The sequence below is a fragment of the Dermacentor variabilis genome, chromosome 1, assembly GCF_050947875.1.
Source record: "Dermacentor variabilis isolate Ectoservices chromosome 1, ASM5094787v1, whole genome shotgun sequence".
In the NCBI taxonomy this organism is placed as follows: Eukaryota; Metazoa; Arthropoda; class Arachnida; order Ixodida; family Ixodidae; genus Dermacentor; species Dermacentor variabilis.
The window spans coordinates 269871958-269999613 of NC_134568.1; the positions used below are offsets into that span (position 1 = coordinate 269871958).

Below are 127656 nucleotides of genomic sequence, written 5' to 3' on the forward strand. Positions count from 1 at the left end.
TAGCCACTGAGCAACCACGGCGGGTGATCTTTTTATTATTATTATTATTATTATTATTATTATTATTATTATTATTATTATTATTATTATTATTATTATTATTATTATTATTATTATTATTATTATTATTATTATTATTATTATCGCTGACTGTAAACCTTCATAACTACCATGCATCAGTAGAAGTTGAAGAAATAGGCAGACTAACCACCTTTTGAATAGACGCGCGCTTTCGAAAAGATGCTCTTGTTGCAGGTGTTTCATCGAAATAATTCTTGAAAAAGCAGTACAGCAGATATATAAACCGATTTTTCCCCCCTTCAATACACTATTTGTGGCAGTGACCGCTATGGAAGCTTCGCGGTTTAACTAAAGTTTGCTCGTTAAGGACGCTGGCGTAATGTTGTGAATGCAAAATCAAAGGTAGAGATTGTTGAAAGCCTATAGCTTTCCATATAGTAGGAATCCCCTGAAACTCACCTCAATTACAATATATTTGTCCACAAAATGTTCGTGCTATATACGTATGTGTTCCACCGCAGTGCGCAGGGAATGCTTTGTGAGAAACGGATACGGCGGAACACCTGTGCGCTAAAATCGTTATTTTATGTCATTCGGTGGATTTTGCCCAATTAGAGAATGTAGTGTAGCTTAACGCACAATTCTCGAAGCCCACTGTCGCGAAAAATGGGGTGCTGAAAGAACTTTTTTTTCTGAACTGTTTTTTAGGATAACTTAATGATCTTCGTTAGGTATATTCAGTTTACGTACAGGTACCTATGTTTCCTTTTTGGGGAAATTTAAGCCAGACGATGAGTAAGGGGAGCAAAATTCTAAAAATTTGGCTAAAAAGCAAAAAAAAAAGTTTTAGCTGCAATGCAACATAGCGGAAAAGCTACTGAGAAAAAGAAAAGCCAAATGGGACGTATACAACATCAGTAATTATCTAAAACATAACGGCTAACGATTTCCATTCATATTTTAGGGTAGAGGGAAAACAAAGTAATCGATGCGATCGCGGAGTATAAGGTTAGTGTTATTTCATTATTTTTCTTCGTATCAATATTGTCTCGTATAACTCGAAACAATAATTTAAGCTGTTGAAAGATTACAAGTCATTATAATGATTCTGAAAAAAATTTTTTTTTGAAACTTTGAGCTTGTGGTCGCAGAAAGTTGCAAGTTTTCACGATAGATGGAAAAGCAAATGGTGTCTGCGACAGACATGTTTTATCACTCGTGAATATCCTTTTTTTTTACACAGTGGCAACACGCACTACCTATGGTGATAAGAATCAATAGAAGTTCTGGCAGCAACAATATCAAGACGACTGTCGAGTTAATGCAATCAGTATTCAAGCAATGTAGCGCCACACCGTGTTGCCACCACCGAAATTCGTGATCTATGAAGCGTGTACTGCAGGCGAGCTCCTCTCTCGCGCTGCCTACAAATACAGCGGAATCTCTGTCTGCCTCTGGGGCGTGGTGCCGGCGCGGCTACGGGTGCGTCGCTCATGCGAATGCTCTTCTTTGTGCAGGTCAGCCAGAATGCAGCGTGCGTTGCTCATTTTATTCTCATTCTGCCGGTACCTCCCCCAGTGCTTTTTTCGAATGTAAGAGCTCGTGCTTGTCGCTATCGACCTGCGTTTTGTAGGCGCTATCGGTTCAAGTTGCTACGCAGTTTCGCGTTTTATTTATTTTTTTTTTGTTACTCGTACGGGGTGACGTCGAGATGAACCCAGGCCCCGACGATACTGTCCTTAAACAGCTTTTAGACGGACAAAAGGACGAAAAAATTGGGTGCTATTGAAAAACACCAAGCCGAAAGTAAGTCTGCCATATCGGACCTGAACGAACGTATGACGAAATTAGGAACGGCGCTTACTGAACTTGAGGAATTGTACAGCGTGGTCAAATGATGCAAACAGATTTGCGAAGTGCAGCAAGTTCGGCTACAGGTGCTTGTAGATAAGGTTCATGACCTTGAAAACCGTAGTAGGAGGTGCAATTTAATTTTTTTATGGGGTAAAAGATGATGAGGAGCGCGAAACGTACGAAAAGGCTCAGGAACATATCTTAGAAATTTGCCAGTCGAAGCTTCAATGGGAAAGCGTTACAATAGAGAGAGCACATCGTCTTGGAAGGCGTAGTCCTGATAAAAAGCGGCCAATAACGGTCAAGTTCCTTTCGTTTAGGCAAAAGCAGGCATGCAGTGTTGTCAAGCGCAAAGAAATTGAAAGGCTCAGATATTAGTATTTCAGAGGACTTTTCGGAGAACGTGCGCAAGAAGCGTAAACGACTGTGGGATTACGCTAAGGCGAATCGAGAGAAGATTGACCAAGTAAACCTTAAGTTCACTACTCTTTATATAAATAAGGTGAAGTACATCTATGATGAATCCCTGGACCAAGTTGCGCAAGCAGACCGATAAGAACTGAAAGCGGTTGGATCGGTGCTTTCTTTTCTTATTGTGAATTGCAGAAGTATACGAAATAAAAGTGATGCATTTTCTAGCCTCGTTGATATGTCTAGACCAACTGTCGTTCTTGGATCTGAATGCTGGCTCGATGCTGACGTTGAGGATAGTAAAGTATTTCCCAGGGGCTTTGTTTGCTACCCTAAGGACCGAAATCGTCTCAGGGGAGGCGTTTTTATTTTAGTGGATGCGACATTGTGCTCCCGGGAAATTGATATAGAATGCAGTCAAAGCGAAATGTGGGTAGAGATGAGATTGAAGAACGGTAGGTCACTATCGGCATGTTCGTTCTATCGCCCACCAGGAAGCAAAGTTAATATTCTTGATGAGCTTACCGCTGCAATGGAAACAGTCAGCACCGATTATCTATTTATAGGCGGAGATTTCAATCTCCGAGAAATCGATTGGTCTCTAGCAGATCCCAGTTCCAGCGCTTTCAGTCAGTCAAGTAAAGAAATGTTGAAGATATGTCCCCTCTTCGAGCTAACTCAGCTATAGTTCTAGAGTCCAGAATAACAAGAAATGTTTTGGATTTATTTTGCACTAACACGCCAGAGTCGGCGCGTTCTACAATAGTGCTGCCGGGCATAAGCGAGCACCAAGCTGTATTGTGTGATATGAATTTGCTGTATGTGAAAGCTGCTAATGGTGGCACACGGCGTATCGACAGCTATCAAAAAGCACGTGTCAATGATATGGCCCTAGCTCTAGATTCCTACTTCGATGTGTTTGATACAAAGGCTGAATCATGAACATTGAAGAGCTATGGAAAGTATTTAAGAACAAGTTGCTGAAGATGCGTGAAAGATATATGCCATTATGGGGTTATGACTGCGCGGCGCAGCAAAAAGCCGTGGTGTTCGTGAGACGTGAAATGCAAGGCCAGGCAGAGAGCGCACTTTTACGCTGCTTATAAGATCAACCCTTCGTTGAAGCTGAAAGATAAACTCAAGAAAAAAAAAACTGAAGAGATGAAAACAACTTTGAAGACAGCCTAAGTTCTTTAACACGTTCCACCTCCGTATACAAAAAGAACGAAAGAACTGTGGCAATTCTTTAAAATGAACAGTAAAGATGTATTATCAATACCGGTCCTTGATAGCGACAGCGCTACCGTCCATAACGACATCGAAAAAGCGGAGTGCCTTATCTCGTTTTTCAGTTCTGTGTACGCTGCTCGTGTTGACACTCAAAACTCGGTGGCGCGATTCACCCCAGTGTTGGGTGAGCCCATAAGAGATATCATGATCGACCAACGAGGGATTGAGGCCGCTCTCAAAACATTGAATGCGTCTAAAGCAGCTGGGCCTGATGCTTTATCACCTGCATTGCTTTATTTATGCCCACGGGATGTATTTAAATATTTGTACGTAATCTTCACCAAATGTTTACAAGAGATCTCTTTACCGGATGATTGGAAACTTGCCAATTTCGTCCCTGTGCATAATGGGGGACAGCGAAATAGTGTTTTGAACTACCGGCCTATCTCACTTACTAGCGTTGCATGTAAGTTACTTGAGCATGTGCTTTACAGTAATGTTATAAGCCATATGAACGTGCACTCCTTGCTCAGCCCCCAGCAGCACGGATTTCGTAGTGGATTTTCCTGTACAACACAGCTGCTTGAGTTGACGCATGACTTAGCAGAAGCTTTGGGATAAGGGTTTTTCTGTTGACTGTTAGTTTCTAGATGTTAAGAAGGCGTTTGATGTTGTCCCTCACTCTTCCCTTATAGAAAAATTAGAAATGTATAATATGAACAGTACGATTGTTAACTGGATAAAGGAATTCCTAAATTTAAGAAGATAGAAAGTTGTGCTTAACGGCAAGACATCTCATGAAGTTGATGTGTCCTCTGACGTGCCCCAAAAATCAGTCATGGGACCACTTTTGTTCCTCATCTATATAAATTATATCTGCTCCAGTATTTCACCGCAAATCAGGCTATTTGCGGATGATTGTGTCTTGTATAGGGTTTCTTCGTACTACCAATGGCTACAATGTTTTACAGAATGATCTGTACAAAGTAAATGAATGGTGCAACAGGTGGCACATGCTCATTAACTTGAAAGAATATGCGTTTTTCGAGGAAAAGAACAACTCATGACTTCTGTTACTCTCTAAATTCAACCAAGCTATTATCTGTTCAGGAGCACAAACATCTCGGAGTTTATTTCACACCTGTTCTTTCTTGGAACCGTCCCATTGATCATATCACAACTAAAGATGCCGTGCTCTAGGTTTCCTGCGTAAAAATGCAAAAAAAAAGCTGCCATTTGAGACAAAGGTATCATTGTACAAATCAAATGTCCGATCCTTTCTGGATTATGCTTGCGCTGGGGGGGGGGGGGGATCCGTGGTCAGCACGTGACGTGAACACTTTAGAAAGAATTCAAAGCATAGCCGTTTGTTTTGTTTGTTCAAATTATACCAGGAATTTCAGTGTTTCAAGAGCAAAAGAAAGCCTCGGTTTGGAACCACTACAGCAACGCAAGGAATACCTCAGAATGAAACTTTCACAACATATTCCACTCTCGAACAGGTACAGACCCCGGGAAATATTTTTCCAAGCATTATTACGTTTCACAATGGCTGGACCATGAAAATAAGATTAAAGGAATAGCCTGAAAAACTTAAGCGTTTAAAATATCATTTTTCCCAGAACCATAAGCCAGTGGAACAGATAGATAATTTATTACCATGAAGGCAGAGAGGTCGGCCTGAGCTAACGCGCTCTAGCCTGCTACCCAGTGGCACAAATTAGCTACCACAATTTTATGATCACTAATTCCAGACAAATCATGGACATTTGACACAACATTCGGTATATTGCATTGCATAGCAACAAGTCGAGAGCATGACCTGTACCGTCCCCGCGTGAAGCATCGCGAACATGCTGTTCAAGTGTGAAGTGGTCCAAAATGTCAAAAATGCAGAGTACATGCTCCCTCTGGCTGAATCTCTAGGGTTGTTGAATGACCAGTAATCTCAGGCAAATTAAAATCACCCTCAAAAATAACTCAAGTTCACTCGTAAGAGTTTCAAGGTAACTATACAAATGCAGAAAGGGATGAGAGGTCGCACCAGGCGGGCGATAGAATGAGCCGATTGCAAGCCTCTTTCCATTCTCCAAACGCAGTCTACAAAAAACCGCTTCCCACCCTGTGTCAGGAAATTCAAGTGGCACATATGTTATATTTGAATGAATAAGTATAAGCACACCACCACCGTGAGCATAACGATCGCGTCGAAAGCACTGATATCCTTCAGGAATCACCTCGCCGTTCGAAATACTTGGGTCAAGCCATGATTCCGTACCCAACACCATACTTGGCTCAAGCGATGAAAGAAGAAAATGGAACTTATCAATTTTATTTTTTTATGCTCCGGAAGTTTGTCAGCAAGACGCTAATCGGCCGTTTGACATCAGGTTTATCGCGAAGTCATATCTGAATGACGTTTTTAGTCGTGATGTCCCACTGCAGCCTCCTCCCCCCCCCCCCCCCCCCCCAAATGCAGTATGTCATACTTCAGTTTAGCCTTTGTGCCCTGTTGGGCATATTGCTTAGCGTATGCCAACAACATTTTGCGCTTTTCTCCGACGGTGCGTGTGAAATCTTCGGATATGATTTTGTTTGTCTTTAGAGGTATTTCACAACGTTGATTGACGTGGTGAGAGCAGGCCTCGAAGTCGCGCAAGCTTGGTTCCTAGCCTGCGGCAGAAAAATGATCCGCAGCCACTATTTGATGGGTAGCAGAGTTTGTGACCTCGGCCCTGGCAGCAAATGCACCACGAATCCCCAAGATGAAAAAGTGAAGCACGCTCAAAAATTTGGCTAAAGATGAGCTGGGGGTAGTCTCATAATAAAGCTTTAAAGCACCGAAACTGTAATAATCACAGTTGTCTGCTCTTACTTTTCAAACTGCAATTATTATTTTCATACATTCTTTGTCCATGCATTCATGGCAAATTATTTAACGAAGCTTGGCCCAAACAGTTACTCATGAAAATAGTAATAAATGGACGTCGGATCAATGGACATAAGATGAAACAGTATGTTACTTCATAGAGCATGCCTGCCGAATGGCGTCTTTTATGACAAGCTGCAGGCTGTGGGCGGCGCAGCCAAATCGAAATTGCTTCTACTGATGAAACTCGCTTAAAAGCTCCTTGCTCAAGCGTTCCGGGCAGTCGTCGAAATTGTCATCATCATCTTCCTCTTCAGTCTCCCACCCGGTAAATGCAAATGCATTTATCATTGATGAAGCGTTATCCGTCACCACGCAAAGGACCTGAAAAATGAAATAAAAACAGTTAACGGAGGCGAAATTGTACGAAAATACATATTTCACCTTACAAGCGATGTTCCACTGAAGCAATGTTGCTGCTTCATACTCGGAGCAGATCCGAGCAGCTGTGTGGCTCCCCGTCAGGCGAGTGAAACTGAGGAGGTACGTGTGAGCCGTAAAGTCGCCGTCCACGAATTTTGCTTCGACAGCCAGGAAGCCCTCCGTAGACCGCGACGTCCACACGTCTAGTGCGATAGACGTATTCCGCTCCTGCCAAAGACTATGATATTTTGGTCTTCAGCGCTGATACTTTCCCGGGCAGGAACTTCTCTCTGAGGTCATCCCGCGATGGCAACTTGTAGCCCAGGAGGACCCGAATCTGAGGCGGCTTATAATATTGTCAAACTTACCGTTACGAATTGTTTGAACCCCTCCCTCTCGACAACAGGAAAGGGCTCCATGTCAGTGCAAATCATGTTGATTATGGCGTCGTCAAGAGCAGCCTTTCGATTAACAGGCACAGAGCTGCACCGGGCGGTGAAGGCCGACGTCATCTTCGGCTGGCTTGCCAGCCCTTTCTATTGTTGCGTGTGCTTACGTTAATGCTTTCTTTTTAGGTGCCGAATCAAACTATATGAAACTCCGAATACAGCATGTACAGTTTCGGAGCAAAGCTTGCAGCGTGCAGCTTCCTTGTTTTCTTCCCCCGCCGTGGTTGCTCAGTGGTTATGGTGTTAGGCTGCTGAGCACGAGGTCGCGGGATCGAATCCCGGCCACGGCGGCCGCATTTCGATGGGGGCGAAATGCGAAAACACCCGTGTGCTTAGATTTAGGTGCACGTTAAAGAACCCCAGGTGGTCAAAATTTCCGGAGTCCTCCACTACGGCGTGCCCCATAATCAGAAAGTGGTTTTGGCACGTAAAACCCCCAATATTATTATTATTGTTTTCTTCGCGGGTAATTAAAAAAAAAATGTTTCCAATGTGCCATGTTGGCGGACTTACTGCGTGCGTGAGTCACGGGGCGCTGGAGCCAATGTGGCAGTGGGTTATGGAAGCGCTTTTTTGTTTGGAATGGAGGGTGGGGGTGGTAGCACAGAAAGCCGAGGGGGATGCTTCGAAGCATTGTCTAGCATTCACATTATGAGCGAGCTACTAAACGAGCCGTTGGGCTTCTCTAGCCGCCAACAGGAGCCATTGGACCTCCACCCACCCCTCCCCCCGCCATAGAACAGAGCTCCCTAGAACAGAGCGAACATGGGTGTTCTTCGGCGCGAATCGTCGCGTCGGGGCTAGGGGAGGCGCCGCCATGGCCACAGTTACGTGGACTCTCCTGCTTCAGCTGGCTTCCCGAACTAATGCTTTTAAAAGTTTCTTCTGTCTCTCTGTATGGAGGGAGAGGGCGCACAGTTCACCGTGTACGACTGTGTGCTGCGCTGACCTGCAGACCTTCGTCGACAGAGTTTCGGGAAAAGGCGTCCGCGTGTCTAGACAGGGGAGTACAGTATTGTAAAAGCGTTGAGGGGGGAGGGGGGGAGGAGTACGATGTGAGACGGCGCGCAAGCTGGTATGCGAAAGTTTGCAGTGAACGCAAGCATCGCGCCGGCGTCAATGCGCATCGCAACTTAGGGAAGCGCTTTTTCGAATATGCGTCCGAGTCGCCGACGGCAACAGAATCAAAAACAAAGAAGCAAAGGGTGGGGAGACAGCAGGCGGCCGGGGCGAAGGCACCGCCGAGAAGCATTAAAAAAATCGCAAGGGGTAAGTAGGGGGAGTATGCGCTGCCGCAGTTCCGCACGACGGATACCAACGGCATAGAACCGCGGTTACGCGAAGAATCGAGACGAATTTCGGAGTAACTCAGTTTCTATAAGGACAGAATTGTAGTAGGCACGTTGCTTATAGATGTAGCGTGCATGTAATAGCCAAGCCATTTTATAAATACTGCTTTATTGTTACATTCGAGGCTCCAACTTATTAATGTTTGAACGTGGGCTGGTTGGTTCTCCGGCATATTTTGACAAAAAAAGTGCATAGAAAGAAAATCGCTCTATTTTCGTAAAAATACGTAATTCCATTCCAATTCCATTCCGGACAAAAGTAGCTCAATTCCATTCCATTCCTCCAAGCGTTGTCGCCATTCCATTCCGGGGACGCTAAAATGTGGAATGATTCCGCAGTCATTCCAATTCCGAAGTGGCAACACCGCAACATTGGCCTCAATAAGGGTTGCATTTTACGTGGCAATAGAGCACATAATAACGGTCATTGTGCAAGGGGGACAGATTAATATTTTTCAAGAAATATTTGCCTTTGATTGTCGGCGCGATTAAATATTTTGATCGACTGATGGATGGTCGGTTCTTTCCACGAAGCACATTGTGTTATGAGCACCGCATGCTTAACTTGTTATTTATTTATTTATTTCGAGTATTATTATAGCACGTATCAAGGATTACGGGCATACGCGAGAAAGTTTTAATAAGGTTACCTAAAAAACATGCAAATAATATTTTTCTAGACAGCTGTGGCCTGTGCGGTAGATAAAAACGACACTATCAGGTGGAAGACGCATATGGATTAATGAAACCGGCCGAGCTTCGGTCGCTTCTTCCCTTCTTCGAGTACAACGCATAAGTATACGACTTAGCGGCTCTGTCAGTGACGAGTCTTGTGATGTGCTGTGCCAGAGAAAACATAACCGGATCAATCAGAATAATAACGAATGAAGCACAGTTCTTTGCATCGCACCCACAGCAGAATCGAAAGAAAGTTCCATGCCTGAAGCCCTACCACTACCAGTCGTCGCAGCCCAACAAGAAACCAAGTAACTTTTATCCCAAACAGTCACGTTCACAACGTTTAATCTCACGTCTCTGTTTCTTTACTTCGGCTTTGACTCTGCATATATATACATGTGTCAGCGTAGTCGCTGCCTAGCTGATCGGCACTCGCTACGGTAAGGTTACACAATCGATTCGCAAGACCTGGTCAGACGGCCACCGCGGCTGCCCTTGGAAAGACCGTGCGCCCTCTTCGTACCGCTCATTCTTCTGCCGCTGCAATACTCCGACGTTCTCTCTGCTTTGAACGGCCGCGGATGAACCAGGTTGAGCCGCTGATCTTCAGTTTTCCTCGTCACCCACCCACGACAGGGACCTTAGCCACGATGTACAGGTACAGCGACCTAGCGCTTCGCGCCTATAAGTTCCCCGACTCCTTCACCGTTCTCCCTGCGCGCCATCTAAACTTCCATCTGCTACCCCCTTTTGCTCCTTTTACAACCCTCCCACCTCGATTCACTACAGTTTTCTTTTTTATTTGCCTCATGCTACACTCTCCAGGGGCGCACCCAGCAGGACAGGAGACGCGAAGTCGGAGCTCGACAAAGATAACACGGCGCGAAATGTTCAATACAAATAAAGAAAGCGAAACATCAAGAGCAAGCAAGCGAGCAAAAACTGAACTATGCATAGCCGCCGCGTGCCACTCCCACAATCCCTCCCTCCCTCCCTCTCTCTCTCTTTTCTTTTATTTTTTTTTGGAGAAGGAGAAAAAGCTCTTCTGACGTCGAGGCGCACGCGATTAACAGCTAGCAGACGACGCCGCTTCATCTTTTTTGTTCTTTCTTCGGTCGTCTTGTAGATCACAGCTTTTTCAAGGGTCAAAATGTCCAAATATTTAGCGTAACGAACCAGTTTAGCTGCAACAATAGAGATCGGTGGCAGGCTGCAGCTTGCAGCAGCCTTCAACGAATAAAATTTTGGTGCGGTAAGTAGCGTATTTTGTTAAGAGTATTATTTAGAGTATATATTGTGTAAAAACATTGAAGCTGTAACTGAAAAGCAGTAGAAAGAAGAGAAAGCTGCAACTAGTGTTCAACACCCCCACGTGCATACCATAAAATCAGCGACGGCGCTTCCCTTGGCGCCCTCAGAGAAATGCAAACAGATCTCGAAGGCTATGCTATTGCCATACGACGGGCACAAGGCGGGTTTTACGCCGAGCAAAACGTCATGACTTTCATTGCTTTCAGCGCCTGCAGTACGGCAAAGTATAGCCTTCGAGATTCGCTATTATTATTTGAGAAAGTTGTTGTTGGTGGTTAACTGTCATGTGGACATCACCTGTTAGAAAAAAATATGTGTAATGTTTACTAAAAGCACTTGCAACATTAGAATGACCTCAGCGTTTGCCTGCATAGGCTTCACAGAGCTCACATGGGCTTGTCCTGTGCACTATAAAGTAGTCCATGTAGCAATGTAAACATTTTTAAGAAAGCAGTGTTTGGTACTTCATAGAGTGAACGAAAACAGTGCAAGTCGAAATGGCTTAGTAACAATTTTTAAAATGTTTTAAAGTGATGCTACCACAGCATGTTATTTCTCCCGTAAAAAGTACGCCGAGCCGGCAAGCGGCAAACTTCTCAATGTTGTCTGGCAACGTAGGCCTGGTCGATCCATCTTTCTTTTAGTGTTATTTTTTCGCTGCGTGGTTCGCTTGGCGACCGCTGGGGGCCTGTCGGGAAGCCGCGTCTTGCGCTCAGCTGTGTTCTCCCTGCCGGACTTCACGTACGCAGGGGGTGGTAGAAACGCTTTTTCCTCGAGTGGGCGGCAGGGGTTCTATCCGGAAAGGAGACGCTCGCTGTATTCCAGGGAGCGTCGTCTCGCCGGTGGAAAAAAATGAACTCCAACGTGGCGTACAACGCAGCGGCGGGTACTGCGCAAGCCGGAGTGCGGGTGAGTAGACGCACGTATACTTACGCGTCGAGCCACGAGCCTGCCCGCTTGTAAACACCAGCGCTGCTCGAAAAACGGGCAATCTCACTCCGATACCGCGAGTTTTAAAAACATATCAGGGACGCAAGTCGTAGATCGACAGCAGCGAAATATGTTGCATCTTTAACGACTCGTATAGTTCTGGGTATGACACAGTTTTGTGTCCTAGCTTATAATGTTTGGCAAGTCGTTTTGCAAAAATGTATATTGTTATGCGGCCGTAACAATAATGTGAACTTGCCTTCTGAGTGTCCCTTGTGTTTTGTATTTACGATTGGTCAGCCATGTTATTATCGCACGTGCGGGGCCATTTCGCCGGCGTTTTAGGTTGCTATACTTTCTTAAATCGTTGCGATAGTAACCTTGGTTACACGCGACGCTTATAGCTGTTCTCAGGCTACGCTCTGAAGTGCCAATTTTCCCCCCCCCCCTTCTGTTTCAGTTGTGGAAGCGTTATTAACAATCGTTATTTTGCTACTATCGCCTTCAATTGACTGACTATGGCATGCCAGTGCCTGGTTCATTGTAAAATGCTATCACAGCATGTCTTTATGGTAGTACTAGTTTTTCGAAGACTTAATGAAAATTCCTCTTCATTGATTTTTGTAGAGGGCAGCGAAGCCCTGGTTTATTCATAAAGCGACAATAATTAATTGTTACAACTGCGTAAAAAAAGTATTCGTTAATATTTCATGGCTTACGGAAAGTTGGAATTATACGTAGGTTTTGTTTCTTTGTTGGTAAAAGTGAAAGTTCCATGTGCGCAAATGCTGTCTGACCAATAATACGGCGAATTTTCACTTATACCTTGCGATGCATTAGGTCGTACCATTGTGTTCCATAAGAATTCAGTTCCCAGGATACCGCGGGCAGCATAAATTTATGGCTTGTACGTGCGATTTTCGTGGTCGGCAACGTTTTGAATAAAAGCTTAGTAGTTGCAGTGGTTGAACGCTGCAGTGGTGGTGGTGTTGCGTTTCTTACTGTTGAGCACGAGGTCGCGGGTTTCTTTCGTTCCTGGATGCGGCGGTTGCTCCGGTGTTGTGGAACGCAGGAATGAAACAGTTGTTTAGATTTCTCCCAGTGAGGATTACCACCCAACCCCTATGTAATAAAATTTGCTAGATTAATCCGGTGCCCGCCATCACGGTGCCTCTCGCTACCCTGGTGTAGCTTTCGGACGTAAAACCCTATTAACCATCCCAACGTTTGAACCACTGGTTAAAAAAAGAAAAGTTAAGGGGGGGTGGGTGACGTGGGGACTTATTGGACCGTTGAAACGTTTGTACTTCCACAGCTGAAGACCGCGTGAAAACATTCGGCGCGGCGTCACCACAGTCGCTAACGGCTAAGCCCGTACGTTGCGCCCAGGATCACTGTGCCCTCTTGTGCCGAACCACATCCGATCGCGCCTTCGTGAGATGCTTACCCGCATTCCTGGTTTGCGCCTGGGCCATTGGACCTATTGAGCATTTCTATCGGCATGGCGAATATATCTTTCGCCCACGCACAGCAAGCCAACGGTTTCGAGCAGCACAACGTCAATTACTTCTTTGACAAGTGTCTCCAGCAATCTACTCCTTTCCCACGAGAAAGCAACCCGACCGAGGTGACGTCACCACCCGCTCCGCTTTTGTTACGCCCAAGGATGGACCGGCGAGCCGGGGGCACCGAACGTATTTAATGCGGTGTAGGCCCATTGTTGAAAGGGGCGACCCCCGGTCTGCATGATTGGCCCTGTGAGCTCACTCGCTGCTGTTTGTAAATATTCTTTATAAAGTACCTTTTCCCCGTAAGACTGAACCTCGCCGTCCGGCCGTTCGACCACGGTGCGTCGGCGCGCTAGCGCTTCAACCTTACTCCTGTGGCTTCGCAACAGTTGTAACAGCTGTAGGATTCAGACCTGAAGTTGCAACATCCCTACGTGTGGCCGCACTGATGCGCGGCACTCTGCAAAGGTTTTGCATTTATCATCGAAGTCACTCGACACCGCCTCGGGAAGCAATCCTATATGGTGAAACCAAATGTAAGAGTATATAAAGAAAAGGCAAATACCGAAAGTTATAAAACGGAATGCGTAATTTTGTTGTTTAAACGGAGGCATGCATTAGTCAGTGACAGCTTCCAATTTCGTGGATAAGTAAGTCCTCAATGTACTACAAAGTTTTGTGATGGTCTGTAAATGTAATGTAATGGGGCAAAACAGCGCGCTGTACGTTCGCCTACATCATTCAAGTTATTTCCTTATTTTTATTTTGTTTTACAACTTGTCCTGCCATCCTGACTTTGACGATCAACAGGTTTCATTCGTGGACTTGGCCTTCCTTTTCGATCTCTTTAAAGCGGAACAAATCGTTTCAAGTGTTAGCTGTTACGCGCGAGTGAAGGCACCAGTTTTGTTGGCGTATAAAAAACGGGGGATTAGTGTACGTCGCTCGTTGCGCTGTTGCTGTTTTAATTGTTACGCTAAAGAACTATTTTGGGTCTTCGGAAGAAACACCTGCACTCATTTTTGAAAGGACCGGCGTTCGGTTTGTTGCACTGTAGTCGAGTTGCTTCGGCGATTGACTTCAGGAAATAAGTAATTGTCGGAAGACATCTCTTCTAGTAATATTTTATTATTACTAGTAGTAGTAGAAGTAGTGGTACTGGTAGCAGTAGTACTAGTAGTAGTAGCAAGCAAGCATTGGGGGGGGGGGGGGGGGGTCTGTCCTCAGCTTGAAAAACGCGGCATTGGACAGAACTTGCAGTTTCCTTGAAATGTTGCCACCTTGCTCGGCAGCCTCGTGAATATAGCTTAATTTTTTTTATTGAGCCTTTCTTTTGTTTGCGTTTTCAAATATACCTCTTGTTATAACCTGCAGTTGTGGCGTATTGTACCGTAAAACCACCACTCTTTCGCCCAGCTAATGGTGCGGACATTTGGAACTTTAATAAATGACTTGTGGAACAAAGTTGAACACGTCTGATGATTATCATGTGCCTGTTGGGGCACCCGTGTCCTGTAACGTCCCGCTTTGTATTTCCTACGAATCTTTGTGGCGCATTCTTTGTGCGAGGGAGGGGTGCTGTCCGAAATTGGCAACATCTGTCTATATCATGTTGCGTTGCGTCACCGCGGTTCCTCTTATTGGGTCCTTACTGTAACCGAATAGGACGATCTTTGCGGTTGTTCGTACATTCGAATTGGTTCTGACTAGTTTTAGTCTGTATTCAGCGCATGTAGACATGCTCTTGCGTTGGACAGATCCGACTCGTGCGGCCATTCGAAAAGTTTTCGATTTGTAGAGGGGTGGGCTGGACGCGGCGAATGAATGAAATGAAAGAATAAAACTTTATTTGAAACCGAGTGAGAGCCTCGAGGGGTCACTTGTGCTTCGGTGTCGCAGAACGTGCGGAGCAGGCGTGCGCATAGGGTCGTGGGTTGCCGCGCCCGTGCCTAACGCAAAATTCATTTCGTTTTAGATTTCAGCGCCGCACAATCGACAAGGCCACAAAAATGCGCGCGCGCGCGCGCACACACACGCACACACGCACACGCACACGCACACACGCACACACACACGCACAGCGCGCGCGACACTTGCAACCATTTATGTAGTTCAGTGCAACCACACATAAACAAGAAAAAATAAAGAGGGGGGGGGGTAAGCGTGAAGCGCCTGTGTTCGCGTGTTTCCTTTCTGGCCTTGTCGATTCTGCGCGCTGAAGTCTACAAGAACATGAATACGTACCAACTTGCCCAGCTTTCCATACTACTTAACGCAAGATATATTGAAGTGGCCTGCTTCTCAAGACGAGTTCGGATTGCATGGCAGACAAGGACAAAGCAAATATACTACCATTAAAAAGAAAGCGAGATTTTAAAAAGTTGAGGGACAAAAAATAAAAAACGCCGAGAAATTATGCGCAGTTTAGCACTTGCCAGGAAAGCATCTGACTGCGCGATAGTACGTGTCACTAAGGTACACTTATGCACGTATCGCAAGATTTCTGGATGAAAACGCGCACATTACTTCTTATGACATTGTGTCTTCATCGTTACTTAGAACAGTTTAACTATCCTGCACAGGCGACCACTTACCGTGGCTCTCGGTTTGGCGGTTGCGTGATTAATGTCCTGACTGTTTCTTAAACCGCGTTTCTTGCGGTGTGGTTTTTCCTTTCTCCTCGTCTGTCACGCTACTTTGATAAGTAGAGCTCTTCTAATGGGCAGAAATTTGAACCGAACACAAATATTTAAGAAAAGAGACCTTGGGATATTGAATCGAATGCCGAATACTTCCTCGATTCTAAGCAAAGTGTAATATAAGTGTGTGTAGTCTGCATTTAAAAACAAAAAACAAAACAAAAGAAAGAAACTTATTTACATAATTTGATATATTTACTGCAGTTCAGAACTTGAAGCCGGATAAACTGAGAAGTTTTATAGGTTAGAAATGCCTGAAAGGCGATCGTATCTGCCGCACCGTCACAATGGCAGTAACGAAGCAGAGGAACAGAGCATCACCATGCAGATGGGGTGATATGCTATAGGGTGATATGTGTTGAAGGAGCAATGAATAATGTTACATCACCGCATATAGTTCTAAAGGAATGCAAACATGAAGTGTTTTGCCTAAACCGATAAAACAAGTTCGGAAGCTGCCTAAAGGCGAGTCATTCTTATTGATTGACTGGAAATTACTGAGGAGTAATTATATCTAGACAGCGCGTTCGCTGGGCAACTGACGCCTCTGCGCAGCAACCTCGTCTACCCTGAACCAGAATCATTTGTAATAGTCGCCACTTATTGCATCTGTATTTCTAATTGTAGTCTCCTAGAAATGTTATCCATTGTATTCAGACAGGAACGACTATTCGGCATCTTCGAATAGTGAATTCTCGAATCGAATAGCAAGAGTCCGTTTGATTCGTATTCGAAATTTCGACTATTCGCAAACCCTTATTGATAAGGAATCGATTATCAGCTAGTCTAGATGTCGAGAAGAAAGATGCCCTTAAAAAATTGCTGTCTTTAAATATAATGTCAATAGGCCTCTTGACATTCTGTTAAAAGGCGGCATTTCTTAAGGGTGCAAGGCGGGTACACTGTATAGCAGTAAGTTATCAGGGTGTTCGGATATAGTAGAATGCTTTATTTTGGGCTTCATGTCATGACCATGACTTTGACGCAGTGTCAGCTAGAAGCGTGTGCTGTGCTATTCCCGCACCATTTAACCTACCAACCACCAAATGTCACGATTTGTAAATAAAATGTGTTAGTTGCTGACCTATAGCTGTGCGCCGTGTGGTTATGATCAGTTCTAGCGGTATTCCTCCAATTAGGTACGGCCATTATTAATATTAGGATATTGGCTCTCGCCCAGAATTAGAGTTTACGGCGGGCTATGTTTACAGAATTAGAGTTTACATTGCATGCTATGTATTTGTGCACATAACGATTTCGTGTGCACTTAAAATCTATAGGCGCACTAAATTGTTTTACGTGAAATCTTAAAACAAGGGTGTTGAATATGCGCACAAGCCCTTGAACCCGAAATTATCTCTAGATAGCATATAATATAGATCAGGGGTTCCCCAATTTCCAGGGTAAATGCGTTTAACACCACTGCAAAGCTTTTATTCCGTCCACGAAATTAAGATTCGTAGGGTGAAGCGCATAAATTATAGAACTGCTAATTCTGCCGTTTGATCGGGAGCTGCGGAACCAGGGAGACTGGGGGCGGGAGCTCCCACAGCCTTGGGGGCTGTCTAGTATAGTAAATTAAGCCTTGCTTAAGCCATAAAAATTCGGCAGCATGTTACACGCTTGTAGCACGTGAAAGCGAAAGCCTGCTGCACACTTGGTAATGCGCCGTCTCGCATCGTCGCGTTGCTGCTCTCGCAGTTCGGCTTCTTCGGCTCGTTTTCGACGCTTAACTGCGGCTTTGCGCGCTCGTATATCGGCGTCAAACTCGCGCCAACGACGTTTCTCTTCAACTTTACGTTGCATGCTCTCAAGGGATTGAAACGTATGCTGTTCTGTGTGTTGTAGGGGTGATTTCAGTGATAGTATGCATGCACTGTTCGCTTCACTTTGCTGAGCGCTTGTAGCTTCAGTCTTACGGGGTTATAAGCCATTTCTCTCTTTTTCTTTTTTTTTTTTGCCACTTGATTAGACGCCACGTTCCTGTATGTTGTATGCGTGATTCCAATGAATCAATGCACTGCACGCTTCACTTTGTTGAGTGCTTGTAGCCTCTGCATTACGAGGAGGATGAGCCATTGCATTTCATATTAGTTTTTGTACCGTGGGACTGGACGACGCGTTTTTTTTCAAGGCCATCGGGGGTATGAGTCACCTAAGGCTTTCGCCTTAAAATAATAGTAAAAGCTTGAGTAGGTAACATGAGCCCGGATTTGCTACCCTCACACTCAAAGTACATTTCTGGAGCGCCTGTGTTTGGGGTTGGTGTGCCATTGGTTCAGATTATGTAGCGTGTTACGGACACGGACACTATAGAAAGAAACAAATGATACTCACACAGCGGTAGCTAATATACCAACCTCTGTGTATAATTTCTTTCTGGTGTCCGAGTTCGTAACGCGCTACATTATCTTCACCAATAGAACTGCTGTGAAACATCACCTAAATTATACAAAGCGGCGGGAGCCTCGGCTAGCCATTGCTGAACCTTAGCGGCGTTTGAAACCGCTGTCCCGCTTTAACACGTCAGCGTGTTGCAGCAGCAAACGGACTACCCTTTTTCTGGAGGCAATGTAAGCTGTCATTTTCATTACCCGTCACGGTGGTATGGCGTTCTATTCCATGAGCTCGAGGTCGCGGGTTCGATTCCCGACCGCGGCGGCTGCATCCCGACGGGCGCATAAAGCAAGAAACACTCGCGTACCGCACTTTGTCTGACTTAGGTGCAAGTGCACTTTCAAGAATCCCGCGCGTGTTCAAAATTAATCCGGTTTCCCCAAGTGCGGCGTCTCTCTAGCCCCACTGTGCAGCTTTGGGACGTTAAACCCCACCAATCAATCATATTCGTTGTCGTCACGCAGCCCACCTGTAGTTCGACAAGTTTCTTCATAGACGCAGCCGACACTCCATGAAGCGCATATATATATAGTGTTGAGTAAGTTCCGGGCAACTGTATAGTGATTTGAAGAAATCCACGTTGAAAAACGTAACAAATTTATTTTCACCGCTTTGTGCAGAGGGACATAAGACATCACGTATTCACTTGCTCGGGTCCACACCCGTCCCTACCGGGGCAGGCTTGGACCCGATCAAGTGGATACTGCTGAGCTGTTGCTTCTGAGCTCGGAATTGCCAGCTAGATACCGGCAGCAGCGGTCGCATTTCAATGAGGGTGAAAGGCAAAAAACGCTCTTCTACTTAGGTTTAAGCGCACTTTTTGAGAATTAAAAAAAAGGAGAAAAACAGTGACCAGAAAGAATCCGGAGTCCCCTATTACGGCGTGCGTCATAATCAGATGGTGGCTTTTGCACGTAAAAGCATTGATCGGGTCTAAACATGATATACCTATAGGGTTGGGGAAGTTCCACACTTTGGCGCGGCTTTCTCATGGACGCGTAAAGCGATATGTCTGAGTCGCGGACTGAAAGAAAAACAAAGCGAATGGCGTGCCCGCTAATGGACTTGCTTATATGGCGCTTGCAGATTAAAATTAAAATAAGAAAAAATTGACGCGCTCACGCTCATATAATATGCGTGTCATGTATTGCACGCTTAGTAGCAACGTGTGGGGAACATGTTAGAAGCCGCCATAATCGCCGTGGAGTTCAGCTGGGATGAGTTTTGTGTAAACCGTGCTAGGAAGCATTGTTTGCGAAAGTTCGTTTGGCGATCGGCGCTGCATATACCGCTGACAGCATGCTCGAGACATGTTTTTACGCCACCCACCCCCACGCAGACCGGAGTTAGGTCCAGTTGAAATGGAATATGCTGGTGTATTGCGACGCTTTGTCTTACCCTCAGCGCACCATCGTATAGCAGCAGCCTACAGTTGGCTTCTTTCTTCTTTTTCATATCGGCACGCTCTCCCTTTGTTCTCTCTCTCTCTCTCTCTCTCTGTTGCCCTACCGTCGCCGCCTGTGCGCGCCGCTGAGCTCCACCGTCAGAGGCAACGGCTTTTCACCCGCCAACTTTTGTGCCTGTCGCACCTTTGAAATTTCAAGTTCGGCTTTTGAGTGGCGGTGAACTTCGCTACTAGGCAAAGACGCGCGCTTTCCGGCGTATACCGCACAACCGCCAAGTGTAGGCTACATTGCACCGTGCCCACAAAATAGAGAATGGGAGCATCTTGGCAGGTCGCATACGGTTATGGACGAGGCACCTGTTCGGTCGTATTGTTCCGCGCGCTGTCCCCTTGTTCTTTATCTGCCTTTTTTTTTTCTTCTCTCTCTCTCTCTTTGCGCAGTCTTCCGAGCAGCAGCTACTCGATAAATGTTTTCCCATGCTTGCTGCAAACTGAACGTTATACATTAGGCTATACGGGGTGCACTTTTTTGTTATTGTTGTTTATAGAATTTTAAAAAAAAATCGCCTGTGCTATTTTCACGTCATTAGCTAGAGTACTCTCGGAGACGGACATTTGCCCGACAGGTCAAAAGAAACGTTTGATCCATTAACAAATTTTCGCTAATTAACTTTATACTAATTACGACACATAATGCAATTTACGAATTGGAGCCGGTGACTTCGGAAGTCATATCCACTTGTAACAAATTCTGAGGACACCAGTTGCGAAATATGCGTTCCCACAATTTGCGACATTGCATTTTGGTGTCTTATTTTTGAGCTTCAATGCATAAACATGCGTTTGGTTAAGTAGAACAGTGGATTTTTACTGTAAGTGTGATAGCGCTTATCTCAAAACTGGTGCCAGTTTAAAAATTCGTTCGAAGGAATCTGTCTTGTGAAATGACTGGCTTCAATTAGTGTTTTGTGATGTGGACGCTAAAGTAATTAGTGATTGGTGAAGTCTTGTTCATTCGTAAATTATGGCATGTTGATTTTATGTGGAAGTAATGTCTGCCTCTTCAAGTAATGTAGTTCAGCATCTTTGTACAAATGCCACAGGTAATTAAAAAAAAATCTGTTAACGTGAAAATGAAACAACCGCTATAATCGTATGACTGGGCACTGGTCGAACCCTCGTAGTCAGGTTTTGCGCCTGTGGGCCTGTTCTCCCTTGGGATCTTGTTTGAATATTGCGGGAATACCGGCAGCTGGGCTTAGAGCAGTGTGACTTGATCATTACTATATAAGCACGCTTATATATGGACCCTCGTTAAAGGTATCATTGGCGCAACGAAGAATTTCATAAGCGGTGTACCACTAAAGGTGGCTGCGCTGCTGATGCAAGGAGTAACGTTTGACAGTGTAAGGCTCCCATAAAAAATTAAGTCGAGCCATGCGACCTCGCTCTTAACTAGTATGTATGTTTCGTCATAAAACACCACATTCTGTCCGTGATTTTTTTTCTGTATTTTTGACTGCAGCTTTGATACCGTTCGTGTAATTACTTTCTTCGAGTCGTTGATATTCCATTCCCACGCTTTGGTTGCCATTCTCAGAGGAAATTTTTGGCTGTCACGTGCTCCTAATGTGTTTGGTTGCGAAAGGACGAGAAACTAGCCGTGTGCACGAAAAGTGTTCACATTTTCCTATCATTACTCTAAAAACAGTTGCACCCTTGGGGGTGTACATTTGCCACACAACGATAATCATCAGTCTTGCCCGCATTTCCTTTCTTTAACGCTGCGAGCCAAGCATCTCCAAGTCGCTAATGGCATGCGCGTTATCCGCATGACAGAGCATTCCCGACAGGAAAGTAACGAGTGCAGCGTTTTCAAGAAAGGAAATGCGGGCAAGACATGACGATTATTGTTGTGTGTCAGATATACACCCCAATGGGTGTAAACTTTTCTTAGAGTGTAGCAGCTTAAAAGGGCATTGGAGTCGACAGGAGGTGGCCTATTTACCAAATAATCCAAGGCGATCACTTATATCTATAGGTGTACGTAAACTACGTCACTGTAGTTACCAATGCTTTTGGCTTCATAACCGTTTCTGCGCCCACTGACGTTGTACGCTAGCAGCTACGGAAGCGTGTTATAGTGGTTCTGACTGCATCCGAGTCACCGCTGTCTGTGATGCCTTTCCACAGTGCACACAACGCGTTTTCTGTGTTCTTTCCGGAGAGAGCGAGAGAAAGCCTATTCCAGGTCAGATTAAGACCCATAGAGCCTTCCGGAGTTTGTGTATGATTTCAACGAAAGCTTAGCTGCTTTACACCTGCGTCAGACCGGTGCCTCTTTGCAACACGATTTACGGGAGCTCGTGTGCGACGCGCTATCAGGCCCAGTGTGACCGACAGCTGACGCGTCTGCGAAGCAGGGCAAGCGCACACCTGTCCGTGGACCACGCGGAAAGCGAAGCGACGGCGGCGGCCTCCGAGACTTGTCGCTAAGCGCCAGCAGTGCCCGTGCTGGCGTACTCAACCACGGCTGTCTCGGCCTGAAGGCGCAGGCGCGGAGGACGAAAATGGCTGCTCTCTCCTCCCGCCGTCCCCCGCCTGCTTCGCTGCTGTGGGCGGCCAAAAGAAGAAAACAGCCGCCCCCCTTCCGCCGGAGAGAAAAATCGATGCCTTTCCTTCTCTTTAATGTAACCCGCCCGCCGCCTGTGCGGTTCGGCGGCGCTAATCCGGCCGTGCCTTGTTCTTTTTTGGCTCCGGCGCACCCCACTGCTGGTGGCGCTCGGGCTGAATTAATTGTTATCCCCGAAAGGAGTACGCAAAAGAGGAGGGGATGCGTCAGTGCTCGTCCGGCCGCGGGAAGCGGCAGCGCTTTTCAAACTCCCGTCAAGCTGTTTGCTTTTTCGACGTTGCTGGCCGCACTCCCGCCTTTCCAGCGTCCAGAGCTCGGCCGGCGCGCTTCTATCCAAATAACACCCTTTACTTTCTATCTCTCATGTGGCCGTACCCCGCCGCCGGCCTGTTCTTCGATCTGCTTTTTTACGTCTTTGTGTTGTTCCCGCTCGTGTGCGTGTCCTGTGCGAGGAGGTGGGGCGGCGTAGCAAAGAACACGGCGGCTTCGCCGACGCCGGCGCAGGGAGGGGGGTGGGGTGTTGGCGGTAGGGCGAGTCCATCAAGGCTGTGCGGGGTGGTGGGTGCCGGTGGGTGGGGTCCGGCTGCTGCTGCTCTCCCCGGGGGCGGCTGGGCTCGGCGGCGGCGGCGGCGCCTGCCATGTGGGCGACCGGGGAGGGGGTGGGGGGAGCGGGTGGTGTCCTTTGGAGCGTACCATCCTAGTTTGTCGCTGTGCCGATCCGAGGGGGGTTCGGACGGCGAGTCTTCCTTGGCGTGTTATTTCGCTCGCGGCCTGGGCGGTGGTGTTCCTCGCCGCCTTGGCTGAGCGCCGTGATGCAAGAATGAGAGGGGGGCGGGCGACGTGGAGGGGGTGGGGAAGAAGCTGCCTCTGAGAGTACTTTTTCTTGTTTGGTTCTTTTGGTAAGAGGGGGCGAGGGGGAGTAGGGGGGGGGAGGCTTGCGCGTGAGCGTTCCAGCTTGCTCTTGTGGCAGCCTTTTTTTTTTCTCCTTGTCGCTTTGTTTGAAGCGGGTGAGGAAAGAATATGGAGGGGGCCTCGAAGAAACCAGAGGGCAGCGAAGGCTTTTTTGTGCTTTGCTAGACAGACACAGGTTGATGCAGTGGGCGCTGTAGAACGATACTGATGTTGATCAGTCGTTGCGTGTATGGCACACTTGAACTGCGCTTTGACGTATACTAGGAAGCAGTGTGGAAACTTTTTTTGTGTGTGAGTTCTAGGTCGTGGTCCAAAAGACTTCATCTTTGGCGAGAACTAAGTAATGATGACTTTCTCAGAATTTTTTTTTATGCTTTGATCGTTCCTAGACGCTATAGCTTTAAATTACCTCCTGCGGTGGCAGGTGAACAGTTGGAATGCGAAAAGTGAAAACATCCAATTTTCCAAAACCGCATCCGAGATCAAGATTATGCTTTCCCTAGAAAAACAGTTTGGATAGGCTTAGATGGCTCACTAATAAGCTATTCGGTTATGTATTTAGAACAATGGAGACCCTTGGGATAAAATGGGGGCGAGGCAATTAACGTGAGGAATTTCACCACAGCATACCACTGGCGACGACACATTCACGCACAGATCATAAACCTGATTCATTAATTACATTTGTTTAGATTATTTTTTTTTAGAACTGTCCCACGGCATACTGTAAATGGAATTATGTGATGCGCACGGTGTTCACTGTTAGCATAAGGCAGGAACGCGCGTGGATGGCTAGCAGGCAGTGGGAAATAGCACTACACGTGTTGTTCAGAGCGCCGTGGTTCAGGGTATATAGGTTGTCCCACATAACTTGAGCCGAAGCTTTAAAAATGAAAGGCACTCCGTACGCAAGTTGAACCGAATGCAAATGTTCGCACTCGCCTAGAGTTGCTCGGGCTATTTTTGTTTTTCCCCTTAACTAACAGATTAGTTACGTTTAATTAAACAACTTTTTAAATGTTGGCTGCAGACCCCAAGTGTGATACGCAAAGTTGCAGTGCACCTTAAGAAACTTCTCAATAAATTGTTTCCAACACGATATATCTCACATGGTCCTCCTCTTCCGCGTTCCAAAGAAAGCCCGCGAAATATGAAGAAAATACCACGTGACGGGGCGATTGCGCACTGTTATTGTGCTGCTCTCAAGCGTGCGATGGATGTACACGGTAGGCTGCAGCGAGACTGGCCCGCGACAGGGCGTTATGTCTGGTGTAGGTATCTGGGCATGCGGCTTTTATCGCATGACGGCGCAAATGCGTGCTACTAGCCGGGCGGTGCCGAAGCGATAAAGCGTCTAAGGAGACGAAAGAGAACAGGAACATAGCTTTATTTTTTTTATGCTTGAAATGGGCAAGAGCTGGCAGCCTGCCGACGGAGTGTAATGGGGTTGGGTGGGGAGGCGGCGTTAGGGCCGGAATGATTTTCCAGTGACCTTCAATCCAAAAAGCGCCTTTTGATAATAATGCGTGTTCGAAGAGGTCACCATCTGCTGCAATGAACATTTGGCATCTCATAGGCACATTTTCCGAGGCGTTCTTGATCATAGTATCAGGGATAGAGTTGCAGACTTGTCTTATTTTTTCTTTTAGGTTCTCTGATGTTGTGGTTGGTGTCCGGTGTACTTGACCCTTGATAGAGCCCCAGAGAAAGAAATCGAGGGGAGTTAAATCTGGCGACCGTGCCGGCCAAGCAATGGGCCCATGCCGTCAAATCCACTGCTGCGGGAATACTTCATGCAGCCCTTTGCAAGCTTTGCTGCTGCCGTGCGCGGGTGCACCATCATGCTGATACCAAATATCCTTGGTCCTAGCTAATGGAACTTCGCAAAGAAAATCCCCAAGCGCCCCATCAAGGATGTACGTCGTTGAAGTATCTTTCGCCTGTAAGCGCGTTGTCAAAAAACACGGGGCCAGTGATAGTGCCACCGTAAATTCCACACCACACATTAACCGACCACTGATATTAGTGATGTCTTCAAAACCCAGTGAGGGTTTTCGTCGCTCGCTGCAATAATGAGCGTTGTGGATGTTCACTTGGGCATTACGTGAGAAGGTAGTTTCATCGGTCCACAGTATTTTGTTGACAAAGCCTGAGTCTTCTTCCGTCTTGATTATAATCCAGTTTGCAAAGTCCTTTCGATTCTGGAAATCCCGGGGCTCCAACATCTGGTGCAGCTTCACGTGGTAAAAATGAAGTTGCGTCTTCTTAAGTATTCTACACACTGAAGACTTTGACACTCTAGCTTCAGCACCCACACTACGCACACTTGCATGTGGGTCTGAGGAAAACTTTGACAGAATATCTGTCTCCACGTCCTCGCCCAGGATTGAAGATTTATGTCATTTCTTCGTAAAAGTCTCAGTCTGTCTCAGCGTTTCATATGCACGCACATTCGTCATTGAGCTCGGACGCGTAGCTGGATGCCAGCGTTGAAATAGCTCAACTGTGCGTCTTCTATGTCCACGCACCTAAGAGGCAAAACAATATCTACTCTTACCTCATTGGAGTAAGCCATATCTGCTGCCCAACGTTGGCCAAAGCCAAATAGCGTCGCTGTGGAGAACACACAGGGATGCGGGTGCCTGAGGAGCACTGGATATATTGCAGTTCGCTGGGATTGGTTCAAGCGAGGTACTATCAGCCTCAAATGAAGCGTGAACAGCGGAGCGCGTGGCCCAAGCGTAAGTGAAGGTGTAGTGCGCGCCGTCCTAAAATCGCAGTAAGTGTGATAAGGACAGCCGACGGGGCCAGTGCGATGAGTCGTCGTCTGAACATGCGTAATCTTCCTTCAATATAGCCAAGGTTTCTTTTTTTTTTTTTCCCATTAGGTAGTTTTGTCCCCGTGTGATTTATGCGCTGTTATTCAAACCCCAAGTTTTAAGGTTGCATCATCGTTCAATTCGAGAACTACTGCAAGGTCATTTGTGTACAAGAGCAAAGTTGTAGCAGCCGTCATCGCCTTCCATCGTTCCCACGCGCTTCGCCATTTCCTTCTTTCAAGCAGAATCAAAATGCTGCTTTCGTCTTTTCTTTTTCGTGACCTTAGACGCTTTATCGCTTCGGCAAAGCACGGCCAGCAGCATGCATTTGCACCGTCATGCGATAAGAGCCGCATGTCAAGATACCTACACCAGGCATAACCCCCGGTCGCGGGCCAGTCTTGCTGCAGTCGACCTTGTTCATCCATCGCACGCTTGAGAGCTGCGCAATAACAAAAAAACTTCAGCGTTCAAGAAGTTACAGCTTCAGTGATATTGTGAGCAAACAATAGGAATAACTCGGACGCAATATTTTTTATAACTTGTTTGGGCAATAACTAGCGTATGTAATACGTATCATGTACAAAGGGTTGGGAGCCAGAGACCGCATTTTCTTAAGTTTCGACTGGTTGCGCGGATGATCTCCTTTTGTTCTCGCAACTTGCCCGAATGTTTCTTGTTTGAGTGCCCGGATAACGGCTCTGGCTTTTGGCTCAAGGTCATTTGAAGGTCGCCGACGACGGGAGCTAAAGGCGTTGCATGCTTAAAACGTTTTCTGCTCGTGTACTTCTACTTCGTTGTCTGCACTGCTTCCTTTTGTCGTCACAAGCTGTACATAAAAGAAACTAACGTTGATTGTAGATATAGAATCTCAATGACCTTTTTCCCCACGCTATGAAGCAAGTGGAAAGAGAGAAAGCAGGAATAGAAGGGGGGCAAGAAAACTGCGTAGAATAGCCAAAGGTACTCATGGTCGGCCACACCGCACGGCTCGGTGCACGAAAACTTTTAATCCCGGCCACGTCGACCGCATTTCGATGGGGGTGAAATGCGAAAACACCTGTGGGTACTTAGATTTAGGTGTACGTTAAAGAACACCAGGTGGTCGAAATTTCCGGAGTCCTCCACTACGGCGTGCCTCATAATCAGAAAGTGGTTTTGGTACGTAAAACCTCATAATAAAAAAAAAAAGAAGAAACAATCCAAGGTGGTCAAAAGTGGGCAGATTTGCACTACGGCTTCCCTCGATTATGATCGATTGTGATGAGAAAGCTTTGCACTGATTCACTTCCCTTCTGCAAGGCCGGCGTCTCGAACTGGAGTGCCCGTTTTGTTTTTCTCCTTGCTTGCGCAGTTATAATCCTGCCTGAAATACTGTTCTCGCACCTGTCTTGGCCGAACACGTATGCATCTTACCCTTCCCCACCTTCCCTATATATGTAACTTGCCCCGCTATTCTCCCTATATACAAACACTTCTGGAATATTTGACGGCATATGCTGACCATGGTTTTGCCGAAAGGGCAATGGAAATAACAATAACGTTCAAAGGACCCGTCGAAAGATGTCACCTGTCCGCCTCATTAGCGAGTTCGTGTATGCGAACATGCGTACGCATATTGGCGCCACTTAGAGCTGACCTCACCTCCAGGATCGTGTGCGCGGCGTTTCACGTGTGTTCGCATCCAATTGTTGGGTTGATTGCCATGGATTGAGCATGCGCCTTATAAAACTTGCCAACCATTGGATGACAGATCCGATCATAACACACCACACCATGCCAGTATATAGCCACGTGGAGCCGTACGGCAGAAGTTCACACAGTTCTATCGAATGAGCCACGGGAATAAGCAGACGGACGTCAGGGTTCTGATCGCTGGTTTTCCGGCGTGCAATAATCATACAGGGTGTTTCAGCGAATACATTCCAATATCTTTAAAAGTTGCCTGTGGTAGATAACACAATTCTAGTTTATGAGCTGGTCTACTCGAAGAAACGGACATTACTTGCACAAAAAATTGAAATGCCTAATCGGCTAATTAAGGAAAATTCACTAATTAACTTTTTACCTAATTACCTTGTGGCATATTGCAGTTTACACATTCTAGCGGGTGCGCCTGCACGGCATATCAACTTGAAAATTGTGTGGTTGACACCATTTACGAGATAAGCGCCGTCAAACTTGCGGTAAAAATGCACTGTCGTTCCACTTACTTTCTCAATAAAACTTAGTTTTATGCATTGAAGCACAAAATTAACTGGAACGTCAACGTATTTCTCCGCAAAGTTCGGGAACAAATATCTTGAAACTGGGGTCATCCTGAGAATTCGTTCCAAGTGGATCCGCCTTGCGAACTCCCCGGCTAGAATTTGTAAACTGCAATATCGGCAATAAGGTGAATAGTTAGAAACTTAATTGGTGAATTTTAGTTAATTAGTCGATTATGCATTCCAATTTTTTGTCCAAGTAATGTCCGCCTCTTCGAGTTGACCAGCTTATGGACTAGAATTGTGCTATCTGCCACAGGCAATTTTTAACTATTTTTGAAAGTGTTCGCTGAAACACCTGGTATTGGGGGCAAGCTCCAACATTGGGAAAACTAGCGCCGCCGTCGGCGTGACGTGATATGGGGGATCACGTGGACACAGCAGCCGCGTCGGCTGCTTCGGATGGGCCGAAGAAAGTTGAAAACGAGTTTAAAGTCCCACCTGCGCTGCGGTTCTGATTAAGTGCGGAGTTTTCCTGCTTGACAACACTAGAAAGCACTATAATACGTAGTGGCTGCATTTGAAGGCGTCCAACATGGTAGGCAACTGCTTGGTGCCGCAGTGCCGAACATACCCAACGGAGCCCGGTGTCAGCCTTCACACGTACCCGCGAGACAAGGAGCTGCGTGAAGCATGGGTCGCGAAACTTAGAACCGGCAAGCAGTCATCGGCTGCAACTTGGGTTACATACAGCAAGCACTTCCGCGAGGAAGATTTCCGCTGCGCCGTCGGGACTGCGATGTTCAGTGAGTAGAAGAGACGCTCGCCCGCGCGCACTGCCCGGCTGACGTGCTTTGATCTGTGAAATTGTGATAGATACTGGCAAGTTCACTGGTATAGAAAGAGAACGTTAAAAAGCACATAAAAAAAAAGGCATGGCATATGCTCATGTTTGTGTTAGCACCAAACAATGAATGGACTGGGCTAGGAAAAAGAAGTAGCGGAAATTGTTCACTGAGAAGACCGATAAACATGAAGTGCTAGGCAGTTTGAGAAATAATGATATTGAAACGTCCAAAAATTTAGAAAAAAAAATTTAGATTGTGTCGTCGCGACGGCACGTATCACACTAGTAGCCGCGTCGAAGTCCCTAGGTATAACGAAATTATTTTTTGAACAGCTCTGATTGCGTCCACGCAACAATGGTTGCTTGGTTACTGTGAAATGCCTATATGCTGCGGCCTAAAGCTCACGGCACGGTGCGAAAACGCGCTCGCAGGGAAAGCCAATTATTGTGCGCCGACATGCATGTAGACCCGCAGTCGGTCACTGCGAACCCGTGCGATCGCTGCATTGAGGCTTCATTAGAGTTTTAGAATAGGGACCCCGAAGAAATAGCGTCAAAGTCACTGCGCATGCGCGAAACGCGAACTGCGTGTGGGATTTGCGTCGGGCACGATATTTCACTGATTTAGCGGGAGTCCAAAAGCTGCCCCGAAAGCTTTGCGTCCACAAACATGGCGGCACCCATCGAAGCGACGGCCCAAACCTAGCACCAAACTGGCTCGATTCGTGGTAACGCGTGAAGTTCGTAAGCTAGGAGAAGTGACTGCGGTTGTCGCTTCCTCTCAACTAACGTGTGTAATGAAGATTGATTTGTTAGACGCCGCCGATTCCAAATTTGATTGTCGGTTTCATGGCTCGTAGGCCTAACACGGCTTAACGTGGCTGGTGCACCCTTAAGCAAAATTACACCCTTTGGGTCGTATCTTGCCACACAACATTAATCGTCATCTGTCTTGTTCGCATTTCCTTTCCTTAACGCTGCGAGCCAGGTACTTCCAAGTCATGAACGGCATCCGTGTTACCAGCGTGACAGAGCATTCTTGACAAGACAGTAACGAGCGCAGCGTTTTCAAGAAAGGAAACGCAAGCAAGACGGATGACAATTATCGTTGTTTGGCAGGATACGACCCAAAGGGTGTACACTTGTTTGAGTGTGGAGGCACCTTAAGTTGTTCACTCAAAACTAAATGCAACAAATTGCTTCCTGGTAATAAAATAACCTCTGAATTGTAATTAAACGCAAAAACATGAAGGTCTCTTTTTTTTTCTTTTTATCATAAAATGGTAATTTTATTTAAATATTTATGCTACCTTTTCTTTGACGCCATAGTGGCGGTGCAAGCACAAGATGCGGTCCGCAAATGCAAAGCCCACTCCTGCGTGCCCCACCCAACGCTAACATCTGCAAAGCTCTTTGGGGCCCCAAACTCTTGGGACCCCTATTCTAAAACTCTGTTCTGTTATGCACCACTTGGTTATACAGACAGCCCACTATAAGAAAATATTTCACACAGTTTGCTCTCAGCAATTGCCCAGCTTTCATGCAAGAAACCGGTTCGGGGGAATACATCGTGTCTACCGCGCACGGTGAGTGTTCACTGTACGTATTTGGTAAAGAGATAGCATCTGGAATCCATTCTGTGCTTTCTGTTTGCCCAAGATTATTATTCTGACAGTAAAGAACGTCTGTCGGTTTGAGAGTACTTAGGAAAATGTTCAGGAGGGCTCCCGCATGGTTTTTATTGAGCGCTGACAGCAAAACCTATGAGGAGTGCACTGCATTATCCCTCATACTAAGTGTAAACAAGGTGCTTCCGACAAATGGCAACTCCGTAAGTCTTCGCCGCCAGTAGTAAGCAGAAAGTGAAAGGACAGCTGATAGTTTCACTTCTTCTGTTCCATTTCGTGTACGTCTTTGTATTGGTATAACAGCTTGGCGAGTTCGTTAAGATTATTTTAATTACAGCGCAAGAAAGGACATAAAAGACAAGCAAAGCAGATTATAGGACACAGATGCAGTGCAATCCACCGGCCTCATTCATCACTTTCCTGATGGGGGGGGGGGGGGGAGGAGAAAGTCCCCTCCTCTGTGGGACGATTTTGCTCAAGCTGCGAGATGGGGTGCAGCGCAACGTCGCAGTATGTGGGCAAACAGGAGCTCGAAAGTGGCTGCATTTCGATGCGTTTCCCAGGCGTTAGCAGCAAATCTGCATGCACCATGACATACTAAGCAGTGACATACTAAGCAGTGACACAACTGGGTAAGACGTTGATTTGAGTTAGCATAATTAACACTGGATCTGCCACCCGCCTTTACATGAGTCATGTTTTGTGTGTAGCATCAGTTTTGGCATTCGGAACAACAGACTTCAATAAACCGTAACTACAAGGTGGAATTTGGTGCTTGTTAAAAAAAATTATGCGGTTTAACGATGCGGAACTGCACTGTGGGTTATAAAGGACGTCGTAGTGCAGTGCACCGGATTACTTTTGACCACCTTGGGGTTCCTTAGCGTGCACACTAGGAGGACGTGCTTCTGCGGTATGAAGCACCTCTCTGCACGACTTCCTCGAGCAGTCAGGCCTCACCACCCTGGTTCGCGGCCTAACAGTGTGGGTGTACGGGACCGGGTGACTAACTTTCTCGAGGAAGTCGCTTCTCAAGCGAACTATACATCACTTTTACCTAGTCGCTCTGTTGTACATATGTAAATAGTCATATTTTTTACTATATTGTCTCTTCTTCCCCTTTTCTCCATCCACAGTCTCGATCGTTGGTGTCACTGTGGCGCTTTGCGTGCGAAGCTAAACTGCAGTCTTTGTTTGCCTATTTTATCCTTATTCTCCCTCTCTCTCTCTAGACAAGAAGGGCATCCATTGAATTAAAGTTTTACTTACTCACTCACTTGCACTCCAGACCATGCACCTACTGCGATTGAGAATCGAACCCGTGACCTCGTGCTCAGCAGCACAACACCATAGCCACTTGGGCACTGCGTCAGGTGGAGTGTGTGTATGCAAGGTCTGCATTATATGCTCTTTAAAGGTTAGAGACCTATAATTTTAAGAAGATAATGATGGCCGACGCTTCAATGTCTTTTTTTTGAAGCACTGAAGTGGTTTCGGAAAGTAAAATTTGCATGGCAAAGTTTGGCACCCGCTTTCTTACAGGTCGTTGCACTTTCTAGCCGTTCTAGTCAGGAAGTATGCTCACAGCTCAGTTATCCACCTTTTTTACCTATAGTGACTTATATTATCACAATTAGTCTTGGTGGCTCGCGCCTTTGCTTTAGGCGTGCGTTACATATAGAAAAACGCATAACACAATGCGTAAATTTATATAGGGGGAGGGGAGGCGGGTTATATTCCTGCCAATTTGGTTCAGAAGCAAGCCGTTGTACTACGCCATTATGATATTTGAACGACTGGATCACCGCACTGAAGGTGAAACCGGCCGGAATATCATGTGGCTGTGTTCCAGATTAGGACCACTTCGTCTTTACCGCTTCCTCTGAATTGCTCTCCTGGAGGAAGTGGCTTCTGTGCCATCGCGCTCCCTCTGGACTGGGTGACAAGCCTGAGGAAGTCCAGGTGGACGCGCTTGTTTACTTGATTGTCTCGTAAGCGGAAGTATTAAATACCTTCAGACTCAATGAGGAACAGAAGAAAAGACATGCTTTAGACAACCACTTCATTACACGGTGGAGTGTCATCTTTGAACAAGCCAAGTTCAACAACTGCGAGCAACAAGACAGCGAGATCACAGAACTACAGCACTTTATGCACTGGCAGAGGATTCTACCTGCTTCTGCGGCACCCTTCGCAAGAAAATCATCCACGATTGACTTACCGTTGTACTTGGGGAGCAAAGCATGTCTGGAGCACTGCAGTTCAACTCGAGCCTTGAGCTCAGGACGCTTTCAACACGCCACTTCCTTGCACTGAAAGCGCAATCCCTCGAAACCCTATGAAAAGAGAACTGGCAGGCCTCAGAACGGCTCTAAATAATTTACTACAAGTAGAACGGAAACTTGGCCGAGTTGGTACATATTTTTCTTCTATATTTCAGCACTCACTGTCTACAAGGCCATGGCTGTCTGTGTGTTTACTTCCTTTGTGACCTTGTCGATCGTGCGTGCTGAAATCTACAAGAAATTGAATTTAATTGCTGTTATATATGTCGCTTAATTCCTTGGTGCAGTTTCAGTTTTGGTGCAGAGGAGATGAATGCGAATGACTTTTGACCCCTTTTGGCTGTAGCTTTAGCAGTCAATCGTTTTGCCTTGCTGCTCGGCCTCGCTGGCGCGGTTGCTCTGGAGTGCTTGCTGCCGATTTCGATTCATACTTTTTGCTGTTTTACTGTTTTTCATATGAGCATTTCTCATGTTCAATACAATTGATTGACATATCACAGATTTATCTTTTTGAGCGCGCATATGTAGTAACCATGTCACTCTGGCATCAAGGAAGGGCGAAACGTACATAGCGAACCACACCAATTTGCGCTTATTTGGTGTGTGAAATAACTGGGAAGCGCCAGTGTGTAATGTGTAAGTGACCGGACCCCTTCAACAAGACAGGAAGGGTGTTCTACAGGCTGTTGCTGCCAATTTCTATAGCTGGTGTTGGTGTTTCCTGGTCTTCGTTGAGCTAGCAACGAGAGAAACAATCTGATGCAATAAGTATACCATTTAGAGAGAACGGTTTTCTCGAAAAAGCGTCTATATGCAATCATGGACATTTGAACTGAGCAGTTGTTTGCGTGGTGTGCATAGCAAATTCATGTTTAAGAAATGTAGAGCATACCGCTCCTTGTTTGCCTTACAAATGATGCAATCAATTCTTCGAAAGCAGGCGATGCGTCAGCTTGCTTAATAATACGTACAACTTTCGCTTATCTGTACGATTTCATACCACTAAGCACCGCCGCCTTGATTTGGCACTGTTAAAGGGACTAACAACTGGCCAGAATGTGTTGTGAGATGTTGATGGAAAAGAAATGACCATGATTGATAATGGTAGAATCGAGCAGGCTGTTCGCGATTCAAGTGGGAATTAGTTTTTAATTGGCAAAGAATCTCAAAAACCGGTAAGTGGCACGAACTGGCGGTAAAGCAGATGTATTATATGAGTTCAATGTACGTAAGTTGGCTGTTATTAAGTAACGCATACTTATTGCTCAAAATTGCAGGTCGTGTTTTATTAGGCCTTTACACTTTATTCTATGCGTATTATGAACTAAATGAGTCCACGCTAATGAGCAGCGCTTGCGCGTTTCTCATTGTATGGCTGCGCACATGATTGCTTTGTATGCGCGCGAGATTCTGAGCCCGCATGCCAGCAAAAAGAATTTATTCCAGCTCGCTCAGATCCTCGAGAGACGACATGCTTCAGAAATCAAAAGTGCATGCGTGGCTCAGGTAAGAGGCTCACATGTATCACGTGTAAAAGCGTCCTTTCACTTTAGAGAACTTGGATTGGCTAAAGAACACCCTTGACTTGTTAATGACCAAAGCAGTTGGACAGGAAACTACAAAAGCAAGTAGCTAAAGTAATTTAACACTTCAAAAAACACGAATTGCAGACAGACGACCTACGACCGCGCTTGTCGTCTGCCTCGCTATCGCGCTCCCCTTGTCACTGTTTCCAGCATGCTTCCAGTAGACTGCATCCTCACTGCAGGTCGAAAAATTCTGATAAAAAATATTTCATGGCGTTTTCCACATTATCACTGCATGATTCCACACTCTGACCAGTAAGCTTTGAGTTGCACTAAAAAAAAGGGGTGCAATAAAATTGGTTGTCAGTCACAGGCACTTCCAGCACTAAATGTGCCTACCCTTCATGTCCCATGCATTCTGGCATTTGGAAACGGCGGCAGGCCGGCTTCTTATTATAACAAGCTAACACATATAGCGTAGTAATAAATTTTTCTTGAGTTTCCCTGAGAACCCATGTATTTAAGATATTGTTGTAATGATGCAAACATTTTAGGATAAATTGATATCATGCACTTTTATGTAGTTTGTGATGAAGATTTTCCAATAATTTCCCGCTACTTAGGTCAAACTCTGACGGCACGCTATGCTGCTGGTGACTCCCGTGAGCAGTCTCCCATCTGACAATGCTCCTGAACGATTCAGCTCGCTTGTTGCCTCGTGAGACACTACCATGACTGTAGCGTTGGTGCTGATTCACGTACTCTCCTGCACCTTGTGATGCTGCGCACTTGCCGAAATGAAACGAGAATAGACAGGTGCAGACTATATATATATATATATATATATATATATATATATATATATATATATATATATATTCACATCCTGTAACCTTATAATGACCCGCCGTGGTTGCTCAGTGGCTATGGTGTTGGGCTGCTGAGCACGAGGTCGCGGGATCGAATCCCGGCCACGGCGGCCGCATTTTGATGGGGGCGAAATGCGAAAACACCCGTGTGCTTAGATTTAGGTGCACGTTAAAGAACCCCAGGTGGTCAAAATTACCGGAGTCCTCCACTACGGCGTGCCTCATAATCAGAAAGTGGTTTTGGCACGTAAAACCCCAAATATTATTATTATTATTAGTAACCTTATAATGATTCATTTTATAGCGCCGCTCTTAGGAGCTCATTCCTACAGTGAACGTTGTCATCAGTGTCCCTCGTAACAGAGCGAACAAGCACAGTGAAGGATGAAAAAGTTAATGTGGAGCTCGGCGGGGGATGAAACACAAACGAAGAGAGCGCAAGGAGGAGGGCGCAGTGGAACAGTGAGGTCGAAAGCGAAGGAGGACGGTAGGCCAAAAGCGCGAGAAGAAAAGCGTAGTGTCGCGCAAGACTGGCTCAGTGGCAACGATGGCTACGAGATGGCGCCAGAGTAGTGCGCATAGTCTGTTCACCGATGACGGCACTGATACCATATGTGGAAACAAAGCACTGCATGAGCGGAGGTCTGTCTACGGTGGCTGCTGTGAATCGCGCCCATGTGTCACCTACGCGCTGCTCCTCGCAATTTCCCGATTAGCAAGGCAGTCGCGCCACATGACAGGTCGTCTGTGCAGCCAATATGTCGCTAAATGAACACCTATAGAGCTGCATTTAAATTTTTCGTGGGGAAGTATCGTAGTCATAGGTGAACTTTTTTCCCATTCGTTTCACCCTTTGTCATTCATTCACACAAAACCGTGCCACGGTGATCACCAAAAGAAGCCACTCGGCATGATGATTGATAGGAACGGTAAATGAAATATATCATCACAAAATATGACCTCTGCTTTATGTTCCCGGCAATCACAAGGCTTATGAGAGTATTGTGAATGTGTCGACAGAGCACTGCAGCCACTGCAGCCTCTTATTTCATGCAACACTCGTTGCTGAACGTAAGCGTGAAAAAATGTTCGTGATGTTGTTGCTAAGTGCCCGCTCGCGTATAGCAATGAGGATTGTACAAAATCAAGGTATAGATAATGTAACAATTCTATTTCAGTTCTTTTCGTTTTTGTGCTTCTTCAGCGGTCGGCCGGTCGTGTGCGGTGGCTGACTAAAAAAACAAGATATAAAAGAATTGAGAAGAAAAGAATTCTTATGTGCTAGTGACTTTTAGGCCATCATCATCATCATATTCACATCATACGCACCCAGTGGCTTGTAGCAGTAATCCATCGGCACTCTCGCGAAACGCTGGTGCAACCTGTTGCATCACTACAACTGCGAAATCTGATTAGTGTTGACAGCTGCATGCACAGGTGCTAATTCCGCTTCCCATCTCACAATGGCACCTCGCTGACGAATGCGGGACAGAAAGAAATGCGCAGAAATATCAACAATGATTGTCATTGTAAGTGAAAAGCTTAACACTTCAAGAAAGCTATTCACTTTATTAAAGGAATGGTACACATGACGACATGTATTTGCTGAAGTGAGAACATTTCTGTAGCATTTCTTGTTTCATTGCATAATTCACTGGTGAACAGAGCTGTTAAAATGCATATTTCTAGCGGCAGTGAAGGTGGGCAGCACGTGCGTCTCAAAGAGCTTTGACAGTTGGCACTCGGCAACAAATATGCCCTTTGTTTTGGTGCCTTTCTTCCAACCTCCGACCACCAACTTCAGACTGCCAGCCACCGATCATGAACACGGGTGAAAAGACCAAAGAAGGCTATTTGATTTTAAAACATTCGCTGTCCATCAGCGGTGCACTATGGGCTCTTGCATTAGCTTCCGCTTACCTAGTGGTAACTCAGCTCTCACCCTTTGTATGGCAGGCAGTATTGGCCGGGAGGGCGGACAACCATTATAATGAAGTAATGAATATAATGAAGTAAGGTTGGCAGAGCCACACCACATTGCTGGTTCCAGAACCACCACTTGGCCCCTGGTCTCAGCTGTGGTTCCACATTCCATGGAATTACTGGGGCACATCCTGCAGCAGCAACCAAAGCACCACCAGCATGCAGCTGCAACAGTAATTGGGCCCCTCAATACCTGTGGCTGACCAGCAGCCTCTTCTGCAGCAGGAGGGTCCACTGTGTCTCAGCATGGAGGTGGTGGTGACAAGCCTTCTAGGAAGTGTCATAGAATAGAGCCTGTTATGCTGGCACAGCTGCAGGAAGTGGTGTGCTTTTTCACCAGGACACACTACCCAATCATATTCACCCACAAGGAGCCCACTATGAGGATCAGACTGACCAAGTTGCATAATAGGGTTCCAGAAATGCCGAGACAGGTATAAGCACAATATGTCCACACATGACCTGCTGCCCCAGGGCGCTGCTCTCTTTTGATGGCCTACTACTCTTCGGCTCTGTGGGCACACCTTCAGCTTGGACTTAGGATCCAAATCTGAGCTGGCTATCGTGTGTGCTGCAAACTCCTGCAGTCAATGCATAATGACTGGGCTTGCATTCTCAAATTCGATGTGTAAGACTCTTCTTTTCTATCTCCATGTCGCCATTCATATTCTCATCATCATCATAAAGAACTTGGGGTCTCTAGCGTTTGCTTGTGGCACTGGATTCACATGCCTTCCAACACTGAGTGCCAAAAGGGCCCCCTGTGCAGTGCTGCTCAATTTGGTGTTGTGCACGATCATGGGTTTCTCTCCCTGTGGAAATGATTCCTGATAAGCATGAGGTGCTGTGCTCTATGCTGGACGCTCTCAAAATCTTCCATGATGTCTAATCCATTCATTTGAGTGAATCAAAGAGGATATGGCTGTTCTCTGAGCCAATTGGGGGGCACAAAATAGTGAATTCAACAGTGGTGAAACATCTAAGCTCAAGCTAATAGTTTCCCACTGTCTTTGGGTGAAGTAGCGGAAGCAAATTATCGTAGGTGGCCAATTGAACTGCAATCTATGATTGGATGAACAGCACAGAAGGCAGGTCTCATCTTTGTCTGCCTGTGTGTGTTGTCTTCATCCTTGTAGAAGTACTAGAAGGTAGGCGAGCTGGTGCAGACTGCCTATTCAGATGGGCACCCCTGTACAACGGGGAGAAACAGAAGAGCAATAAGACAGTGCATGACCTGTTTCTTGTTCTTGCTTTTGTCCCAATTGTGTCAGTATTCATGTGAGTCATCTCTACCTTTGCTTTTCATTTGCACTATTCACTCATGGCTATCATCAGCTTAAGTTCACTGCGGAATAAATTTCTCTCCGAGATTCCTAATATTAAATATGTGGAATTTCTTTGCCTATCTATGCCCACTTTGCTGGATTTGAGCTTCTATGCAATGCTAATGTCCTATATATGGTGCCAAAATTCTTTCTGATGTAAAGTCGCTTTTCTGATATGGGAATGTTAACTGGGTTGGTAAACAATACCACTTGATGACGCTCCAGCTGCTATGGTGACCATGATGATGATGCCAAAGCTTAATTTTTGTGAAAAAATTGAGGGCATAAATGAAAATGTGCGTGCTTGACAGTAACTAAATGAGAATGTTTTCTTTTATGTAAAAAAAATTATATTATTTTAGTGGATGCCTTACCCTGCTCTTTGTTGTTCCTAGCATGTTGGAAGCCTTGCCAACATGTCACTTTTAAGTCCTCACATGTGAAGCTCGAGTGCGAGAATGGCACCTTTTCACAGCGATAGCTCCAGTAGGCTCTTGAGCCATTTTAATTTGTCTCAATACCATTGAAAATTTCATTTTCATTGTCCCATTATTAAGCTTTTACCTTTCTTTTTTTTTTTTATGGAAGCACTGGGGGGGGGGAAAGGGTCTGGTGCTCTTTGGCCATACCTGCCGTTATTCTTAAAAAATTCGTATGTCATCAGTTTGATTTGTCAGTAACAAAGATTCTGGAGTAATTATGTTGGTGTGTGTTGGTCCTTCAATCAGCACATGACTTTATTTACAGCCGATGATGACTAATCACTACGCGTTGGTAAAGGCAGAGACTCACCCGCATGAACTACCGATGAGCAGTGCGTGGGTACTCTCAGGCAGTGCACTATGCGGGGTGATTGGGTTGATCTGAAAGCGCTAACTGGAAGAGGCTGAGATATTGTTGAGATGGTTAGACACGAAGGGAAACAAAGTGAATGGAGGAAGATTACAAGTGGCAGGTGTGCAATGTTGCCTAAGCTTTTGCCTTCAGTGGTTTGAAGCTGGGTGAAGCTCTGAAATTTATTATTATTATTATATTAATTACAAGTTAGAAGGCTGTTTTGTCATAGGGGGAAACTTGTAAATACATCTGGTAACTTCCAAACTTTTGTTTTATTGGTATTATCTCCTGACATCTATAATTTTCTGACTTGCGATACGAAGTCCCGACTGCCACTTTGTTACTACTACAAAGTAGCATGAGTGGTGATTTCAGTGATGGTGAAAAGTGAAACTTTTGTGCATTCATTGTAAGAGCTTGGAAACACGCAGCAGATATGTCCCCGCTTTTACACTAGACTTTCCACCCACTATGAAGGTGGATGGAAAGTGGTCATCTGTGGCTCAATCTAGAGCCTTGCACCACAGTCGCAGGGCCGTGGACATCGCTGTAGTGAACTAGGGCAGAAAGTCTCATTGCCGACACAGCACTGAAGTGAGTGGCAGTAGGTGGCAACCAGAGCCTGTGACAACATTGAACGCACTCCAACCATCAGCGGCACGATAGAAACTTCAAAGTATATATCAAAACTCTGAGTAACTCGAGCCAGCCAGTGATTACGGTGTTTGCTATTGGGTCCTTGAAGCAGTTCATTTTCCTGTAAAATCGTAAATATTAGTTCTCTCTCCGCCTAAGGCCAATATTTCACTTGTGCGGCTAGCATATTTTTTCACCCTGCCTAGAACTGACATTGCTTTCACTTCCATTAGAGATGGATACCTTATACTCCTTTAACGAAGCTTTCCTTTTTTTTTTTAAATGTAAGCAAAATTTCGAAGGTGAATTTCTTAGCTAGCGTACTTTCCAAGGTGAAGCAGCTGTAAAGTGGCCTCTTGTCCAGTGCCAAATTTCACCTTTGCACACCTTTGTTAATAATTGCTGTATGAAGAAATTTTCTTTGTTTTAATGCATGTCTGATGTTTCATTGTCTGTTAAGGTAGGAATAGGAACTTTTAGTCGGGAACATGCAAATATATAAATAGCCCACTGGATCGAAAGGGCTAGTTGGTAGGTTAATGTAGTCGAAAAGAAACATGAAGTGAACACAGGGCAAATGAATTAGCATTGTTTGTTTTCAACTCTGTTTGCCTTCGTGAGTCTTTTTGGCAATGTTGACCACCACTATGTGCTGAACAAGAATTATTTCCATGAACGAGCGGATTGTATTCCCATCCTGAGTTCATGGTGCCGTTCTTGAGAAAAAAGAAAAATACAGCATGTTTGCCTAAAAAGCGTCTTCTGCTGTGCTTCTTGCCAGCTCCTTGCTGTGATTTCCTATCTGCTTTCGTATCTGCACCTTTTGTGATACTCATTAATCATTGGTGTGTGCATGTGGCTCTTTCAGGACTACCAAGTGGGACCTGGACGAGAATGACCCAGCATGGACAAAGGCACTCTGAATGCAGCTTTCAGCTGCTTAGAGGGCATTTACACAAACCAGAATGTGGGCAAGCATGTGAGCGCCTTGTTGCAAGCTAGTCGAGGCTCAGCCTCCCATTTTTTGCCTCCCTATCCACTGTTCCCACCTCTTGCACCACCATTGCCGGCAACCGATGACTGTGCCAAAAAAGCCCACCCCCCTCAGCAACAGCAGCAGCTGCAGCAACCGCAGCAGCCACAGCAACAACAGCATCAGCAACATTCCAGGGTAAGCATTTGCTGGTATATGAAAACCTGGGGTGCACAGGCTTGATCTTAAATTGCATAGGCCTGATCGTAATAATAAATAATTTGACAACAAGCCATGCCTTACTGGGTAAATATGTAGTCATGCAATTAATGATTTGCCTTACAAGTGCCTGCTGTATCACTGCAAACTTACTGTTAGTAAAAGTTTTGTGAAGCTACCCACACTACCACTTTGTTCATATTTCATTTTGTTTTTGGGATCAGATCAATGAAATGCCGTCAGTGAACTGGCCTCATGATAAAATTACTAGGATAATACAGAAAGCAGTGTTGTTTGTGATTCACATAAGTGAACACTAACGATTCTTGATAAGCCATCGCAAGAAAGCCTTGTGCATTTATTTATCCACAAGTTTGTGAAAAGCATTCATCTGAGGGGTCTTAACAATTTAAGAGGAAGCTTTAGCTTAGGTTCATCTCCAATTTCTCTACTCAAATACATGTAAAATGCAAAAGTGCTGTTTTTAGACAACTGCTGGACCGATTTCAATAAAATCTATTGCACTTGAGAGACAGCGTTAGGTTCTAGCAACTGTAGCAAGCAAAATTTTGATTTAAGACTTCATAGGTTTTACAGATATTGCTGAAAATCGGTAAGCTAAAAAAACAAAGCATGAATTTTGTGATTCGGCCGCTCTGCACCGAAAATAGATATAGAAATTCTGTAAATTGCATTTTTAGAGCATATAAAGGAGACGAATTTCATGTGAGTGTACAGTTTACGGGAAATTATTGCAACACTTGCGAGGGTTTCGGAAGAGTCCTACTAACAAATTAGTGGTATATTTGAGGACGTTTATCAATTTTGTCTGCTTTGATGTCTTAAAAGGTGCTGTTTACAGAATTGTGGTGTCATTATTTATTACTAAGTTAGAGTTGGAAACTTGTTACTTAAGCTTTCCTTTTTTTTTCAATTTTGCAGTTTTCAGCAATTATTGTTGGGAAATTGATGTATAAATAAAACTTCTGCTTCCTACCTTGCTATATTTTAACTTTTCTTTTAAATGCAACAAACCTCATCAAATTTGGTATGGTTGATGTCGAGAAAGATTCCTCTGTTCTTACATATTTAGATATGGGAGCTTCCAAGCTAAAGCTTCCTCTTAAGAATCTTGGTTGCATTTCATTGTAGTCGCTGAAAGGCATAGGCATGAAAGTAAAAAGACGTCTGCGCTGAACCCTCTTAGAGCCATTTGCTGTTCTTTTTGGGGAAGAGAACAGCACATGTGGTGTCTCCTTTACCCCTTTTGCCGCACTTGTGTGGTATAACTTCTTTCACAGTTAAGTATTACCGAGCCAGTATCCTACTGTACCTCTTGCCTTGGATAGCCAGTGATGCAAGGAAAATAAACATTTTTGTGCACCGTGTCATAAAGGAAGTGAATAGTGAGGTGAATACATACTGAGTGCTGCATTTGATGAACACATACTGTACGAGTCTGTCACCATGAGTAATCTAGCTGAGAATATTTAAGGCTTTGGGTCATGTTGATGGAGGTTGATGTCGCATTTTAACATGTTAAACTTGTCCAACAAGGCGTCGTCATAACCATTATAATACATAGGACCATATTGATTCAAAATTAAATAGCACATATTTTGCTTCAAGTGTGCGCAATTCTGCTAATCTAAAAAATGCTGTAGTGTTAAACGTTACAGGTTTATGACTGTGTGCTTGGTGCATTTGGTTACAAACAAATGTTTGGGGTTAATTTTTGATAGTTCAATGTTACCTTTAGTTTGATTGTATTAATAAGTCTGCACAGGGGCCAGTGAAGAAAAAAGCTAGTTATGAGCTTGAAATGTTGAATATAGGATGATTTTACTATACCACATTGTTGGTGATCTGATTACAAGCTCTGCTGGTTATTACTATAAACAACCGTATGAAAGGGGCTAGCTGGTGGTTAATGTTCCTGCATTGTGGGGCAACACATGATGAAAATGAGTTTGAGGCAGCTCTATAGTGTTTCCACAATGGAGTTGTACACCTCCTGCAGCTTCTGTGATAATTGGTTTGTAGAAAGTGCTGTCTTTGTTTTTTGTTGTACTCTCTGGATGAATTTTAAAGTGAGCATTCATGTAGAACTAAACAGCAACGATTATTAACTTCAGAAATGTAGATTTAAATCTAGTTCTCTATTTATAGGCCCAAATATTTCACATACATATATGTGCATAGTGGCTCAATTACATTTTGCAGCAGCCCTTTTTCTTGTCAACAAGCTTTTAAAATCAGCTTTTACATTTTTTTGCATATAGAGGTATGCAGTTACGGGGAAAACTGGACAAGGCTAGACAGTGCCATGACAGAGAAGCTACTAAAGTGAAAAAGTGAAGGCAGTGCTTGCTGATATCTCTAATTTCTATGTAGGTGAGATGATTAAGCAGTTTTGAAATCTGTACATCTACATGTTAAGCCATCTTTGGTGCCAGAAAGTGCACTATTTATTCCTGCCTCAGCTCGCCAATTTCATTATGGTCTCTAAGAACAGACAAATTCACGATCTTGGAGCCTTCTTCTTCTTCTTCATCATCATCATCATCATCATCATCATCATCATCATCATCATCATCATCATCAGCCTAGTTACGCCCACTGCAGGGCAAAGGCCTCTCCCATACTTCTCCAACTACCCCGGTCATGTACTAATTGTGGTCATGTTGTCCCTGCAAACGTCTTAATGTCATCCGCCCACCTAACTTTCTGCCGCCCCCTGCTACGCATCCCTTCCCTTGGAATCCAGTCCGTAACCCTTAGTGACCATCGGTTATCTTCCCTCCTCATTACATGTCCGGCCCATGCCCATTTCTTTTTCTTGATTTCAACTAAGATGTCATTTACCCGCGTTTTTTGCCTCACCCAATCTGCTCTTTTCTTATCCCTTAACGTTACACCCATCACTCTTCTTTCCATAGCTCGTTGCGTCGTCCTCAATTTCAGCAGAACCCTTTTCCTAAGCCTCCAGGTTTCTGCCCCATATGTGAGTACTGGTAACACACAGCTGTTATACACTTTCCTTTTGAGGGATAGTGGCAACCTGCTGTTCATGATTTAAGAATGCCTGCCAAATGCACCCCAGCCCATTCTTATTCTTCTGGTTATTTCAGTCTCATGATCCGGATCCGTGGTCACTACCTGCCCTAAGTAGATGTATTCCCTTACCACTTCCAGTGCTTCGCTACCTATCATAAACTGCTGTTCTCTTCCGAGACTGTTAAACAATACTTTAGTTTTCTGCAGATTAATTTTCAGACCCACCCTTCTGCTTTGCCTCTCCAGGTCAGTGAGCATGCATTGCAATTGGTCTCCTGAGTTACTAAGCAAGGCAATATCATCAGCGAATCGCAAGTTGCTAAGGTATTCTCCATCAACTTTTATCCCCAATTCTTCCCACTCCAGGCCTCTGAATACCTCCTGTAAACATGCTGTGAATAGCATTGGAGATATCGTATCTCCCTGTCTGACGCCTTTCTTTATAGGGATTTTGTTGCTTTCTTTGTGGAGGACTACGGTGGCTGTGGAGCCGCTATAGATATCTTCCAGTATCTTTACATATGGCTCATCTACACCCTGATTCCGTAATGCCTCCATGACTGCTGAGGTTTCGACTGAATCAAACGCTTTCTCGTAATCAATGAAAGCTATATATAAGGGTTGGCTATATATAAGGGTTGGTTGGCCTTAACCTTGCTTAAATAGACATTTGCTTTATGTTAAGAAGGGATGATTCCCACATGGTTGCAGCTTTCAGATCATGCTTGAAATTGCTATTATAGGTTTTGCAACGCCATGCAGTTTGTTTCATTTGTATTGGCGTAGTCATAATTATCACATAATCTGGGGACTTATATGAAACAAGTAAAAGCTTTGAATCCACTCACTTTCAAATTATAAGCTTCCCATAAAATGCACAAGTACACAAGCAGGTCTTGTAGCACTCGTATTGAGCATTGGTATACGTTGCAATTTCTTGCAGGTTCCCAGCTCGGGCACTTCAGCAAAGTCTGAGCGCAAGGCAAAGCGTGATCCAGGAGCGTCAGCTAGTGATGGCTGGGTTCAAGGACAAGAAAAGTTCAGTTGGGATGGCTCACCAGTGGCTGCCTACAATCCGGCAACGAAGATGTTCCGCTGTGTTGCGTGCAACACATTGGGATTTCTGTCAAGAATTGCCGAGCACTACTTGGGAACACATGTCAATGCCAAGGCAAGTTATCGAAGTGTGCAATGTTTTTGTGTCTATTTGATATGCTGCAGACTTTTGAGGCTATTGCCTTAAATGTGAGTTATGGATTGTATATTTTTTATTACTAAATGGGATTAGAAAGAGAGATGTACTGTGTTTAAGTGACATTTTGTATGCGGGATTTTAACCCTTTATGTGCCAGGTTTTGTTTTCCGATATTATAAAACAAACGTAACGATTTATGTTCGGTTGTTCAGAAGGTAAAAAATGATGTGGATAATGGTAAATGCACTCCTAGTATGGTCCTCACGTTCCTAATTTTCCATCTCCTACCAAGTTTCGTACTGACGTGCATGCTTTCACAATAGCGCCGCCATGTCAGGGTTAAGAAAGAAAGAAAGAAAAAAAAAGAAACCCTGCTATAAACCTACGGCGAATAACAGGAACATGCAAGAGTGGTATTACTTTTTATTTTTTTATTTACTCATACTGTTGGCCTGTCGGCCATTACAGGGTGAATCAAAGCAGAACTTCAACAATTAGTACAATACATGGTATTACAATAATACATATAGCACAAAAATAAAACAAGTCAATAGCAGTATTTCAGCAATTAGGACAGTACATGACTAAGGCGCAGTACAGGAATAGTGTTTTAATAGGTGAACATAAGCGAACAAAGAAGATACGTAAGCAAAATATTCTGCAGATACTCCGATCAATATGACTATAAATGCAGTGTTAATAAAAGAGGTCATACACCCTCCCGCCCCCTCAAAAAAAGAAGAGAAGGCGTTAATTTTTTAATGGAGAATTGCCGCAGTAGCGTAAGAACTGGGAGCCACCCCTCCGATTGATGGATGCACGCTCTGCGCACCCCAGTCATTGCTGCAAAGAGGCACAATTTGCAGCATGCTAACAAAAACTCTGATTGAGCAAACTCAGAGAGATAAAAAAAGTATGTTTCTAGAAATGAACAACAGATGGCGGAACTACCTCAGAGCTTGCGAAGTTCATGTTACTGCACACATCCAACTGGAGAGAGTGGAGAACGTACCAGTACATCAGTGGCACTGAAATGTTTCTTTTTTGTGGCTCTATACATCTTTCTTAGCATTAGCAGCCACTTGTTTTCTGAGTGTTAGCTTCTTGACCAGTATAACTTTGAGTCTGTACAACATTGGTGGCCATACCACTGTCCTGCAAAGTTGTCCTTTCAACTTGCCTCACACCGTCTTGTCGCATAAATCTCCTGAATTATCCTTCGAACCATTCAGGTTCGGCATTCTGTAATGATTTCATGTACAAATTATTCTGTGTCTTGTAGTAGTCGAAATCAGTTTAATGGGACACTAAAGGCAAATGTGAAGTCAAGCTAAATATACACAATTAGTGCACCAAGATGTCTAAAGTGTCATCTTTACTGGGATGCAACTTTTGTAAGCAGGTAAATGACATAAACGTAAGGCAGGATTGCCACCGCCTCTGTGACAATGCAGTACCAGCTTCCATGATAGAACTTGTCTTGTTTATATTTGCTGAATTGTAGTCAACTACTGATAAGAGCGATCATCATCCTCATCAGCGTATTTTTATGTTCTGTGCAGGACGAAGGCCTCTCCATGCAATCTCCAATTACCCCTGTCTTGCGCTAGTTGATTCCATTGTGTGCTTGCAAATTTCCTCATTTCATCACCCTACCTAGTTTTCTGCCGACCTAGACTGCACCTCCCTTCCCTTAGCACCCATTCTGCAACTCTAATGGTCTACCAGTTACCTAGTGGATACATTACATGGCCTGCTCAGCTCCATTTTTTTGCTCCTAATGTCAACTAGAATATTGGCTATCCCCGTTTCCTATCGGCTATCCCCGTTAGCACTGGCAGAACGCAATGATTGTACACTTTTCACCAACAGTGGTAAGCTCCCAGTCAGGATTTTGTAATGCCCGCCGTATGCACTCCATCCCATTTTTATTCTTATGTAAATTTCCTTCTCATGATAGGAGTCCCCTGTGAGTAATTGACCTAGATAAAGGTACTCCTGTACAGATTGACGATCCTGAATTCTCGTTCCCTTGCTAGGCTATTGAATGTTGTCTTCAACCCCACTCTTTCACTTTCTCGGTTAAGGTCCTTAGTCATTTGTTGTAATTTGTCCCCAATGTTTCTGAATGGGACAATGTCATTTGCAAACAGAAGGTTGCTGAGATAGTCACTGAGAACTCACCCCTAAGCCTTCCCACTCTAACAGCTTGAATACTGCTAAGCTAAGTTGGTGTTCAGGTTTGCTATGCATTTTTCTACATGGTGCAAAGGAAACAATGTGAAACAAAGGAAGCATTGAGGCAAGCGCCAACTACCAACTGTTTAATAATGGTTCCAGACACATCGCAATGAAGCCTCACGTGCATGCGTAGTATATGCCACAGTAAATTCATTATAACAGTTATATTAAAAAAAAAATTCATTTCTTAAGAAAACGCTGGGCATTTCCAGCACAATCAGACCCTTTCTTTCTTGCGTGAAACACTTCCGTCAGTTCTCTTGTATATTGGTCTCCCTGCTTCTGCCAAGAACCATAAATTGAGCCAAGTAAGGCTAGCATAAACTGGCTTTACAGTATGTAGGAAGATGCGCGCCATCACTTTTTCCTATGCTATTAACGTGCGCCTTTGGGCTGTGATTGATGCATTGTCCCGTTTGTTTAACTTTGGGAATTGCGACAGCTCAGGGGGGTTTCATACATAGTACTACTGTATTTGCTCATAAGTAATACGACCATGAATATAATGCGAAAGACGACTTTTGGTCTCTCAGAAAAAGAAAAAAAATATATATTGTGATTATAACACAAAGGGACAACACATAAAAGTGGATGCCTGCAGGGTGCTTTATTCTTCGTTACTGTGGACTGCCGTTGCAGAATGCAGCGATAGGACGAGGGCGTGCTCTATGTACTTATCACTACGAACGTATTTGTCTCTGTCAGCAAGAATGGTACTGTCCTTCATGCCACCGAAGTTATTGGATAGGCAGCACTACAGAAGTACCCGTAGCACAATCTCTGTGTTTGAATGTGTGTTCAAACACTGCTTCATACACAGTAGCGATCGCGGTAAGGCTGAGTGGTTTTGCTTACTCCAATTTTGAGGCACCAAGAAAGCTTTTTAAAAGCGTATTATATTTGTGTCACGAACCTGAATATAATGCGAGGCATGTTCTGTGGCCGAAAATTTCCCTCTCCCCAAAAGAAGGATATATTCGTGCCAGTACTCTTGGGCACAATGCCTGAAATATTTTGTGTATCTTGTGGCCCCCTCCATGCTGAGCACGAGTAATGCAAGGTCACAACTTTGCCCACTTGTTGGAAGCTGAGAAAATGTGGATCCCATAGCCGGTAGCCACCTTTTTGAGGTTTTTTATTTATTTACCACAGTACCCACAGCGCCAGTTTGGCATTACAGTGGGTGAGGGGAGGGGAGAAGTACATACATCATTGACAAATAAAAGCAGTTAATATAGAATACATCAAGAGAAAAAAATTACAGTTCAGAGCAAATCACTGACGTAACAAAAAAAAAAAAAAAAAAAAGAAGCAGAGCATAACCGTACATGCGCGAAGTGAAACAAAGCGGTTCTGGTGACGCAAGCACAAAGTGCAGAAAAAAATTGCAAGCCACACGGCTGAAGCAAAGCCATCACTTCAAGATAGCGATACAACATCACTAGGCAACCTGTTCCACTCACTGACCGTCTTAGGAAAAAAAGACATCTTAAAAAGCTTCCTTCTACATCTATATTCTTTAATCTTAAGTGGGTGATCCCACCTGGCAGAAGTGTACTCCAGTGCCTTTATGTAGCTATCACGATTGAGGCTGGTTTTAGAATGATATATTGACACGTGTACTTGTCTTCATCGGGCGACACGTTTCACTGCCTAACAAATGTTATCGCACAGCGCAGGACGCGCTTGCAAGTGTGGGAAGTTTCTGGAATGTTATTGATGGTTCCATCCACTGTCTGTGACCGAACCTTGTGTAATCTGATTGCATGTGTGCGCGACATGAATAATGTAGAACTTTGTGGAAGGCATGCGGGCCCCAGCGATTAGTCTGGAACATTCGACGATTGATGTATAAAAGCTGATGCGCTTGACCCGTTGATCAGATTTTCGGCGATCGCCGACTGTGTTCGCCGCTGTCGCTGTTCTTTGAGTGTAGCCTGTTTTTGGAGGGCACAAGGTCGCCCAATAAAATGCTAGTTTCGTCTTTCTCAGTTTGGCTGCTTTCTTCACAGTCACTAGCACGTGACAATGTATTGTGCAAAAATTTTAATCTGAATGTTTTTCTATGATTTTGAAGTGTATTCTAGCCTAATGTTTCCTTTGTTTGGGATGCGCTAAAATACCGAGTATAATTTTGAGCCACGAAACGGGCTGCTAAGCTTTGTACTCTTTCTAATCTCTTTTTGTCTGTCACAGTCCACGGGCCCCAGATCGTACAAGAGGTTATGGCTCACTCACTGCTCCATAGGACACGAAAGCTTTTTTTGCTATGTCAGGAGCCATCTTAAACAGTTGATAGCTGGATCTTGTCCATCTCTACTTTCCGGTTTCACATTGCTTACATTGCACAAAGTAGAATAATGTATTGCAAACATGACCTCTGAGATCGCCATACAAGAGAACTTTGAACAAATGTTTTGTTCTCCAAAGTTTTGTATCCTCGTTAGTCATGATTGTCTCTACAACTAAGTCATCTTTTGGCATGGAACAGATGTGCGGTTTTTTGAAGGGTAATCTAACATTCTATGTTGGCTCAGTGTTTGCCTTTAGTGTCCCTTAAGGATGTATGCACCGAGGTTAAATATCATACAGGATGGTGTATGACCCATGTATATTTATGCACTAGTTGGCATGCATTCAGTCTAATTTCTGGTTGGTGACTGAATCTTCACTTTCAAACTTAATTCTGTTGATCATGTTATAAAATACCGTATTTACTCGACTCTAATGCACCCACGATTGTAGCGCGCACCTGTTTGCCGTAACGTAAAAAAAGTCCTCATTCTTTTATACAGAAATACAACTTTCTCTCATTTGGAAAATCAAAGATTTACCCCCAATACACTAAAGTTGTGATAAATAAAGAAAGTTGCAGTTTTGTCTGAAAGGCGAAGCATCGATTGCGATAACAAATCAGTAGACAGCTATATGAAAAGTAAGAATAGTAGTTTTATCAGCTGTATAAATGCTTAACCTTTTGCTTACTAACTAAATTAACAAGCATGGTGTCGCACATGCAGAAGAAAACATGAACACGTCTCACTCAATGACTGCAGAAACTTTATCAAAACGCTGGAGGGAAGTGCGGTAGCAGAAGCCAGCGGGCTTCAACGCCAACTAAGTGACGAAAACATACCGCAGAGCGCCTAGATGCTAGACTCTTTGTCTCCGTCGCAGATTCCTTTCAAGATAGGGGCCGCGTGGCTGCACCGTACGCAGCAGCTGCTGGAGTAGGACGCCTCTCCTGTTTGCACCAGTCCCGCAAGCAAGTTTCGGGAATTCCGTACGCCTGTGATTCGGCCCAATTTCCATCCGTCTCCGCACACGTGATCATTTTCCTTTTAATTGTGGCATCGTGATGAACTCGGCATGTCTTCGCAGTCGGCACTTCCATGCTGATAGAGCGAATGCAGAAAACGGGAAGATGGACGGTGGACTAACCTAATCCACGGCCCACGGCAGCTAGGCTGGAAGCGCATACAAGGCGGCCATTTTGGAATGATGATGGCGATATGGTAACGTGATTTAGGGCCGTACTTGATTCTAATGCACACATAATTTTTGGACCCGTTCTATCGGCAAAAAAATTTGCGTTAGATTCGAGTAAATACGGTAGCTGAATTCTTGGAAGCAAAATTATCAAGCTATAAGCAATGTGTTCTGAAAAAAAGGAATATATATATAGTGCTTAATTATTGTGGCAAACAAGCAATGTGCTTTTGCATTACTCTGTTAAAAGTGCAGGCAGGTGGTTGTAGTTTTTAAATTCTGCAGCTGGGTGCCAATGTCCACTTCATGAACTACCACTAAATACTTATTCATGGCAAGTTTTACTCTACGAACCATGAGCATTTCCTTTTGCACTCTTGTGTTTTTCAATTGCTCTTGTTGCTTACAACGGGCATGTTTTGTGTGCTCGCATGAACAGCAGGTGTTCCAGTGTCCGGAGTGCCCGTACAGCAGCGCTTGGTCTCGATGTGTTCGACTCCATTTGGGCAAGGTACATGGCATCCAGAATGCCCCAGCGTCATTGTGGCGTGACCAGCCTTTGCTCGATGAAATTATGGGGTTGCTGCAGAACTTGAAAAATTTGGCTGAGTCTTCTGGGGGTGCAGGGCTGGCTGCAGCGCCTGCCACTCCAGCTGTAGATAAGCGCTACGTCTGTCCTCGCTGTCCCTATGCTACCGACCGCAGAGACCTATACCACCGACACGAGAACATCCACAAGGATGACAAGCCTTTCCACTGTTACGTTTGCTTCAAGTTGTTCAACCGAGCCGACCACGTCAAGAAGCACTTTCTGCGCATCCACAAGAACCACCCCTATGACATTGGCCTGATTCGGCGCCATCCGCCACGCTCAGCAACACACACAGGCCATGGGCCCTCGGCCAGTGGCCATCATCACAGCAACAACGGCCAGTGGACACACCCTGCAGGGGCAGCTCGCCTTCCCCAGCCATCCAACTGTGCTGGTCCAGCTGACTGTTCAAGGGCTCTGCCTGTGCCTACCAATGGATGCCCTGCGGGTCGGTACTTTTTAATGCTGAAGTGTTTTATGGTCGGCCTCTCTAATGACTTTACATCGAACATCTGTAAACTGAAATCATAGCTGGTTTTGATCACTGAGGAAGATGTGTAGCAGAAAAGTTTGATGGAGTGCTCTGTTTAAGCTAGGTACACCTAGAAGTTCAGTGTCATGGTGCAACTAGCAAATATTTGCTTTTCTTGTATTCCTTTTTTTTTTCATATTCTGCCTTGTGTGTTAGACTGACTTCTCCATCTTTGCTGCTCCTTTCATATATATTAAATATACATATTTCCAATTGTATATTGTAAGAACAGTGATGTTCCTTATGTCTTCATATGCAGCCATTTAGTACCAAACAAAGGTAATGAAACCACTGTCGCTATTGGGAAAATTTGGAGTATACTTGAATTGTATTGAGGTGACCTAAGAAGGTTCGTCATCCATTGTGCCTGTATTCACATGCTTTGATTAACAAATGAAGTTATAGTTAAGCTTTTCTTTTACTCTGACAATGTCTGAAGAACATGCACAAAATAAAATAGAAATTAGGCAAGCGATTTGGGTGAGTTGGTCTAAGCTTTTGACATGAATGCAGCGCAAAGCACTGAAGTGCACCGAAGCACCTGTGTTTCAACATTTTTCTGCTCACCACACAACTATCTTCCCCCTCTTTGGTGCTTTGCATTGCATTCATGTCTGTAAACGCAGCACTGTGAATGCGGCATTAGTAAACTCAGCATTATGAAGCCCTGCAACACTTTGAACTTGTACATAAACCATCCCATCCACTGTAGTGGTTCAGGGGCTATGTTGTTCTTATGCTAAGCACAAAGCACAAGTTTTATCCTGCAGTGGCTGCTTACTGTTACGGCTGCCACCAGTTGTTAAGGGGATGGGGTTTCGGTGACCTTCAACAGCATCTGCTTGGAGCTCGAAAATGAACTGGGATGACTTTCAGCTCATTGTTGACCGTAAGGTTGAGGTCTTTTTCTATTGCATATATTTATTCTGATGCTTTTTAAAGGGCTGTAGTTCACGTGTTTTCCAACCACATGCCTTTTGCTTGGGAGTAACAACTGATTATTGTGGTTAATGGGTGCTGAATGGGTGGGTGAAGTGTGGCCGTGCGGCAAGAGACTGAAGATGCCGGCATTGTGTGCAGGAGGTGCGCAGGCCTGGGGCTTCCATGCTGGCAATGTGCCTGCTGTGTGCAGTAGCACTGGCCCCAAGGCCATGGGCTGCCCCGCTGCCCTGCCCCAAGAGACGACGGCCAAAGGAAAACGTGGGGGCTCGGGCAAAGCAGCAGCTACTGCCACAAGCGGAACTGCAGCAGCCAAGACATTTGCCTGCGCCTACTGCCCCTGGCGTGGCGTAGATGGCTGGTGCTTGCGGCGGCATCTTAATACGCACATCAAGCCATTCTCCTGCCCCTTTTGCGAGTACAAGGCAGCCCGGTCAGAGCGCCTGAACACGCATGTGCTGAAGGTTCACGGGAAGCATCTGTGCAACAAGTGCCACTTTGCGGGGGAGGACTCGATTGCTCTGGAGCGCCATGTCAAAGAGAACCAGTGAGTGCAATCACAAGTTCGTTAGCACAAAGAACTGTAGCCTTTAAATTCCGGATTATACAGCACTCCTGCTATGGTCTTGATGTAAACTTTATGCGAAATTCTGAGAAGTCTCGAGATCTTAATGAAAACGACCCTTCTACTCAAAATTTATCATCTCTGTCACAGTTGTACACACTTTAGAATATTTTGTATATGTACATTATCAAAACCACTCAAATAACTGTTTTGTTTTGAAAAATAAAGGAGGAAACAGTCACTAAAAGCAACTTTGACAAACAGCTTTATGAGGTGACGGGGCCTATATTGGCGACAACAGGAGGCACATCAAGAAATCAATATATATGTACATATAAGGTTACTGGTCAATTTAGTAAGACAACAGCAGCACTTTAGTAAGTAATATAGCAGCAATTAATCACTTGTGAAGTACAAATTGGGAGAATAGAGTATACAGAATGCATGTTGGGGGGGGGGGTTCATTGTTCACTAATGCAGGCATTGGTTTCATCCCTTCTTGTATGTAAAGCTTATGAGGTCTGCCACGCTTAGTAGCTATATATGCAGCAGTGCCCCATCACACGTTGCCATTATGCATTAAAGGTGCTTTTGTTTATTTTACACTGTTCAGTTTACTGGGTGCGTGAGGTATTTGACGACATGATGATGAAAGATTCAATATATTCGGTCCAAATGTTTTAATGCTTATTTTGCTGCTTTTTATAAGGCTGTTATGAGTCTTCAGCCTCAACCTCAATTATTTTCTGAATTCAGCGTTGATAATGGCTATATACATGAACCAGATAGTGTGTGTTGATGTTGAGCAGTGATTCTGCAATAGCAGCCTTTAGCAAGTTATCATTGTATGGCTTTTCTCTCAACGATGCCTGCCATTCATAGCAGCTTATAGGTCTACGTACTTGGAAATAGGATTCTATATTGAGGATGACATGGCCACACAAGTTCACAACCAGACAATTCTGGGGTTGTGCAGGAACTATGGGAGCAAGCAAATTCATTAATTACTTAGGACTTGGGAGTGGTGCCTAATGAAATTGTTACTTCGTTTACCACGGCCAAGTAATACAGGCATTTGTGGTTTTATCTTTGTTTCCTGAAACAATTCTGGCCATACTTAGGTAACAGCCAATCTGAGAATCCAGGGATGTGTTCTGCGATTACCTCGTCCAGCTGAACATTGATAAATTGAACAACTTATGATAGTACCCGTAGGTTTGGCTTAACGGTGCCTACTGTAGTTTTGATTAATGGTATATCTGATACATTGAAAAACTGAAACCATGTGTACACTGTTAGGTGGGTTATTCCATGCCAAATCAACCAGCATTTTTTCGACCGCCACAGATATAGTTGAAAAAATTTCCACGTTTGTTGAAGTTAGAAACTCATTCTCCATGTATTTATCTTGCCAAAAAATTTCTAGCATTTTGGTAAAAGTTTATTGTTCTTGCCCAGCTGTGCTAGAAGGCACCAGTCAACATTTTCTTTTTTTCAAAGGCATGTTGTATGATCCAGACATTCACATGGTGTGTAGGGAAAGACAGTTAAAATAGCCAATTTCTAAAATATTTGAATACACCGAGAGCTTTTGACACTGGCAAAAGTGAGTAAAATTGCTAAGTTTCAATTTCTTTTACGGTATGCAAGAAAATCCAGAAGGCACTAATTAAATATAGAATGACAGCTTGGTTGACATAGCATAGCCAAAAAATATTTGAAGCTTTGAAGGTTCAGCAGGTTGCGTAAAAAGAAAACTGTAAAGATTTTTTTTTTTTGCAAGAAGCTTAGTATTCAAGGTCAAAAAAGTTGCTTTGGTGGTCGGCCTAAAAATATCTGTGATACATCACTGCATAACCTTACATGTCTGCTCTGCATGTGAGAAGTTACAAAAAAGTATGTTTTAAATGCAAAAAATTATTTTTTGAATTTTTCAATATTTCGTAACATATATCAAAGGTTGCCCATCTCGAAAGGGGTGCTAGTCTTGAGATTTCTGCTAAGCAGGCAGGACTTGATAACTACTCCTCGACTTCAATTTCACAATTGCAACATGTTCACCAAGCGGCGTCCACAAATGCAACAGTGATCACCAAGCGGCGTCCGCGCCCACTGCCTCACCGCGCGGGCAGCCAGTGGCGGAGCGTACAAACCAACTCGACCGAACTCCGCAATGCCGGCATGTCTAGGGGAACAACGAATACAACGCGCTCTAGGAAACCTCCTCCGTAGTGCCTAGGCTGAGTCATATATTCAAGGAGCAAAAGACCCCAAATTTTCTCTCTCGCGCCCACTCTTACTCGCGCCTGCGCAGAAACGTCGAGCTCCGTCAAAAGTGGCACGCCCCGCTGTATCTACAAGCAATTCTAAATGCGCCACCTGGTCCAGTCTGCTTGCACTTACCGAAATACTGGACATGCTAAAACTCTCTACTGAAGACTGTAAATTTGAGTTTTAGGCTGAGGGGGTAGATAGCTTTCACATATCTCATGCCCCACAAACTTCTGATGTGAACAGCATATTATTCTTTTTATATAACCAAAATTCTTTATTAATTGGTACCTTTGTTTACTTATATTTAAGTGACTTGGCAAAGTGCATTACATACACAATTTTTCACTCTGTGTGGACTGTCACATAGTTTCCTACAATTACTAGAGGGAACTCTGGCGCTGTGATCAATCAGCCACTATGGGTACGATCAGTAGTACATGGATTTGTCTGATCTTCATGTTTGGGGCTTTAGGCGTTCTTGTGGCTTTGTTGCACTTTATCTGGGCCTAAATTGGCCTAAGTTTCAATGCAATTTATACTTATGCAGAACGTAATAATACTCTGCAAGCATGCTTAATCACTCCTGATTGCTGTGGTTCCGCTTGTCTATGTGTCAGTGGTGTAGTGGTTTTAATATCAGGCTTCTGTGCTGGAGGTCCTGTGTCCGAATTATCTGATTATCTATAATGTAGTACTGTACTTTCTTAAAAATGATCGTTTTGCAAATTCACAAAGCCATGAAGTTTCGGCAAAGCCATATACTACCCATTATTCCCATGGTGGCTAAATTGGCCTCCTTACAGCTCCTGTAGACACTAGTGCCACAGTTCCCTCTAGTAATTGTATGAAACTCTGTGGACTGTCATGTATTTAGAATTATACTTTTTGCTTAGTGTTTGTCAGTTTTATTTTTAGTATCAGCTCATCCAGTTACTCTGTGGCTGCTGTGCTTGTAGGGAGCAAAATTTTGTGGTGGTACTTCAGTTGATGCCTGCCTGCTATGCGACTGTAGGTCACTTTGGAGCTGTAGAGATGTCTATGCTGCGTTAAGTATCAGTGAGCTGTCAATAAGGTGTGCTGAAAGGATGTCCATTAAAGGGACTCTGAAGTAGAATAGCGTATAGATTATTGGATTGCTGGAAATTGTTAGTAGCTGATGTTCAGTATGTTGAAGAATGACATATTTGTGTAAGACATAAGCACCTCTTTCAAAACCTTTTTTAGATTTCTGGTTCAGCTCCATATGAATGGGCAATGACTAGGTAGGTCAATGTAAGTTATTAAAAAGGATAGGGCTTCATTCAGTTATGAACCCCATCTTGTAGCATTTACTGCGACAGCATTGAAATGCTCGGAACTGGGCTTGTCCACTCACCTGTCCACTCTGCTGCGCTGATGACTGTTGTTATAGTGTTGACCATTGTTGGCACAGAGAAGGCGTACTTGACAATGATGATGGCCTCAATATGGCATATACCCACATTAGAGGATGTGCCAAGGATTAGAGGAAGTGCCAAGTTGGTGGGAAACACCATCAGAAGCATTGCCAACAGCAACATTACAGTGACAATGCTACATAGTTTACACAGTAGGTCACAGTGAGTATTCACAGGTGCCAAGTGCCCTACATAGCAGTACTGCAAATGTACAGAGAAAATGAAATTGCTCAAACCTCGTAGATGGCACTGCATCATTTCACCTGTGACACCAATTGTAGTAGAAGTTTTGGCATCAGTCTATTTGAAGTCTATTGAAAACGAGTCATCGAGCCTTAAAAGCATGAAGACTAACACAGTAACTACCTTCTCACCTGTGGCCTAAATATTGATTTACACAAAAACTGAATGAAAAAGATGGTGTAAGGAGACTTCAAATTTGATCATCATCTGCGGTCACGTCAAGCATGTAGGCCTACGTGCATGCATGTTGTCCTACTGAATGATAGAAACAAAGAAATGTTGCTGTTTTACATAAACAACAATAAACATGCACCAAGATTATCTGAATGAAATATATTTAAATAGCAGAATGTTGAACTGCTGTGAAAAAAAAAAATTTGCATAAGCCTTTGGCCCAACAACTGTGAATAAAAGGATCTATAACGCTATCCATTTTGCCTAAATAAATATAGCCTGCTTATACACTTCTGAGACGGCTGAAGTCTGTCCATGTACGTAGTTTGAAAGGAAGGAAGTTAAGTTCATCACAAAGAAGAAAAGTTGAGAACTTATATAATCCACACTACTCTTTCTGTGCTATCACACAATGTAATTACCTTTAAAATATCATAATAAATATTTTTTTGTTATTTTTTCTTTTCATTCTAACTTTTTTTTTTAAAGACTGCACTTTTCTCCCTAACAAACTGCCGTATGAACGCTGGGTTCTTGTCCAGTTTCCTGTAGAGGGCGAATGCAATTACGTATTTGAGGAAGCAGCAGTCAAGTAAAACAAATAAGATGTTGGTATTCAGTGTGAGATAACGCTGCTGTTTCAGTAAATGAGTTCAGAGCTGAAGGAATCACCGAAGTCTGCTGTCTTTTTTTCTTTGCATGAAAAATTATAGTCCAGACCCATGAAATCTGGGATGTGATGCAGTGGCACTATCCCTGCTACTGTTCTAAAGAAAGAAATTGAAAAGGGGCAGTTCGGCCCTCTTATGCAAATTTTTCCTCCATTAATCCATCTTTTTTACTTGACAGATGCTAAGGTTCAAACAAAGAACTCTGCCATTACATGACTTGATTTAGCGCACGCTTTCATTGTCGCTGATGGTCACGTGACACCCTTAACAGACCACCAAGAAGTTGCAAGCGTCAGAAATGGCGATTAGTTCTAATAAGTGCTGTGCACCCATTGTCGTGGAAACATGTACCTTTTATCGAAAAATGAATTTTCTTTTCCAGCTTGAGCTCGAGCTTGAACGACAAGTCACGTATGGGCTGCTCACTCTATCCACCGTTTCCTGTACGACCACCGCACCCACCTATTTCGCAGCCAGTGGACAAGTGCAAAATTGAGCCCTGTGGATGTTCAGTGCCCAATGGCACTAGCGCTTGCACTTCCAATTCGAAACCACAGGTGGGACGTAAGTATTGGCCCAATCGTTCCTTCTATGATTCCTTAGTCAGAAATCCTATTGTACTTAAGAAAGAGCAGGCAGTCTATGGAAAAAGTGTCTTTGACTACTTAAATCCTGTGTTAATATTTAAATCTTCAACCGTAGATCTTTAACCATTTTATTGATTCACATTTTGGCACTGCAGTAGTATTTGTAGTACAAGACATTCTAGAAAACTGCATGGTAGCATGGCCGTGAAGGTGGATCTGTATTAAAAAGACTGTCTGTCTTTTTGTGTCGGGTTTTGCCAAAGAAAGAAAGTATAACTTGTTTTGTGCTTGAAATAACTTGTGCATAGCTTTGGAAAAAAGCAAGAAAATATGTATACAGGGTGTCCCAGCTTACTTTAGGCATAGTTTAAAAATGTGCGAATGCCACGTAGCTGGCCAGAACCAAGGTAATGTTGCTTGCCATTGCTTGTAGATACTCAAATTATTTTTCATTCTTCATAATCAGATAAGTCTTAGTTAATTAATGAACTTCTCAAATATTATAATTTGATTAAAAGTGTAAATGAGAAAATTATAAAGCAACATGAAAAACTCCTGATACAGCTTTCTGTTGCTGAATACGTGCTACATAAAAGTGTTTTTCCGAGTGTGAAATAAGGCCGCAAATGCACGCAAAATTGCCGCGCGACTGGCCGCTCGAGCCGGCACTTTGCACGTTTTTGCGGGCTGCTTTCCCACTTGGAAAAACACTTTTATGTAGCGCATATTGAGCAACAGAAAGCTGTATTGGGAGTTTTTCATGTTGCTCTACAATTTTATCATTAACACTTTTCATCTAATTATAATACTCAAGAAGTTGATTAATTAATTAGGATTAATTATGTAACTAAAGGAACACTAAAGGCAAATACTAAGCAGGGTGTCTACCAACCGAGAAAACTGGGAATTCTCAGGCATTTTGAGTAGTCTGGAAAAAGTCAGGGAAAACTCAGGGAATTTGGGCTAGCTCTATCGGGGAAGAGTAGCGGCAATTTTATTGAAAGGGTCGAAAGTCGCGGTAATGCTGGATCGAGTAACAGACAGGAATCGTGATGACTCGTCTTTGATGCCCTGTCGTCGGCAGGAGGAGTTGCCAGTGTACAGTCAACGAGCGACTTTCCGGATTCCCGACAATTTGGATGGCTTCGCGGCCCCGCCACGTACCCCATAGAGTCAATGTATAAAAACGTGTGAAATTTCCGATGCAAGAACACTTCGCCGTCTGAATTTCCGGACGTTCTGCCGTGACCGCAGGTCCAAAGCGGCAATAATCAAAGGCACCACCACTGCCGTTTTGATTACTTTGCCACCTCGAACCGGCACTCTAACACGCAGATCCGCTGGCAGCCACTGCCACCACTGCGGCAACGCTAGGCCTAGCTGCTTCGACGTTTGCTATGAAGCTTCTTGCCGTTGGGTGCCGAGTTTTTTATTGAAAGAATTAACTGCCGTCAGCAATGGCACGGACTCCGCCTTTGTGGTCCTCGTGATTGGCTTAGAAACTTGGAAAACATGGTGCATTGAATAATGCTGGTTCCTGAAAGTTAGCTTCGCCTTTGTACAGAAATGTTACTTGGTGAAGCTTATGCAAAAGTATTGCAGTGAAGCATAACAAGCGTGAGAAGGGGCCACGGGACACAGTATGTATTCCTTAATTATACACGCAGGCACCCGGTATTTCCTGTCACAGTGCGAGTATCGATATGCCTAATATGTGTACCGACAAGCCTTCAGAGCGTTTTCGAACGTGCCTGTGGCGGTTTGAGCCCCTAAGGGCAGTAAATAACACAGATTTATTTTTTTCCAACTGGCTGATTTTTCGGACGTTTTCGCAGCCCCTAGGGAGTTCGAAAAATCGGTTGTGGACTGTGCAACTGACCAAGATGCTTCAAATGGTCCTTGGGGCGAACGAGTGGCAGAAGGTGGACAAGAACAGAAATGACGTACACATTGAGGAATAAATGGGAATGGAAGCTTACTGCCGCCATTCTGAAGGAGCTAGAGCTCAAAAAATAAAGTTTTGGCTGATGCCGAGATGCAGGTGTCCCTCATCCAAACCAAAATAAACTCTTTAAAGCAGTGAAACACAACACTCGGGCATCGTGTGCGGGCTGAGAGTTTGTCAGGACAGTTGAGGTTGACTTACGAGCTGTTGAGAGAGAATCTCAATTGTGACAGAGTTCGAGCCTCATCCCGCTGAGGTTGCTATCAGTTGATAGAAATAGCTCATATTCGAAAATATTTGCTTCTGTATGCATCTCCTTTTTATTCGTATTTGATAATGTCCGACCCCATTTGCAATTTTTTTCGAAGAAACTTTATTTGCTGTCTATTTTACTAACCCATGCCTTCTATTCTCTTTTTGAATAACATAAACACTGTTCCTTAGTATTCAAATTGGATTAAGTCACGTTTTTATTTTTTTCATGTGCTTACTAGAGAGTGACAGCATCAGGCGATATGGTTTCAGTTCGTCTTGACATAAAACATAGTTCTGCATCACTCCAGGAAACTTGCAATGGCACTCAGGGAAAACCTGGAAAACTCAGGGAATTTGGAAATGTCAACTTGGTAGACACCCTGACTAAGTCAAGCTAACATGATAGATTAGTGCTCGAGAATCTCTAAGGCGTCAATATTGTCATGAACAGAGCCTTAATAATAGAGAAACTTGGGTAAATGCAGGACATGATTAGAGACTCCCCCAGGACATTAAAGTACTTATCTGATGACACAAGCACTCCTGAGTTGAATTCGTTCACTAGTACTCAACCGCTCGTTGCAACAAGCATCCTTGTATTGCATTATAGACAAAGTAAAATGCTATTTGTCCAGTTCTATTTCATTTTTAGAAAAAATAACTCATTGAAATTACCCTTGACAATGATGCGGTCGACTGAGCGGTTTCGTTTTTGCTCGACTCCGCGCAGCCTATGCTTTCGCATTTCAGTAGTTTCCTTATCGTGTATTACTGTGCTGGTTTTGCTGGCTTGCGAAATTCACGCAAACTGCAAGTAACAGAGAATTCAATTTCCATGTGATGTCATGGGATGCCCGAACGATCTACACCACTTGACCAAAAAGCAGCTGCAGTGGCAAATCCACCACTCTGGATGGGTGGATGGATGCTATGAGCATCCCCTTCTTAACGAGGCGGTGGGTTGCCCAGCCAAGCTCTTGTTATTGCCTAATGTCCTACCTATGTTAAAAAGAAAAAAAAGTAAAAGCCACGATGAATTCCCTCGTCATCATATAGTCGTCATGCATTCTTTGTCATACCGGCGTCGTGATGTCTTCATGGTCATTCCATCGTGATCGTTCTAGCTTTGTCATCTGACTCTCGTCACTCTGTCCTAGTCACACTTTATACGACAACCTAGTGAACCAAGTTTAATAGATTGAGCCACTTTGTATATGCTCGTGATTGTGATACCATCATGTTCATTGCATTGCCATAATTTCAGCTTCGTCAATCGACTGTCGTCATCACACCATTGTCTTTATAGTCATTGCTTCGTTGTCATGCAGTTGTCATCATGCATTCGTTGTCATGCCATCATCCTGATGCCATCATGGTTGTTCCATCGTCGTCATTCTAACTTTGTTGTCCAACTTTCCTCGTGCCTTTGTTTTCACATGATCATGTTCACACAGTCATTGTTATATCATTGTTGTACTAATGCCGTCATCGTCACGCCATCATCGTCACGCCATCATCGTCATGCACTCATCCTCATTCCATTGTCCTTATGCCGTTGTCGTCGTACTGCTTTCATCATTCTGTTGACGTCATTCCTTATTTGTCTTTCTATTGTTGTCATTGCATTGTTGACATATAGTAGCCATCGCGCTGTTATGCTCATGACTGCCCTTGGCAAGGGAGTATCATAGCAAATGCGGGCCATTACCAAAGAAAAGTGTATGTGCATACGTATAGCTGAAGCAATGGAAGTTTTAGAATGACCTCTACAGATTTAATATAGACGTGTCTTCCGCAGTGCCGCTTGTACCTACATTCCATGAATGCTAATAGCATTACCGCTGACAGTCATCGTAAGATAGGTTCTGCCACATTTATTTTTCCATTTTAATGTTCAAAATAGGTTCTCTATTCTTATCTTTCTTTAGGTAATGCAGTGCATGCCTTTGAGTGCATTGTGAGCCATTGTGAGTCTGGCTCAACTGAGTCACTGTGTAACTGTGATGACCCTAATATGGGGGCAACGGTTCGTGTACTCAAAAGGTTCTGATGGTTTTCTTAGGCGGATGCCTCCGAGAACCCAATTGAGGACAAAGCCGTTCGTTTCAAACACACACACAAACGTTTAATGGAACTAAAGAAGGCTAAAAAATAAATAGAAGAAAATAGCAAACATAAAAGAAACACTCAAATACACATCAAGACACACATTTGGGGCTAGTATGGAACTAAGTAGTGCGCGAGTCCGGGCTTGCCACGACGGCAGGGATACATAACAGTCTCGAAGCTGCGACGCTGCGACAAGCTGGTGAAAGGAGTGGCGCCGGTCTCACCAAAGGTCGTGGTCTAAGTTGGTTGACCGGGCGACTGGAGCTGGCCAGCTCTGTCTCGGTCAACCAACTTACACCACGATCTTTGGTGAGACCGGCGCCACTCCTTTCGTCAGCTTGTCGCCGCGTCGCCGCGTCGAGACTGTTGTGTCCCTGCCGTCGTGGCAAGCCCGGACTCGCGCACTAGTTAGCTCCATACTAGCCCCAAGTTTGTTTCTTCGTGCGATGATGTCTACTTGAGTGTTTCTTTTATGTTTTCTATTTTCTTCTATTTCTTTTAAGCCTTTTTTTGTTCCATTAAATGTTTGTGTGCGCGGTCGAAAAGAACGGCTTTGTCCTCAATTGGGTTCTCAGAGGCTCCGCCTAAGAGAACCGTCAGAGCCTTTTGAGTACACGAACCTTTGCCCCCATATTAGGATCATCACAAATTGGCGTCCGCGACAGGGCAAAGCCGTTTGTTTGGGTTTTTTTTCTAACAGCTAGGAACTATGGCTAGCACACGAGTTCTGTTAGCCCTAGCCGAACGCATGGGGCTAGAAGGTGCGGAGTTGAGGGCATGGTTGAACGAGCAGGAAGCGCGTGTGCGAGAAGAGCGGGCAGCGGAGCGCAATGCTAAGAAGGAGGAGCTTGTATTAGAGGAAAAGAATTTGCAGTTGCGGCTAAAGGTCGCAGAGGCTGAGGGCGCATGTGTGGGCAAGAAACAGCCAGAAATTAGTTTGTTTGGTTTAGCCACCATGGCCCAGCGATTGGGTTTGCATGGGGCAGACTAGAACAGGTGGGTTCAAGACAGATGGGTAATAATATGTGAGTAACATAGGTTGCATAATTTCACCCTAAAAGGCTGTGTAGTTATTTTCTTCAATACAGTCAAACTTTGATATGACAAACATGGATATACAAATTTTGAATATGACAAAACAAATACCCAAGTTGGTTGCCCATGCATTATTTCAATGAGTATTGTTACTATGTAATAAAACTGAATAAGCGACATTCGAGACAACATTGGTTACAGCGAAACAACTGTTTGTTCACTTTGAGCTCAAAATATGTATTGTGGTAGCAAAAGTGGTAAAGAACTTGGTGGGGGCATATTGAAACGTCACATTCTGGATGCATATGTGCACTTTGACCAGCAGCTTGGCTTGGTTTGGTGCAGCCATTGAGCTGACATGCTGATCCTGAATGAACTTGAACGGTTGTGTGTTAATGACAGGGCAAAGTGTGTGTATGTAATTTAGCACTGTTCCTGTGTCACATATTGGCACGGTAAGCTACTGACAGGCTATCATCTTCCATAGGAAGCCCACTGCTGGTCCATCAAGGACATCACACGTGCATTTCTTTCACCTTAACTCAGGAGTGCATTTTTTTTCGCTGATATAGCTGTGTATGCTTATAACAAAATATCAGAGGCAATGAAGATGTTTTCACGTTGGATGCGATTTTGTTATTAAGTTCAACTGTCAGCTTCCTTACAATAAAGAAAAAATGCAAAAGTTAGCATCTATAGTCAGTTTTTTGTTCTGAGCTTGTACTTGCAGATTTACAACCATTATATTTGTACCCACAAAAAGCTAAAAAAAATATTGCTAGGTTGCAGTGACAAATCTTATTTATAAAGTTCAACAGAACCCACAAGTGATAGAAAAGTGTTTCGAAACTTTGTTTGCCCTGCCAAGATTCTGGCAAGAAGAATAGCATTCTTCTTGCCTCCAGCTGCAAATTTTCACAACCCTTGCATTGCTTATAATATGCCTGAGATTCAGTTGTAGCATATGCTTGCGCAGTCCTTCAGACTTGCCTTTGCTATACGTGTGTTTACGCCACCTGCATGCACGCCATCTGCATGCCTGCAATGAAACCCAGGTTTCAAAGCAGGCATTTTTGTTTTAAATGATTTTTAACAATTCCTTCTGTTTCTTTGGTAACATCGTTGGTTGTATGCATACATACCTAAGTATTTTCACTACGCAGTTTATCATCTGTTCCATGAATACTTGCCAACTTGCGCAACTTCCTCTGCTTTGCTCTGCCATCTGTTAAAAAGCCATGCTTAATGTTTAGAAACTTAGTGTGTAGAAACTTAGGGTTGTGTTCAGCAAGTTAGCCTGAAGCTTTAAAATGCAGAGCCTCTCGGGAAGCATCTGCTGTCATATGGATGAGTTAAAATACATTTTCACTGGTGCAGTCTATTGTGGCTAATATCAATTGCCCCATGATTTTTGGCGATGCATGTTGTGCCTCAAATTGAAGCATTCAAGTTTTACTCGCTTCATGAATGGGAAAATTTAGTCTGTTGTGTCCTTTATCCACAGAAACGCTGACATTGAGAGCAGATATGGTGAGAATTGTAACCTAAATAATATCATTGAGCCATCCTCTAAAGTGCAACATGGTTAAAATTATCAAGGAGCCATACAAACAGTATGAGCAATGGATGCCTGTGGAAGGCAAGCTTGCAGCCTAGAAAAATTATGAAAGTTGAGATGTAACAGCAATCAAGGATGAGAGTAGGACATATACGGCATACACATAAAGAAAAGCGCATTATAGTGAGACCTAGCATCATCAAAGGGACCTGTGAATACACAGTGGGTGGGTTATGGAAAAGTAATGATTAAGAGTGGCTTATGATTGTTGCCTACAACAAAGGCGAAGGACAGTGCATTGCTTGTACACTAGTGCAAACCACAACTTTGAATTTCTTGTGTGGCCAGACTGTGTGTAAGTTCAGCCTTTTCTCAGTTCTCATACCCCATTACTTGGACTCTGCAAGGTGCAGAAAAAGTTTTCCCACTAAAATAGAAGCTCATAAATATGTTTGCTATGCACTGTAACAAAATCACTTTTATGTTAATTTATGTGTGATGTCTTGCATACACAAAACCAAATCTACTTTTTGAAAAGTCCACAATTTGTGCGAATGCTAGTTTTGAGTCGCTTTGGAAATGCACTGGTAATGGCATGGATGTGGTCTATGTCTAATTCAGTCTCCATGCTTTTTCTAATGCCTGATGAAGAGCAGCCAAATTGCAGTGAGCAGCAGAATAGACTGCGTTTTTTAACACAGACCACAGTGAATAGTCAAGCGGGTTTAGATCTGGGCTGTTTGATGGCCATTCTGTAGTGGAAATGAAACCAGGGAGGTTTTTTGTGCACCATTGCTGAACCACCTTCACCCTGTGAGCCAGAGTCACGGAGTAAGACATTTAGGAGGTGAAACTCCCGTCAGCGCGAGCGAGCGAGGGCGACCAGATAAGGTCATGTTGTATGCGTCGACGGGGCCGTATACAGTGGCGGCGCCATGCGGCGCGTCGTAGAAGCCGCAGCGAAAAAAAATGCAGCGCCTGGGCCGCCGGCTCCGGCGCGCTCTCAACGGCGGTAATTTCTTTCCAGGCCGCCAGGCGCCGCCAGCCCGATAACGGCTCCGCGGGCTTGTGACCTTTTCTGGTCGCCGCAAACAGCGGAGTTTCCACTCCTAAATGTTTCTTGCTCCGTGGCCAGAGTGGAATCCTGCTGATACATACACTGCTGATAGTTTCTGAGGTGTGATTCGGCCTAAGGCAGAAGCTCTTTCTATGACATCCACATATGACATCCACTTTGTTAGACTACTATTAATTAAGACTGTTCACTTTGGTTCCCTATTAAAAAAAAAATAGTAGCATCTTTCCATCAGAAGCGATTGCCCCCAAAACCAACACTGATTGAGGTGATCCTTTCACTAATGTTGGCTTCTTTTGAGGCTTCCTGTCAATACCCTATCGTTTGGTGGTTAAAAAACTGCTTGATATATATTGAACACTACTTCGTCTTTGAATCGGTGCTGCAATGGCGTGCCATGCTGCTGAAGTGTTTTGAGCACGACCTACTGGAACTCCAGACTTGCACAGATATCCGGCTTCTATGGGAGCAGCTTGCGCCCACTTTCGTTCAATCGACGGCCGTAGGTGGCGCTTTTATAACCTATTCGTCCTATGCAGATTTTATAACCTATGCAGATTATAAAGGACAGACTGCAGGCATGGGTAGAGAACGAGGGGGTACTTGGAGAGCTACAAAATGGGTTCCGGAAGCATAGGAGGCTAGAAGACAATCTGTTCTCGCTAACACAGTGCATTGAAATAGCTGAAAAGGAACACAGACCCCTATGGCTGGCTTTTTTGGACATCAAGGGAGCCTATGACAGTGTACTTCAAGAGGGCTTGTGGGGCATTCTGGAAACTTTAGGAGTGCAAGATGGAGTAACCAATTTCTTAAAAGATATCTATAAAGGTAACCGGGTGATTATACAAAGGGAAAAGCAGGTTTCGGAGCCTGTGATGATTCGGCGGGGGCTTAGGCAGGGGTGCCCATTGTCACCTCTGATGTTTATGCTGTACCTACAAGGTCTAGAGGCCAAAATACAGCAAAGCGGACTCTGCTTCAACCTATCATTTCTCAAGCAAGGAAAATTGATTGAACAATCATTACCAGGACTGATGTACGCGGATGATATTGTATTAATGGCTGACAATGCAGAAGATCTGCAGGAATTAATGGACATATGTGGTACAGAAGGAGACAGGTTAGGCTTGAAGTTTAGCAAAGAAAAATCAGCAGTCATGATTTTTAATGATAACAGTTGCGGCGAGCATAAGATACATGAGGCCACGCTGGAGATAGTTGATAAATACAAGTACCTTGGGGTGTGGATAAATAATGGCATTGAGTATCTGACAGAGTACGAAAAATATCTAACGACTAAAGGTAACAGAAGTGCAGCGATTATGAAGAGTAGGGCATTGTGGAACTACAATAGGTACGAGGTAGTACGAGGGATATGGAAGGGGGTAATGGTACCAGGCCTGACTTTTGCCAATGCAGTTCTATGTATTAGAACAGAGACCCGGCAACAGTTGGAAACTAGGCAACGTGGTGTGGGTAGGCTCGCTCTGGGAGCACATGGCAAGGCACCAAATCTTGGAGTGCAGGGGGATCTGGGATGGTCTTCTTTCGAGGGCAGAGAGGCTAGTAGCAAGATAGCACTTGAGGAGCGATTGAGAAAAATGGGGGAAATTCGGTGGGCTAGGAAGGTTTTCAGTTACTTATACACGAGGAATGTTGACACGAGGTGGAGGAAGCGAACTAGAAAATTGACAAGCAAATACTTGGGCAGTAGCGGGGGAACAAGTAAGGAATCATCTGTCAAGAAAAAGGTTAAGGAGGCAGAGAGGGGTATGTGGAGTACAGAGATGCAAACCAAATCGGCATTGGAGACATACAGGACGTTTAAGCAAGAAATAGCCAAAGAAAATATTTACGATAACTCTAAGGGAAGCTCATTGTTGTTCGAAGCCAGGACAGGTGTACTGAGGACTAAAACGTACCGAGCCAGATACCAGGAGATAGATTTGGTGTGCGAGGCGTGTAGAGAGGAGGAGGAAACGGCGGAACACCTGATACTTGCTTGTAAACAACTTCACCCTGCAGTTGAATCTAACGGGGAACTATTCAAAGCCTTGGGTTTTAAAGACAGTGAAAGTAGAATAGACTTTGAACAGGTAGAAATAACTAAACGGAGGCTATCTGATTGGTGGACAATATCAACGCAAAAGGAGTAAATACATAGGTATGCATGCATATAGAACCATTAAAGGCTAGGTGGCGCGCGCCGCCGCCGCCCGATTCAAAGGGTTGAGCCACAATCATCCATCCATCCATCCATCCGTCTGCTACGCGGTGGGCGGCTGTGCGGCGTAGTAATTAGTACGGCAGCTGTTGTGTTGTGATGAACTGCTTGTCTAGTTGATGATTTTTGCTAACACAGTGACAGTGATGTCACAAGGCTTTGATCGGTCACTTGGCTCCAAAAGTTGAATGCCCGAACCTAAAAAATGTCGGAGCGTGTAGTCCGCTGTTCTCTAAAATAACGTTAAATAGCCGCTCCTCTTGTCTTTTCCAAGCAGATTATTATAAATTACATTGTGTATAGAGTTCGCAACGTACACAACAGTTTCATTGTACACGTTGTAAAATTCGCTTCTGCGCTCTTTAGAAACTTGAAACCACCGTAATGTTCGACGACAGAACGATTACCACTCATTTTAACTATTAAAAGTTGTCCGTGAATGCGTCGTGAGTTCAAAAAGTGAATTACGCACACAGCTTCACTGCGTATGTATCTTAACCACCACCGTTATGCTGCCGCCGTACCACGCAGAAAAGCTAGCTTTACAGTTTGAAAAGAGTTCCGTGACACGATTTAGGGCCTGCAGTGCAGCACGTTTTAAAGCACTGGGATCGCTTAATTTTTTGCAAGCTTTCTACTGAGCTAGACATCCAACGACAATAAAAACAAGATATGCTCACCTTTCCTTGAAACAGAATCGATCAACCTATTGCACATATCGGGCGGAGGACTTACTCGTGAATACTTTTACTATACTTTTACCAGATCTTTCACTACGGCACACAGCAGTAAATCCTAATGTCATCTGCAACATTAGGCTATCTGTAATCAACTAAAAAAAGCTAGATTATCCTATGAATCTTTTTAAACAATTTTTCCAGTCTCTTACGGAGGCTAGGAAAGGGAAATTTATGCCGTCGATCTAGCATTGCAGCTGCCACCTATGCTCGTTGTTTACATTTCTTGCACCGCTCCTCCTCTTCTAGTTTCACTATTCAAACGCAAAGCATTCGCAAATATGTTTTCTTTTGTATATTTGTGAATTTATTCATTTACCGCCAATACAAGCGCTTTGTGCCTGCCGAAATGGCAAGACAAGCGCTGAAAGATCGCAGAAGCAGACGACAGCGGACAGGTTATAACTAGCGCCACTCTGCTGTGTAAGTCGAAGAGGTTTTGAGGTTTCTGAACGTTGTACTAGTGCGGCTTCTCTTTCACAATTCTTGGGACGGAACATTCAGAAATTTCTTCGGTTTTGCTCATTTGGCTTTTTTACAACTGATTTCTGAAGAGTGCAGGAACTTTTGCTGAACCTTGTAGTGCATACAGTAACGGTAACGTATTTACACGATTGTAAGTCGACCTATTTTTTAACATTTGAATATCTGAAGGGGGGGGGGGCGGCTTACAGTCGAAACCAAAACATGGCACCGCCAAAAAAGCGAGACTAACGAAATATCAGGAGAGCTACAACGTAGTTACAATTTTATGTTTGCTCTATAGCCCTACCCGCAGCTTTTCGCTATCCCGCGCGTTTTTTCGCTTTTCGGAAGGGCTTTCCAACATTTTTGAGTTACTATAGTTTTATACAGTGCACGCAATACTCATGGGGGGTGTCGATAGCTGATGGAATGGCCGTTCCATTCGCGGCGGCACCCTCAGAACCACGTGCTCAGAACGCTCAGAACAGCGGCGCTGGCGGGGAGTATCGATAGTTCATGGAACAGCAGAAACCCTTCGCGTGTTCCCCTTTCCCTGTAGCTGTTAGAACTTCTTTATCTGTGCTGTTAGTTCGACGTGTTCCAACTTCACTGCTGGTTACGTGTTACTTCCATGCTTCCTCAGTCGTCATGAGTGCTCCAGGTCCACTAAACGTTCTGCGCTCGTTCACAGCAGCGTTCAAGAGGGCTACCATCCTTTACGCCGAAGAAACAAATCACTGCGCAGCGGGCCGCAAGTTCGATGTTTCTGGATGGGTGGTGCAAGAGTGGTGACTGCAGCGAAGCAAAATTTTCACCTGTATGGCAAGTGAAGAATTTCCCATGGGCCGAAGTCTGGACGCTTTCAGGAACTGTAGGCCAAGCTTGCCGCGTACGTAGCTGAAATGCGTGATCGGTTCCTGCCAGTGAAATGCGACATGGTCATGAAACAAGCCCAGATCTTCGCCTATTAAGGACCTCCTCCACCATGAGTACAGTGAGTGGCTGGTGGCAGAAGACCGCAAACCTACGCCAACCGGACCTGTCAAAAGAGCCTCCCTGACGGTTGTGTGTGGTTAGGTGTTCGGCGTGGGCTGCTGTTCCACAATACGGCGTGGTGCAGTAGTATGCCAAATGTGGAATTTTGCTGCACGACGACACGCTGTGGGACCGTAGCAGCGATGACGATGGCAGCACAAGTGAAGACGAGTAGTCTAGTGACCATGCCAGCTACCAATAAATTTTCGTTATGGAATGCGCCCTCGGGTATGCTCTTTTTTTTTTTTCCGCTGTCACACGCGATATGGGGGGGGATCGACTTCGAGTCGACTTACAAACTTGTAAATATGGTAATTTAGTTTGTAAAAAAGATATTCTTCAGCAATGATCTCTCTTATATTATTGAAGGGTGCATTGACTAAAGCCAAGCACTTCTGAAGAAAAGGTGATTGGGCTGGTGGTTGACGTTCACCAGTTATTGAACTCAAACAGTTTTTGCTTAAGCCTTGTAAGATAGTTCACAGCAATAATTGGGATACATTTGGCAGTGTTATGTATAGTTAATTGCATTGGAATAATTTTCTGTCTGTGAAGAATGCAAAGAGAGGCAAACAGGGTTGCAATAGTTGCCCTCTCTAAATGCAGTATGCATTTAATGGCAAACCTGAGGCCTTTTTTAGCGTTCTTACTTAATGACACAATAATTTTTCATATTGAAGGGGCACACTTAGTTTTCCGCCTGCTCGAAAATTGTCTCATCACCTCCATTGCTGCCATTGTGTCCACGTAACTGGTGCTCACAGCACCAACATCGTTGGCCTTTGAGACCAATTAAATATTGTAACTAATAGCTGTCATTGTCATCTTCACCCTACTTTATGTCCTCTGGACGACAGGCCTCTCCAAGCGATCTTCAGATACCCGTCTTGAACCAGCTGACAGCATGCTATGCCCACAAATTTACTAATTTCACCACAGCACTTCATTCTCTGCCATCCTCAACTGTGCTTCGGTTCGCTTGGCACCCATTCTGTAACTCTGGTAGACTACCTAGTATCTGCCTTGCATATTACATGGCCTGCCCAACTCCGTTTTCCCCCCTTAATCTTGTCTAGGATATTGGCTATTCCCATTCTCTAATCTGCATCGCTTTTGTATGGTCTCTTACGTTATGCCTATCGTTTTTCATTTAATTGCTCCTTGCGTGATCCTTCTTCTGAAGCTTATTTGTTAACCTCGGTCTCTGCACCATGTGTACTGGTAGAATGCAATGACTGTACACGTTTCAAGAATAGTGGTAAGCTGCTGGTCATGATTTGGTAATGCCTAGTGTATGCACTCGAACCCATTTTTATTCTTCTGTACATTTCCCTCTCACGATCCAGGTACTCTGTGACTAATTCGTCTAGATAAACATAAATGTTACTTGGTGAAGCTTATGCAAAAGTATTGCAGTGAAGCATAACAAGCGTGAGAAGGGGCCACGGGACACAGTATGTATTCCTTAATTATACACGCAGGCACCCGGTATTTCCTGTCACAGTGCGAGTATCGATATGCCTAATATGTGTACCGACAAGCCTTCAGAGCGTTTTCGAACGTGCCTGTGGCGGTTTGAGCCCCTAAGGGCAGTAAATAACACAGATTTATTTTTTTCCAACTGGCTGATTTTTCGGACGTTTTCGCAGCCCCTAGGGAGTTCGAAAAATCGGTTGTGGACTGTGCAACTGACCAAGATGCTTCAAATGGTCCTTGGGGCGAACGAGTGGCAGAAGGCGGACAAGAACAGAAATGACGTACGCATTGAGGAATAAATGGGAAGGGAAGCTTACTGCCGCCATTCTGAAGGAGCTAGAGCTCAAAAAATAAAGTTTTGGCTGATGCCGAGATGCAGGTGTCCCTCATCCAAACCAAAATAAACTCTTTAAAGCAGTGAAACACAACACTCGGGCATCGTGTGCGGGCTGAGAGTTTGTCAGGACAGTTGAGGTTGACTTACGAGCTGTTGAGAGAGAATCTCAATTGTGACAGAGTTCGAGCCTCATCCCGCTGAGGTTGCTATCAGTTGATAGAAATAGCTCATATTCGAAAATATTTGCTTCTGTATGCATCTCCTTTTTATTCGTATTTGATAATGTCCGACCCCATTTGCAATTTTTTTCGAAGAAACTTTATTTGCTGTCTATTTTACTAACCCATGCCTTCTATTCTCTTTTTGAATAACATAAACACTGTTCCTTAGTATTCAAATTGGATTAAGTCATGTTTTTATTTTTTTCATGTGCTTACTAGAGAGGGACAGCATCAGGCGATATGGTTTCAGTTCGTGTTGACATAAAACATAGTTCTGCATCACTCCAGGAAATTTGCAATGGCACTCAGGGAAAACCTGGAAAACTCAGGGAATTTGGAAATGTCAACTTGGTAGACACCCTGACTAAGTCAAGCTAACATGATAGATTAGTGCTCGAGAATCTCTAAGGCGTCAATATTGTCATGAACAGAGCCTTAATAATAGAGAAATTTGGGTAAATGCAGGACATGATTAGAGACTCCCCCAGGACATTAAAGTACTTATCTGATGACACAAGCACTCCTCAGTTGAATTCGTTCACTAGTACTCAACCGCTCGTTGCAACAAGCATCCTTGTATTGCATTATAGACAAAGTAAAATGCTATTTGTCCAGTTCTATTTCATTTTTAGAAAAAATAACTCATTGAAATTACCCTTGACAATGATGCGGTCGACTGAGCGGTTTCGTTTTTGCTCGACTCCGCGCAGCCTATGCTTTCGCATTTCAGTAGTTTCCTTATCGTGTATTACTGTGCTGGTTTTGCTGGCTTGCGAAATTCACGCAAACTGCAAGTAACAGAGAATTCAATTTCCATGTGATGTCATGGGATGCCCGAACGATCTACACCACTTGACCAAAAAGCAGCTGCAGTGGCAAATCCACCACTCTGGATGGGTGGATGGATGCTGTGAGCATCCCCTTCTTAACGAGGCGGTGGGTTGCCCAACCAAGCTCTTGTTATTGCCTAATGTCCTACCTATGTTAAAAAGAAAAAAAAGTAAAAGCCACGATGAATTCCCTCGTCATCATATAGTCGTCATGCATTCTTTGTCATACCGGCGTCGTGATGTCTTCATGGTCATTCCATCGTGGTCGTTCCAGCTTTGTCATCTGACTCTCGTCACTCTGTCCTTGTCACACTTTATACGACAACCTAGTGAACCAAGTTTAATAGATTGAGCCACTTTGTATATGCTCGTGATTGTGATACCATCATGTTCATTGCATTGCCATAATTTCAGCTTCGTCAATCGACTGTCGTCATCACACCATTGTCTTTATAGTCATTGCTTCGTTGTCATGCAGTTGTCATCATGCATTCGTTGTCATGCCATCATCCTGATGCCATCATGGTTGTTCCATCGTCGTCATTCTAACTTTGTTGTCCAACTTTCCTCGTGCCTTTGTTTTCACATGATCATGTTCACACAGTCATTGTTATATCATTGTTGTACTAATGCCGTCATCGTCACGCCATCATCGTCACGCCATCATCGTCATGCACTCATCCTCATTCCATTGTCCTTATGCCGTTGTCGTCGTACTGCTTTCATCATTCTGTTGACGTCATTCCTTATTTGTCATTCTATTGTTGTCATTGCATTGTTGACATATAGTAGCCATCGCGCTGTTATGCTCATGACTGCCCTTGGCAAGGGAGTATCATAGCAAATGCGGGCCATTACCAAAGAAAAGTGTATGTGCATACGTATAGCTGAAGCAATGGAAGTTTTAGAATGACCTCTACAGATTTAATATAGACGTGTCTTCCGCAGTGCCGCTTGTACCTACATTCCATGAATGCTAATAGCATTACCGCTGACAGTCATCGTAAGATAGGTTCTGCCACATTTATTTTTCCATTTTAATGTTCAAAATAGGTTCTCTATTCTTATCTTTCTTTAGGTAATGCAGTGCATGCCTTTGAGTGCATTGTGAGCCATTGTGAGTCTGGCTCAACTGAGTCACTGTGTAACTGTGATGACCCTAATATGGGGGCAACGGTTCGTGTACTCAAAAGGTTCTGATGGTTTTCTTAGGCGGATGCCTCCGAGAACCCAATTGAGGACAAAGCCGTTCGTTTCGAACACACACACAAACGTTTAATGGAACTAAAGAAGGCTAAAAAATAAATAGAAGAAAATAGCAAACATAAAAGAAACACTCAAATACACATCAAGACACACATTTGGGGCTAGTATGGAACTAAGTAGTGCGCGAGTCCGGGCTTGCCACGACGGCAGGGATACATAACAGTCTCGAAGCTGCGACGCTGCGACAAGCTGGTGAAAGGAGTGGCGCCGGTCTCACCAAAGGTCGTGGTCTAAGTTGGTTGACCGGGCGACTGGAGCTGGCCAGCTCTGTCTCGGTCAACCAACTTACACCACGATCTTTGGTGAGACCGGCGCCACTCCTTTCGTCAGCTTACCCGCAGGGGCGTCTGCGTCAGCAGGCGTTTGGTGTGTTGCGACACCACGTACCCGAGCACACGAGGGTTGGACCCTCCCGCGTGTAGCCGTGCGCGGCTTAGCCGTGTCTGGGGAAAAGGGGATCCTGGGGGTTGAGCCGAAGCTGGGTGTTTGGACCTTTAAGGCCCCCCGGCGGAGGCAACACACCTCTTCGGCCTCGGCTTCACATAGACGGCACCCCCGGACTGACCCACCCGGGGGAAATCGGTAGTTGCCTTTTCCTGTCTCTCTCTTCCTCTAATCTTCGTCTTTCTCTTACTTTTCATCTTTCCTGTCTTCTCCTAGCTTCCGCTTACTTCCAATTTTTCCAGGCAGCAAGGGTTAACCTTGTGTGAATAACCAACCTAGGTTATCTCATATTTGGTTATAGCGATAACGTAAAGCTGGCGCTTGCAGGACCTGTTTTTACAGTCCCTGTAACGTCCCCTTGTAGGGCTCCATGGTGGGTGGCTGGCGTTGTTGCCGAAAATTCAATTCCTTTATGGCTAGCTCCTTCCCTCCGCTTCCTGATCGCCCTCACAAAAGAGGGCGCACCGATGAAGTTTTTCAGTTCCTTGGACGACAAAGACCAAACTTCCCACAATACCATGTGATCCACTCAGAAAAATCCGACAAACAAGTACGAAACATTTCCCCTTTTCTAGTTTCCAAGTCCTTAACTGATGTCCTTGGTCCAGGCTACAAGGTATCAAGGCTGGCAAGTGGTGATCTCCTGCTAGAGCTCCATGATCAGAAACAGTACGATAAGTTGCCCAGTCTAGTATCATTCGGAGATGTTCCATTAACAGTGACTCCACACCGCACGCTCAACACCACCCGCGGCGTTGTCTCGGATGACGATTTGCTCCAGCTGACAGAGGCTGAGCTCCTGGAGGGTTTCAGTGATCAGAATGTTGTCAATGTGAGAAGAATTAAGATAAGAAGGGATGGAAAAGAAATTCAAACAAAGCACCTGATACTCACATTCGGTTCAAGTATTCTGCCCGAGTCTGTAGAGGCCGGGTACATAAAGCTCCGTGTCAGACCATATGTGCCAAATCCCCTAAGATGCTTCAAATGCCAGCGTTTTGGCCACAGCTCGCAGAGCTGCCGAGGCCGCCAAACATGCGCCAAATGCAGTGCCCTTGAACACGCCACTGAAGCTTGTGCGAACACTCTCCACTGTGTAAACTGTGATGGGGAGCACGCCGCGTACTCGCGGTCGTGCCCATCGTGGAAAAAAGAAAAGGAAATTGTAACAATAAAAGTAAAGGAAAATATAAGTTTCAAGGAGGCACGTAGGCGGGTATCGTACCTGCCCAGGAAAACCTTTGCCGATGTGGCGCGTCAGGGGGCAGCGTCACAACGGCCTCCGGCGGCTGTCCGACCCACAGTCAGTGAGTCGACAGTTACGCCATCTGCCCCCACGGTGGTTGCAGCTAGGGCTGCTCCGCCAACCGAGCAGACGGAGCCATCGACCCCGAAGGTGGGCGCAGCCGAGGCTGCCCCAACTTCCGAGGCCCCCTCCAGCGCTGGCAACGGCCAGCGCAGCCAAATCCCTCAGGGAGCCCCATCGACCTCCGGGCTGGTGGGCGCAGGGGTCTTGCCCTCGAAGGCGGGACTCCCTCTGAAAACCTCTCGCTCGCAAGAGCGCCTGTCCGGCGTCTCACAGGAGGCAATGGACACTACACCTGTCCCCAAGGCGCACCAAACGCCTAAGGAGCGTCGAGACTCGCTCGAACGCTTCAAAAAGAACAAAACACCTATTACAGGGCCTCGAAAGGGCTCTGTAATGTAAGACATCTCTTCCGTTTCCGTAAACACAGCACCTATATTTCTTTAAATATGGATACACAAATCATTCAATGGAATGTCAGAGGTCTTCTTAGGAATCTTGATGATGTGCAAGAACTCATCCATACACACAATCCAAAAGTGCTGTGTTTACAGGAAACACACTTAAAATCAAAATACACAAACTTTCTTCGACAATATGTTACGTTTCGGAAAGATCGCGATGATGCTGTCGCATCATCGGGCGGTGTTGCAATTATAATTCAAAAAAGTGTAGCCTGTCAACGTTTACAGCTACGAACGCCCCTTGAAGCAGTGGCGGTTCGAGCTGTTCTTTTAAATAAACTCGTCACCATTTGCTCGCTTTATGTACCCCCACACTTCAAATTAAACAAGCATGAATTTCAGTCATTTATAGACGAATTGCCAGAACCTTATGTTGTTCTTGGCGATTTCAATGCGCACAGCTCCCTGTGGGGCGACTCTCGTACAGACGCGCGAGGTCGTCTTGTTGAACAGTTCCTCTTTTCTTCCGGTGCGTGCTTGCTGAATAAAAAGGAACCCACATATTACTCTCTAGCAAACAGAACATTTTCTTCAATAGATCTTAGTATAGTTTCCCCGTCTATACTGCTCGAACTTGAATGTGAAGTTACGAAGAATCCTTACGGGAGCGACCACTTTCCCATACTGATAAGAACATCTAAAGAAAACGAATATCCTCCGCAAGCTCCTAGGTGGAAGGTAGACACAGCAGACTGGGAGAAATTTCGAACTCTCACTAACATCTCATGGGCCGACATGTCTTCTCTAGAAATTGATGCTGCTGTAGAGTATCTAACATCATTCATAATAGATGCCGCATCAAAATGCATATCCGAAGTGAGTGGTCTGGCATGCAAACGACGTGTACCGTGGTGGAACAGCGAATGTAGGATCGCCCGTAAGAATCAGAACAAGGCGTGGGCGTTGCTACGCGCTTCTCCCACTGCAGAGAATCTTATAAACTTTAAAAAAATAAAGTCCCAAGGCAGGCGAACCCGCCGACAGGCCAGAAGAGAAAGCTGGCACAAGTTTTTATCGAGTATTAACTCGTTTAGGGATGAGGCCAAAGCCTGGAACAGAGTTAATAGGATTAAAGGGCGGCAAACACATTCACTCCCCCTGGTAAACACACAGGGCGATACACTACAAGACCAGGCAGACTCACTTGGGGAGTATTTTGAGAACGTGTCAAGTTCATCAAATTATTCACAATCCTTCCTCAAATACAAGCAAATAGAAGAACGTAAGCCTTTCAACAGAAAATGTCGTCAAAATCAACCATACAACCGTCCTTTTAGTATTGCAGAGTTCAGAGCTGCCTTGAGCGCATCCAAGAGCTCTGCACCGGGATCTGACAGAATCATGTATGAAATGCTGAAAAACTTACACAATGACACGCAAGTTACACTACTTACACTTTTCAACACTATCTGGGACGTAGGGTACCTTCCGACTGCATGGAAAGAAGCCATTGTGGTCCCTGTTTTAAAACAAGGCAAAGATCCTTCCTCAGTGGCAAGCTACCGCCCGATAGCCCTCACAAGTTGCATGTGTAAGGTATTTGAAAAAATGATAAATCAACGCCTCATCCATTTCCTTGAACAGAACAAAATACTTGATCCTTATCAGTGTGGCTTCAGGGAAGGGCGCTCCACAACTGATCACCTTGTACGTATAGAAGCAAACATCCGTGACGCATTTGTACACAAACAGTTTTTCCTATCCGTATTCCTCGATATGGAGAAGGCATACGACACAACGTGGCGATACGGAATCTTAAGAGACCTGTCAGAAATGGGCATTCATGGTAATATCCTAAACCTCATAGAAAGCTATTTGTCCAATCGCACATTCCGTGTAAAAGTCGGCAATGTACTGTCACGTCCTTTTACACAAGAAACTGGTGTACCCCAGGGAGGCGTCCTTAGCTGCACGCTCTTTATAGTGAAGATGAACACGCTCCGTGCTTCATTACCTCCGGCCATTTTTTACTCTATCTATGTGGACGACATTCAAATAGCTTTTAAATCCTGTAACCTCGCAGTGTGCGAGAGACAGGTACAGCATGGTTTAAACAAAGTATCAAAATGGGCAGAGAAAAACGGATTTAAAATCAATCCTCACAAAAGTTCTTGTGTACTTTTTAAACGAAAGAGAGGCCTGGTCCCGGATCCTTGCTTAGAACTGTGTGGACAACAAATTCCTATCAACAAAGAGCACAAATTCCTAGGTATTATACTTGACGATAGACTCACTTTCATTCCACACATCAAATATCTCAAAGAAAAATGTCTAAAAACAATGAACTTAATAAAACTTCTATCCAAGACTACGTGGGGAAGTGACAGAAAGTGTCTAATGAATCTCTACAAGAGCCTAATACGGTCACGATTGGATTATGGGGCCGTAGTGTATAACTCTGCCGCCCCGAGCGCGCTAAGGATGCTGGATCCTGTCCATCATCTAGGTATCCGCCTAGCCACTGGTGCTTTCAGAACAAGCCCGATCGAAAGCCTATATGCCGAATCGAATGAGTGGCCGCTCCGCTTACAGAGATCATACGTCAGCTTTACTTATTTCCTTAAAGTGCATTCCATTCCTGAACACCCATGTCTTAATACCATTACCGATATGACGTATGCTACACTTTTCCGCAACCGTCCGTCTATAAGACAGCCTTTCTCGCTGCGTGTGAAGGAGCTTAGCGATGAAATGCATGTCCCACTCCTGGAGCACCGCTTAATGCGCCCAACCAAGCTATTACCTCCTTGGGACTGGCAGGTCACAGAATGTGACGTATCCTTTCTAAAAGTTTCAAAGCATGCTCCAGATGTAGAAATTCGAATGCATTTCCTAGAACTTCAGTACAAACACTCGTGCACAGAGTTCTACACAGACGCTTCCAAGTCACATGCCGGAGTATCTTATGCAGCCGTCGGTCCTTCTTTTTCGGAATGCGATGTACTACATCCAGAAACAAGTATCTTTACGGCAGAGGCCTACGCTATATGGTCGGCTGTAAAGCATATAAAGAAAGCAAAACTCCAAAAAGCCGTAATATATACAGACTCCCTAAGTGTGGTGAAGGCCTTAATGTCACCCTACAAACATAAAAATCCTGTACTTACTGAGGTCTATTCCGACATATGCAAAACTTATCTATCTAACCAGCAAATCATCATATGCTGGGTACCCGGCCACAGGGGAATCGAAGGTAACGTCTTGGCAGACCAGATGGCTACGTCAATTGCACTCCCTGCTGTTAATAATACTGATATGGTGCCTCTCACAGATCTGAAACCTTACATACGAAAGAAACTGCGAAACCACTGGCAACGCATGTGGGACGCAGAGATAAATAATAAACTGCACGTTATAAAGCCGCAGTTAGGTTTTTGGCCTTCCCCAACAAAATCTCGGCGAACAGATGTCCTATTCTGTCGCCTCAGAATAGGACACACATTTGGCACCCATAATTATCTGCTTACTGGAAGTGAACCTCCAATCTGTGGTAGATGCGGTGAGGTGCTTACTGTCCTCCACGTGCTCCTGGAGTGTCGGGAAGCCGAAACGGAGAGAAAGAAACATTTTCCGCTTGCTTACAAACATCACATCCCTCTACACCCGGTTATGTTTCTTGGTAAGGAACCGCTTTTTGACAACAAGACAGTCCTGAGCTTCTTAAATGATGTCGTACTACACGTTATATGCCCAAGAAATTCGTAGAGCATCCTCGCTCCAGAGGATGCCGCTGCGATAACAGTTTTGCCTAGCACATGCCTCCAGGCCCTTGTTTTTTCAAGGGCTCTAAGGAGGCAGTAGTGCTCGAGCATATCTTATAACCTTAGATAGTTTTACGCATCGTATCATTCTATTTAAATGTATCTTAATGTTCATAGTACACGTCATAAGTCATCGCCATAATCTTATTATACAGATTTTGCGCGCTTTAGCGCGACCGTTTTTAAGGCCCCTCTACAGCCACGTCACACCAACTTCATCGAACTCATAATTTCACTGCAAGCCCATTAACACGGACATGGCGCTCTTTGGCCATACTTGGCCCTTGCGCCACAAAACATCAAACATTCATTCATTCATTCCTTTCGTCAGCTTGTCGCCGCGTCGCCGCGTCGAGACTGTTGTGTCCCTGCCGTCGTGGCAAGCCCGGACTCGCGCACTAGTTAGCTCCATACTAGCCCCAAGTTTGTTTCTTCGTGCGATGATGTCTATTTGAGTGTTTCTTTTATGTTTTCTATTTTCTTCTATTTCTTTTAAGCCTTTTTTTGTTCCATTAAATGTTTGTGTCCGCGGTCGAAAAGAACGGCTTTGTCCTCAATTGGGTTCTCAGAGGCTCCGCCTAAGAGAACCGTCAGAGCCTTTTGAGTACACGAACCTTTGCCCCCATATTAGGATCATCACAAATTGGCGTCCGCGACAGGGCAAAGCCGTTTGTTTGGATTTTTTTTCTAACAGCTAGGAACTATGGCTAGCACACGAGTTCTGTTAGCCCTAGCCGAACGCATGGGGCTAGAAGGTGCGGAGTTGAGGGCATGGTTGAACTAGCAGGAAGCGCGTGTGCGAGAAGAGCGGGCAGCGGAGCGCAATGCTAAGAAGGAGGAGCTTGTATTAGAGGAAAAGAATTTACAGTTGCGGCTAAAGGTCGCAGAGGCTGAGGGCGCATGTGTGGGCAAGAAACAGCCAGAAATTAGTTTGTTTGGTTTAGCCACCGTGGCCCAGCGATTGGGTTTGCATGGGGCAGACTAGAACAGGTGGGTTCAAGACAGATGGGTAATAATATGTGAGTAACATAGGTTGCATAATTTCACCCTAAAAGGCTGTGTAGTTATTTTCTTCAATACAGTCAAACTTTGATATGACAAACATGGATATACAAATTTTGAATATGACAAAACAAATACCCAAGTTGGTTGCCCATGCATTATTTCAATGAGTATTGTTACTATGTAATAAAACTGAATAAGCGACATTCGAGACAACATTGGTTACAGCGAAACAACTGTTTGTTCACTTTGAGCTCAAAATATGTATTGTGGTAGCAAAAGTGGTAAAGAACTTGGTGGGGGCATATTGAAACGTCACATTCTGGATGCATATGTGCACTTTGACCAGCAGCTTGGCTTGGTTTGGTGCAGCCATTGAGCTGACATGCTGATCCTGAATGAACTTGAACGGTTGTGTGTTAATGACAGGGCAAAGTGTGTGTATGTAATTTAGCACTGTTCCTGTGTCACATATTGGCACGGTAAGCTACTGACAGGCTATCATCTTCCATAGGAAGCCCACTGCTGGTCCATCAAGGACATCACACGTGCATTTCTTTCACCTTAACTCAGGAGTGCATTTTTTTTCGCTGATATAGCTGTGTATGCTTATAACAAAATATCAGAGGCAATGAAGATGTTTTCACGTTGGATGCGATTTTGTTATTAAGTTCAACTGTCAGCTTCCTTACAATAAAGAAAAAATGCAAAAGTTAGCATCTATAGTCAGTTTTTTGTTCTGAGCTTGTACTTGCAGATTTACAACCATTATATTTGTACCCACAAAAAGCTAAAAAAAATATTGCTAGGTTGCAGTGACAAATCTTATTTATAAAGTTCAACAGAACCCACAAGTGATAGAAAAGTGTTTCGAAACTTTGTTTGCCCTGCCAAGATTCTGGCAAGAAGAATAGCATTCTTCTTGCCTCCAGCTGCAAATTTTCACAACCCTTGCATTGCTTATAATATGCCTGAGATTCAGTTGTAGCATATGCTTGCGCAGTCCTTCAGACTTGCCTTTGCTATACGTGTGTTTACGCCACCTGCATGCACGCCATCTGCATGCCTGCAATGAAACCCAGGTTTCAAAGCAGGCATTTTTGTTTTAAATGATTTTTAACAATTCCTTCTGTTTCTTTGGTAACATCGTTGGTTGTATGCATACATACCTAAGTATTTTCACTACGCAGTTTATCATCTGTTCCATGAATACTTGCCAACTTGCGCAACTTCCTCTGCTTTGCTCTGCCATCTGTTAAAAAGCCATGCTTAATGTTTAGAAACTTAGTGTGTAGAAACTTAGGGTTGTGTTCAGCAAGTTAGCCTGAAGCTTTAAAATGCAGAGCCTCTCGGGAAGCATCTGCTGTCATATGGATGAGTTAAAATACATTTTCACTGGTGCAGTCTATTGTGGCTAATATCAATTGCCCCATGATTTTTGGCGATGCATGTTGTGCCTCAAATTGAAGCATTCAAGTTTTACTCGCTTCATGAATGGGAAAATTTAGTCTGTTGTGTCCTTTATCCACAGAAACGCTGACATTGAGAGCAGATATGGTGAGAATTGTAACCTAAATAATATCATTGAGCCATCCTCTAAAGTGCAACATGGTTAAAATTATCAAGGAGCCATACAAACAGTATGAGCAATGGATGCCTGTGGAAGGCAAGCTTGCAGCCTAGAAAAATTATGAAAGTTGAGATGTAACAGCAATCAAGGATGAGAGTAGGACATATACGGCATACACATAAAGAAAAGCGCATTATAGTGAGACCTAGCATCATCAAAGGGACCTGTGAATACACAGTGGGTGGGTTATGGAAAAGTAATGATTAAGAGTGGCTTATGATTGTTGCCTACAACAAAGGCGAAGGACAGTGCATTGCTTGTACACTAGTGCAAACCACAACTTTGAATTTCTTGTGTGGCCAGACTGTGTGTAAGTTCAGCCTTTTCTCAGTTCTCATACCCCATTACTTGGACTCTGCAAGGTGCAGAAAAAGTTTTCCCACTAAAATAGAAGCTCATAAATATGTTTGCTATGCACTGTAACAAAATCACTTTTATGTTAATTTATGTGTGATGTCTTGCATACACAAAACCAAATCTACTTTTTGAAAAGTCCACAATTTGTGCGAATGCTAGTTTTGAGTCGCTTTGGAAATGCACTGGTAATGGCATGGATGTGGTCTATGTCTAATTCAGTCTCCATGCTTTTTCTAATGCCTGATGAAGAGCAGCCAAATTGCAGTGAGCAGCAGAATAGACTGCGTTTTTTAACACAGACCACAGTGAATAGTCAAGCGGGTTTAGATCTGGGCTGTTTGATGGCCATTCTGTAGTGGAAATGAAACCAGGGAGGTTTTTTGTGCACCATTGCTGAACCACCTTCACCCTGTGAGCCAGAGTCACGGAGTAAGACATTTAGGAGGTGAAACTCCCGTCAGCGCGAGCGAGCGAGGGCGACCAGATAAGGTCATGTTGTATGCGTCGACGGGGCCGTATACAGTGGCGGCGCCATGCGGCGCGTCGTAGAAGCCGCAGCGAAAAAAAATGCAGCGCCTGGGCCGCCGGCTCCGGCGCGCTCTCAACGGCGGTAATTTCTTTCCAGGCCGCCAGGCGCCGCCAGCCCGATAACGGCTCCGCGGGCTTGTGACCTTTTCTGGTCGCCGCAAACAGCGGAGTTTCCACTCCTAAATGTTTCTTGCTCCGTGGCCAGAGTGGAATCCTGCTGATACATACACTGCTGATAGTTTCTGAGGTGTGATTCGGCCTAAGGCAGAAGCTCTTTCTATGACATCCACATATGACATCCACTTTGTTAGACTACTATTAATTAAGACTGTTCACTTTGGTTCCCTATTAAAAAAAAAATAGTAGCATCTTTCCATCAGAAGCGATTGCCCCCAAAACCAACACTGATTGAGGTGATCCTTTCACTAATGTTGGCTTCTTTTGAGGCTTCCTGTCAATACCCTATCGTTTGGTGGTTAAAAAACTGCTTGATATATATTGAACACTACTTCGTCTTTGAATCGGTGCTGCAATGGCGTGCCATGCTGCTGAAGTGTTTTGAGCACGACCTACTGGAACTCCAGACTTGCACAGATATCCGGCTTCTATGGGAGCAGCTTGCGCCCACTTTCGTTCAATCGACGGCCGTAGGTGGCGCTTTTATAACCTATTCGTCCTATGCAGATTTTATAACCTATGCAGATTATAAAGGACAGACTGCAGGCATGGGTAGAGAACGAGGGGGTACTTGGAGAGCTACAAAATGGGTTCCGGAAGCATAGGAGGCTAGAAGACAATCTGTTCTCGCTAACACAGTGCATTGAAATAGCTGAAAAGGAACACAGACCCCTATGGCTGGCTTTTTTGGACATCAAGGGAGCCTATGACAGTGTACTTCAAGAGGGCTTGTGGGGCATTCTGGAAACTTTAGGAGTGCAAGATGGAGTAACCAATTTCTTAAAAGATATCTATAAAGGTAACCGGGTGATTATACAAAGGGAAAAGCAGGTTTCGGAGCCTGTGATGATTCGGCGGGGGCTTAGGCAGGGGTGCCCATTGTCACCTCTGATGTTTATGCTGTACCTACAAGGTCTAGAGGCCAAAATACAGCAAAGCGGACTCTGCTTCAACCTATCATTTCTCAAGCAAGGAAAATTGATTGAACAATCATTACCAGGACTGATGTACGCGGATGATATTGTATTAATGGCTGACAATGCAGAAGATCTGCAGGAATTAATGGACATATGTGGTACAGAAGGAGACAGGTTAGGCTTGAAGTTTAGCAAAGAAAAATCAGCAGTCATGATTTTTAATGATAACAGTTGCGGCGAGCATAAGATACATGAGGCCACGCTGGAGATAGTTGATAAATACAAGTACCTTGGGGTGTGGATAAATAATGGCATTGAGTATCTGACAGAGTACGAAAAATATCTAACGACTAAAGGTAACAGAAGTGCAGCGATTATGAAGAGTAGGGCATTGTGGAACTACAATAGGTACGAGGTAGTACGAGGGATATGGAAGGGGGTAATGGTACCAGGCCTGACTTTTGCCAATGCAGTTCTATGTATTAGAACAGAGACCCGGCAACAGTTGGAAACTAGGCAACGTGGTGTGGGTAGGCTCGCTCTGGGAGCACATGGCAAGGCACCAAATCTTGGAGTGCAGGGGGATCTGGGATGGTCTTCTTTCGAGGGCAGAGAGGCTAGTAGCAAGATAGCACTTGAGGAGCGATTGAGAAAAATGGGGGAAATTCGGTGGGCTAGGAAGGTTTTCAGTTACTTATACACGAGGAATGTTGACACGAGGTGGAGGAAGCGAACTAGAAAATTGACAAGCAAATACTTGGGCAGTAGCGGGGGAACAAGTAAGGAATCATCTGTCAAGAAAAAGGTTAAGGAGGCAGAGAGGGGTATGTGGAGTACAGAGATGCAAACCAAATCGGCATTGGAGACATACAGGACGTTTAAGCAAGAAATAGCCAAAGAAAATATTTACGATAACTCTAAGGGAAGCTCATTGTTGTTCGAAGCCAGGACAGGTGTACTGAGGACTAAAACGTACCGAGCCAGATACCAGGAGATAGATTTGGTGTGCGAGGCGTGTAGAGAGGAGGAGGAAACGGCGGAACACCTGATACTTGCTTGTAAACAACTTCACCCTGCAGTTGAATCTAACGGGGAACTATTCAAAGCCTTGGGTTTTAAAGACAGTGAAAGTAGAATAGACTTTGAACAGGTAGAAATAACTAAACGGAGGCTATCTGATTGGTGGACAATATCAACGCAAAAGGAGTAAATACATAGGTATGCATGCATATAGAACCATTAAAGGCTAGGTGGCGCGCGCCGCCGCCGCCCGATTCAAAGGGTTGAGCCACAATCATCCATCCATCCATCCATCCGTCTGCTACGCGGTGGGCGGCTGTGCGGCGTAGTAATTAGTACGGCAGCTGTTGTGTTGTGATGAACTGCTTGTCTAGTTGATGATTTTTGCTAACACAGTGACAGTGATGTCACAAGGCTTTGATCGGTCACTTGGCTCCAAAAGTTGAATGCCCGAACCTAAAAAATGTCGGAGCGTGTAGTCCGCTGTTCTCTAAAATAACGTTAAATAGCCGCTCCTCTTGTCTTTTCCAAGCAGATTATTATAAATTACATTGTGTATAGAGTTCGCAACGTACACAACAGTTTCATTGTACACGTTGTAAAATTCGCTTCTGCGCTCTTTAGAAACTTGAAACCACCGTAATGTTCGACGACAGAACGATTACCACTCATTTTAACTATTAAAAGTTGTCCGTGAATGCGTCGTGAGTTCAAAAAGTGAATTACGCACACAGCTTCACTGCGTATGTATCTTAACCACCACCGTTATGCTGCCGCCGTACCACGCAGAAAAGCTAGCTTTACAGTTTGAAAAGAGTTCCGTGACACGATTTAGGGCCTGCAGTGCAGCACGTTTTAAAGCACTGGGATCGCTTAATTTTTTGCAAGCTTTCTACTGAGCTAGACATCCAACGACAATAAAAACAAGATATGCTCACCTTTCCTTGAAACAGAATCGATCAACCTATTGCACATATCGGGCGGAGGACTTACTCGTGAATACTTTTACTATACTTTTACCAGATCTTTCACTACGGCACACAGCAGTAAATCCTAATGTCATCTGCAACATTAGGCTATCTGTAATCAACTAAAAAAAGCTAGATTATCCTATGAATCTTTTTAAACAATTTTTCCAGTCTCTTACGGAGGCTAGGAAAGGGAAATTTATGCCGTCGATCTAGCATTGCAGCTGCCACCTATGCTCGTTGTTTACATTTCTTGCACCGCTCCTCCTCTTCTAGTTTCACTATTCAAACGCAAAGCATTCGCAAATATGTTTTCTTTTGTATATTTGTGAATTTATTCATTTACCGCCAATACAAGCGCTTTGTGCCTGCCGAAATGGCAAGACAAGCGCTGAAAGATCGCAGAAGCAGACGACAGCGGACAGGTTATAACTAGCGCCACTCTGCTGTGTAAGTCGAAGAGGTTTTGAGGTTTCTGAACGTTGTACTAGTGCGGCTTCTCTTTCACAATTCTTGGGACGGAACATTCAGAAATTTCTTCGGTTTTGCTCATTTGGCTTTTTTACAACTGATTTCTGAAGAGTGCAGGAACTTTTGCTGAACCTTGTAGTGCATACAGTAACGGTAACGTATTTACACGATTGTAAGTCGACCTATTTTTTAACATTTGAATATCTGAAGGGGGGGGGGGCGGCTTACAGTCGAAACCAAAACATGGCACCGCCAAAAAAGCGAGACTAACGAAATATCAGGAGAGCTACAACGTAGTTACAATTTTATGTTTGCTCTATAGCCCTACCCGCAGCTTTTCGCTATCCCGCGCGTTTTTTCGCTTTTCGGAAGGGCTTTCCAACATTTTTGAGTTACTATAGTTTTATACAGTGCACGCAATACTCATGGGGGGTGTCGATAGCTGATGGAATGGCCGTTCCATTCGCGGCGGCACCCTCAGAACCACGTGCTCAGAACGCTCAGAACAGCGGCGCTGGCGGGGAGTATCGATAGTTCATGGAACAGCAGAAACCCTTCGCGTGTTCCCCTTTCCCTGTAGCTGTTAGAACTTCTTTATCTGTGCTGTTAGTTCGACGTGTTCCAACTTCACTGCTGGTTACGTGTTACTTCCATGCTTCCTCAGTCGTCATGAGTGCTCCAGGTCCACTAAACGTTCTGCGCTCGTTCACAGCAGCGTTCAAGAGGGCTACCATCCTTTACGCCGAAGAAACAAATCACTGCGCAGCGGGCCGCAAGTTCGATGTTTCTGGATGGGTGGTGCAAGAGTGGTGACTGCAGCGAAGCAAAATTTTCACCTGTATGGCAAGTGAAGAATTTCCCATGGGCCGAAGTCTGGACGCTTTCAGGAACTGTAGGCCAAGCTTGCCGCGTACGTAGCTGAAATGCGTGATCGGTTCCTGCCAGTGAAATGCGACATGGTCATGAAACAAGCCCAGATCTTCGCCTATTAAGGACCTCCTCCACCATGAGTACAGTGAGTGGCTGGTGGCAGAAGACCGCAAACCTACGCCAACCGGACCTGTCAAAAGAGCCTCCCTGACGGTTGTGTGTGGTTAGGTGTTCGGCGTGGGCTGCTGTTCCACAATACGGCGTGGTGCAGTAGTATGCCAAATGTGGAATTTTGCTGCACGACGACACGCTGTGGGACCGTAGCAGCGATGACGATGGCAGCACAAGTGAAGACGAGTAGTCTAGTGACCATGCCAGCTACCAATAAATTTTCGTTATGGAATGCGCCCTCGGGTATGCTCTTTTTTTTTTTTCCGCTGTCACACGCGATATGGGGGGGGATCGACTTCGAGTCGACTTACAAACTTGTAAATATGGTAATTTAGTTTGTAAAAAAGATATTCTTCAGCAATGATCTCTCTTATATTATTGAAGGGTGCATTGACTAAAGCCAAGCACTTCTGAAGAAAAGGTGATTGGGCTGGTGGTTGACGTTCACCAGTTATTGAACTCAAAAAGTTTTTGCTTAAGCCTTGTAAGATAGTTCACAGCAATAATTGGGATACATTTGGCAGTGTTATGTATAGTTAATTGCATTGGAATAATTTTCTGTCTGTGAAGAATGCAAAGAGAGGCAAACAGGGTTGCAATAGTTGCCCTCTCTAAATGCAGTATGCATTTAATGGCAAACCTGAGGCCTTTTTTAGCGTTCTTACTTAATGACACAATAATTTTTCATATTGAAGGGGCACACTTAGTTTTCCGCCTGCTCGAAAATTGTCTCATCACCTCCATTGCTGCCATTGTGTCCACGTAACTGGTGCTCACAGCACCAACATCGTTGGCCTTTGAGACCAATTAAATATTGTAACTAATAGCTGTCATTGTCATCTTCACCCTACTTTATGTCCTCTGGACGACAGGCCTCTCCAAGCGATCTTCAGATACCCGTCTTGAACCAGCTGACAGCATGCTATGCCCACAAATTTACTAATTTCACCACAGCACTTCATTCTCTGCCATCCTCAACTGTGCTTCGGTTCGCTTGGCACCCATTCTGTAACTCTGGTAGACTACCTAGTATCTGCCTTGCATATTACATGGCCTGCCCAACTCCGTTTTCCCCCCTTAATCTTGTCTAGGATATTGGCTATTCCCATTCTCTAATCTGCATCGCTTTTGTATGGTCTCTTACGTTATGCCTATCGTTTTTCATTTAATTGCTCCTTGCGTGATCCTTCTTCTGAAGCTTATTTGTTAACCTCGGTCTCTGCACCATGTGTACTGGTAGAATGCAATGACTGTACACGTTTCAAGAATAGTGGTAAGCTGCTGGTCATGATTTGGTAATGCCTAGTGTATGCACTCGAACCCATTTTTATTCTTCTGTACATTTCCCTCTCACGATCCAGGTACTCTGTGACTAATTCGTCTAGATAAACATAAATGTTACTTGGTGAAGCTTATGCAAAAGTATTGCAGTGAAGCATAACAAGCGTGAGAAGGGGCCACGGGACACAGTATGTATTCCTTAATTATACACGCAGGCACCCGGTATTTCCTGTCACAGTGCGAGTATCGATATGCCTAATATGTGTACCGACAAGCCTTCAGAGCGTTTTCGAACGTGCCTGTGGCGGTTTGAGCCCCTAAGGGCAGTAAATAACACAGATTTATTTTTTTCCAACTGGCTGATTTTTCGGACGTTTTCGCAGCCCCTAGGGAGTTCGAAAAATCGGTTGTGGACTGTGCAACTGACCAAGATGCTTCAAATGGTCCTTGGGGCGAACGAGTGGCAGAAGGCGGACAAGAACAGAAATGACGTACGCATTGAGGAATAAATGGGAATGGAAGCTTACTGCCGCCATTCTGAAGGAGCTAGAGCTCAAAAAATAAAGTTTTGGCTGATGCCGAGATGCAGGTGTCCCTCATCCAAACCAAAATAAACTCTTTAAAGCAGTGAAACACAACACTCGGGCATCGTGTGCGGGCTGAGAGTTTGTCAGGACAGTTGAGGTTGACTTACGAGCTGTTGAGAGAGAATCTCAATTGTGACAGAGTTCGAGCCTCATCCCGCTGAGGTTGCTATCAGTTGATAGAAATAGCTCATATTCGAAAATATTTGCTTCTGTATGCATCTCCTTTTTATTCGTATTTGATAATGTCCGACCCCATTTGCAATTTTTTTCGAAGAAACTTTATTTGCTGTCTATTTTACTAACCCATGCCTTCTATTCTCTTTTTGAATAACATAAACACTGTTCCTTAGTATTCAAATTGGATTAAGTCATGTTTTTATTTTTTTCATGTGCTTACTAGAGAGGGACAGCATCAGGCGATATGGTTTCAGTTCGTGTTGACATAAAACATAGTTCTGCATCACTCCAGGAAATTTGCAATGGCACTCAGGGAAAACCTGGAAAACTCAGGGAATTTGGAAATGTCAACTTGGTAGACACCCTGACTAAGTCAAGCTAACATGATAGATTAGTGCTCGAGAATCTCTAAGGCGTCAATATTGTCATGAACAGAGCCTTAATAATAGAGAAATTTGGGTAAATGCAGGACATGATTAGAGACTCCCCCAGGACATTAAAGTACTTATCTGATGACACAAGCACTCCTCAGTTGAATTCGTTCACTAGTACTCAACCGCTCGTTGCAACAAGCATCCTTGTATTGCATTATAGACAAAGTAAAATGCTATTTGTCCAGTTCTATTTCATTTTTAGAAAAAATAACTCATTGAAATTACCCTTGACAATGATGCGGTCGACTGAGCGGTTTCGTTTTTGCTCGACTCCGCGCAGCCTATGCTTTCGCATTTCAGTAGTTTCCTTATCGTGTATTACTGTGCTGGTTTTGCTGGCTTGCGAAATTCACGCAAACTGCAAGTAACAGAGAATTCAATTTCCATGTGATGTCATGGGATGCCCGAACGATCTACACCACTTGACCAAAAAGCAGCTGCAGTGGCAAATCCACCACTCTGGATGGGTGGATGGATGCTGTGAGCATCCCCTTCTTAACGAGGCGGTGGGTTGCCCAACCAAGCTCTTGTTATTGCCTAATGTCCTACCTATGTTAAAAAGAAAAAAAAGTAAAAGCCACGATGAATTCCCTCGTCATCATATAGTCGTCATGCATTCTTTGTCATACCGGCGTCGTGATGTCTTCATGGTCATTCCATCGTGGTCGTTCCAGCTTTGTCATCTGACTCTCGTCACTCTGTCCTTGTCACACTTTATACGACAACCTAGTGAACCAAGTTTAATAGATTGAGCCACTTTGTATATGCTCGTGATTGTGATACCATCATGTTCATTGCATTGCCATAATTTCAGCTTCGTCAATCGACTGTCGTCATCACACCATTGTCTTTATAGTCATTGCTTCGTTGTCATGCAGTTGTCATCATGCATTCGTTGTCATGCCATCATCCTGATGCCATCATGGTTGTTCCATCGTCGTCATTCTAACTTTGTTGTCCAACTTTCCTCGTGCCTTTGTTTTCACATGATCATGTTCACACAGTCATTGTTATATCATTGTTGTACTAATGCCGTCATCGTCACGCCATCATCGTCACGCCATCATCGTCATGCACTCATCCTCATTCCATTGTCCTTATGCCGTTGTCGTCGTACTGCTTTCATCATTCTGTTGACGTCATTCCTTATTTGTCATTCTATTGTTGTCATTGCATTGTTGACATATAGTAGCCATCGCGCTGTTATGCTCATGACTGCCCTTGGCAAGGGAGTATCATAGCAAATGCGGGCCATTACCAAAGAAAAGTGTATGTGCATACGTATAGCTGAAGCAATGGAAGTTTTAGAATGACCTCTACAGATTTAATATAGACGTGTCTTCCGCAGTGCCGCTTGTACCTACATTCCATGAATGCTAATAGCATTACCGCTGACAGTCATCGTAAGATAGGTTCTGCCACATTTATTTTTCCATTTTAATGTTCAAAATAGGTTCTCTATTCTTATCTTTCTTTAGGTAATGCAGTGCATGCCTTTGAGTGCATTGTGAGCCATTGTGAGTCTGGCTCAACTGAGTCACTGTGTAACTGTGATGACCCTAATATGGGGGCAACGGTTCGTGTACTCAAAAGGTTCTGATGGTTTTCTTAGGCGGATGCCTCCGAGAACCCAATTGAGGACAAAGCCGTTCGTTTCGAACACACACACAAACGTTTAATGGAACTAAAGAAGGCTAAAAAATAAATAGAAGAAAATAGCAAACATAAAAGAAACACTCAAATACACATCAAGACACACATTTGGGGCTAGTATGGAACTAAGTAGTGCGCGAGTCCGGGCTTGCCACGACGGCAGGGATACATAACAGTCTCGAAGCTGCGACGCTGCGACAAGCTGGTGAAAGGAGTGGCGCCGGTCTCACCAAAGGTCGTGGTCTAAGTTGGTTGACCGGGCGACTGGAGCTGGCCAGCTCTGTCTCGGTCAACCAACTTACACCACGATCTTTGGTGAGACCGGCGCCACTCCTTTCGTCAGCTTGTCGCCGCGTCGCCGCGTCGAGACTGTTGTGTCCCTGCCGTCGTGGCAAGCCCGGACTCGCGCACTAGTTAGCTCCATACTAGCCCCAAGTTTGTTTCTTCGTGCGATGATGTCTATTTGAGTGTTTCTTTTATGTTTTCTATTTTCTTCTATTTCTTTTAAGCCTTTTTTTGTTCCATTAAATGTTTGTGTCCGCGGTCGAAAAGAACGGCTTTGTCCTCAATTGGGTTCTCAGAGGCTCCGCCTAAGAGAACCGTCAGAGCCTTTTGAGTACACGAACCTTTGCCCCCATATTAGGATCATCACAAATTGGCGTCCGCGACAGGGCAAAGCCGTTTGTTTGGATTTTTTTTCTAACAGCTAGGAACTATGGCTAGCACACGAGTTCTGTTAGCCCTAGCCGAACGCATGGGGCTAGAAGGTGCGGAGTTGAGGGCATGGTTGAACGAGCAGGAAGCGCGTGTGCGAGAAGAGCGGGCAGCGGAGCGCAATGCTAAGAAGGAGGAGCTTGTATTAGAGGAAAAGAATTTACAGTTGCGGCTAAAGGTCGCAGAGGCTGAGGGCGCATGTGTGGGCAAGAAACAGCCAGAAATTAGTTTGTTTGGTTTAGCCACCGTGGCCCAGCGATTGGGTTTGCATGGGGCAGACTAGAACAGGTGGGTTCAAGACAGATGGGTAATAATATGTGAGTAACATAGGTTGCATAATTTCACCCTAAAAGGCTGTGTAGTTATTTTCTTCAATACAGTCAAACTTTGATATGACAAACATGGATATACAAATTTTGAATATGACAAAACAAATACCCAAGTTGGTTGCCCATGCATTATTTCAATGAGTATTGTTACTATGTAATAAAACTGAATAAGCGACATTCGAGACAACATTGGTTACAGCGAAACAACTGTTTGTTCACTTTGAGCTCAAAATATGTATTGTGGTAGCAAAAGTGGTAAAGAACTTGGTGGGGGCATATTGAAACGTCACATTCTGGATGCATATGTGCACTTTGACCAGCAGCTTGGCTTGGTTTGGTGCAGCCATTGAGCTGACATGCTGATCCTGAATGAACTTGAACGGTTGTGTGTTAATGACAGGGCAAAGTGTGTGTATGTAATTTAGCACTGTTCCTGTGTCACATATTGGCACGGTAAGCTACTGACAGGCTATCATCTTCCATAGGAAGCCCACTGCTGGTCCATCAAGGACATCACACGTGCATTTCTTTCACCTTAACTCAGGAGTGCATTTTTTTTCGCTGATATAGCTGTGTATGCTTATAACAAAATATCAGAGGCAATGAAGATGTTTTCACGTTGGATGCGATTTTGTTATTAAGTTCAACTGTCAGCTTCCTTACAATAAAGAAAAAATGCAAAAGTTAGCATCTATAGTCAGTTTTTTGTTCTGAGCTTGTACTTGCAGATTTACAACCATTATATTTGTACCCACAAAAAGCTAAAAAAAATATTGCTAGGTTGCAGTGACAAATCTTATTTATAAAGTTCAACAGAACCCACAAGTGATAGAAAAGTGTTTCGAAACTTTGTTTGCCCTGCCAAGATTCTGGCAAGAAGAATAGCATTCTTCTTGCCTCCAGCTGCAAATTTTCACAACCCTTGCATTGCTTATAATATGCCTGAGATTCAGTTGTAGCATATGCTTGCGCAGTCCTTCAGACTTGCCTTTGCTATACGTGTGTTTACGCCACCTGCATGCACGCCATCTGCATGCCTGCAATGAAACCCAGGTTTCAAAGCAGGCATTTTTGTTTTAAATGATTTTTAACAATTCCTTCTGTTTCTTTGGTAACATCGTTGGTTGTATGCATACATACCTAAGTATTTTCACTACGCAGTTTATCATCTGTTCCATGAATACTTGCCAACTTGCGCAACTTCCTCTGCTTTGCTCTGCCATCTGTTAAAAAGCCATGCTTAATGTTTAGAAACTTAGTGTGTAGAAACTTAGGGTTGTGTTCAGCAAGTTAGCCTGAAGCTTTAAAATGCAGAGCCTCTCGGGAAGCATCTGCTGTCATATGGATGAGTTAAAATACATTTTCACTGGTGCAGTCTATTGTGGCTAATATCAATTGCCCCATGATTTTTGGCGATGCATGTTGTGCCTCAAATTGAAGCATTCAAGTTTTACTCGCTTCATGAATGGGAAAATTTAGTCTGTTGTGTCCTTTATCCACAGAAACGCTGACATTGAGAGCAGATATGGTGAGAATTGTAACCTAAATAATATCATTGAGCCATCCTCTAAAGTGCAACATGGTTAAAATTATCAAGGAGCCATACAAACAGTATGAGCAATGGATGCCTGTGGAAGGCAAGCTTGCAGCCTAGAAAAATTATGAAAGTTGAGATGTAACAGCAATCAAGGATGAGAGTAGGACATATACGGCATACACATAAAGAAAAGCGCATTATAGTGAGACCTAGCATCATCAAAGGGACCTGTGAATACACAGTGGGTGGGTTATGGAAAAGTAATGATTAAGAGTGGCTTATGATTGTTGCCTACAACAAAGGCGAAGGACAGTGCATTGCTTGTACACTAGTGCAAACCACAACTTTGAATTTCTTGTGTGGCCAGACTGTGTGTAAGTTCAGCCTTTTCTCAGTTCTCATACCCCATTACTTGGACTCTGCAAGGTGCAGAAAAAGTTTTCCCACTAAAATAGAAGCTCATAAATATGTTTGCTATGCACTGTAACAAAATCACTTTTATGTTAATTTATGTGTGATGTCTTGCATACACAAAACCAAATCTACTTTTTGAAAAGTCCACAATTTGTGCGAATGCTAGTTTTGAGTCGCTTTGGAAATGCACTGGTAATGGCATGGATGTGGTCTATGTCTAATTCAGTCTCCATGCTTTTTCTAATGCCTGATGAAGAGCAGCCAAATTGCAGTGAGCAGCAGAATAGACTGCGTTTTTTAACACAGACCACAGTGAATAGTCAAGCGGGTTTAGATCTGGGCTGTTTGATGGCCATTCTGTAGTGGAAATGAAACCAGGGAGGTTTTTTGTGCACCATTGCTGAACCACCTTCACCCTGTGAGCCAGAGTCACGGAGTAAGACATTTAGGAGGTGAAACTCCCGTCAGCGCGAGCGAGCGAGGGCGACCAGATAAGGTCATGTTGTATGCGTCGACGGGGCCGTATACAGTGGCGGCGCCATGCGGCGCGTCGTAGAAGCCGCAGCGAAAAAAAATGCAGCGCCTGGGCCGCCGGCTCCGGCGCGCTCTCAACGGCGGTAATTTCTTTCCAGGCCGCCAGGCGCCGCCAGCCCGATAACGGCTCCGCGGGCTTGTGACCTTTTCTGGTCGCCGCAAACAGCGGAGTTTCCACTCCTAAATGTTTCTTGCTCCGTGGCCAGAGTGGAATCCTGCTGATACATACACTGCTGATAGTTTCTGAGGTGTGATTCGGCCTAAGGCAGAAGCTCTTTCTATGACATCCACATATGACATCCACTTTGTTAGACTACTATTAATTAAGACTGTTCACTTTGGTTCCCTATTAAAAAAAAAATAGTAGCATCTTTCCATCAGAAGCGATTGCCCCCAAAACCAACACTGATTGAGGTGATCCTTTCACTAATGTTGGCTTCTTTTGAGGCTTCCTGTCAATACCCTATCGTTTGGTGGTTAAAAAACTGCTTGATATATATTGAACACTACTTCGTCTTTGAATCGGTGCTGCAATGGCGTGCCATGCTGCTGAAGTGTTTTGAGCACGACCTACTGGAACTCCAGACTTGCACAGATATCCGGCTTCTATGGGAGCAGCTTGCGCCCACTTTCGTTCAATCGACGGCCGTAGGTGGCGCTTTTATAACCTATTCGTCCTATGCAGATTTTATAACCTATGCAGATTATAAAGGACAGACTGCAGGCATGGGTAGAGAACGAGGGGGTACTTGGAGAGCTACAAAATGGGTTCCGGAAGCATAGGAGGCTAGAAGACAATCTGTTCTCGCTAACACAGTGCATTGAAATAGCTGAAAAGGAACACAGACCCCTATGGCTGGCTTTTTTGGACATCAAGGGAGCCTATGACAGTGTACTTCAAGAGGGCTTGTGGGGCATTCTGGAAACTTTAGGAGTGCAAGATGGAGTAACCAATTTCTTAAAAGATATCTATAAAGGTAACCGGGTGATTATACAAAGGGAAAAGCAGGTTTCGGAGCCTGTGATGATTCGGCGGGGGCTTAGGCAGGGGTGCCCATTGTCACCTCTGATGTTTATGCTGTACCTACAAGGTCTAGAGGCCAAAATACAGCAAAGCGGACTCTGCTTCAACCTATCATTTCTCAAGCAAGGAAAATTGATTGAACAATCATTACCAGGACTGATGTACGCGGATGATATTGTATTAATGGCTGACAATGCAGAAGATCTGCAGGAATTAATGGACATATGTGGTACAGAAGGAGACAGGTTAGGCTTGAAGTTTAGCAAAGAAAAATCAGCAGTCATGATTTTTAATGATAACAGTTGCGGCGAGCATAAGATACATGAGGCCACGCTGGAGATAGTCGATAAATACAAGTACCTTGGGGTGTGGATAAATAATGGCATTGAGTATCTGACAGAGTACGAAAAATATCTAACGACTAAAGGTAACAGAAGTGCAGCGATTATGAAGAGTAGGGCATTGTGGAACTACAATAGGTACGAGGTAGTACGAGGGATATGGAAGGGGGTAATGGTACCAGGCCTGACTTTTGCCAATGCAGTTCTATGTATTAGAACAGAGACCCGGCAACAGTTGGAAACTAGGCAACGTGGTGTGGGTAGGCTCGCTCTGGGAGCACATGGCAAGGCACCAAATCTTGGAGTGCAGGGGGATCTGGGATGGTCTTCTTTCGAGGGCAGAGAGGCTAGTAGCAAGATAGCACTTGAGGAGCGATTGAGAAAAATGGGGGAAATTCGGTGGGCTAGGAAGGTTTTCAGTTACTTATACACGAGGAATGTTGACACGAGGTGGAGGAAGCGAACTAGAAAATTGACAAGCAAATACTTGGGCAGTAGCGGGGGAACAAGTAAGGAATCATCTGTCAAGAAAAAGGTTAAGGAGGCAGAGAGGGGTATGTGGAGTACAGAGATGCAAACCAAATCGGCATTGGAGACATACAGGACGTTTAAGCAAGAAATAGCCAAAGAAAATATTTACGATAACTCTAAGGGAAGCTCATTGTTGTTCGAAGCCAGGACAGGTGTACTGAGGACTAAAACGTACCGAGCCAGATACCAGGAGATAGATTTGGTGTGCGAGGCGTGTAGAGAGGAGGAGGAAACGGCGGAACACCTGATACTTGCTTGTAAACAACTTCACCCTGCAGTTGAATCTAACGGGGAACTATTCAAAGCCTTGGGTTTTAAAGACAGTGAAAGTAGAATAGACTTTGAACAGGTAGAAATAACTAAACGGAGGCTATCTGATTGGTGGACAATATCAACGCAAAAGGAGTAAATACATAGGTATGCATGCATATAGAACCATTAAAGGCTAGGTGGCGCGCGCCGCCGCCGCCCGATTCAAAGGGTTGAGCCACAATCATCCATCCATCCATCCATCCGTCTGCTACGCGGTGGGCGGCTGTGCGGCGTAGTAATTAGTACGGCAGCTGTTGTGTTGTGATGAACTGCTTGTCTAGTTGATGATTTTTGCTAACACAGTGACAGTGATGTCACAAGGCTTTGATCGGTCACTTGGCTCCAAAAGTTGACTGCCCGAACCTAAAAAATGTCGGAGCGTGTAGTCCGCTGTTCTCTAAAATAACGTTAAATAGCCGCTCCTCTTGTCTTTTCCAAGCAGATTATTATAAATTACATTGTGTATAGAGTTCGCAACGTACACAACAGTTTCATTGTACACGTTGTAAAATTCGCTTCTGCGCTCTTTAGAAACTTGAAACCACCGTAATGTTCGACGACAGAACGATTACCACTCATTTTAACTATTAAAAGTTGTCCGTGAATGCGTCGTGAGTTCAAAAAGTGAATTACGCACACAGCTTCACTGCGTATGTATCTTAACCACCACCGTTATGCTGCCGCCGTACCACGCAGAAAAGCTAGCTTTACAGTTTGAAAAGAGTTCCGTGACACGATTTAGGGCCTGCAGTGCAGCACGTTTTAAAGCACTGGGATCGCTTAATTTTTTGCAAGCTTTCTACTGAGCTAGACATCCAACGACAATAAAAACAAGATATGCTCACCTTTCCTTGAAACAGAATCGATCAACCTATTGCACATATCGGGCGGAGGACTTACTCGTGAATACTTTTACTATACTTTTACCAGATCTTTCACTACGGCACACAGCAGTAAATCCTAATGTCATCTGCAACATTAGGCTATCTGTAATCAACTAAAAAAAGCTAGATTATCCTATGAATCTTTTTAAACAATTTTTCCAGTCTCTTACGGAGGCTAGGAAAGGGAAATTTATGCCGTCGATCTAGCATTGCAGCTGCCACCTATGCTCGTTGTTTACATTTCTTGCACCGCTCCTCCTCTTCTAGTTTCACTATTCAAACGCAAAGCATTCGCAAATATGTTTTCTTTTGTATATTTGTGAATTTATTCATTTACCGCCAATACAAGCGCTTTGTGCCTGCCGAAATGGCAAGACAAGCGCTGAAAGATCGCAGAAGCAGACGACAGCGGACAGGTTATAACTAGCGCCACTCTGCTGTGTAAGTCGAAGAGGTTTTGAGGTTTCTGAACGTTGTACTAGTGCGGCTTCTCTTTCACAATTCTTGGGACGGAACATTCAGAAATTTCTTCGGTTTTGCTCATTTGGCTTTTTTACAACTGATTTCTGAAGAGTGCAGGAACTTTTGCTGAACCTTGTAGTGCATACAGTAACGGTAACGTATTTACACGATTGTAAGTCGACCTATTTTTTAACATTTGAATATCTGAAGGGGGGGGGGGGGGGGGGCGGCTTACAGTCGAAACCAAAACATGGCACCGCCAAAAAAGCGAGACTAACGAAATATCAGGAGAGCTACAACGTAGTTACAATTTTATGTTTGCTCTATAGCCCTACCCGCAGCTTTTCGCTATCCCGCGCGTTTTTTCGCTTTTCGGAAGGGCTTTCCAACATTTTTGAGTTACTATAGTTTTATACAGTGCACGCAATACACATGGGGGGTGTCGATAGCTGATGGAATGGCCGTTCCATTCGCGGCGGCACCCTCGGAACCACGTGCTCAGAACGCTCAGAACAGCGGCGCTGGCGGGGAGTATCGATAGTTCATGGAACAGCAGAAACCCTTCGCGTGTTCCCCTTTCCCTGTAGCTGTTAGAACTTCTTTATCTGTGCTGTTAGTTCGACGTGTTCCAACTTCACTGCTGGTTACGTGTTACTTCCATGCTTCCTCAGTCGTCATGAGTGCTCCAGGTCCACTAAACGTTCTGCGCTCGTTCACAGCAGCGTTCAAGAGGGCTACCATCCTTTACGCCGAAGAAACAAATCACTGCGCAGCGGGCCGCAAGTTCGATGTTTCTGGATGGGTGGTGCAAGAGTGGTGACTGCAGCGAAGCAAAATTTTCACCTGTATGGCAAGTGAAGAATTTCCCATGGGCCGAAGTCTGGACGCTTTCAGGAACTGTAGGCCAAGCTTGCCGCGTACGTAGCTGAAATGCGTGATCGGTTCCTGCCAGTGAAATGCGACATGGTCATGAAACAAGCCCAGATCTTCGCCTATTAAGGACCTCCTCCACCATGAGTACAGTGAGTGGCTGGTGGCAGAAGACCGCAAACCTACGCCAACCGGACCTGTCAAAAGAGCCTCCCTGACGGTTGTGTGTGGTTAGGTGTTCGGCGTGGGCTGCTGTTCCACAATACGGCGTGGTGCAGTAGTATGCCAAATGTGGAATTTTGCTGCACGACGACACGCTGTGGGACCGTAGCAGCGATGACGATGGCAGCACAAGTGAAGACGAGTAGTCTAGTGACCATGCCAGCTACCAATAAATTTTCGTTATGGAATGCGCCCTCGGGTATGCTCTTTTTTTTTTCCGCTGTCACACGCGATATGGGGGGGGGGGGGGGGGATCGACTTCGAGTCGACTTACAAACTTGTAAATATGGTAATTTAGTTTGTAAAAAAGATATTCTTCAGCAATGATCTCTCTTATATTATTGAAGGGTGCATTGACTAAAGCCAAGCACTTCTGAAGAAAAGGTGATTGGGCTGGTGGTTGACGTTCACCAGTTATTGAACTCAAAAAGTTTTTGCTTAAGCCTTGTAAGATAGTTCACAGCAATAATTGGGATACATTTGGCAGTGTTATGTATAGTTAATTGCATTGGAATAATTTTCTGTCTGTGAAGAATGCAAAGAGAGGCAAACAGGGTTGCAATAGTTGCCCTCTCTAAATGCAGTATGCATTTAATGGCAAACCTGAGGCCTTTTTTAGCGTTCTTACTTAATGACACAATAATTTTTCATATTGAAGGGGCACACTTAGTTTTCCGCCTGCTCGAAAATTGTCTCATCACCTCCATTGCTGCCATTGTGTCCACGTAACTGGTGCTCACAGCACCAACATCGTTGGCCTTTGAGACCAATTAAATATTGTAACTAATAGCTGTCATTGTCATCTTCACCCTACTTTATGTCCTCTGGACGACAGGCCTCTCCAAGTGATCTTCAGATACCCGTCTTGAACCAGCTGACAGCATGCTATGCCCACAAATTTACTAATTTCACCACAGCACTTCATTCTCTGCCATCCTCAACTGTGCTTCGGTTCGCTTGGCACCCATTGTGTAACTCTGGTAGACTACCTAGTATCTGCCTTGCATATTACATGGCCTGCCCAACTCGGTTTTCCCCCTTAATCTTGTCTAGGATATTGGCTATTCCCATTCTCTAATCTGCATCGCTTTTGTATGGTCTCTTACGTTATGCCTATCATTTTTCATTTAATTGCTCCTTGCGTGATCCTTCTTCTGAAGCTTATTTGTTAACCTCGGTCTCTGCGCCATGTGTACTGGTGGAATGCAATGACTGTACACGTTTCAAGAATAGTGGTAAGCTGCTGGTCATGATTTGGTAATGCCTAGTGTATGCACTCGAACCCATTTTTATTCTTCTGTACATTTCCCTCTCACGATCCAGGTACTCTGTGACTAATTCGTCTAGATAAACATACTTTTGCACAGATTCTGGAGGCTGACTGGCAGTCATAAATTCTTTCTCTTTCTGGGCTTTTGAAAATTACCTTATCATTACACCATTACCCTATCATTTCTCTACCACAAAAAAATAAAGACCAGACAACAATTGCTGGTAGATTGCTGGTAGTGACCGATTGGATCTATTATGTGGTACATGGCCGTTGTCAAAAGGTTTAATGCGTTAGCATTAAGAAGCCCGTGTCGTAGAAAATCTTGTGTCGGCGTCTGGCATCGGACATCGTTTCGGCAAAAAGATTTTCGAACCACGCATACCCAGGCCTCCCATGTGATGCAAAGAATTGACTGAACTAATTGAATTTCTCAAGCTAAAATATGTGAAAAAATCGTAAACTAGGACTTATACACAACCTACAGACATGACTGCTCTTGCATTGTAATTTGAATATATGAGAAAACGTAATTCTGTTATGTGAAAACTCAAACAAACCCCTTTTCCAGCGTTTCTACAATCCATAAACTGGAGACGGCATCTGCCATTTGTGCATGCCGGCGCATAAATATCTTGGGAGTCCACGGAGCGGCGCGCCCGCTTCCTTGAAGCACTTCCAGGTGGCGCTCGCCTCCGCTGCATCGCGGCTCATGGAAGAGGTCGCATTTCTACCAAAAAGCCCGCCTTCGTGCATAGTGTTTGCCACGAGCGTTTCCTGGTAAACATTACAATTACATACGCTGCAGTTGCCGGGAAGCCTGAGAACAGTCAGGGATCTTTGAATGCTGTTGTGTTCCACTCTTAAAGGCGAAGCTTAAGCGTGCTCCAAATTTTTAGAGCTTCTTTGTAAGTGATAAGATTTGTTGCTGAATTCTGTAGTGGTGCTGCTGTAACACACCTGCTTCAAATTGGAGCACTGTCAATCTGTCTCCATTCCACTGGATCAATGAAAGTAGATGGGGTAAACGCAGGTCTAGTCACACCTGCAGTAGCTTTGAGAATTAACAATTAAATACTGTAGTACTTGCAAAATTAAGAAGCAAATTTTCACTGTATTCTGCAAACAGCATAAAGTCTGCAGAATGGTTCTTTAGGTGCATCTGATTGTTTGGGTTCATTTATTGTTTAGTAGCCGCTTTACTAGCCAGGATAAAGAGCAAACTGTGCAATGCATCATGGCAGGGAGGAAGAGTGGCCACCCTTATAAAAAAGTGCATCCAAATCTCCGATGCACTGTACAAAGTTTTGTTATCCTAATTGCAGACAAACTATTCAGGCACATAAAATGGGCCTACTGTTTTCCTGTGAACGGATTTAACTAGTTACAGTGCATGTGCACGTCATGCACTGACGCCTCTTTTAGGGGTGCATTGCAGGGTGTAGGAGAATGGCTTCCTTGGGTGAGCCCCTTTTAAGCGTGACCCGCTCATCCTGTCTCTCTTTACATGGAGTGCAGCAACTGAGCAGCGAGGGCTAGCAGACTGCGTGTCCCCGGGGCCTGCCCGCGGCCGGGAAGGTGGCTGCAGGGACGACCCCAACAGCCTGGCCACAGTGTTCCCTTACCGCTGCGTTGTGTGTGGCTTCTGCTCCTTCACTCAGGACACAATGATTGCACACATGCGCCTCCACTCGGGTCAGACACTTCGCTGCCGAGCCATGGATGCATGCTGTCAGTACAGCACCCCTTTCGAGGATGTGCTGCGTAAGCACGTTTCCACAGAGCATGCTGATGACGATGCAGTGGCACGGTGCCCGCACTGTGGGATGCCATGCAGTAGTGCCAAGGTGCTGACGCGGCATGCAGCAGAAAGTCACCATAACCTGGCGCTCAAGGGCCGCTGTGCTGACTGTGCAGTGATGCTGCTGCGGCATTTTGGACTGGTGGCCGAAGCAGACACTGCTGTCAGGGTGTTAGCAGCACCTGTGCTGCAGGTTCAGCGATTGAAACAGTCTAGGAAGCAACCCAAACCTCGGAAAGTAGTTGTCTGTTGCTCTGATGGCTGTGGAAAGTCTCAGCTAGGCTCAGCAGCTCCACGACGTCGAAGAAAACTTCGTGCACCATCACGTCTACCTTTAGGAAAGTCCTCGCTGAGCCTGTCGTGTCACCACTGTAAATTGGAAGGTGGATTGCGGCGCAAGAAGGCGTTCAGGTGTCACAGTAGTTACCTGGTCCACATGTACTGGTGCCACTTGAGAGAACGGCACCGATGCTCCCGGTGTGGCTTGGGGTTTAGGCATGGCTACCAGTGTTATCTTCACTCAAAAAAACAGCACAGCTAGCCAAGGCCTTTTTTCGGATGTCTTTCGGTTGTTGTTGTTGTTTCCAGCGTGATAACAGGATCCACTGTTATCTATATTGTCCTGACCCTAGGTACCTGTGCGAAGCACCCAGTGAGTTTATATTTGTCACACTAAGATTGTGAAGACAAAATATTGTCCTGATGAAAGTAACTTGGTTAAATGTGACTTACATAGTTATCTTGCAGCCCTATTGTTGGGTCTTCAAGCAGTATGTGTGCTGACCATGTTTCCCGGACAAGTGTGTGGTTACCCCACAATAATGCATGGTGCTTTGAACTATAGCCATAGTTCAAAGATGGCTCTTTAGGCTGTGCTCATTGTGTCCTTGAAGCCATGAATTGTAAGGTAAACATGGGCTTTATTTGCAGAGTAATTGCAGACCATATGTGTTCATGTAGCACTTGAATATTTCCTGTGAGAATTTCATTTTTTAACATATAACATCTTGTACGGATTAATATTGCCAAGCCAGCTTCGCTTGATGTTTTGGACTCCACTGTTGAGTGTGCAGTGCCCAAGTTACCTTTATCAGTACACATTCTTTGAGGACAATTCTAGTTGCAGAGATGTAGCATTTACTTTCTTGTTATTTACATTTGAAGTCATATGTGACATAAATTTGTTTTTATTAGCACTTCTTTATAGGCAAGGTTACCGTAAGGTTGTGTGCAATTTCTCTTACAAGAAACGTGCTGTGGTAGAGAAAATACTAGGTTGTTATTGCCAGATGTTGCTCTCATTCATAGATTTATAGACACAAAAACGGTGATATGTCATATGTTTTGTCAGCTGTACACAAACTGCCATTGTACCAATTACTGAGGATTATCCAAACACGAAACATTCTCGAACACCATGCTCATGTACAAATTGTTATAATTGAGCTGGAAAGAAGGTGGGTGAGAGTGCAATTTATTCTTGCTATCTATATGTACAGACAGGGCATATATGTATATACACACAAATATGTGCATTACACTGTTTCTAATTGATATTTAAAGCCATTTGTCATAATAAGCTGCCTTTTTCTGGCATTGAATATCTTTGAAACTTCATCTACCAAAAAATGGGTATGAATGCAAGCTAGTTGGTACGAATCCATCATTGAAAAAAAAAGAACGGCGTGAAATAAATATGGACAAAACACAGGACAAGTGCTGTGTTCTGTGTTCCTCCCTTGTCCATGTTTAAATTTGGAACACAACCCGCCGTGGTTGCTCAGTGGCTATGGTGTTGGGCTTCTGAGCACGAGGTCGCGGGATCGAATCCCGGCCACGGCGGCCACATTTCGATGGGGACGAAATGCGAAAAGATTTGTGTACTTAAATTTAGGTGCACGTTAAAGAACCCCAGGTGGTCAAAATTTCCGGAGTCCTCCACTACGGCATGCCTCATAATCAGAAAGTGGTTTTGGCACGTAAAACCCCATAATTTAAATTTGGAACACAGTACAGTGCTTGCCCTGTGTTCCTCCCTTGTTTATGTTTATTTCACACTGTTTTTTCACTGATTCATCTACCAAGGATAGCCCATTGGTGACATTCCATTTTATTGCTGGGAAATCTTCTTGATAGAACGTTCTGTCATCAATCAAACTTTTCAGAATTATACAGTCATGAAATTCCAAGTGGTTTGGGAACGTTGTCAAATAAAACTGAATTGAAATGTGGCAGTATATTTCACCATTGTATACCATGCGGCCTTGTGGTGCTACAAGTTTTGTTGGTTTGCATGGTAGAAGAGGTGCATATTGGTGATTTAGGATGGACAGTTTAGTTTATCAGTACAGTGTTTTTGTGCATTCTGTGATTCTGGATGATTGAAATAAATCCCATATTGATGAATTACACTGTGCTCGGCATCCTACCTCACATTTGTGATACAGTAATTCAGCTGTTGCTTAATGTTTACTGATCCTACAGAGTTATCTATATATTAAGTTTCATAATGAAAACATTTGTGTTTTAATGTTAAGAGTTTCTACTGTTCACTCTGAGTTGTTTGAATACCATGGTGTCAGTTTTCATATGTCCATCTTCATGGTGCTTGATTACGTGATGCCTGGAGGGCATACTAAGTCCAGGGTACACTAAAGCTATGTAGGTTCTAGAGTTGAAATACTTGTCCTTGAATATTTGGACCAAAATATTTTTTTAAAGCAGCTCAAAAGCGCATTACATATTATGTAGTGAGTGTATTTTTATTTCTTTAGACTTTGTGTATGACATAGGTTCTCTAAATGCCGGTCCTGCGATATCTCGATTTTGAATTAAAGTAATGAGCATTTTAACTTTAACCTCAAAGGAATAACACTGTGGAGAAAGTGAACTCTTTCTTTTAGTTGCACTCAATGTGTGTGTCATTCACAGTTAGAATACCTTATCAGTGATTATTTGGCTTTGGCACGTACATATGTGAACACTCAGTGTCCGCTCTATATGGGACTTTCCTGGACTTTTACTGAACATCTTTTTTTTTTTTGACAAAATTTGCTGGGACAGAAATTGGGTCATTCTTTTGTTGTTGTTCAAGTTACTAATTGAAATTTTGCTGAGTGTTCATTCACAGAAAACACTTTAAATCTATAAGATTCAAGTTCTTACACCTTTCTCTATCGTTATTGAAGTTATAGCTTTCGCCATGCTTTTTATCATCATTTTTCTTGTGTTTGTGAATTGGAGTTCTCTTTCCTGTTAGTTCAACGACCAGATTGCTTAGCCTTAGGCTGCTGTGCTGTTTTTACGAGCTTCCTTGGTACTGTATTGGAACTGGCTGTTTTTTTTATATACCTTTGTTGGGGCAAACCATGGGGCTTTCAAGTACTCTGTTGTAAACCCTGGCCATCATGGGAGCAAACTTGTATGCTTCCCTAGTGCAGCAGGAAAACCATTCATGCATTAGCTGTGCCATACAAGACTGTCTTGCTCTACTTAAGTATGTTCTGGGGTATGCTTTACATGGCATGGACACTGTGGCTGTGGTTATAAGCTGCAGCCCCATGTTGTAAACTCCATGTCACCATTCCGCTAAGATATGTTTAATGTAATTTCATTGCCAAACTGTTGAGCATGCTATTATGCTAAAGATGTATGTGTGTGCACTTGTCTGCACGTGTGTTGTGGGTGTGTTTTTAAACGAGACTTGTATGGGTTGCTGTGCAGTTGGGAAAACGTCTGAAAAGGTGGCACCAGTACATGTTGTGTTGTTATGATATAAAGAGGGATTGGTCATTGCTTCTGAGCAGCGGAAGGACCAGCAAAATTTGTGCGAGGCTGAAGATGTAACCTGATTTATGTTGCATAGGGAAAACTGTGAAATGGTATTTCAATTCTCTGCTTTTTGCTCAAATTTTAAGCAAAGAATATCGTTTTAGTATGTTGAATTCGTGAACCAAGAAGTGTAGGTATGGTATTAAGGGTTGCAAACATACTGGATACAGAGCAGCCCTGACGCAATGAGAATTCATAAAAATTCTTGTTGTAAGTTGGACATGGAATATTTGGAAAATCATTCACGACTAAAGAAATAATAGTATAATGAAGTACTGCTGTTTTCCTTGTGCATCTAATGATACAGTTGTGTGACGCCAATGCTGTGTCCTTTATCTTATTGTAACTTCATTTATTGAGTAAGGCGTACTGTTTGAAAATGTTGAAAACTCTGTGGCATATGAACATGCATGAATTGACTTTGTGAGCCCTTTTCTTTTTTTTTCTTTGACATCACATTGACTCAGTTCATTGTCTCAAAAGTTCAAGTGACCGGTGGGCTATAGCTGTTTTGAAGCAACATATTGTACCACATTTATTGTGTAGCTTATATTTATTTAAGCTCACTTGTCTAATATAATGGCTCATTTGATATTGCCATGTTATTTCCTAAGACATAACAATTTAGTTTTATTGACCTTCAGGAAGCAGGATTTATGCTGTTTGTGGGTCTGAAACAGCAGAACTTTCTAATTAAAGTTTGTCTTGTGACTGTGTCAAGTACATCCCCTGCCTTCTCGTTTTGCTGTAATCGTCTAAACTGCTAGACTGGCAGTCACAAATTGTCACGAACTTGGATGATGTCCACATAAAACGTTGAGCTGCGAGGATATTTTGGCAGTTAAACTAAACAGAAGTGACATGCACTAAGTGCACCATTTATTTGACCAAAGAAAATTTGGTTTAAAGGCTTCGTTCATTGTGCAGTTGCGCTTTGGCTACAAGCATACATTTTGTGCAAAATATGGCAGCTCTGCATTGTTACAGGCATATTGCTAATTCAGTGGTAGTCAGTTTGATTGCAGAGTAGCAGTTTTGGGCTCAATGTATAGTGGTCTCATTTGGTGGTGCTGTTTTTCATGCATAATATGAACTATTTCTTGACCTGGCTGTGCCTGAATTTATTGCACACCCTGGTTTGCAGCCTTTGCTCAAGCAAATACCATACACATGTACATAAATCTATGTATACGTTGGACAAATTGCTGTGACACCTGGATACCTAAAAACCAGAACCATGTGGCATCCATCTTTCAAGAAATGAGCCACAGTAACTCTTATTGTGGTGTTTTGATTATTGCTTCAAAATGTGCATGCAACAATCATACCTGTATGTCAAAAAGTTATGTAGCGTCCATAGTCTGTAGAAAGTCTCATTTCTTGCAATATTATTTGTTGTTTACTCTCATCAGCATAATGCACGTGTGTACTTGGTTGTTGCAAGATCTGTAAAGTTTTTTGTGCTGTCTGCCTTGATTGGTTTTCATTTTGCTGCACTATCCTCATTTTACTCGGCATTGGATTTGTGGTTGTGTATGATGCATCATACCATTCTTTTCTCTCTCCAAAGCTCTGTTTCACACATTTAAGAAGGAGTTAAATAAAAAAAAAATGCTTGGTTTTGTTTTTTTATCAGAGCTGTTCTTAGGCCGTGCTCCGGATCCCTTGTATCTGGCTAATTATGTATGTCACTTTTGTGCACTCAAACATTTCTCACTTTTCAGAACAGCCAGGGATGTGTGGGCATCTCTGCAAGTACAGCTGCACTTGCTCAACATTGCATTAAAATTCGCTCTCAGGTAGGGCAGTTCCTCACACCTAGAAGTTTATTTACTGCTCAACTTTAGGTGATCAGGGGACAAAATTTGGGCTTTTTGTCCTCTACCAAATCTTTAGTTATAAAAAAGAAAAACTGACATTTCGTTCGAATTGCAAAGACATGAGTAGCAATAGCCTCAGTGTCACAAATTCTGGCATTTCTGTGTTGAATTTCTTTAACATCTCCACTCCGTCAAATAGTCGTTCCACAGCCTGTTGAGCCTTAAACAATTTTTCTAAAGCAGTGCTTTGGTTGTGTTAAAGCGGTATAGTTGTCAAACCACTGAGCACAGCTGCAGTTGCAAGCTAAAAATACTGTAGCAATTGCACGTTGAAGGAGGCATGTCAACCAACCACCTTTGTTTTTTTTAAATGTGTGAAAATATCAAATTTTCAATTTCAAATAGATTTCAAGTAATGAAAACCAAGTACGAGTGGAATATTTCTTTTAATACAAGTACTATTGGTATTGCAAAAATGCAATTTTTTTTCACCAACCACGGATACGTTAAAAAAGAAGTTATTGCACAGCGAATAACGTACAGAAAAATTGTGCTTCGTGGTGAACAAAATTCTCTAGTACAACACTCTTGCTTGACAATGTCATAACTGCAGTTATTTAATGTTGTCATGAAGGAAGGATAGCTGCTCGACATGTTTGGGGAGCATCGACATACTCCTGCAGGTCATAATTACTTCAGACACCACAAAGAGCTGCTCATTGGACATGCTCGTGTCTTGTATCGCCAGATATCATTTTGCAAGCCCAGTCAACATTTAGCACATGCTCGCACCACCACTAGCTTGGATTTTCTTTTTGGCCAAAAATTTCATCATGCACACATTTTTCAGCCTGTGCTTGTGGCAGTGAAAATTGTTGCTGGTTGATGAGCTTATCAAAGGCATTCCACAGTGCTGATGGGGAAGGAACGTCTTCAGAAACTTTTTTTGTTGACATGTTTGGGTTCCTTGGTGATGCATAAGGTGTCAAAGCAGTGCATTGGTATCTGATCTATACCAACTATGTCTGTAGCATCAATGAACGCAATATTTGGCTTGGCATCAGGGCTTCCATCTGAGCCAATATGGCCAAATATACATTAAAATGTAGCCAGGTGACCATGGACACAATGGGCACCCATGATCCTTTTCCTTTGATTCATAACAGCAGAGAGCATTAAAGGATGCTGCTTGAAAATGTAACTGTAAATGTAGCTCTCTAGAACATGCACATTTGTACAGAATGTCATGTAAAGAAGTTGTAGTGGTGTTGAGATTACTGTTTACGATATTGTCCAAGAACTATCCTCCATGGGGCATCCACAGTGTATGTACCCGGAACATTGTGAATGACCACTTGAGGCTTTGGATAGTTCAGTACAACCTCACGGAAGTTGCTGCATGCAGAGTTGCACCCATTCATATAATTCCTTTCTACTATGCCCTAAGGCAACCCTTTACATAAAAAAAGTTCATCATTGGTAGCATGTGCATAAGTGAAAAAAAAGGCACTGGCTACAGGTGAAGGGAGGTTGCTTGAAAGTGTGAATGCCCCCGTCTACTCGTACAGCACATCTGGTGGCCAAATGAGGGGAGAGCCTGCTTATGAAGTGCAAGCCTTCAGGAGTAAGCAGTGCATATGCTATGGACTGTACTGCAAAAGCATTAAAGCACTGTCAGTCTAGAGTGATTGTGATCCAGAAAGTCCAATATGTCATTTTTACTGAGAATGGTACTTTGTACACAAGGGAAAGCTGCAAACATACAACAGGATTGGCGCCAACACTGGCTAGCTCGCAGTCTGATATACATTTTGTAACTTGATCAGTACTATATTTGCAGACAACTTTCTGTGGCAGTGAAAGGAAAGCTACAGGGGCAGAGCTTCCGTACATGTGTTGCTGTGCCTAGTAGTCTGGTAGCGTTTTTCAGTGCTTTTGATTTCTCTGAATAGACGCTGAATCAATGCAGCTTCCATGTGTGATGGTTTCGCATTTGCCCTGAATGAGGAAGGAAAAATCCACAAAATATGTCAACTTTAAACACTGAGTAGTGTATTTTGTCATATCTTACTGCTGTAAATAAGGTTTTCTCTTCCCCAGCTTAAACTAACATAGATGAAAGTGCGGGACTTTTTTCAGAAGTGCTCTCACATACGCACACTTTGTCTCCATAACTATCTCTTCATTGCCATAGAAAGTTGTCTATGAGTATAGTAGTCAACCACAGATAACAAAGAGTTTATGTTGCATTTAAACAAGAAAGGAAATCCCAGTTCTGTTACATTTTCTTTAAGAAATTACTGGCACTAGTTCTTCACACCAGCTCCTTCTTTGTGGTTGGTGCCATTTCAACTATTTGCAGGAGTTACTGATAAGTTTAATTACTTCGTTTTAGTGCTCTGTCTGTGGCTGGTCTCTGATGCAAGTGTCATGAGTGAAGGTGCAGCACCTTCCAAGGCCATTGGCCAGTGCAGTCAGGATTCCTGTGGTTTCTTTGCTGCACCTATGTGCAGCTAGTCAATCTTTCTGTAGTGCTAGCTCATCTTCTCATCTCTTGGTGCCAGACATATGCTGAGAAAAGGAGACAAGGTCTCAAGTCTGTGTACAGTAATTTATGTACAGGGCCAGGAATGCATTGGGTAAAAATTCGAGCATCTGGTTAATCGTCTTGGTTGTCTCTGTACTTTGTCCTTTTTTGTCATCAGACGTGCTGGCATTTATTTATTTATTTCACCCTTGGGGTTTGCACATTAGAGAGGGGAGGGGCATATTACTGACCAAAATTGGAAAAAAGAACTGTTAATACAATAAGAATAAGGAGCATGAACATTCGACAAATTATTACAAAAAATGTACAGTTGCAATTAAGAAAAAACAGCAATTTCAAGATCTAAAAGTAAAGAACAAACAGGCTAAAACAGAAGAACAAATTGAGCACAAATAATTAAGCAATGTTAACCATGTTAGTAATAGCAGTAGCTGCTTCTGGCAGCTGATTCCATTCAGAGGTGGTTTGAGGTAAAAATGCATGTTAATAGGTCACAGTTCTGCAACAAGGAGCATCAACTTTTTGGAGGTGGTCAATTCTAGCTGGTATGAAGAGGGGTTTTAATGAACTGTTCACGAAGATGATTGTTGATAGTAAATTTTATGTAAAACAGTGAGCTGGGCTACCTTGCGCTACATGGTAAGTTCTGGAAGGTTAAGCAGCGACTTCATCATGGTAACACTAGCTGTGCGGTCATAATTGGATAAGATGAAGTGAATGGAACGATTCTGCACTCTTTCAAGTTAATTTATCGGTGTAGTACCACCGGGATCCCAGTAGATGATGCATATTCAAGTGACAGACGGATGCAAGTGATGTAGAGAATCTTTTTAAGTGATGGGGGTGCCATAGAAAAATTCGAAAGTACCGAAGTGAACTGTTCGCTTTGGCGATGTTGTACTTTACATGATGCTTCCATGATAGGTTACTACAGATATGAACACCGAGATATTTGTAAGATGAAGCAGACTCAAGAGACATATCAGTTAGATAATAGTGTGGACATGCTAATGAGGTGTGAGACACACGTACTGATTTGCATTTTGAAATGTTTAATTCCATGTTTCACGTTTGACACCAGGCAAGTATGCTATTTAAATCAGTCTGGAATAAGGTAGCATCGTCTTGGTTACCTATCTTCTGGTAAATTGCACAGTCATCCGCAAATAGGCAAACCTTTGATGAAATGTTATTTGGTAGGTCATTCATAAAAATTAGGAAATGTAAGGGTCCCAATACAGACCCCTGGGGAACACCCAATAGCACTGGTTGGACTGGGGAATCAACAGTATTGGCAGAAACAAACTGAGTGCAGTTAGAAAGGAAAGCTCGAATCCAGTTAAGTACATTAGCATCTAGATTTAATTGGCCAAGTGTAAAAAGTATTAAATGATGACTAAGCTTGTTAAATGCTTCGGAGTAATCTAAAAATACAATGGGGGTGTACAATCAGGGTGTAGACGAGCCGTATGTAAAAATACTGAAAGATATCTATAGTGGCTCCACAGCCACCGTAGTCCTCCATAAAGCAAGCAGCAAAATCCCAATAAAGAAAGGCGTCAGGCAGGGAGATACGATCTCTCCAATGCTATTCACAACGTGTTTACAGGAGGTATTCAGAGACCTGGATTTGGAAGAATTGGGGATAAAAGTTAATGGAGAATACCTTAGTAACTTGCGATTCGCTGATGATATTGCCTTGCTTAGTAACTCAGGGGACCAATTGCAATGCATGCTCACTGACCTGGAGAGGCAAAGCAGTAGAGTGGGTCTAAAAATTAATCTGCAGAAAACTAAAGTAATGTTTAATAGTCTCGGAAGAGAACAGCAATTTACAATAGGCAGCGAGGCACTGGAAGTTGTAAGGGAATACATCTACTTAGGGCAGGTAGTGACGGCGGATCCGGATCATGAGACGGAAATAATCAGAACAATAAGAATGGGCTTGGGTGCGTTTGGCAGGCATTCTCAGATCATGAACAGCAGGTTGCCACTATCCCTCAAGAGCAAAGTATATAACAGCTGTGTCTTACCAGTACTCACCTACGGGACAGAAACCTGGAGGCTTACGAAAAGAGTTCTACTCAAATTGAGGACGACGCAACAAGCTATGGAAAGAAGAATTATAGGTGTAATGTTAAGGGATAAGAAAAGAGCAGATTGGGTGAGGGAACAAACGCGAGTTAATGACATCTTAGTTGAAATCAAGAAAAAGAAATGGGCATGGGCAGGACATGTAATGAGGAGGGAAGATAACCGATGGTCATTAAGGGTTACGGACTGGATCACAAGGGAATGGAAGCGTAGCAGGGGGCGGCAGAAAGTTAGGTGGGCGGATGAGATTAAGAAGTTTGCAGGGACGGCATGGCCACAATTAGTACATGACCGGGGTTGTTGGAAAAGTATGGGAGAGGCCTTTGCCCTGCAGTGGGCGTAACCAGGCTGATGATGATGATGATGATGATGACAATGGGGGGGAGGGTATTGAAAATCCAGAATCAAGGAAATGTTGCAGGTCATTAGTAAAGACCAGAAGCTGTGTTTCGCAAGAAAAATTCTTGTGGAAGCCATGTTGTGAGGGTGTAAAAAACTGGTTCGACCCAAGAAAATGAACAAAGCGAGTGAATATATTGTGTTTAAAAACTTTACATGGAACCGATGTGAATGAAATTGGGCGGAAACTTGAAGAATTGTGTGTTACCCCAGGGGGGGGGGGGGGGCTTGTCAGCTGGAACAATCTTCCCTACCAGCCAGTCTTCCAGAAGGTTAGAATGCTGCAGGGACTGTGAAAAAATGCATGCCAGAATGGTAGAGCAGTATTTGACAGTGTTTTGAAGAATTTCGTACTGATGCTGTCAATGCCACATGGCGACGAGCTTTTAAGTTTCTTAATGATGGTGTAAATACCCTCGGAAGCAATAAAAATGGCATCCATGGGCAAGTAATGAGGTAATGTCAAGGTATGTTGTTCATTCGTACCTACTGGGTGAGAAAAAGCTTTTATAAATGTGTCAATTAGGACAGACGCACATTCTTGTCAAGTATGGGATGTCCTTCTGTCGTTCGCAAAGTTATTGTGCTGCGTTCCTTGCCATGCATTGTTGTAGATGAATAAACAATGTGTACTCTCAGCTAGGCTCGGTCAGCTTCTTGGCACAGTGAATTGTGCGTCCCCGGTATGTCACATATGCCTGTACTTGCAAGGACAAAAGGCTTGCAGTGTGCAACAATACCAAATTCAGGGCTCAATTAGGCCAAGCATGTACTCTGGCTTTTAGTCTCTGCTTCATATGCCGGACCATGTTAATAAATATTGTGCTAAACACCAATTTGACAGAGAGTAACATGCAGCTTGAAGCATAGTACAATCTTTTTTTGTCCAGTACTTTTAACTGCAGGGGCTAGGCAACCTACTTTATATCCAGAGATTCCTGCATCTGCTGTGTTATCTGTGCTTTACAAAAGTGAATGAAATTACTCAAGCATCTTGGGCACATAGTAGTAATAAGAAATCGCCTAGTTGAGCGAATTGATAGGAAGCATGGGTACCGTTTATTAAATATTCCGTAGGAAAAACTAAACTCTCAGCTGTACTGCTTGGCACACATGGCAACAATGCAAAAGATGTAGGAATGCCACTTTTATTCTGAATTTTAAAGTGTAGACTTAATATATTCAGTGCCAATTAATTCGACAGTGCACCTATCATTAGCAAAATGCTGATAGCATTTACATGTTCTTTCATTGTGCTTACCTTTCTCAATATCTTATATAATGTAAAAATACTTTATTGAGGCCATATGGTTGCCATCTCTTCTTCCTTCTCTCAGCTGTCTTGTCTCCAAGTACTCTTGTCTCTGCCCTCATAGACTTGTCTTGCCTTCATCTTTGTTGCCATTCGGTGTTAGCTCAGTCATGCATGTACTTGGATCTCTACATCCTCCCAATCTTCTGTCTGCATCCCTCCTGCGATAGTATGGAAGAATATTCCCTACTGAAGCCTCTTCCGTCTTTCCTCTTAATCTTGGGCATTATACTGTCTTCAAAATTTCTTTGCTGTTTTGCAATTTTAAGCACAATGCACAGGCTGGAGAATGGGGACTTTACATCCGGCCTTTTCGCGTCAGAACCATGTCTCCAAGTATGATATTGAGCATCTTTGATGTCATTTGTCAAAGTTTTTATTCATGGTGTACCGGTACTTGTTCCATTGTACCGTCAATAGTGGCATTTCCCGAAGAGAAACTTTGTCAACAATGTCCATTTCTTAAGAATCATCTGCCAGCCAGGTGCTTTTTCTAAAGTCACAAAATATGGACTGCATTCTAGTCTATCAGTATAAGAGCGATTATGATGGGCAACAGCCACTTTGAGGGAACATTTTCAACCACCTTTGAAGTCTAGCTAAAGGGATAGCCTCCAAGTTGCACATCAGCCTTTTAGTGAGAGAATTAGCTTCTGGGTGGTATGGAACAGGGAAGCAAAAGCTCTATGCCTCTTTGCTGTGCCGAAATACAGAGCTTGTCACTTTGGTCCATTGTCGGCAATTACAGCTTTGATGTTCTTGAATAGATATCTTTCAAGAATCTTCCAGGATTTGCAACAGCAAACCATATACATTCATCTACTGCCACAAGAAAAGCCTGCTCTTTTCTAATGCCCTCGCCCTTCTTTTTTGTCTCAGCAACATTGAAGTGTAGCACTTCAAACGGAATGTTTAACTGTGCTGGCATTGCCATCCAATTCCCTCTGGCTTTGAACTTTGCTTTATATACGTGGCATTTGTGCCAAGTTTCGATGTACCGGCTCACGTCTGCTTTTGTGTTTTTTTACGTGAATCTTTGAGTGAGTTTTGGTGCGTCCTCCGGAAACCATCATGTCTGCCCGGTTCTGGGCTATTGTGGTAAAATTCGAGAATTAGTGGCGCACTCATTTCAGGTACGTGCATTTGAAAATTCTTCAATTGAAAATTCTGTGTATCTTCCCAGAGCCTTGTCAGGTTTATGCTCTTGGGGTTTGCTTCTCTTGGCACGTGCAGTCTAGGCAATGTGTTAGCCTCTTGATGTTTGAGTCTTGGGTGATGGGAGACTTCAAGTCTAAACTGCTGGATCTCATTTATCTATCGATCCAGCCTTCTTTAGGCTGGGCTTGCTGAAAAAGGTCAGTGAGAGCTTGGTTGTTGGTGAAAAGCTTGAAATTTCGACCTTTGAAGTAACTCCTAAAGTATCTTCATCCAATTACAACTGCAAGTGCCTCTTTTTCAGTGGTGGCATAGTCCATTTCAGCCTTCGAAAATGTGTAAGAGTAATGTATCCAATTACTTGCTGCTGCCATTCACTGGGCTTCCGGATGTCATGTTGATAGAGCACGGCTCCAGTTCCATAATGAGAAGCGTTGGTGCACAAATCGAAAGGTAGAAAAAAATACAATAATCTCAATACTGTGTCAGAGGAAATGATCTCGACGAGGTCATCGTAGCAGTGTTCACACTCCTCAATCCGTACTAAAGGAACTTCATTTTGTATCAGGGCTGTTGAGATCTCGTTTTTGTTGCATAGTCCTTGATAAATGTTCTAACGTAACCCGCCAGACATAAGAAAGCTCGAAGGGAGTGCAGGTCACATGGCTTGAGAAGACGTGAAATCCTTTGCACACTTTCTCCTTTAATTGGTACTTTTGGTTTTCTCATTGAGCACGCTGCCGAGGAATACCAGAGTCTGACAAAGGAATTCGCTTTTCTTAATGTTTATCTTAAAACTTGCTCAACTCAGTGCCTCTAATACTTCGGATGAGTGGTTCATGTTATCGTCCTTGGGTCTGCCTACCTGCCTGTTTTGCCTTGTTCACCTTCATTGCTGTTCGGTCTTAACTCAGTCATGCATGTGCTTGTGTCTATATGCATAACATAGTGTCACAGCCCTTGTGTGGATTTGGGATGTTAAGCCCCATCAATCAGCAACCTAAGTTTGTTCATTTTATTTTGTATATTGTTACTGTACTGTAAACATTATGTGTCCTCTGAACACAATAGATAATGATGGTACATGAACAAGATGATACAAGAATTAACATTATTTGTCAGGGACGTAATTAGTGATTAGAAGTTATGTATAGTGATGCAACAAGCAACTTTAGTTTGCCGTGTGCTTGAATGCTGGCATCAACTGCCATGGTAAAGCACTGTGACCTAATGATATAGTAGTTCTTGTTGCAAATTATGTAATTGATGAAGCAAAATACTATGTGAGTTACAAAGGGATATTTTTTGTGGAATTTCACATGTATGGTTGCAGAAAAAATATTTACTCTTGACAACACTGGCATATCTAGCCACTCGTTTTAGAGAGGCGGTGGTTACTGGAAGTGTCACTGGTGGGGGGAGTCTCTTTTTTATTTCATGGAGTTACTGTTACATATCACAAGTCTCCCACCAAAATTTTATTACTGTTAACTTCTGTTAAGTCATCCCACTCATTTGTGCTAATCATTTTTCCACTTGTAAAGAATTCTAGGAATAAAAATTTTATGGGCGACCATTCTTCAGATATCTCTATAATTTACTGTGCTAAGTCTCTAAATCATAAAGATTAGTTCTCTATGTATTATGGGAAAAACAACACAATGTTGTTGTTAGAATGAGAGTTTCCTCATCTTGGTGCCTTTATAGATGTGATTTTAAACTGATAATTGTGCTGGGTGGTGTGTGAAATTATTACATAACACAAGATAGAGTGTTGCAGTTAAGAAGACTGTTCTATTTTTGCACAGTAAATGAAGTTAATGCAATTACAATAAAATAATCATTATTCTAAATTTACTATGGCATAATAATGACGCAAAAAATTACTTGTACATAGGAGAAAGTCTAAAACCTGAAGACGAAGAAAAGCACGGCAACATTGCTACTGCTTGTAGAATTATACAGCGACAAAGTAGGATTAATCAAATCATGCCTGTCGAATGAATACTAGTGCACTCAACAAAACCATGGCAACATTTTTACGCGAAAAAGTTGCAAATGCAAGATCAGTTCTAAATCTCAAATTCATAGTACAGCATGTAGCAGCGACATATTTATAGATCATTCATCCCACTTTAGTACTACCTGGTTGCTATAACCGCTAAAGAATCAACATGATGGCAGAGCAAAAAGAAAATCCCCCGGAACTCTACAACATAATTAAAATAGTCATTATCCATCTCAATAACTGCAGCTTGGGGAATGATACGCACATGTAAAAGCTGCACCACCCCGCCCTCTAGCGGCAATTTCATATGTATATCAAATTTGACTGAAATTTAAGGAGCAGTATATGATGAAGATCATGAAAAAATGTAAACCATCATTGAGATATGTCCAAAAGATATACTCATGCCTTCCCTTAAAACTGACAATCAAAGAGTTCATGCCAAAATACTTAAACAATGAAGCTTTATTGCAAATAAATATATATAAATATGCCCGTTCATGTATTAGACTGTGTAGAAACAATACTGAAACAAAATTCAAGACCAGAGAACTGCAATGTCAGCTTGGTAGATTTAGGCAGTTCTATTAAAAAGTCCATTTGCAGTGGTGAATAGCAAGCTAGCGTTGCAGCACGAATTGCAACCTCAGTCGTGGATGATTTTTGTTGGCGAAGTGATTGATAACTTTTTCACAGCAACAGGAATCCTTCTGTGTGTATGCAGCAAGGCCAGGCTGGTCAGGTGGGTTTCATCCATCTGTGATCGCAGCCATGTTTTTAAGTGACAGTGTGGAGAAAGACCTTTTGGCACTGGCAACACTGACAGCGAGAGTGGCCAGTATTTATAGAAGTGTTTTGATCAAAGGGAAGATGTCACCGTCGCACATATAGAGTGCTTCAACAGCAGTCGAGGGGATGTCCGCTCCTTCTTAGCTTTCACGCTTCCACTTTTTCCGGCATAGCCGTAGTTCAGCTTCAATAACACTTGCAGATACTGGGGCATGCCTTCCAATGAATGAGCCGTACCACTGTGCAATCTCCGTTACTACTTTTGCCTCATTTTCTGTTGTGATGGTGTACAAGTGAGACACAATAGACAAAGAGCCTGCAGACTCCGAAAGTATCTTCGTTAAACCTTGAGCTGAGGTCTGTCAACACATTATCCAGTAGTGGGACCTATACCGACATCTTGTGGGAGCTCTCTAGATTGAGCGCTGGAGTCTTAGACCCGTGAGTGTGTTTCTTCATGATGTGAGGGAGCTGCAGCTCTGTTTCAAGCTCATCCGCCAGTGCAATGGTCCACTCGTATAGAGACACAAATACCTCTTTGCATTTTTTTATCTGAGCAGTTAGAATAGCTACGGTGTCTGTCAACATGATCCTTGCTGTGTGCACATCGATGCACTTCTGGTAGAGGTGACTCAGTGGGAGCTTGTGCACCAGTAGGTCCGCGCCATCATCAACAGCGGTGCGGAGTGTCCTCACATTTGCATCACATTGCAGTTCTCTCTAGTTTGCTATGACGTCGAGGGCTTTAGCCATAGAGCCAAGTAAGTCTCGTAACTGGATGACACTTTCGTGTTGTTCGACCCATCTCTTCTTGCAAAGGCCTTTAAGTTGGTGGCCAAGTGTGTTTTTCAGCTAATACACTACCGTATTTACTCGAATAATGGACGCACTTTGTTTTTCTCAGAAAATATGCGCAGAGTTGGGTTGTGAGTTTATTATGCTGGGTAAACTTGTGAGTGATCTTTTTTCCGCGGCCACCTCTCAAAAAGTCAGTTTCGCCCGAAATGCGAACCACCGATTGCGACAGCAAATGTGTGGACACTACACGTAGTAAAGATAGTCGTTTTATCGTCCGTATAAACTTGCAACCCTTCGTTTCAACGTAAACTGATCGGCGAGAATGCAGCACCAGGTATGAGCCGTCATCGACTCAGCCCCCGACGCAGATCGCTTTGAAGATAGGGCGCGCCGCGGCCACGCAGTGCGCAGTTGCTGCCGGAGTAAAACGCCCCCCCCCCCCCCCCCCCCCGCGCTATGAGCGCGACGGAAGACAGCGTGTTTCCTTCCCTCGTTCCTCCCTTGTATGCGAGAGATTGAGCCGCGATCGCCGGCTCACCTCGGGCGCAGTTGTGCAACACACAGCTGCTAGAGTAAAACTAGAGTGCACTAGTATTCTAGTACATAAAACCCTCTAGTAAAACGTCCTCGTCTAGTCTTCCCTCCCCCCGGGGACTTTTGCGCGACGAAAGGCGGCGCGCGAGATTGAGCCACGACTTAAAGCCACGATCGTCGGCTTCCCTCGCGCGATTTCACTCGCACCACGCTGCGCGCGGCGGCGACGACGACGACGGCAAAAATGCGCCTGGAGCGTCCATATAATATCTATAGCAATAAAAGTAGGAGACGGTACGATTCGGCGTCCGACACGGCGTCGGACACAATCGCACCCGCCGAACGCCACATCAGACGCCGAATCGTACCGTGTGTCTCCTACGTACTTCATGGCAGCAAGTTCAGGGTGCGATCATTATGAGAGGAAAAAAAATGCTGGGAGGCAGGGCAGATCCCGCAGCAATGGAAGACGGCACAAATCGTGTTACTACCTAAAGCGGGCAAGCGACTGCAGATTGAGAACTCGAGACCCATATCTCTCACTTCTTGTGTGGGGAAACTCATGGAGCACGCGGTCCTAACGAGGATAACCACCTACCTCGAGGACTGGGACGCGCCCCACCCACGATGATAGGATTCAGGAGCAGGACGCTCTGTTGCAACTAAAACATCAGAACATTGAAGATTCGGGTAGATCGACAAAGGCAATTGTCGGGTTGGACCTAAAAAAGGCCTTCGATAACGTAACATGTGCAACGATACTGGATAGAGTAGAACTAGGACTGGGAAAAGGTACTTACGATTGCGTATGTGATTTCGTAACGGGTAGAAAGGTAAAGATCACGATAGTGGACATATAGTTTCGGAGGAGATCGATAGGCAGCGCAGCTACGCGCTAGGGCTCGGTCTTATCACCGATGCTATTCAATCTGGCGCTACTCAGGCTGCCAGCCAAGCTACAAGAAATCGAGGGACTCAATCATACCTTACACGCTGACGATATCACCCTATGGGTGAGAGACAGAAGTGACGGGTAAATAGAACAAACGCTTCAAACAGCGGTTGAAACAATCGAACAATATCTAGAGGGGACAGGGCTAACCTACTCGGCAGAGAAATCGGAGCTGTTGCTGTACAAACCGACTCGCAGAGGTCGCAAACCAGGCAACTACAGGGAAGATCTTATCAATAGAGAGGGGATACAGTTAAAGACGGCCGATGGGAAGCCCATACCCAAGGTTGACAGGATCAGGATATTGGCCCCCATCGAAGCCAAGAGCAACGACGGAGAAACGCTCCGAAAACTGGAGGGAACTGTAGCGCAAATCATGAGGCTAATCAGAAGGATAGCAAACAAACATAGCGGTATGAAAGAGTAAAACACGATCAGGTTAGTACAGGCCTTCGTAACAAGTAGAATAATATACGTAGCGCCGTACTTGAAATGGCATGTCGCGGAAAACATCAAACTAAAACGCCTCATTCGGAAAATATACAATCTAGCCATAGAGCTACCGATCAGCACCAGCACGGACAAGTTGCTACAATTAGGCCTACACAACACGATAGACAAGCTCATTGAAGCGCAATGTACGGCACAATATGAACGCCTCTTTGAGCAGGCAGACACATCCTAGAGAGACTAGACATAGGTTACCACACACAGCACGGTGTAAAGGTGGACATACCGAGAGAGACGAAGGAAACAATGGTAATACCCCCATACCAAAGAACATGCACCCAGAACACAATGAGGACAGACGAGAGAACAGAGCGAAGCAGATACAGAAGAAATTCGGCAGTGACAATGACGCAGTCTTCGTAGACGCGGCTCAATACTGTCACATACGGGAGTTTACGGCAGCCGTAATCGATAGCGAAAAACAGTGCAAGACGTGCGCGACGATACGCACCACAAGTAATGAGGCAGCTGAAGAATTAGTAGCCATAGCGCTCTCAGTAGCTCAAACTAACGCAACCGTGATAGCGACTGTTAGACGGCAATAAGAAACCTTGCCAACAGCCGAATCTCCCCGGAGGCACTACGCATTTTCCTTGCAGGAGGTCAAAATTGCAAAGGAAAGACATACATCACATGGCCACCCGCTCACACCCTCGCGGAGGACGGCAACAACGAGCCGCAGTCGCAAGTGACGCCCCGGCACCCGCTGGACGTAACGGTGCGGTGAATGAGTGGGAGTACGTGGGAGGACAGAATGACCACGTATAATGACATCACGAAACACTATAGGTTACAGAGGGGCATATTCCCGCGACCTCACGCAAAATTGACAAAAAAGCAGTCTGTCGCATATGGCGGCAGTTACAAACTAGGACGTATCCGAATCCTGCGCTCTCGCACATCATATATCCGGATATATATTAAACGGAGAAAGGCAACATATGTGAATCCAGAGCCACTCTGGAGCATATATTATGGGAATGCCGAGGGCTATATATATATATATATATATATATATATATATATATATATATATATATATATATATATATAACAATAACGAGAACGCCGCCTCCAGCAACAGCCTTCGCACGCGCTGGGAGGCCGCGCAGCTCAGCCCCGCCCTTGAGGATCAACTATGCGCAGTCCAGCGGGCTGAGGATGCCGCCAGGACCCACGAACTTCTGGCCGTCACCTAGGCGGGGCCTTTGGCCCTCCCCACCAACTCGCAGGGCACGCAATAGAGTTATTTCCTCCTCCTTCTTGATTGGAAAAGTGGGGGCTGCGTTCATTACGCGAGTGCGTTCATTATGCGAGTAAATATGGTATTTTGTTTTGGTGACGCGGTGGAGAAGGAAATTATCTCCTTCATAATCCCTACTGTGTTCCTGAAGGTTTTAATGCGCGATAACTTGGATAAAGACAAGTTGAGTGCACGGTTAAAGCACGGGGAGTGAAGTGTGTTTGGGACACATCACTCAATTTTGGACGCGGTGCCACATAGCTCTGACACCATGACGCAGCTGCAGGTATTTGTCGCTATGCCAACGTATCTGCCCAGGTAGAGTTCTAGGCCCTTCAGCATTTTGAGAACCCATTCACCGAGCACTTTCCCTGTCAAGATAGGCTCAGTTACGTTGGCGTCAGCAGCATCACTGTCAGTGTGTGGGTCGACAAATTAGATGAAGCTTTCTCGTACCGTGTTCTTATGTATGTACCGCATGGTAAGACTTAGCTGCGACGTGTGAGATATATCAGTTGTTTCATTGAACATGATGGTGTAGGCACCCGACTTGTGCACCCGCTGAATAAGTGTAGCAAGAACCTTATGTCCACAGCACTTGATCAGTTCATTCTTGGTCGTCTTGCTGATGCACGTGGCTCGGGATGATGTGCTGACAAGGTGCTTATGAAGTTCTGTATCCCCGCTTCATACTCGAAAGTGTAGAATATGGCAGAAATTATCCTCATTTGTAGTCAATGAGGCCTCATTTGGCCGTTCAAGAAGTGTTCTGTCCTCTTGGTGCCCACAAAATGGTATACTTCGGCGCCCTAAGACGATGATTGACCTTGTGACTGGAAGCAGGCGGTTTCGGTTGTCGTTCAATCAACTGCTATAGATGCTGCATGCTGATTTGGTTGGCCACATCTTTTTTAGGTGCGCGGACACATACGAGAAAGTCCTTCCGAGCCTGCATTACTTCTTTATGGTACTTGTTTGCTTCATGTACAGGAAGAGCACCATCTCTTCCCAGCAGTATTGCAAAGGTCGTGAGTGGCTTGGTGGCCAGTTTTTGAAGTGGGACATTTTTCTGGTGGCCTGCCATTTTACCTGTTATGAACAAAGCGTAGTACATGCAGCACAGGCCCCTGTGAGAATCAGAGAGGGCAAGCCACTTGAACTTGTTTAAATGCGGCCGACTTACGATCGCTTCTCATCTTTGCCATTTTTCTTGTGACCTGAGTATGGAAAAGTGTAATTATCTGAGGAGCATGCACCTGTGCATTTCCAATAAATGCCACTTAGTGTAGTAGTCATCGACTTGTCAGCCCAGAAACTTTTTGATGTCGCATTGAGCTAGTATTAACAAAGTGATGCATGTCCTCGAGCAGACACTCGAGGATATCATGCCCAATCCTTCAACTTGATATTCGGCATTTTGGTCACATGTAGAAGCAAGGTGCAAATATTTGCCTTGAAGAGGTAGCGATATGCTACATGATGCCGACCTGGGAGGAACACAGATGTTGGTGTTTTTTTGGGGGGAGGGGGTGCAGCATTGGGGAGGTTGCTGATGAGGCAGCTTGTTTGGTGCCTTCGAATGCAATTTATAGAGCTTTCTTGGGAGCAGGAGTGAAGAACTTATTGATCTTTTTCCAAATTGCTCTCTTCATTCTTCAGAAAAAAAAAACAACTTTAGGGCTGCAAGCAAAGATGTCGTTGTCGAATATTTTTGGTGTATAATCACGAGATGTACTTGCGAGCTTCATGCTTAAAATGCATTCGATCGACTGCACAAGCACTCATGATAGGGAAGCACCAAAAGTACTGGATCATATGTTAGTCCCAAATGAGGTATGCATTACAAGTGCCATAAAACCCATAGTGCATGTATATCATATGCACCTTAAACAAGCATACGTTACAAAGGTGACAATGACAGGATGTTTCAGCAAACACTTTCAAAAGTTCTTAAAGGCTGCCTGTGACCCAGATAGCACAATTCAAGTTCATGAAGTGTACTACTCAAAGCGGCGGACACTACTTGCACAAAAAATTGAAATGTAGAATCAACTAATTAAAAAAATCACTAATTTTAACTAATACCTTATGGCCCATATTGCAATTTACGTATTCTAGCCGTTGACTTCGCAAGGCGCATCCACCTGGAACGAATTTTCAGGATGACACCAGTTTCGAGATTAATTCCCGAACTTTGCGGCGAAACGCATTGGCGTTCCAGTAACTTTTGTGCTTGAATGCATAAAATGACATAAAAAGACAGTCTATAGTAGGATGTGTTTCGCCTTGTTAGTGACAGATGGCGCCACCATTTCGGCTCTGCAAATTGTGCATTTTGGCGTCGCCTTAGATGACAAAACAAGCAGTAACAGTACAGTTGACTCTCATATTACAACGGACCC

At 44.1% G+C, this 127656-nt stretch overlaps 1 protein-coding gene across 5 annotated transcripts; it reads left to right on the top strand.

Moving 5' to 3' along the window:
- Positions 1-11273: 11273 nt before the first annotated feature.
- LOC142564554 (uncharacterized) lies at positions 11274-110724 on the top strand. 5 transcript variants are annotated; one of them, XM_075675592.1, is made up of 7 exons: positions 11274-11504; positions 40909-41211; positions 45233-45460; positions 51654-52254; positions 53419-53824; positions 59023-59204; positions 104979-110724. In XM_075675592.1, exons 2-7 carry the CDS (start codon positions 40945-40947, stop codon positions 105800-105802), a joined length of 2508 nt encoding a protein of 835 aa, XP_075531707.1. In that variant the 5' UTR covers positions 11274-11504; positions 40909-40944; the 3' UTR covers positions 105803-110724. The 5 variants fall into 5 exon arrangements, with proteins under 5 accessions (XP_075531707.1, XP_075531715.1, XP_075531738.1 ...); XM_075675600.1 differs by having other exon boundaries at positions 51657-52254; XM_075675623.1 differs by having other exon boundaries at positions 104974-105140.
- The last annotated feature ends 16932 nt before the right edge of the window (positions 110725-127656 follow it).

Excerpts from the sequence above, each read along its gene's own strand:
- LOC142564554 (XM_075675592.1), top strand. The coding sequence starts at position 40,945 with ATGGACAAAGGCACTCTGAATGCAGCTTTCAGCTGCTTAGAGGGCATT. Across the intron at positions 45,461-51,653 it reads GAACACATGTCAATGCCAAG|CAGGTGTTCCAGTGTCCGGA; the intron begins GCAAGTTATCGA and ends TCGCATGAACAG. Across the intron at positions 59,205-104,978 it reads TTCGAAACCACAGGTGGGAC|CAACTGAGCAGCGAGGGCTA; the intron begins GTAAGTATTGGC and ends CATGGAGTGCAG.